At 44.1% G+C, this 130,346-nt stretch overlaps 2 protein-coding genes and 1 non-coding gene across 4 annotated transcripts; 2 read left to right on the forward strand and 1 right to left on the reverse strand.

The window, feature by feature from the left end:
• Positions 1-3,446: 3,446 nt before the first annotated feature.
• MYH7B (myosin heavy chain 7B) lies at positions 3,447-27,423 on the forward strand. Its single transcript, XM_089896783.1, has 39 exons — positions 3,447-3,539; positions 5,067-5,210; positions 5,715-5,871; positions 6,162-6,189; positions 7,270-7,366; positions 9,602-9,622; positions 9,772-9,864; positions 9,999-10,062; positions 11,116-11,214; positions 11,885-11,988; positions 12,102-12,240; positions 12,542-12,660; positions 12,752-12,901; positions 13,084-13,254; positions 14,344-14,523; positions 14,616-14,748; positions 14,829-14,905; positions 15,331-15,418; positions 15,620-15,737; positions 17,531-17,654; positions 17,756-17,892; positions 18,676-18,931; positions 19,886-20,128; positions 20,788-20,964; positions 21,051-21,196; positions 21,527-21,617; positions 21,695-22,084; positions 22,757-22,883; positions 22,971-23,376; positions 23,501-23,850; positions 23,974-24,098; positions 24,193-24,308; positions 24,755-25,151; positions 25,224-25,349; positions 25,438-25,608; positions 25,700-25,804; positions 25,886-25,981; positions 26,437-26,574; positions 26,650-27,423. Exons 1-39 carry the CDS (start codon positions 3,537-3,539, stop codon positions 26,659-26,661), a joined length of 5,718 nt encoding a protein of 1,905 aa, XP_089752909.1. The 5' UTR covers positions 3,447-3,536; the 3' UTR covers positions 26,662-27,423.
• On the reverse strand, positions 26,881-105,008 carry TRPC4AP (transient receptor potential cation channel subfamily C member 4 associated protein). 2 transcript variants are annotated; one of them, XM_030762928.2, is made up of 19 exons: positions 104,529-105,008; positions 81,481-81,609; positions 78,308-78,424; positions 75,391-75,448; positions 73,372-73,427; positions 69,233-69,361; positions 60,565-60,772; positions 51,893-52,078; positions 41,130-41,296; positions 38,095-38,226; positions 35,952-36,010; positions 34,296-34,397; positions 33,025-33,108; positions 31,859-31,949; positions 30,644-30,784; positions 29,975-30,083; positions 29,239-29,351; positions 28,021-28,227; positions 26,881-27,816 (listed from the first exon to the last, which is right to left on the reverse strand). In XM_030762928.2, exons 1-19 carry the CDS (start codon positions 104,991-104,993, stop codon positions 27,679-27,681), a joined length of 2,691 nt encoding a protein of 896 aa, XP_030618788.2. In that variant the 5' UTR covers positions 104,994-105,008; the 3' UTR covers positions 26,881-27,678. The 2 variants fall into 2 exon arrangements, with proteins under 2 accessions (XP_030618788.2, XP_022448303.1); XM_022592595.3 differs by having other exon boundaries at positions 41,130-41,272; positions 104,529-104,711.
• LOC115803416 (small nucleolar RNA SNORA11) lies at positions 92,973-93,101 on the forward strand. The gene has a single exon (XR_004024149.1). It is a non-coding gene; the product is annotated as a small nucleolar RNA SNORA11 (small nucleolar RNA).
• Positions 105,009-130,346: the final 25,338 nt, after the last annotated feature.

Genomic DNA, 130,346 nt, shown 5'->3' on the forward strand with positions numbered 1-130,346 from the left:
AAGTCTTTTGCGCCAGGATTCTAGCACTTCAGAGTTCTAATGACCCTGGGTTCTAATACCCCAGCATTCTAAAACTGAGGTGCATATATGTCTTGTCTCTGTACTTATAGCATTGGGAAGAGAAGGCAAGAAGAAAGACTTTGGGCTGTCTATACTGGTTACGCAGTGGGTGGGTTTGTTGGGTTGAGAGGGTGGTTGTTAAGAAACAAAGCTTCCAGAGGGTCTAAAATCCTGGAATCCTGGAGTCCTGAGGTTGGAGTAGACCTCAGAGGTCATCCAGTCCAAAGCCTCAAGCCCTGTGCAGCCTCTACTTGATTCTTCCTTGCTTTTGGCAGGCTCACTTTCTTCCAAGGCAGCCTCTTCCATTGCTGATTGGCTCCAAGTGTGAAAAAGTCCTTTTTTGTGTGTATCTTCAAACTCTGCTTCCTTGTAACTGCACTGTTGTTCTGCTCTTGGGGCCACACAAATCACACAGGCTCCCTCTGTTCCAGCATGGCTCTTCAGGTGTTTAAAGTTGGTACCTTAAGTCCTTGCAGATTGTAGCATTTGTTGCACCTCTCAGGTGCATCTTGGGTTTCCTCACTGCTTTGTCATGTTTGTCTGTGAGCTCATCTCAGCAGGAAGGAGTGTCCGGTGTAGTAGAAGCGAACTTACAGGGCAGTTCTAGACCCACTTCTTTGGGTTGGTTTTTCAGCCCCAGGTTTCTACAATGAGCAGGTAATTCTCGAATTCAGACTCCCATTATATTTGGTATAGGCTAGGCTTGTTAGAGATTCTGATTCTCCAGGCCAGTTCTATTGCTCGGGCCTTAGGCACAAAGCCCTGCTTTCTGAGCATCTTTGAACAGGAGCAGAGTTGTCCCTACCCTCTGGGCTTTCTAAATTGCTCAAGCCCAGCTCCTTAGCCTCTGACCCCATATGGATATTAAAACTCTGTAATCTAAACTATCAATCAAGTTTGCTTCATTCTCTTACTTCATAGATATTTATTGACTTTCTACTATGTGTAGCTACTCTGCAAGGTGCTGGGGGCCTAGACCAAGCTCTTGCCCTTTACTGGGTGTGGGTGTGGGTGGGAGGCGGAGGCAGGGAAGAAACAATCTAAGTTCTGTGAAGATAATTAAAACAGAATGATGGGGCTTCCCTGGTGGCGCAGTGGTTGAGAGTCCGCCTGCCAATGCAGGGGACGTGGGTTCATGCCCCGGTCCGGGAGGATCCCACATGCCGTGGAGCGGCTGGGCCCGTGAGCCATGGCCGCTGGGCCTGCGCTTCCGGAGCCTGTGCTCCACGACGGGGGAGGCCAGAACAGTGAGAGGCCCGCATACCACAAAACAAAACAAAACAAAAAAAATACCAGAATGATGTTGTCACAAATGTGATGTGGAGAGAAAAAAGAAAGGAATACATAATGTAGGACTCCATTCATATAAATTTCAAAACCATCTGTGATATTAGAAGTCAGGATAGTAGGTGAGGGAGTGATAACTGAAAGAGGGTTGATGGGGATGCTGGTAATTTTGGGCTCTTGAACAGAGTGTGTTTACTTTGTGAAAATTCATCAGACTGTACAAGGATATTCACCGCAGCCCTGATTGTAATGGCAAAAAGAGAACAATCTAACTGTCCACCCAAAGGACACCTGTATCATTTTGTAACATGGGGAAATATCTGTAGGATTAATTACTAAAAGGTTCTGGGCATTTGTAATTTTGATAGATATTGCCAAATTTGGCCATGCATTTTTAACAAAGTTTTCATGTAACATACATACCGTGAAGTGCATACATCTTAAGCATATAGCACGATTAGTTTTACAAAGTGAACACACCTGTGTAACCACAGCCCAGCTCAGTATATAGAGTGTTTCCTGCATTCCAGAAGCTTCCCTTGTGCCTCCTCTCGTTGTTACTTTCCCTCAAAGGACCACTCTTTCACTTTATCATCATTCGTTAGTTTTGCCTGTTTTGAACTATTTATGGTTGAAAATGTATCTTTGAAATTATTCCTATAGAATATAGATATGTCTGTATATTTGGAATTGGTAACCTGTTGGTGCAGAGGATTTCTCTTTGTGAGCTCAGCCTAATGTCTGGCTGGAATCCTGGCTCTGGACCTCTTTGTGTCCAGTGTTGAAGGTTCCAGGATCCTTTGATATTTTGACTCCAAGATTCTGTGGCGTCACCAGGGCCTGAATGGGGTGACAGAAAAGGAGAGCCTGGAAGTGCCCTGACACATTCTGAAGGCAGACTGAGTGTCAGTACCCCGAACCCCTGATGTGAGTAGGGTGCAGGAGGGGGCTAAGAGTGGGAACTTGGCTTCCTGTGAATCTTAAATGTCATTATGAAGGGGGCTCCTGATTGGTCTAAATTTCCTCAATTTGCTTCCTCTTCAGCTAAATTATTCCTTTATGCCTATGGTCCTAGGTCTGGTTTTCTTCTTGTGTAATTTCCCCAGGGGACCTCAGAGAACTAGGGATAGAGGTGAGGGGAAGTGGGGAAGAGACAGCATCCAGGTGCTTGGAGAGGGATGCCTTAGTGTCTCTGCTTCTCTTTTTGAGTCGGTCTCTGCCACTGTTTATCTGTGAGGTTTGGCTAGCGCTTTCCTTTCCCTGGGCCTCAGTTTCTCTGGATGTGTAAAGAGGGTTGGACCAAATAGTCCCAGAGTACATTTTGTGGTCGCCCCCCCTGAGTCTTCTTGCTCTCCACTTCTGGGGGTGTGGACCTTTTTCTGGGTGTATCAGACTCCCTGTGACTCAGTTTCTCTCTCCCAGCACCTCAGTCTTCCCAAATCTCTCCCTGCCTTGTCCCTGCCCCTGTCGGTCTGAATCTCAACCTCTGAGTGGAGTGAGTGTCTCTATCTGCCTTTGTGATCCCCTGACAATGGGAGGTAAAAATAGCCCAGGGGCCGTGCTGGTGGAGATAAAAGGGAATTTGCCTTTTGTGTCCTGTGGCCAGGCAGGGGGGGCTGTGACACGTGGAGATTGCTGACATAGCTCTCCTCCGCTGACCTTGACGGTGGCAATAAAAGGGGTAGCCCAGCTCCCAGCCCTCACCGTGGTGCTGAGGTGGGTGATCAGGGCTGGAGTTGGAGCCCAAGGGAGGGCAGACAGGCTGATGGGTGAGGGTGCCTATGGGCTGGCACAAGTCTCTCCATTTATGTGGGAGAGGATACTCTGGTGTTAGAGAGAGAGAGAGAGAGAGAGAGAGAGAGAGAGAGAGAGAGTGTGTGTGTGTGTGTGTGTGTGTGTGTGTATGTTGCCTTACCAGGGAGGCTGAAGTGGGGAGCCCCACGGAATCACCTACTATTAGGTCTTGTGGGTTTTTCGATCATGCCCCAGTTTGGGGCCCCTGGTCCCTCAGTTCCCCTGTCACTGCCATCTTCCAGTGCCTGCTGCCTTGGACTGCCTTGAACCTCTAAGATCTCATCCTCCACCTCTCAGTGCCACTACCATGATGGATGTGAGTGAACTTGGGGAGTCTGCCCGCTACCTCCGCCAGGGCTACCAGGAGCAGATGAAGGTGCACACTGTCCTGTGGGATGGTAAGTGAGGGCAGAGTGGGGCACAGCTACAGAGAAGCCCTTATGGACTCAGACCAGGAGTGGGGAGGGGGGCACTCAGCTCGGGTCTGAAGGAGCACTCTGGCCTGAAAGCTTTAGCCCTGAGGATAAAATCCCAGGGAGCCTGTGTACATCACTGTATGTCTGTGAGCAAGCCTTGGTTTGCTCCTCTGTAAAATGGGACAGTATCACCCACCTCCTGGAGCTGCCGTCTGTGGCTGGAGCCTGAAGCTTCTGAGATGAGAGTGATTGGTATGTGTGCAGGCTGCCTCCACATGTCCATAAAACCTGTGCTGGAGTTATTTTTAGTGCTTTCCATAGAGCCAAAGCCTCTGTTTATCAGGGACAGGAATAAAGGCTACTATTTATGACCCAGTTTGCTCATAGGACAATAATAACAATAGGCAATGTGTATCAAGTGCTTATTGTGTGCCAGGCCCAGAGCAGATGACTTTCCATGCATCATCTCAACAACCTGGGGAGATGGAGACCAGGGCCAGGGCCAGCTTCGTGGGTGTGCAACCTCTGCAGCCACAGAGGGGCCTCATGCTCGATTTAACACTCTGTTATCACCATCTTGAAACTGTAAATAATTTCTTAACAAGAGGATCTGCATTTTAACACTGGGGCCTGCAAGTTATGGAGCTGGTCCTGACTAAGGCACTTGACTAGTAAGTGGCAGGACACCTGAGTCTGTGCCTTTAACTGCCATGAAATATGGGCTCCCTGTAGCTCTGGGGCCAGCTGACCAGGCAGGAAGAGCATAAGACAGACTTACAAGACCTGGGTTTGAGTCTTCAGTGAAATGGGGGAGGCAGAACCCACTGAGAATTAAGTGCCTGATATTGAGGGCTGCTCCATATGGGAACTAAGGACATGCCCATAATGTTTTACCTTTGAGGGACAGGCCCATAGAGAATGAGGGATTTTCCTGAGGTCACAGGGCAAATACAACAGAAGCAGGAATCTGAACCCAAGTGTGTAATCCAGGGCTGTGAGGGACTGTAACCTCAGTCAGGGAATCCTTTGAGGAGATCTCTAGGGACCCACCCAGCTCTGCCCTTCTGGGAGTCTGTGTCTGGAAGGATCTTTTCTGGGTACTCCTGCATCCTGACAGAGGGGCTCCTAGGAGGGGCACAGCTGTGTAGACACGATCTGGGAACCCCAGCCGGGTCCCCAACCCCTGGATGTGTGTCAGCCTTTCTCAAAACCCCCATGCTCTCCCCAAAACTCAGGGAAGAAGCGGGTCTGGGTACCTGATGAACAGGATGCTTACGTGGAGGCTGAGGTCAAATCCGAGGCTACTGGGGGCAGAGTCAACGTGGAGACCAAAGACCAGAAGGTTTGGCTCCCCCTTTTCCCGGAATTAGCTCCTCTGCCTTCCCGGGTGTAGCTCCTGGCCAGTGTGCTCTGGATGATGAAAGGGTGTCTGGGAGCGTACAGGAGTGAGAGGCTGAGGTCAGTTTGTTCCTGTCCACCTGTCAACCCACTATACGACCTTCCTGGCAGGTGCTGACGGTTCGTGAAGCTGAACTGCAGCCCATGAACCCGCCCCGCTTCGACTTGCTGGAGGACATGACCATGATGACGCACCTCAACGAGGCAGCCGTACTGCACAACCTGCGCCAGCGTTATGCTCGCTGGATGATCTATGTGAGCCATGGGCCGGGGAGGGGCCACGGGTGGGATGGGGCTGTGTGTGGTGGGGGCGGGGCCATAGTAGCAGGGGCGGGGCTAGGGCAAGAGGCACAGCTTGGTGGGGACAGAACGGGGGGAAGGGGCGGGGCTGTGTGCAGTGGGAGGCGGGGCTGTGTGCAGTGGGGGAGCAGGGCTAGAGGCAGGGTAGGGTGATGTCATGGGCCTGTGGAGGCGGGGCCACTGGCTGGGGCGGGGCTAGAGGTAGGGCTGGAGGTTTGGCTACGACAGTGTAGGGGCGGAGCTGCAGCAGCACAGAGGCTGGGCAATGGGGCTGTGAAGGGGCCACGGGCTGTGGGCAGGAGTAAGGGCTAGGGCGGGGCTAGGGCGGCCACAAAGGGTGTGGCATCGCACCTTAAGCAGCTCCTTGGGGGATTTTGCAAGGGTCACAGTTTTGCGAGGGCTAGAGCCTGGGGATGGGAACTTGGCCTCCAACAACCTATCTATACACTCTCTCCTCAGACATACTCGGGCCTCTTCTGTGTCACCATCAACCCCTACAAATGGCTCCCGATCTATACAGCCTCCGTGGTAGCCGCTTACAAGGGAAAGCGCCGCTCGGAGGCCCCGCCCCACATATATGCGGTGGCAGATAACGCCTACAATGACATGCTGCGCAGTAAGGGCCGCCTTGACTCCTCTCCCCCACCCGAGGCCCCTCCCCCGGCTCCAGGACCCCCTTCCCTCCACTTGCACTGCCCTCCTTTTGATGCTGCTGGACACTCTAGCATATCCTTCTGTCTCTCTGAGTGGGAGCTGGCCTGATGTCTGAAGGTCCCACCTGGTCCTTGCTGTTTCTGGCCCTGGGTGGTGGAGGGGCTGCCCCAGCGCCAAGGATACCCAAGGTGTTCCACCTGTGGCTGGTCCCTCACTTTGGCTAACTTGTCTATCTCCTCCCCTTTCTTCCAGACCGAGAGAACCAGTCCATGCTGATCACGTGAGTGTGGGGCTCTGGGGATGGGGTGGGAAATGCTGGCCATCTGGCAGGAAGAGAGTGGAACTAAAATCATTTCCCAAGGTTGAATACAAAGTGCTTAGGGCAGGGGTTTTACCGCCTGGAGTCAGTGTCCCAGGTGAAACTAAATTAGAGCATTTTCTCTGCCCCCTATTCTGGGCAGATGTGCTATGGGTGGTGGGCAGGAAGGGGGTACCAGACTGATCACCAGCCCTGATACCCTCTGTCCCTAGGGCCTGGAATCTTTTCCCACCTTGATCTTTTGGGAGTTCTGATTTTTGCTCAAGGGGAGTGGGGAGACCCCTTTCCTCCTTCTTACCGTCTCCATATTTCTGAATCTTATTTCTAATCCTTTGTTTGCTTTCACTGGTAAGTGGTAGAATTCTTACATACCAAGTTTATATCCAGCCAAGCCAATATGGACATCGTTCGTGTGTGTGTGTGTGTGTGTGTGTGTGTGTGTATATGTGTGTGTGTGTGTGTGTGCACGCAGCCTGCTGGTGAAGATCAAGACCTTTGAAACCAGAAAGACCTGTATTCAAGTTCTCACGGGTCCACTTCCTGCTGGTGTGCTTGGGCCTCTGAGTCTCATCAGAAAAGACAGAACAATCCTACTTACCTACCACACAGAGCTATAAGAGTCAGTGAGTTAATGTCTGTACCTGGCACACAGCAGAAACAGCTACATAACTTCTCTGAGCCGCATTTCCTTATCTATCAAAAGCGGATGACAATGGTGCCTGCCTGACAGGTTTCTGAGGCTTAAATGAGCCAATATAGGTAAAGCACTTGGCCCAGTGTCTGGCAGTAAGTTAGTGTTCAGTAAACAGTGGCATCATAATGTGTTTTCTCATCTCACTGGGATGGTCTATGTTCGCTTGTTTTGTAAACAATTCTGAGGGCTAATTTATCTCAGGAGTTTTGAGTTGGGGTGTGGGTCCTGAGTTGGGAGCTGGGTGTGGGGAGGGCAGAGGGGCCCTGCTTGAGAGGTAGGGTGTTGGGGGATGGGAGGAATTAGAGTAGCCAGATGGACATTGGTGACTCATGTTTGTGTCGTCCAAGGGGAGAGTCGGGGGCCGGTAAGACGGTTAACACCAAGCGGGTCATTCAGTACTTTGCCATCGTCGCTGCCCTGGGAGACGGGCTGGGCAAGAAGGCCGTAAGACTCGCCCACGCGGGCGCTGCTCCCTGCTGCTTCTGTTTTTCTTTTCTTTCTTCTCCTTTTTTTTTCTTCTTTTTTTCTTTTTAAAAAGTTGATTCCCCAGAGCCTCCAGCCCTGCCTGAGCCTCCCACCCTGGTGGCAGACTCTGGCCTGAGCAAGGCTTGACCAGCGAGGCTGTGGCCATTGTCTGTCACATTGTATGACGTGGTCCCAGGCTTGCCTCACTGTTCCCATCTGGAACACAGTGGGTGGGACCACATTGCTATTCCTAAGCATTTTATGTATTTTTTCCCTTTCATCATGACCTTCATATTTTGAAAGAGTTTACCAGGTAGGCTGCTTTTACCAAGAAGTAATTGTTTTCTTAGTTTTCATGCACCAAAGATACAGTTACCTGCTGTTAATCAAACAAGCAGGTTCAGCCAGAGACAAGGGCACTTGGCATTCCCAACAGCCAAGGTTAAGGGGCAGTTTTGCACCCCATGATTTCTTTATGGTTTTTGAAATTTTCTGAAACAATGGGGGAACCAGTTTTTTGTTTTGTTTTTGTTTTCGAGGTACAACTTTCATTCCTAGCCCCAGGGCCAGCTGTTCAGAGCTCTGTGTGTGCTCCCCTACCCCAAAATGGGTTGCCTTTTCTTTCCAGAAACCCAAGGCCTCCTCCTGCACAGCCCCTACTCCTGGTCCTGTTGAGCCTTGCGTTTGTTCTGGGACATTTTTCTTTCTTCTTTCCATTTAAAGTTTTTTTCTTTTTCTTTTTGCCTCTTCCTATTTTCCCAGTTGATTTTCTTGTGTTTTCTTTTTATTTCAGTTTTGTTTTTTTGGTGTGGTGGTGGTTGTTTTTATTGTTTTGTTTTTGCTGTTGACTTTTTGGTACTCTTTCCTCCCTCCCCCCCCACCCCATTTTCCCAACTCCCAAAGTGTCTCTGAGGATGCTACAGAAAGTCGGGTATTGGTCCAGGAACAGGAATGGAGGGCAGGGAGCTGGCAGGGATGCAGCTGGGAGGGGCGGGGGTAGGGGGCACCTGGGCAGAAAGGAGCCCTGCATTGTGGAGTTGGGGTTGGGGGGAGCTGTCAGGCAGGGGAGGTAGAGAGAAAGGCTGCCCCGCAGGGGCCATGGGTGCTGGCGCTTAAGAGCCTTATCAACTTCCCTCCCCTTGGCCCCCAAATTGACCACATCTCCAAAGAGAGCCCTGTTCAAAAGCCCTGGATATGAATGTGTGGGGTGGAGCTCGGGGGAGGGGCTCCTGCCAGTTCTCTCCTGCCTCTGTCTCCCCAGCAATACCTCAGGGGGACTTTTAAGTCTTGGGCTCCCTGGAGGTGAGTGAATAGCCACAGTCCCCTGGCATGGGACAGGTGGCATGGCACCTGTCACTCCAAAATCTATTCCTTCCTTTTTCTCCCTTTTTTCCCAGGCTGCTGGGATCCAGGGTAGGGAAGAGAAAGAAAGGGAAAAGGAGGGAAGACAAGGATGAGGCTAGGAGAGCAACGGGGGGAGGATCCCCTCCATTCAGTAAGTCCCTCTAGATGAGACATATGGGTGGCTTCGGGCATCGTGGAGAGCAGGATGCCTGGGCTCAGTGTCTGCTCTGCCCCTGACTTACTGTGCCATCTGGAGAAGATCACTTTCTTGCTCTGAGTCTTAGTTTCCTCATTTGCAAATTAGGGCTAATAATGTGCACCCGACAGGGCTATTTTGAATAATAGTTGGTGTACAACTGTACAATGAAAATGCACCTCATCACAGTACAGAGGAGTAGTGTGAAGAAGGGAAGTCATAGAGGGAGGGGAGGGGTCAGAAGGTTTGGGCAGGAAGAGGTCTCTTCCAGCCTCAGAGCATCAGGGAAGCCTTCCTAGAGGAAGGGGCATTTGAGCTGGGCTCTAAAGGGGAGTAGACTGTAGTCAGGAACCTCTAGGGCTTGGGGCAGGGTCGCTTCCTGGGGCATGGGAAATGAAGGGATATGGAGGAGGCCAGAGACAGGGCTTGGGGGGGCTGTGAATAGGAGACCCCCAGACGCAGCCCCTGCCTCAAGCCCCTGACTAGGGCCATGTTTGCTCTACTTTCTAGCATTTCTCCTTCTAACAGTCCCTGGAGGGTCGGGCATGAGGGGTCGGGGTGGGGGGGTACACATTTGGGTGACTAACGTTCACTGTCCCGCTAGCCACCCACTGCCCGCTCCTGCCTGGTGACACCTCACAGCCTCTAACTTGTCTTCCTTCTCCTCCCGGCAGTTTCTGGCCACGAAGACCAGGGTAGGTATGGGGCTGGTGTGAGTGGGAAAGGCAACAATTATGAGGTCCTGGGGACGCCCCCTCCCTCCCCTTCCCAACCAGAGGTTGTCTGGGCTGGGCCGAGACCCCGGGACCACGGGCTGACAGAGCCCTTGGCCCGCCACCACCAGGGCACCCTCGAGGATCAAATCATTGAGGCTAACCCTGCCATGGAGGCTTTTGGCAATGCCAAGACCCTGCGGAACGACAACTCTTCCCGCTTCGTGAGTGCTGCAGTGGGAGAGCCGGGTGTGGGTGGAGCCCGGTCTGTCGCGGGGAGACACAAGGTGGTGGGAGCCTTGGACGAATAGGGCAGCGCTGGCTGGGCACCCAACTGAGGCTGCTTTTCTGCCCACAGGGCAAGTTCATCCGCATCCATTTTGGTCCCTCTGGGAAGCTGGCATCCGCGGATATCGACAGCTGTGAGTCTAGGAGAGGGTGGGGGAGGGGGAGGGTGGGGAAACAGGCCCAGGCCTGAGTCTTTCCGCTCAGACAGACTGAGTGTCTGTCATCAAGTCCTTGGGGCTCCCACCTGTCCCAGGCGCTTCTCTTCACCCCCTGGCTACAGCCCAGCTCAGGCCACCTCACCTCTCACCTGGAACATTCCCCCAGCCCCCATGTAGTCTTCCATTCTCCATTCTTCTGCTGGATCTCCTTTCAGCCAGAGCGATCTTTTCTTAGAGACTAATCTGACCACATCGCATTCCTGCTTAAAAACCTTTTCCAGATCCCATCACCTTAAGATGGAGACCCAAATCTTTATTTGGCCAGTCAGGCTCCTTGTGACTGGGCCCTTCCCCTCACCCACCATCCCAGTCTTTTCTCTGGTGCTCGATAGGGCAGGCCTGTGCCCCTCCTGCCGTGGCCTCATCTCTACACCTCGAGTCCCCATTCTTCCTGGAAGCCTCCCCCAATGCCTCTCTGGGGTCATTGCCCATCCCACCTGACCCAGACCTGCTGCATAGACACCAGGTACCCAGGCTGCATGCATAGAGGGGCCCCCACGCTGACTGCTCCCCATCTTGGGGTGCATGGCCAGATGCTGATGGATAAGCATGGGCAGGTGGTGATAGGCGGGAACGTCATAATTCATGCCCCGACCGACCCATGCACAAACACACAGAGGCTCTGCTCGGTGGACACACTGACACACCAGCAGTGCTCTGGAGGAAAGGAGTGTGGTCTGTGGATGGTGGAATGAAAGCACAGATGAAAGAATAGACAAATCAAGACCCATACACAGACAGCTACGTTAATACACCCACACACAGAGACACACAGACGTACAAACATATGCATTCCCACACCGTGACACGTGTGCTGATGGAGAGACACCCTTCAGCACATGCTGGCATGTGTGCAGACACGGCACCTCGACACACACCCCGGCCCCTTGCTGACACCTCCTCCCTGCCCCTCAGCCATAGTGGGGTGACCCACTCGGGAAACTAGGCCAGCACCTCCCTTTTCCCCAGATCTCCTGGAGAAGTCAAGGGTGATCTTCCAGCTGCCTGGTGAGCGAGGCTACCACGTCTACTACCAGATCCTCTCGGGGAAGAAGCCAGAGCTGCAGGGTGAGGGCCAGAAGCAGATGGGGTGGGAATCAGAGCCCACAGGTCTGGGTGGCAGTTGGGCTGCCCAGCCCTGTCCCGGCCCCCATCAGATCAGGCCCTGGGCTACCTGTTCCCCCACTGTTCTGGGGTCTGTGACATCCCTTCTTTCCTGGAGACCCAGAGCACCTTCTATCCACCCACCCCCTTCCTGGGACTTACAGTTCTTGCTGAGCCCTCTCCTCCTCATGCTAGGAAATGGGCCCCTTAGCACCATTGCCCTGGCAAGGTTGTCTCTCCTGCTGTCCTGACACTAGAGAGGCCCCACCTAGCACCAGTGGGGAGCAATGGCTCTGTCTAGGCCCAGCTCCCCTCTCTTGCAAGCCACTCAAGGGCAGAATCTGGTCCTCGCTGGGCCGCAGCACCCAGCACAGGGTCTGGGCCATAGGGGTGGCTTGCGGAATGGCCAAAAGATGAGTGAGACATAGGGACCGAGGCTCATTTCTCAGAACTGTAAAGAAAGAGAAGCCATGGGTGTGGGAGTCGAGGAGACAAACTCAAGCTACAAAGTCTCGGGAGGGCCCTACACTCTCCTGCCGGGCTGGCTCCCAGGATCCACCACGCTGGGATGGGGAGACGGAGGAGAGCTGGGTGAACACAGCCGACCTGCCCTTCTCCGCCCCATGTACCCCAGACATGCTGCTTCTGTCTATGAACCCCTATGACTACCACTTCTGCAGCCAGGGCGTCATCACTGTGGACCACATGAATGACGGGGAGGAGCTCATGGCCACTGACGTATGTCTGTGGTGGGAGGGGAGGAAACCTGGGGGAGCAGGTCCAGTGCCCTTCACTCGGCTGAACCCTGGAGGAGCCCAGACTTCTCTGAGCCTTCCACACCCCACCCCCAGCATGCCATGGACATCCTGGGCTTCAGCGTGGATGAGAAGTGTGCCTGCTACAAGGTCGTGGGGGCCCTCCTGCACTTCGGCAACATGAAGTTCAAGCAGAAGCAGCGGGACGAGCAGGCCGAGGCCGATGGCACCGAGAGTGAGGGGCCCTGACCCTGGCCTGACCTGGTCATCCTCTTGACCCTGATCCCAGCATCCAGTCCATGACCATTAACCCTAAGCCTTGTTCACAGCCTTTGACCTCAGTCTTAACCTGGCCCTGATTGTAAACCCTGACTTCTCAATTCCAGACCCTCACCCTCCTGAGCTGTACAGTTTGCTGACCCTGAACTTAACCTCTTCCAACCTCCCTCTCATAACCCTAAGTTGAGGCCGGTAGAGCTCCCACGTACCTGTGTCCTTGGCCTCCTCCCCCTCATCTCACCCATGTGCCCTGCCAGGTGCTGACAAGGCTGCCTACCTGATGGGGGTCAGCAGTGGAGACCTCCTCAAAGGCCTTCTGCACCCCCGAGTGCGTGTGGGGAACGAGTATGTGACCAAGGGTCAGAGCGTGGAGCAGGTGAGCGGCTGGCAGGCGGGGCCCACCTGGGGACAGCTGGGGCAGTGTCCCCTCCTTGCCAGGTCCCAGAGCAGCCTCCCCGCGCCTCCAGGTGGTGTTTGCCGTGGGGGCTCTGGCCAAGGCCACCTATGACCGGCTGTTCCGGTGGCTGGTGTCACGGATCAACCAGACGCTGGACACCAAGTTGCCCCGTCAGCTCTTCATCGGCGTCCTGGACATCGCCGGTTTTGAGGTCTTTGAGGTGAGGGCAGGCCCACACCCCCAGGCTCTGTTCTCTCTGGGGTGGAGGACCATGGGGGTGGGGACAGGAGCCCTGGGTGTCTGCCTGGAGGTGGGGTGAGCTCCCGCACACCCCTGTTCTCTGTGGGTCTCCTTGTCCCGATCTACAAGGAGGTCTGCTGAGCCGGGTGCCTCCCACTATAGTTTAACAGCTTTGAACAGCTGTGTATCAACTTCACCAACGAGAAGCTGCAGCAGTTCTTCAACCAGCACATGTTTGTGCTCGAGCAGGAGGAGTACAAGCGGGAGGGCATCGACTGGGTCTTCATCGACTTCGGCCTGGACCTGCAGCCCTGCATTGACCTCATCGAGAAGGTGAGGCCCGGGGCCAGGTCACTGCAAGGAAGGGAAGGCATGGGAGCAGTGGGTGAGCAGAAATGAATGTGCACTTGTGTGTGAGCAAGCGTGTGCAAGCCTGCATGTGTGTGTGCATGTATGAGTGTGGCTGTGCACGTGTGTGTGTAACGTGTGTATGAATGGAAATGTGTGCATGTGTGTGACTAGGTGTATTGGAGATTGAGTGTGATTGTGTGTTGGTGAGCAGTGTGTGTGTGTGAGTGTGCAACCCAGCACTGTTGCAGCCACAGTTTCTTTGGACCCTCAAAACTGTCCGGAACTACAGGGCAAGGTAGGGTGCGTTTGTTTATTTGTCTATAAAACATTATATACATTTCCCTATTGTACAAAGAGTAGAAAGAAAGAAAAATCAAAGAAAAATTGAAAAATCAGGAATAAAGGAGAAAAGATGTGTCCCCCAATCCTACCACAACCTGTTTCCTCCCAGTCCTTTATCCTGGGCATCTCTTTTCTCTTAGGAACACAGACGCATTTCTCGTCCTACCTCTTCTCTGGGAGTGTATCTTGAGCATGGTGCTTTGTTGAAGAAGGCGCAGTAGTTCACGCAGCAGATAATTTTCATGCATTTCTGTAATCTCCTACTAGTGGACATTTAGGTGGTTGACAGCTTTTGCTGTTATAACAGCAATGAAAGTATTCATTTCCCCATTTTGCAGGTTAGGAAATTGAGGCTTAGAGAGGTCTAAGGGCCCCATAGCTACTAAGTGAGGAAGCCAGAATTTGAACTCAACTGCCTGTTTTGACTGTACCACGTGTGAGAGTGTGAGGCCACGGATGCCGGTTTGAGTTTGCGCACTTTTTATAAGTAAAGAGAACAACTCAGAGCTGCAAGTTGGGCAGAAAGGGCTTGGAAGCCAAACCACAAACTTTCTTTCTTAGAAGACAGGGCTCCTGGGTGCAGGTCAGTTCTTCGTCCCTCAGGGCAGATGGCTGAGGTTGGAGGGTCTGGGAAAGCTCCCAGAGGGAGGGGCTCCAGGAAATGGGGATCCAGCCCAGCCTGGATGGGCTGGCTTGATGGAGGCCCTTCAAGCTGTGCCCTGTCCCTAGCCACTGGGCATCCTGTCCATTCTGGAGGAGGAGTGTATGTTCCCCAAGGCCTCAGATGCCAGCTTCCAGGCCAAGCTCTATGATAACCACGCGGGGAAGTCGCCCAATTTCCAGCAGCCACGGCCTGACAAGAAGCGCAAATACCAGGCCCACTTTGAGGTGGTCCACTACGCGGGCGTGGTAGGTGCCTGTTGAAACCCCAGCTCTTGACCTCTCTCCTCCCTCCTCCGGGTTCCCCCACCTCGGTTCAGCCCCCGTCTGGTCTCTGGCAGGTGCCTTACAGCATCGTGGGCTGGCTGGAAAAAAACAAGGATCCACTGAATGAGACGGTGGTCCCCATCTTCCAAAAGTCGCAGAACAAGCTCTTGGCTGCTCTCTACGAGAACTATGCTGGCTCCTCCTCTAGTGAGTACAGAGGGATGAGATTCTGTAGGGGACTCACAGGGGGATGTCCCTTGGAGTGACTGGTCCCATGTCTCTCCTAGCCGAGCCCCCCAAGTCTGGGGTGAGAGAGAAGCGTAGGAAGGCAGCATCATTCCAGACGGTGTCCCAGCTACACAAGGTGAGGCCCAGTCTAGGCCTCGTGCAGGCCCTCACCCTGCCACCTCCACCCCGTCCCGGCTCCCTGCTCTGTCCCCTGCACCCTGGGCGGGCGGCCGTTAAGACTTGCAGTGATGTTTAATTCCTCTCCACGTGAACATCACAGCAAGTCTGTGCTGCTTCCCGTCCCCATGCTGCCTGGGCAGGGTTTGCGGGGGATGGGGCCGGAGCCACGGGGATTGGGTGGGGGAGTGAAGACTTTGGTGATGGTAACGGGGACCCAGTCAAACAGAAGAGGGCAAAGGGTCACAAGGAGCAGAGTGAAAGGGCAGCACTGCAGAGACACGCTTAGGCACCTACTGCGCAGTCCTTATGGGGCTCATCCACTGCGGTTTCCAATTCTGCTTCTCTGCCCTCTTGTGCTTTCTCCCCTCTCCTCACCCCCAGGAGAACCTCAACAAGCTGATGACCAACCTGCGGGCCACACAGCCCCACTTTGTCCGTTGCATTGTCCCCAATGAGAACAAGACCCCAGGTAGTCACCCCAGGGTGGGTTGGTGGCATGGGGGCACAATGGAGGGAGGGGACAGGGCAGACTGGAAGCTGGGTCTTGCCCCCTCCGCAGGGCCTGCTCAGCCTCAAAGTGAGCCCTGTGCCTGAACTCCTTGTCTTTTCTGGGGCATGAAGTTGTGTCCATTGACCTCTAATCTTTTCCTTTAACCCCCACCATGTCCAGGGATCATGGATGCCTTCTTGGTGCTACACCAGCTGCGTTGCAATGGGGTTCTGGAGGGGATCCGGATCTGCCGACAAGGATTCCCCAATAGGCTGCTTTACGCTGACTTCCGGCAACGGTGGGTGTCTCCCTGCCCCAGCCCTGGCTCCTCCCCAGCTCCAGCCTGAGGGGATGGAAGGGCACCAAGGAGGATGCAGGGGGACTGGGGAGGGGGCCAGAAGGTATCCCAGTGGGAGATGCTGATGGCTGAGACCTGGGGGTGGGCGGTGGGCTGGGGGAGAAGTGAACAGGCTCAGGGTAAATACTGGAGGTGCAGCCAACAGGCCTTGCTACTGATGAATTGGATGTGGAATAAGAAAGAAAAAGAAAAGACAAGGGTGACTTCTGGTTGTTTGGCCTGAGCAACTGGGGAGTTGGTGGTAGATTTACTGAGAAACCAAGATAGGATTTTTAAAATTTTGTGGGGAAGTAGGAGGAGAGTGGATTGAGCTCTACTTTGAACATGTCAACTTTGAAATGTCTCCAGCAGGGAATTCCCTGGCAGTCCAGTGGTTCGGACTCCGCGCTCTCACTGCTGAGCGCCTGGGCGTTCGATCCTTAGTTGGGGAACTAAAATCCCACAAGCCGCACAGCATGGCTGGAGAAAAAAGAAGTGTCTCCAGCAGATAGGAAAGCTGAGGGGGAGATGGGATTTGTTAGTCTGGAGCTCAAGGGTTGGGGGGCAGGCAGAGCTGGAGGTAGATTTGGGAGTTGAATGAGGGTTCACATGGACTAGACTTTATGTAATGGCTGGCACCAAGTGAAGGCTCAGTCCGTGCTGTTAGCTCCTCTGCCTTCCCTTTATAGGTTTGATTTTTGTCAGGCTGCAATCGTGCACAGTTCCCTCCCCCTTCAGAAGTAACTGGGGCCATCCACGCTGACCGTTATACTTGTGTGTCCATACAAGTATTGTACACATGGGTGCACACGCACATGTTCTCTTTGTTTTTCCCTGTAACTATATGTCTTGGAGATTGTTCCTTATTAATAGACATAAGTCTGCATCATCATCCTTTTTTTTTTTAAATTAAGACTTTCTTTTTTTAGAGCAGTTTTAGGTTCATAGCAAAAGTGAGGGGAAGGCACAGAGATTTCCCACAAGCCCCTGCCCCCACACGTGCACAGCCTTCCCCGTCATCAGCGCCTCCCACCAGAGCGGGACACTCGTTACAGCTGATGAGCGCGCACCGACTCATCCTAATCACCCAGAGTCCATAGTTGCCATTACAGTTGGTGTAATGGAACTTGGTGTTGTACATCCTAGGGCTTTGGATAAATGTAATGACACATGCAGCAGCATCCATTTTGTTATGGCAGTAAAATATCCCATAATCCAGTGAACCGTGCTTTGTTCATCAGTCCCTTAGTAAGGGGCCTTTTTGTGTTTCTAGGGTTTTGCCTTCACAGTGTGGTCACGACAGCCTGACCCACACAGCCCTGTACACATGTGCAAGTGTGTCCCCTTTAGAAGTGGGTGTGCCAGAACCCTTGCTCTTGTTGATTAGAATTCTCTCCCAGATGTTTCTTCAGTTTGTGATATGCTGTAACACATCACCTTCTTTACTTTTTTTGGCCTTCTGAAAAAAATGATAAATTATTAAAAATCATAAACTAAAAAATTATAAAAGTGCTGTATGCCTTCTGTAAATGCTGCAGGCTCTTAAAGAACTTAACTACTGAATGCATTTAAATGCTACCCAAGCTTTTAAAGCCGAGTATGCCCAGTCCTCCAGGGTCACAAGGCCATCCCCCGCCAGCCTGTTCAGGGGGTGCCCCTCTGGAGCCTCTGCTCCGGCCTCTGAGGGGCCAGCCTCTTCAGTCGTCGGCTCCCTGCCCAGCACCCTCCTCTCCAACCCTTCCCCGCTCCCCCAGGTACCGCATCCTGAACCCCAGTGCCATCCCGGACGACACCTTCATGGACAGCAGGAAGGCCACAGAGAAGCTGCTGGCCTCGCTGAACATCGACCACACCCAGTACCAGTTTGGCCATACCAAGGTCAGGGCACAAGGGAATTAGGGCGCTGGACCGGATGTGGGCAGTCACACTGCAGGGGTCACGCAGGCGACTGAGGGTTACACCTACCGCCCACACCCCAGGTGTTCTTCAAGGCTGGGCTTCTAGGCGTCTTGGAGGAGCTTCGTGACCAGTGTCTGGCCAAGGTCCTGACACTGCTGCAGGCACGGAGCCGGGGCCGTCTCATGCGCCTCGAGTACCAGCGCCTGCTTGGAGGCAGGTAGGTGTGGGAAGGGGGTGGGGGTGATGCAGGGGTACAGCCACTGTCCCCCAGCTCGCAGAACCCTCTGAACCCAGACTCTCTGAACCCTGTCATACCGTCCTGTGGGTCAGATTTCACCGTGTGGCTGCCTGCGTGCCTCCCAAGGGGCAAGGCTGTGGTTTGTGCCACGCAGCCCCCAGCTACCACTTCCTCACCTCAGAAGTTGGGGTAAGAGAACCTGCCTGTACTCCAGGCCATCCCAGAGTGTGGCCCGGAGTAGTAATAAGGGCATCTAGTGTTTCCCAAGACTCTTAAGTGCCAAGCCCTGGGCAAGATACTTTATTTGAAGTTATCTCGGTTAAAGTACAGGACAGTCCTGAGAGGTAGGTGCCATGATCGTGTCTGTTCACTAGAGGGGGTGTCTGAGCAGAGGGAGCCTGTCTGCTGGCTTGTGGCGGGAGGTGGGAGGCTGGGATGTGAGCCCAGGCAGTCTGACCTTATATAAGAGCCCAGTGGCTTAACCGCCCCTGGTGTCTTCAGGACACTTGCAGGGGCCATTCAGGGCTCTTGAGCTCCCACCCCGGGGGCAGACCTGTGTGACCTTTGGCCTCACCCTCAAGTTCGCCTGTAAAGCAGAGGATTAGGACCTACTTGAGAGGCTGTTGGGAAGGTTAACGAGGTCCCACGCTGAAGTGCTCAGTGCAATGTCCGGCCCAGGGTAGGTGCTCAGGGAGCATCGGGGCTGTCATTATGAAGGGGCGGCACTGAACCTGCTGGCCACCTGTGGCTGCCCCTCCCCAGGGATGCCCTGTTCACCATCCAGTGGAACATCCGCGCCTTCAACGCCGTCAAGAACTGGTCATGGATGAAGCTATTTTTCAAGATGAAGCCACTACTACGCTCGGCGCAGGCTGAGGCGGAGCTGGCGGCCCTGCGGGCAGAGCTGCGGGGGCTGCGAGGGGCACTGGCCACCGCCGAGGCCAAGTGCCAGGAGCTGGAGGAGACGCACGTCAGCGTCACCCAGGAGAAGAATGACCTGGCCCTGCAGCTGCAGGCAGTGAGTAGGGGAGGAGCAGGGTTTCCTTCTGCGACTTGGTGCCCCCTGGCCCCCAGCCCCCTCAGAGAACCCCAGGCCGCTCCGAGGAAATACCATAACCAGATCCCCGGCCAGGGCGGACCTGGCGTGCTCTGGGTGCTCAGGCCTCACCCGGGTCTTTCTTCCTATTCCGGAGGCTCATGGGCTTGTGCCCGTGTGCAGCCTCCCACGTTCCCAACCTCCCCACCCAGTCTATGCATGTGTCCTAATGCTCCCACGCCTTGTGTCCCCGTGGCTTCCTGCAAAGCTACAGTGTAGCCCCATCTCCCCAACTCTCCCCTCCTCTCCATCCCCGAGACAGCCGCATGCTCCCTTCTCTGGTTAAGGGCCACGGGAACCCAGGCAGCAGGTAACAGTAACAACCAGAGGGTAGAGATCAAGGGTCCGGATCCTCACCAAGTCCACAGAGCCATTCCCTCCTTCAGCAAATACTTTGAGTGTCAGGCCCCATGGAAGCTCTGGATATACATCGGTGGGAGAACAGACAGGCCTGTGCTCACAAACTCACCTGCTAGAGCAGGAGACGTTATGCAGCCAGGTAGTGAGGAAACAGTGATGGCAGAGAACCTGAGCCCTCCATGGCCGTGCAGGGCTCTCCCCCCCACTCAGCCCCATGTGGGCAGAGCTGGCAGTCGGCTTCTCTGCTAGAGCCCTTGTTTGGGCCTTGCTCTGGGTTGCCCCCAGCCTGTCTAATGTTCCCCTCTTGCTGCCCCGTCCATCCCTCTACCTGAGCCCTTATCCCACCACACTTGAACGCCTTCAGGGCCAAGAGCAGGTCTTCGGTATTCCTTGGTCCCGGAGCCCAACTGAGCGTGTGTCCAGCCTCTGCACGGACAAATGAACTTGCTTTCCGGGGCCTGGCCTGGTGTCCCTGAGCTGCCTTGACCCTGCCCCATTCCCCGTGTCCCCCTCCAGGAGCAGGAAAACCTGGTGGATGCCGAGGAGCGCTGCCACTTGCTCATCAAGTCCAAGGTGCAGCTGGAGGCGAAGGTGAAGGAGCTGAGCGAGCGGCTGGAGGACGAGGAGGAGGTGAATGCTGACCTGGCTGCCCGCCGGCGCAAGCTGGAAGATGAGTGCACAGAGCTCAAGAAGGACACTGATGACCTGGAGCTGACGCTGGCCAAGGCCGAGAAGGAGAAGCAAGCCACGGAGAGTAAGGTGTGAGCCGGGCCGGCTGTGGCCCTGGGCAGGTGTCTTCCTCTCTGTGGGCCTCAGTTTCCTCATCTGTCAAATGCTGCTGTTAATAGCAGCACTTCCCTCATTAGGGCGGGTGAGGATTCAGCGCGTAACTAGCCTGTGCTGGCGCTCGCCACAGGGCCTCGCCCGCAGTAGGTACTCAGCAAATGCTAGTGATTGTCATCCACCAGCTCCATGTCCCCCGGGTGCCTTCCCTCACTGAACCCTCCCAAGAGCCCAGGTGGTTCAAAGACTCGGGGTATTGACTCCCTCATACAGGAGGGGAAAGTGGGGCTCAGCAGGGTAAGCCGCTTACTCGGGTTCTCACAGGTGCTCCCCGAGGAAGGCAGGACTAGGAAACAGCTGCTTAAACACCTGTGCATCCCCAAAATAGCTGGTGTCTGTTGATCTCTCACTCTGGGCCGGACACTGTGCACAGGGCTTTGTGAGCATTTGCTCATTAATCCCTCGAGGAGGATGCTATAATCACCCCTTAAGGGTGAAGAAGTTGAGGCTCAGAATGAAGTGACTCGCCCGAGGTTCCCTGGCTCGAAGGGGACGGTTGCTGTGACATGGTGTGGCGGCCGCTCAGACCAGAGTGCGGGGGAGGCATCCCCGTGGTGACCCTGGCCCTGACTCAGGTGAAGAACCTGACGGAGGAGATGGTGGCGCTGGACGAGTCAGTGGCCCGGCTGACGAAGGAGAAGAAGGCCTTGCAGGAGGCCCACCAGCAGGCCCTGGGCGACCTGCAGGCTGAGGAGGACCGTGTGAGCGCGCTGGCCAAGGCCAAGGCCCGCCTGGAGCAGCAGGTGGAAGACGTAAGTCGGGGCCACGGCAGAGGCTGTGTGGTGGGGCCAGGACAGCCGGGACGGTGCGGAGCCCACCCACCCTGTCCTGCCCACAGCTGGAGTGCTGCCTGGAGCAAGAGAAAAAGCTGCGCATGGACATGGAGCGGGCCAAACGCAAGCTCGAGGGTGACCTGAAACTGACGCAGGAGTCAGTGACGGATGCTGCCCAGGACAAGCAGCAGCTGGAGGAGAAGCTCCAGAAGTAGGCGTGGGGCGGGGGGGGGGGGGGCGGGCTCAGCCCCGACCTCCTGGCCACAGGGGGCTTCCTGAACCTGCACCCCGCTTCTCAACCCCCTGGACTCTAGTCGGTTCTGCATCACAGCAGAGGTTGAACCCTAGGGTGTAGGGGGTCACCAAGGGCCAGGATCTAGGGCTGGGGCTTGAGAGGGAACACAGGGATGAGGTCACTTAGGGCTGCTCCGGGTGAGGTGCCTCAGTCAGCGAGTGTGCTGGGGGCGGGTACGGAGGGGCCCCAGGCAGGTGGATGGGAGTTAGGCCCTGGGCCGGCTCATGCCCACCCTGTGACCTCCAGAAAGGACTCCGAGCTGAGTCAGCTGAACCTTCGAGTGGAGGACGAGCAGCTCCTTGGGGCCCAGCTGCAGAAGAAGATCAGGGAGCTGCAGGTGTGCGGGGGACGGGGGTGGGCGGAAACCCGGGTCGGAGGCCCTCGGAGGTGACACTGCCGCCTGTGCATCCCCAGTCTCGGGCGGAGGCGCTGGAAGAGGAGCTGGAGGCCGAGCGGTCGGCCCGGGCCCGCGTGGAGAAGCAGCGGGCAGAAGCAGCCCGGGAGCTGGCGGAGCTGAGCGAGCGGCTGGAGGAGGTGGGCGGCGTGTCCGCGGGGCAGCGCGAGGGCTGCCGGAAGCACGAGGCCGAGCTGGGGCGGCTGAGGCGGGAACTGGAGGAGGTGGCCCTGCGGCACGAGGCCACAGTGGCTGCGCTGCGGCGCAAGCAGGCGGAGAGCGCGGCCGAGCTGGGCGAGCAGGCGGACAGTCTGCAACGGGCGCGACAGAAGCTGGAAAAGGAGAAGAGCGAGCTCCGCATGGAGGTGGACGATCTGGGCGCCAGCGTGGAGACTCTGGCCCGCGGCAAGGTGTCTGCCTCCTTCCTGATCCCGACCTCTGACCCGACTCTAGCAGCCTATCCTGACTGAACCCCTTCTGACTCCAGCAGCTGACCCCTGACCACCCGCTGCCAATCTGACTCCATACTAGTCCTGGCCCTACACCCGATTGGGACCCCTGACCCATTCACCTGACACCCAGCCTGAACCCCACACCAGTCCTGACCTCAAACCCTACCTCCTAAACTCTGTGCCCTGACTCCAGGGGATTTTTGACCCAGTATCCAATTCCAACTTCTCAGTCCTTGACCTCTGAATTCTGACCTCATACCTGTCCTGACTCTGTTCCTGTCCTTAATCCCAGCACCCAACCCTGACCCCTGACCTTTGTACCACCTAAGCTTGACAGCTGACCTCTGACCAGTGTCCCCGGCCGACTTCAGACTCTCGTATCCTAACCTCACCTTGACCCACCGGCCTTGGGACTAGTACAGCCCTGTCTCACTTCTGACACTCATCTCTTAAGCCATAGTCCAGCAATAGAATCTCTGACCCTGAATGTGGGGTTCTGTTCTCCCTTTGATTCCTGGGCACGTGTCTAGCCTGCTAGGTCCCGACTCCGGGTCCCCATCTCTGACTGGCAGCCCTAGATCCTGCCCTGTGAGTCACAAGCCTTTTCTGATCCCTGACCCCGGATCCCAGGCCAGTGCAGAGAAGCTGTGCCGGGCCTATGAGGATCAGCTGAGCGAGGCCAAGATCAAGGTGCAGGAGCTGCAGCGGCAACTGGCAGATGCCAGCACCCAGCAGGGGCGGCTACAAGCCGAGAGTGGTGAGGCCGGGGGCTTGGCTGGGCCACAGCGGGGCTCGGTGCTGCCCCTCACCCACCTGACCTGCCGGCTCTCCCCTTGGCCTGCAGGGAAGCTGAGCCGACTGCTAGAGGAGAAGGAGTCTCTGATTAGCCAGCTGAGTCGTGGGAAGGCCTTGGCCACCCAGAGCCTGGAGGAACTGCGGCGGCAGCTGGAGGAGGAGAGCAAGGTGGGCCAGCCGTTAGCTGCCACAGAGCAGGCGGCGTGGGCACAGGGCCACTGGCCCGGCCCGATGCTGAGGTCACTGGGCTCTCTGCAGGCCAAGAGCACGCTGGCCCATGCCGTGCAGGCTTCGCGGCATGACTGTGACCTCCTGCGGGAGCAGCACGAGGAGGAGGCCGAAGCCCAGGCCGAGCTGCAGCGGCTGCTGTCCAAGGCCAACGCCGAGGTGGCCCAGTGGAGGAGCAAGTACGAGGCAGATGCCATCCAGAGGACCGAGGAACTGGAGGAGGCCAAGTGAGTGCCTTGCGGGCCAGGCCGTCACCACACAGGGACGGCGCCTGCGCCTCGAGCTGTCAGGGGTGAGGGGAGATGCAGGGCTCAGCTACGCATCCAGATCCTGTCTGCTCCCGTGGCCTAGAAAGAAGCTGGCACTGCGGCTGCAGGAGGCAGAGGCGGGGGTGGAGGCCGCTCATGCCAAATGCTCGTCGCTGGAGAAGGCCAAGCTGCGGCTGCAGACGGAGTCGGAGGACGTGACCCTGGAGCTGGAGCGGGCGACCTCAGCGGCCACGGCGCTGGACAAGAAGCAGCGGCACTTGGAGCGGGCGCTGGAGGAGCGGCGGCGGCAGGAGGAGGAGATGCAGCGGGAGCTGGAGGCGGCCCAGAGGGAGGCCCGCAGCCTGGGCACGGAGCTCTTCCGGCTGAGGCACAGCCACGAGGAGGCTCTCGAGGCCCTGGAGATGCTCAGGCGGGAGAACAAGAACCTGCAGGGTACGACCCACCCCAGGGTCAGAGCCGCTCTGGGGTCACTGGGAGTCCCTCAGGGTCACACAGGGTGACGCGGTTGGAGCATGAGCCGTGGGGTGGCCCCTCAGTGCCCTGTCCACTCTGCAGAGGAGGTCAGTGACCTCACAGACCAGGTCAGCCTCAGCGGGAAGAGCATCCAGGAGCTGGAGAAAGCCAAGAAGGCACTGGAAGGGGAGAAGAGCGAGCTCCAAGCTGCGCTGGAGGAGGCCGAGGTCAGGGGCGGGGTGGACACTGACCCGCTGCTCCCTGGCCTCCCCTCTCAACACACACGGCCCCACCACCATACTATCTGCTCTGTATCCCCAGGGGGCCCTGGAGCTGGAGGAGACCAAGACTCTGCGGACCCAGCTGGAGCTTTCCCAGGTCAAGGCTGAGGTGGACCGGAAACTGGTGGAGAAAGATGAGGAGGGCGCTGACCTGAGGTGCGGGGCCGGGCTGTCCCTCCTCCCCGGGCTGACAGCCTCTCCCATCCCAACCACCTGAGAGCAGAAGGGCAGGTGATGTTGGCTGAGCCCCACTGTGCGGGGGACTGGCACAGACACCTAATGCCCCCATACCCATGACCCTCTCAGGTGGGGACTATCGTCCACAGTTTGGAGGTGAACCTCGGAGAGGCCAGAGGACTTGCCCAAGGTTACACAGTGCGGGTAGAGCCAGAGTTCAGTCCCTGTCTGTCTGCTCTGGGGCCTCACTCTTGCCTGTGAAATTGCTCTGATGGGCAACAGGCAGGCAGACACAAGGGGCTTGAAACCGGGGAGAGATCAGTCACTTATTCCCCAACTGGCTTCACGTCTCCAGTGTTCCCTGCGTGTCTGTAAGCAAGTCCCTCGCAGGCCACGACTCCTCCTTTCATCCCTCCTAACTACAGGCGCAACCACCAGCGGGCAGTGGAGTCCCTGCAGGCCTCCTTGGATGCAGAGACTCGGGCCCGCAACGAGGCGCTACGGCTCAAGAAGAAGATGGAGGGCGATCTCAACGACCTGGAGCTGCAGCTGGGCCACGCCACCCGCCAGGCCACGGAGGCACAGGCCGCCACGCGGCTGCTGCAGGCCCAACTCAAGGAGGAGCAGGCGGGGCGGGATGAGGAGCAGCGGCTGGCGGCCGAGCTCCACGAGCAGGCACAGGCCCTGGAGCGGCGGGCCGCCCTGCTGGCCGCGGAGCTGGAAGAGCTGCGGGCCGCCCTGGAGCAGGCCGAGCGCAGCCGGCGGCTGGCGGAACAGGAGCTGCTGGAGGCCACCGAGCGCCTCAGCCTCCTGCATTCGCAGGTGAGGACGGGGGTCACAGGGATGCACGGGGCGGGGGCCTGAAGGCCGACTCTAAAGCCCTGCCCCCCTCAGAACACAGGCCTCCTGAGCCAGAAGAAGAAGTTAGAGGTGGATTTGGCCCAGCTGAGCGGGGAGGCGGAGGAGGCTGCCCAGGAAAGGCGGGAAGCCGAGGAAAAGGCCAAGAAGGCCATCACCGACGTGAGGCTGGGCCGGGACCGTGGGGGCCCCGAGCAGAGCCCGAAGGGACTTTGACCCCCGACCACCCACGCCACCTCCTCCCGCACAGGCAGCCATGATGGCAGAGGAGCTGCAAAAGGAGCAGGACACGAGCACACACCTGGAACAGATGAAGAAGAGTCTGGAGCAGACGGTGCGGGAGCTGCAGGCCCGGCTTGAGGAGGCAGAACAAGCCGCCCTCCGTGGCGGGAAGAAGCAGGTGCAGAAGCTGGAGGCCAAGGTGTGTGCGGCCCTCCCAGTCCCTTGCCCTGCAGGGTGGGCCACCCGAGGGCAGGCTGAGGGCACCAGGCCCACTGGCTGGCTGCTCGCAGGTGCGGGAGCTGGAGGCCGAGCTCGACGCAGAACAGAAGCAGCACGCCGAGGCCCTCAAGGGGGTGCGGAAACACGAGCGCCGGGTCAAGGAGCTCGCGTACCAGGTGGGTGACCAGCTCCACCTAGGGGGGCAGCCCTGGAGCTGGCCTGGTTTGGGAAAGACCTGAATCCCCTTTGCTGCCCAGGCCGAGGAGGACAGGAAGAACCTGGCTCGCATGCAGGACCTGGTGGACAAGCTGCAGAGCAAGGTCAAGAGCTACAAACGTCAGTGTGAAGAGGCGGTGAGTGCACGGGGGTCTGAGGATGCCTGTGGTCACCCAACTTCTACAGCTGGCCCCAGGCTCTGCAGCCAGGTGGGATGCCAGCAGCCGGTCAGGCCTGCTCCATCGCTGGGCCGTGGATTCCCCCGTGTTGGCTTAGTGTGTAGGTTGGGACAGTGACCCCACTGCCCAGCGAGAAGACACGTTTCTAACAGCTCCGGCAAGACGTGAGACCTAGCTCTGTCTCTGAAGGGACTGCATGCGCCATCCCCTTCCAGCCAGGTCTGGCACACGGGCACCTCTGGAAGGAGTGGCTCCCCCCGCCCCGCTTCCTGCTGTGGGTACTGGCAAGGGGGGGAGGAGGGCCGCAGGCAGTGGTGGTGGAGCAGAGGTGAGGACCCGGAGAAGCCAGCCCCTTCTGGGGGTGCTGACCCTTTCAGTGACCAAAGGGTGAGCGGGCCTGCCTGTGCCCCCAGGAGCAGCAGGCCAACACTAACTTGGCCAAGTATCGCAAGGCCCAGCACGAGCTGGATGACGCAGAGGAGCGGGCGGACATGGCAGAAACCCAGGCCAACAAGCTGCGGGCGCGGACCCGGGACGCCCTGGGCCCCAAGGTGAGGAGTGGTGTGGGGCACCCACCCTGCCCTCCGCGTGGGGGGCAGCTCACCCAGGCACCCCTCTCCCCTTAGCACAAGGAGTGACACCTGAGCCCTGGGCTCTGAAGAGGGACACCTGCTGTTTGCCCCACCCTGATCCTCTCCTCTCTTCATCCCTGCTGGAGCCTCGCCACCCCAGGCTCTGCTACACCCTGAATAAACGCCACGTCTGCAGCTCCTACCGGGTTCCTTCTCATTCTTTGGGGTTCAGGAGGGGAGGGGAGCACGTGGTCTCATGGACAAAAGTCAGGTCCACATCAGTCATTTAAAATAAATTCTTTAATAGTCTCCATTTAATTGGTTTATTTGTTGTTAATAAATTGGCAACACACGGAGGGGCCGAGGGTATGCTCCCAGGCAGGCTCCTGCGCGGGGTGGGCTCAGGCAGGAGATACTGCCCTGGAGCGGGGGGCCCGGGCACAGCCTCCCTGTGCTCCAAGGGATGGAAAGAGAAGGCCCCTCCCACTTCTGGGGGAACCCATGAACAGCGGCCAATGAGCAAACAGAACCAGAGGAGCTAAAGGAAAACAAGGGAGGGAGGAAGGGAGGGACAGATGGGCAGGCTTGGGGGAAGGTAGCGTTCTCTGGTGTCCCCCACCCCTGCCCAAGGGCTCAGAAGCCTTTGCCTGGGTCCAAAGGCCAGGGCAAGCTTGGCTCACAGATTGGGGGAGGGTGCCCTTATCTCCCTCCCCACCCCAGGACTGACAGCCAAGAGACCGGGCAGGAGCTCAGACAGAGCTATTTTTAAAAGTCCCCTTACCTCTGGGTGGGCCGGGACCCCAGGGTTCTGAAGGAAGGGTGGGCACAGTGTCCCTGTCCTCGTCATGGAGATCTTGAGGGAACTGAGGCTCCCCAATGACCCGGGGCCCTCAGACCCAGGGGCCAAGGGCTTCTAGACGCTCCCTCCCACCAAGCCTGTACCTGAAGACCTGGGGCAGGCGGAGAGCAGCAGGGAGGCGTGGGGTGGGGGACAGGACGGGACAGGGCAGGGCGTGAGGCACACGTACCCGCGCTCACCCGCGCTGGCCCAGGCCCAGCAGCCTCCCAAGGCCTGGCCCAAGATCACTCCTCGGTGAAGTCCCTGTCTATGTCCATGTAGGGCTCCTCGATGTAGCTGACAAGGGCAGAGGGTGACTGGCGGTCCGGGTTCAACAGGATGGACACTGTCTCTTTCCAGTATGAGAAGCTGATGCAGGAGCTCTGGGCAAAGAGAGAGGGGCTGGGCGGGCGCCTGGGGGACCCCGGTCGAGCCCAGCACCCCGTGGGGAGGGCCTTGGTAAGGGGACAAAGAGCTGCCTGCCACAGGGTCCAGGCGGGGACCAGGGACGCCAGATGCCCCTCCGAGGGGCCCTGGGTCTGCGTGCCCGCAGCCTGCCCGCCACCCCTCAGGGGCGGGGCACTCACGTTCTCCAGGCAGGTGCTGTCCTTGTCCTTGTGTAGGTAATGCTGCTGCCAGAAGCGCAGCAGGTTGTGGAAGTTGTTGAGCAGGAAGCCAGGGTACTTCTTGCTGTGCTCCATCCGCTGCAGCAGCCGCAGGTACAGGGGCAGCCGCTCTTTCCGTCGGGCCAGCATCAGGATCACCAGGCTGGTGTTCAGGCAGCTGACATTCTCCTGCAAGCACCAGGCCATCCAGGTCACACACGTGCCGGCAGCCCCAGGGGCCCCGGTGGAGTGGGGGTGCCACTGGGCAGGGAGGACGGTGTCCCTGGCGGAGTGCAGGGGCCATGCACTGCACTGCCCCTGCAGAAAGCTGACAAGAGGACTGGGGAGAGGAACGATGCTGGCATCCTGGCCCAAGTGCCTTCCTGGTCCCTCACCCCACGCCCCTATCCCCACCCTGGGATGTTTCCGGTGGGAACGGTATCATCAGTCTAGTTAGAGTCCACTCTTCCTCCAGAATTAGCTCAGGCATCGCTTCTTCCCAGGAGCTTCGATCCATGGGGTGGTGGGGTGCATGCATCAGATGCAGGTGTCTCACTCCGCTTCACTCAGCACTAGACAGGCAGCTTCCTGAAGTGTCTCAGACTGTTTCGTTCACTGTGCATCCCCAGCCCAGGGTCTCGCCTCAGTAAACGTTAGATGAAGGAATGAAAGAACAACCTCTGAGTATTACCCCCATTTTAGAAAAGAGGGGTGTGAAGCTCGGAAAAGGGTCAGCTGCACAGTTATCTGTGGAAGGAGGTGGGAGTCAACATCAGGTCCAACCCCAAAGTCTGCACAGGAGGCTGGGCTCGGAGAGCACTGAACTGGGAGTCAGAGCTCAGTGCCCATCCTGACTCTGCCCCAAATCATCTGTGGCCTTGGAGCCTTGCTCCCTCCCCAGGCCCCTTCTGTAAAATGGGGCACTGATCCTTACTGGAGAAAAGTCCTCAGAATAGCTGGGAGGGTTTCCCAGGAATCAAGGGATGGGTCTCAGGAGATGTATTGGGTTGGCCCAAAAGTTTGTTCAGTTTTAAGTAAAAAGACACATTTTTCATTTTCACCAAGAACTTTATTGAATGTATTCATTAACCAAACGAACTTTTTGGCCAACCCAACACTTCTAGGGTGAAGGTGGCTCTGGGATGAGGGTAACTGCTTCCAATCTCCCTTTCCCTGTGGCAGGTCTGCAGAGCCTCTCACCTGGGTCAGCGTCTGCACGTGGATGATATTGATGAGGCGGAAAAGGAAGGACATCTGTGTGGGCACCTGGGATATGTAGGCAAGCAGGCGGCACTCGGACAGGACCTCTGCGACTAGGGACAGAGAGGCAGAGGTGTGAGCAGCAGGTGTGGAAGCTGGTCTGTGGCTCAGGCCCAGGGGCCTGACACCCAGGCTTCTAGTCAAGCCCCCCTTGGGCTCTGACTCTGAAGCTGGGAGCCCCCACTGTCAAAACAACTACAGAAAGTGTTGGCTGCAGCAGGAACAAGTCTCCAGCTGCTCTGCCACCCCAGCTAAAGCCTGCGTTCTCACTAGAGCCCCTGCCAGGAGTCTGCTTCCACCTTTGCCTTCGGTCACGTTCGGGGACCGCCTCTCCCAGAGGCCCTCCCCAGGCTCCACCACCTGGGGGCCTCTCATCCCAGGCAAGTCCAGGCCAGGAGAGGAAGGGTGTGTGTTGTTTTTTGCATTTTGCTGGAAACAGTGTTTTTTTTTTTTTTCACCTTCCATTAAGATGTCACACATGCTCATCAGAGGAAGCATGGATGATAAAAGTAAAGCCAAGAAAATCACCCTGAGAGCCACCGCCTTGACCCCAACCACGTGGGTGTTTGGTGCAGCTACTTCCAGACATTTCTGTCTCCTTGCTAGAGGCTGGGCGTTTGACACCAATCGCAGCCACACTGGACCGATTCACCTTGGCATTACGGCTTTTTCTTACCTTTCATGTCCACCTGGTTTTCGAATCGGTCCAGTGACAGAGTGACGCAGCGCACCAGCATGTTGGAGTCCACCAGCGAGCTGTTGATCTGCTTCAGGAACACCTGGAACTGGAGCGGAGGCTGGGCTGACGGGGGTGGGGGGTTCTCGGCTGGAGACGGCTGCAGGGATACCCCCCGTACCCTGGCCCAGCTGTTTCCAACAGGAAGGCTGAAGCTCGGACAAACCTGTGCCCTGCCCTACCACCTAATAAGCAGCCCCAGCAAAAGAGCTCGACTCATCTTCTGACACTATGTCCAGTGTTTTCTGCACTGAAGGGTCTACTGTCATTTCTACTTCAACTTGTCTGAGCTGGGTTTCTGCCACACACATCCTGTGAGCCTAACACACCGGGCCCAGTCCTGCCCTTCTGGGGCTCATCATGGCACCCGGCACACTGCATCAGACCCATTTCCAAGCCCACCTGCCCACAAGCGGCTGAGACTTTCATCCCTGTGTACCCAGGGTCTAGCACAGTGCCCGGCACACAGCAAGGGCTAATGAATGTTTGTTGACAACTACCCGCTGACTCCCTAGGACTCTCCAATTTAAAACCAGCACCTGAAGACTGGGCTGCAACATAACTTCTGGATGATGTGGCAAACCGCACGGAACCATGGATTAGACTTACCTTTGCATCCGTGTTGATGTATTTATTAAATCTCTTGAATGCATCAACATTAAACTTCATCAGCTCCCCCAGGAGGTCAAAGTAACTCTGGAGCACATCCCGCGACTTGCACTCACTGTCCACAATGCAGTAGAGGATGTGCTGGGGGTGGGAGAGGACAGGGTGAAGGCAGGAAGGCGGCTGATCCCGGGGACCAACAGGCACATATGGCTGCTGCCCCCAGGCTGTGCTCATCTAAGCTGCCCACCGCCGGCCTCCCCCAGCCCTGGCACATAGCTCAGACCACGTGGCATTAGCTTTGAGCAAGCATCCAGGTTGATGGAACCTGCTCCCCTGTCTAGATTCTCATCTGAGGACGCTGGTGGCTCCCAGGGCAGGGCCGGGCCTGACACACCTCACCAGGAAGTCGGGTGTGGGGGGAGGTTGGGCTATGTAGCCATCACCTCTCTCGCTTGCCCAGGTCCGAGCTAAAGTGTCTGCAAGACGGCCAGGCTCTCCAGCTCGCAGGGAGGTGGCCGTCTCCAGAGGTAACACTGGCCACTGCCCGAGCACTGAAGCCATTCAAGTGAAGCACAGGGTTTAAGAACACGAGACACATTTTGACCCCATGGTTTGTCTTTATGTTAATAAAAGAAGAAGTTCACACTAAAGTCAGTGAACTTTTATCAAGAACATAAAGCAATTTATTAACTCCTTGAGAAGGTTTTCTGTGACAGTTAAACTGTTTCCTTTTTCATTTTTATTTTCTTGAAGTTGTATATACCAATTTGGATCAGTTCTTTTCCTTATGGATTTTTATAACAATGCATGGGTCAGTTTCTTATTTGTATCCTTTTTTTTACCCAATTGTAGCTTTGGACATTTTGCCCTACCTCCCTTCGTAAATTTTGCTTTTTCTGGAGGCCATTTTTCAAGAAAGGGAAATGAACTTTTAGTCAGCAGCAAAATATCCTCAGGGTCAAAAGGCCTTGCTGAGCAGCTTTACAGACTCCTGTAATCCTCCATGGCCACCCCCAGATCCCTCAGTCACCCGTTAGGCACCCATGGGGAACCCAGAGTTGACAGCTATGGGGAAGTACCAGGGCGATCTGCACTGGCATTTTACGATAAAGAGATCTGGTCTGCTCTGCCAGCTGTCTAGGTCTCAGGACAGGAAAGCAACACATGGGGCTGGGGAGAGGGACACCCGACACCCTGGCTCCTCCGGGCCATTACCTCCAGAAGGCCTCGCTTCAGCAGGAACATCTGGTCTGCATAGGAGGTGGTCCCTCGGAGGAAACTCTCCACAGCCCGGGCTTGCCAAAACCTGCGACCCAAATGTTGACCCCTGGCCCAGGTGGCTAAGGCTGCCCTCTTCTGGCCCATGTTCTATTCACCAAGGGGCTGGGAGATGTCTGCTGCCTTTTCATTTATCCAACAGACATTTACTGAACGTCTATCTACTAGGCATCGGGCCTCACACTAGGCATTGGGGACACATCAAGGGTCCCCATCCTCAGGGATCTGACGGCTCAGGGGGGAACAGTCCTCCATGTGGTTCATCTGGAAGGAGCTGTGTCTTGGAGAAGGCAGCATCTAGGATCGAAGGGCTGGCCCTGTGAATCACGTGTGAAAACACACTCTAGCCTCTGCCCCTTCAGAGGAACAGGAGGACATGGAAGCGAGGGGCCGGGAATGCATAAGGGAACCCGACAGACATGTGGACAGACCACCGAGCTCACTTCTGATGGGCTGTCCTAGAGAAGAGGTGGCTGATGTTGACTGAGTGGCCCCGGAGGGCAGAGCTGGGATCCATAAGGGGACGTCAGGACAAAGCAGGCTGAGCTGACAGGGGACCCTTGGGGATGGAGCCTACTGACAGCTCACACCCACCCTGATGGAATGCCTCCCTCACCTGCTACTGCTGTCTACAGCCTTTAAGACTCAACTTAGATGAGTCTAAGGAACTGCGGTGCCCTCCCTGTCCGCACCCACCCCACCAGCCTTTCCTTTGCTCCCACGGCTCCCAGGGCAGGTCCTGGCTCCGAGTCTTTCCACACTGCAACCCCCACACAGGTTTCTTTTCATGCTTGTTTCTCACAACCCAGGCAACTCCATGTGGGCAGGGGCTGTAGCTCCCATTTCTCCCCCACCTGTCCAGCACCAGCACAGAACAGGTGCTTGGTGAATGCTTGGTCAATTCTTGAAACACACTGGTGGCACACAGCAGAAGCTAGTGAGTACGTGCTGAGTCAACACAAGGGAGACGGCAAACTCCCTCTCCCTGACAGTAACCAGATGTCCGGGGTAGAAGCTGGTGACTAAAGAAGGTCATTCTAACAGCTTAAGAAACACTTGGCTCCTGGGCCCTCAGGAGTGGCAGGTGCGTGTCCCAGATCTACCTGAAAGATGACTCAGCTGGCTCCTTCTTCATGACCTGCAGCAGACGAGTTAATAAGCCCCTCTTCCCATCACACACCAAACTCCTGAAATAAAATAGACAGGGACATATTGGGGGCAGATCTGAGAGGCTGACAGGGGCCAAATTCCACTTGGCCGAAGGACTGTGTCTTGGGGCCCTGGGGTTGGGTGTCTCTGCTGGGGTAGGTGGGTAAAAAAACATGGTGACATTTCCAAACCTACAGGATGTCCTCCTGCTCTACCTGGGTCCAGAGCACCCTAAGGACTCCTGCAGTCTCACAACTGAATAGCCAAGTGCATTCTCACTACATCTCAGGGCAGCTTTCCCTGCCCAAACTCACTGACAAGTGATCAGAGGCCAAAAACACAACCAGAGTCACACAGGGCTCAGAACTGCTGGAGAGAGGGCTGCTTACAACAAAAGTGGGTTTGAAATACCATGACAAGAGTCTAGCAGATGGGGCAAAGTCTGTGCCAACAGGGTGAGGCAGGGAGTACCCTGGGCCCCAGGTTCAGCTCCAGCTGGCCTTGGACAAGTACCTGAGGCTCTGGGCCTCCGCTTCCTGGTCTAGGAAGCAAAGACAGTAAGTGAGGAAATGACTCAGGTTGCATTATCGGGGAGAGAGGGCCAAGCAGGCAGGGACTCTAGGTCCTTAAACTCCCCCTTCAAATAGAGCAGCTCTACTATTCACCCACTACAGGTGTTAGGGTGGGACTATATTCACTTTCATTTGAACAAAGATTTCTGCTACTTTAAAAGTAAAAACAAACAAACAAACAAACAAAAAAGGCTGGAGAATTACAACTCCTGTTGCTGGATACAGTCCTCCCTCCCTCCCCTGACCCCTGTGAGCCTGTGACTTCCCTGCTCCGCTCTAGAAAGTGAGGCAAGTATAACCCAGCTAATGGGACTCGGCAGAGGGCAGGAAAGGAGCATGTCAATAAAGCTGAGTGACAAGGGAGAGAGCAGAGTATATATGACCTGTGGGAGGTGACCTGAGCCCCTGCTCCCCACTCTGTAAAGTGGAGGTGACAATGGCACTTCCCTCCAAGGGCTGCTGTGGGGCTCCAATGAGATAATGCAGGTGATGGGAGGACAGTGCCTGGCACAGAGGAGCCCTCAAGACATTGTAGCTACATGTGAGTGAGAAAGGACAAGTACACACACCTGTGTGCACCCATCTGGGAGCCCTGGGACACGCAGGAAACCAGGGTGGGCTGTGGGCCACAGATGCACCCCAGCCATGCTCACCTGTCAGTGTTGAGGACGGCTTCCACCTCGGGGATGTTGGCCTTGAGAGAGATGGCGCTGAGTTCATTCAGCTCTTGGTTGTTGAGCAGTAGATACTTGTTCCTGAAATAAATGTGTTGGAGGTGGTAAAGGACAGGAACTGTGGCTGCCGCATCAACACTGGGCTAGTCCCCTGCCCATTTGCTGTGGAGGGAATCCGAGAAGCCCCAGGGTACCCGCCCCCAACGCCACTTACCCCGAGCCAGCATTCTGTGGCAGGGCACGCAGCCCACTGCTCTCAGGCTGTGGGAGTCTCCCTGGCCCCAACGCCCACCCTCTGCCTGCCACGTCCACTAATGAGGCCCCTTTCCTTAGCATCTCTAGGCCTTTCTTTTGCCACTGAACATTTCTATTTAATTTCTCAAAGGCACTTCAAACTCAGTGATGTCCAAATCAAACTCATCATTTTACTCAAGACTGGCCCTGTTCCAGCATTCCCACCAGGAGGCCTGAGTCGGCTGTGACACTCCCTCCCTCCTTTCCCTTTCACATCCAGGCCTCTCGTCACCCAAGTGATGTGGACAGAACCAGCTTCCTAAATGGTCTCCCCACAGGAGTCAATCCCACACACAGCACCCAGAATAATCTTCAGATAACTGGAATGTGATCATGTCACTCCCATGAAAAATGCTCCCACATTTTCGCACTGCTTTAGAATATATAAAATCCAAGCCTGAGAACATGACCCATCAGATTTAAGAATCTGATGAAAGCTAGGGGCTCAATTCTTCAGGAAAAAAAGGACACATTCAGAACATATTGGTGCCGTTTTTCAGGGCTGACATACTTGCTGGAGCTTGAGGCCTTCAGACAGAGAACCTCTCAGAGAGAATGATCAATATGATCCAGACAAAAGCTGCAAAGTGAAGGCCCCTGAGGTCACATGTGTCCCCAGGCACGTCCTGTCAGCTTATACAATATTTGAAACGAATATAAACCAGCACTTAAAAATCAGGACTTTTCACATAAATCTTAATTTCTGGCTTTCCTTGGGGGAAAAACTCAGAAGCTATGCAACACTGGGCCTTGTTTCCTGTACACCAACAGCTGCTAAGAGCTGAGCAGTGGCTGCCTGTGTGTTCCAGCTCACCAAGGTCTCACCAACGCCAAGGTCAGCTGCCATTTACCCCTCCCCTGCACTTTCCTTATAGCAGAGAATCATTCTCCAATACATCCTCCACCAAATGTTGGACAGTAAAAATAAGAGGGCAGAGTGTGTTTCAGGGAAAACAGGTGAAGAATATTCCATCTGCTCAACATGCCAATACTCAGCCCACTTTGGCCATCTGAGGTTCCTGCTGGCCCCTGCAAATAGCCAAGCTCCTGGCTCAGAGGGACAGACGGCTGAGAGCTGTATTGACCCCAAGGGTAATAAGGGGCCAGCAACTTCCGCACTCACTTCCAAGGTGGCTGTGGGGCAAGGGGAAACTCAGTGTAGGGCCTGGCATAAAGGATGGGCTGCACAAATGGCAGCCCTGATCATGGAAGTGCAGACCCATGCAGTTGCCCTGAGGTGAGAACGGCGCCCAGGTCCTCGTGAGCCGAGGTTAGCGATTAGACAAAGGGAGAAGAAAAGACAACAAAACAACTCTCCTCCCAGGGATGGCTCGTACTTACTCATGGTGGTCGCTGAAACTCTGGAGGAGCCTCAAAAACTGAATCTTCAAGGTGATGTCCTAAAATACATGTGCATCCTTGATGTTAAAACCACAGTCACAATGTTCCAAAAGAAAACAAAAGGCTCTGGTGACAGCCTGGATGTCACTCTGCTTCTCTGAGCCCCTGTCCTCGTGCACAGTGAGGACTTCTCTTTAGTCAGAAAACCCTTTGTCCACATCTGGCCAACAGGAGATTAAGCTAATGTAGACCCTTCCTGTTAAAAACACCCCAACATACTGGATAAAAAATAACTGAAATTGGGCTTCTCCGGTGGCACAGTGGTTGGGAATCCACCTGACAATGCAGGGGACATGGGTTCGAGCCCTGGTCCGGGATGATCTCACAAGCTGTGAGGCAACTGGGCCCACACACCACAGCTACTGAGCCTGTGCTCTAGAGCCTGTGAGCCGCAACTGCTGAAGCCCGTGCACCTAGAGCCTGTGCTCCACAACGAGGGAGGTCACCGCAGTGAGAGACCCGCGCACCGCAGGCCTCTGCTCGCCGCAACTAGAGAAAGGCCCACGGTCAGCAATGAAGACCCAATGCAGCCAAAAATAAAATAAATTTTTTTTAAAAAGTCTTAAAAAAAAAAACTGAAATTATTTTAAACGTGAGGCTAAGTTCATAGGAAATTCCACTAGAATCAGAAATGAAAGGACCGAGTTCAGAGCAGCGAGCGGAAGAGCTGATGGCTGGCAACTCCGGGTGGGTGGAGAAGTGGAAATGAGACTTATTCGGGCCAGGGCTTGGGTTTCAATGCTCTGCAGGGACCAGACAGAACCTTGGGCCCATGGAAAGCCTGCAGAATGTAAACATTTGGTGAAAAAAGGGTTAGAAAAACCCCACCTACCAGCCCAGGAAGCTGGCAAAGAAGCCTGTCTCTGCCAGGGTGCTGCTGGTGGTGGAGGGGAGCCCCCAGGTCCCCAGGAGGACCCTGGGCTCATACTACCAGAGTGGGAGGGCAGACACTCAAATGAAACCTTGCCCTGGGATGCTGTGCCCCCTGAAGTACCTGGCAGACAAAGCCAAATGTTCTATAGGACTACTTCCAGGGCCCAGGCTACACAGGTACTCACAGGGAAAACAAGCTCCCCCTCCCCCAAAGGTGACCTACAAACAGTACAGAACACAAGGCAACACTCCACCCCGAGGTGAGTCTGAAGACTCAGGCACAAGTAGCTCCCCATGAGCAATCCAAAAAATACCATAAAAAAGTATGTTATGAATAATTAAAGAGGTAAAATTAAAGACAGAAAATGCAACAGAAGAACAAAATATTAACATAATGAATAAAAGACCACATAGCTTTTGACAAAGATCCAGACAAAATGTCTAGAAATGCAGAATATATTCACTTGAAATTAACTTAAATGGATGTGCTGAAAGGTAAGTCTGACAAAGCCAAGGAGAAAAACAGTAAACTGGAAGATACGGCACTGAGGAAAGTCCCCAGAATGCAGCTTAGAGACCAGGGAGGACCCGTGTCACTGGGCCTGGTGGCCGTGTGGCACTTTCCCCCTCATGCTGAGAGCCGATGATCCTTCTTTTGCAAGAAACAGAGGCTCAGAGATTCAGTGACTTGTTCAAGCTCTCCCAAAAAGCTGAGTGCCACAACAGGGCTCCTGACTCCCAGTTCAGTGCTCTCTAGGGCACCGTGAGAAAGACCAAGCAAAGGTGAGCCCTTGACCCTTAAAAAAGAGAAAACCTCCTAAAGCCCTTTTTGGAGGCAGACCACTGGCGTGGTTCTGGAAGGCAAACCTACTATCAGTGGATGTAAATTACAATGGGATAGAGAACAGAATGAGGAAAAACTTGCTGTTCCGTAGCAGAGAGGGTAGCCCTGTCTGGAGGAAAGTGAGTGCCCTGCCCAGAGGTGAACAAGGGAAGGCTGGCTGGAGGGCCTCAAAAGGGATTTCTGGATAGGTGAAGGGTGGGGGTTAGATCCTTCCCCAAGGTGGCTTCCAATTATGGGGTTACACAGGCTATGACTTTCAGTTTCTGCTCTACTCTCAAAGAATGAAATTTCAAAGGGCCAACAGCAGTTCTTGAAAAAACTACTTCTGGCAAGCAAAGCCCATCTGTCACCAGGGTCCCTGCTCACCGGGCTACAGTCACAGTTCTGGTTGTGACCGTGGAGGACAAGGGCAGACGCTGAATGCTTCCTCCAAATCAGTTTGTCAAACAAATTGTTCAGCCCAGGGATCAGCTTGAACTCCGCAATCATTCTGTGAACCTGGATGGGGCAGGAAGGCAAAAGCATTAAGACAAATGTGCTGTGAAGGCCTATCAAAGCCTGGGCAGGTAGGTACCATGAGGCTTCAGGACGAAGAAAGCATTGCTGAGGTTCAAAGAAAACAGCCACACTTACTCTACCCTCACCACCACTCCCACTACGCACAAACACACTTTTAAACTCTCTAGAAGGAGACATTAATAACTGGTAAAATTATATGCTTCATGGGAGAACCCTGAATGTTCAGGATCAGAGGGGAGAAAGGCTTCACTTATACTCATTTACACCTTTTAATACAGAACTATGTGAATTACTGACCTATTAAAATAATTTTTTACATAACATAAAACAAAACTATTACTACTTTTCAGGGCTGTTGTAAGGATAAAGTCAGAAAACATATGTCTAGTCCAGAGCACAGCCCCAGTACTTACTAATTCCCATTTTACAGAGGAAAGGAAAGTTTAGCAGGACTGATGTGGCCAAGGCAGGGGTGGAAATGTCACCCTAACTCAGGTGTTCTGATCTGAAAGCCTGTCCCTTCCCCGTCCACCACAGGCTGGTGTTTATCTTGGGAGACCAGAACTTGACAGTGCTGTGACTCTGGGCAACATTCTTCTTTAAGCCTGAGTCCCTTGATGGAAAATGAGGGCTGGTGAAGCTGTTGAAAGGGCTGAATGAGGTAATATGAGGGAAGCTCAGGGCCTGACTTACAGGAAGCGCTGGAAAAAATGACTGTTGTATTGATTATTTTCATTAGCACCAGAGGGATGGAACTTATGACATTTGGTGAGCATTTCCAGTCTAGTGATTTCAACTTAGCCAAGACTGGTCAGAGAACCTGGCCCGAGTGCACAATAATAAGGTCACTCCAAGGAGGAGCCTTCTGGGGAACCTGGCCGGGGAAACTGTTCCCCCTGCTGTCCTGGTCTAGGCGGGGTCTGTGAATCCATGTTCCCACAGTGCCTAGCACACAGTAGGAACTCAGTTAATGCTGACTGTGCAAATGAGGACACACCAGCATAACACTGGTTCTCAGGAAGGCAGGGTTCTGAGGCCAGCTGATGGTCCCTCCCAAGGAAGCGGCGGCTGTTATCACAGTTTAACTAAAGACCACAATGATTCATAGAAACTTGGTAACAGGAAGGCTCAGAGAGCAGGGAACTGCCATGGTGAGGGGACAGAAAGAAGAGTCAGGGCAGCAGAGTTTAAATCCTGGCTCTCACGATGCTTGAGGTGACTGAGAGCAGGGCCCTTTTTTGTATCTTTGTTTTCACAAGCATCAAGTGGGGTAGAGGTCACCACCTGCTGTATAACTTACCAAATAACCTCAAATTCAAATATGAATGACTATGAAAATGCCTCAAAAAAGAAAAAGCACTCAACACAGGTTAAGATATCGTGACTAATATCTTTTACAAGAAATATATTCCATATTAAAGGAAGGAGCCCCAGTGCTGTGGACATCAGGGCAGGATCTCATCCAGCGTCCTGGTTTTAAATGCCAACCACAGGGTGACGACGCCCAAAGTTATACCTCCAGGCCTCTCCTCTCCCCTAACTCCAGGTGCAGGTAAGCCAAGTGCCAATTCTAACAGACACCTAAACCTAACTTGTTCAAACTGAACTCCTCCCCATCCTCCCTTCAGACGTCTGCCCCTCCAATCCTTACCCACCAGTCTTAACCATGTCAATAAATGGCAAACCATTCCTCTCACCTGCTTGGAAAGAGGTAAGGAAGTTACCTTTAACTCCTCTCTCCACTTATGTCCACATCTAACCTATCAGCAAATCTGACCTGTTCTACCTTCAAAATAGATCCAGAACGCAAGCACCTCTCACCACTCCTGCCACAAACATGCTGGTCCTAGCTACTGTGGGCTCTTTCACACAGCAGCCAGAGGATGGCTTCCCATTTCACTCAGAGTATAAACACAAGAGCCCTTAAATGGCCTATGAAAGCCCAATGCGACCTGGCCCCTGCGCGACCCCTCACCCAACCTCTCCTCGCTGCTGGTTCCTGTCCATCCCCCAGCTTCCCTACTGTTCCACCAACCCACCAGGCAGGCTCGCACCCACTTCCCATCTGGGCCTGCTCCCTCTACCTGGCAGGCTGTCTTGAGGGTTAGCAGTCCTGGCTTCCTCGCTTTCTTCAGGACGCTGCCGGGCCAGATGTCATCTTTCAGCCAGTCTTTTCCCTGCTGCCCTCTCTAAAATTGCTCCTCACTTGTAAACTTGTGATAACTGCACCCACCTCACAGAGAGCTGTGTGAGAGTACAGTCCCTAACTCAAAAAGGTGCTCAAGGACTGCTGAGCTCCCAGCTCCCACTTCCCTTAGCCCACCCCTCCCCCCAGGCCTCGTTTCACCCCTAGGAGAATGCGTAGGGAGCACGAGTGGGCCACTTATGCATCTTGAGGAGTGCTGCATACTTCTAGAGCCCTCCCCCTCCTCCCTGCTCCTCCCTCCTGGAACTGCTTCAAGGTTCAAGGAACCTCAGCATGGCTGGACCCCCCGCAGTTGCCTAGTTTTCATAACTTGACACAGTTCCAACCCACCACCCCAAGCCCCCATCAGCCTGGCAACTCCTCCAGTGCATCTACAGGGCAGACACCCACCCTTTACTCTGCACATTAACAAGGTCAGATAACATGGCTAAGCCGCCCACTCCTGCCCGGGGTACCAATGCTCTCTGTCTAGAAATGATGCCCGCAGCAAGGTACAGTGGAAAGACTATGAGCCCCGGAATCAGACTGGTTTCCTGACGTGTAAAACAGGGACAAGGGAGCCAACCCCTCGCTTTGCTGGCCAGAGACAGAGGCATTGTGAGGGGCGGCCTAACAGGTGCCTGGGAAGTGTCTGCCCGCGGCTCCTCCTGCTCTGAGACGTGGCGGAAGGGCCCACCTGGTTTCGCTGGCGCCCCATCAGCAACACGCAGAGGACATAGAGCACTTCCAGTTTGTACATGATCTCATGCATGATCTTCATTGACTGAGGCAGCTGGGTCCTAGGTGAAGTGTGAGGCAGGCCATTTTCCTCCGAAGCCCCTGGAGGAGGGAGCACAATGGAGGCTGAGACAGCCACCAGGAGAGAGGGTTCAATCACTGCTTGTGAGGAAACATGTTTCTGCCCCTCAAACCTGCTCTGAACAGACCTGAGGTAACAGAGCCATCAGACTGGGCCCTGAGTCCGTGACAGAGACTTTGAAAGCCACAAAACTCTCTCCAGGCCACCGGGTTCAGGGAAGCTTAGAAACTTAGGAACATGGACTCTGCAATTGTATCCCATCAGCTTTTAACACCCAGCAAAAATACTCTGACACAGCCAACCCAGTAATCTGATCCATGCCCTGCCCCCAAATCCCTTCTCCTGCCACCGCCGGACCCACCGCGCCCACCCCGAGAAAGTGCCCAGGCACATGTCCAGCAGCAAACTGTGTCAAATTCTCTTCAGGTCACAAAGGACTCTTGAGTACTTGGTCCCTCTGCTTAGATGCCACAAGGGGGCACTGCTGAAGGACTAAAATGGATGCTTTTTGAAGACTTTTTTCCCTCCTGTTTTTCAAACAGCCATGGAAAGTTTCCTAAGGCAGACGAGGCATCACAATCGATACTAGTGATACAGATGAACATATTATCTACTAGCAGGTTTTCATTTTACCCAATTTCATTATTAGCGACAACAGCAAAAGCTACATAACATTCATGGACACAATATGTGTCAGGCATTGGGTTTTGGGCTTTAGGTAAACCATCTCATTTCCTCTACTACCCAGTTAACAAAAAAGTCTCAGTGGGTCACGCAGGCCGCAGTGGAGGGTACTCTCGGGAACGGGGCAGAGCAAAGGGATGAAGACTGAGGGTGGGCTGTGGAACGACAACTTGCTGGCTGTGTGACTCTGAGCAAGTCACCTCCTCGTCAGGCTTTCAAGTGCTCTGTAAACGGGAAGAAAAGTAGTGCTGCAGCGATCGGCTAGAGTTCCTGTGAGGAGTGAAGGAGGACACAAGAAAGCCCAGCACCTGATTCTTGGGAAGCCTCACTCTTAGGTCCCTATTATTTTAAAAGGTCAGAGTCAGGAGACCTTAGGATTTACTTCCCTTTAGTTTTCCTCATCTTTAAGGTGAAAGGATGAATCAGTAACTACTAAGGTCCTTTTAAGTTCCTATTGGAACTGTTGCCCTAGAGGCCTTTTGAAAAGGCCAGAAAGTCTATGTGGTACAGAGCAGTGGTCATGAGATATATTCGGGTGAGGCACATGCAGTTATGATTTCTGTACGGTGATATCATGACCTAAAAACCTAACTTACTCCACCCTACAGACTTAGAACTATTTTTTCCAGCCATGTTACATCACTAATATAAAAGCTGAAAGACGACCAGCTGCTGAACGAAGCATGACAGAGAGGCAGTGCAGCACAGTGGTTAAGGACTCGGAGCCAGACTGCTGGGTGGCTTTGGGGAAGTCTGTTGATGTGTCTATGCTTCAGTATCCATCCTCATCTGTAAAACAGAAATAATGGCAACAGTACCCATCTCTTACCAACGCTGCAAAGATTAAATGATTTAATATGTTGAAAGTGCTTAAAAAATGCAGGGCACATGTACCCAACATACAAGTATGTGTTAAACAGAAGTAGAAAACAAACTCTGAGTTTTTGCTAATGCTTGCTTGCTATATGTTTTCTTCCTTTTAATCTGCAAGCTCTTAATGGCAATGAAAGTGACAGCCAGCAAAGACTAAGAAAAATTTACTGGAAAAAATCTAATTGAGACAATTCTATCTATTCACATATCTTTTCTTGCATGTTGGGAGGAAGACCATAATTACTCAATTTATGTCTTGGGGCTCCTTGGCCCCGCTCCCAGAACACTTTAAGAGTCAACTGATTTGTAAAGAGAATCTGAAAGGCTATCACGCAGAATCGCGCCTCTGCTGCACACCTGCCATGTAGCCTCCAGCGCCTCAGCGTCCTCATCACCTAGCTTGGGGGTCTGGGGGGGACTGCGGGAGAGGACGTCTGTGGAAGGAGCAGGGGCGGCGGATGGCGCATGAGCCCTCCTCAGTAATGAATGTCTGTGGAGAAAGAGAGATGCAGGCAGCCTGGACTCTGCCGAGTCACTGCCAACTTTTGGTGCCTGGTTTGCAAAGGCCTGACAAGAAACTCTCTGGGATAAATATTTTCATGAATCACAGTCCTGAAAGCAATGGCCAGAGCTTAGTAACAACGTGATTCCCAAGGACGAGGATGGAAAAACTAGTTTAAGAGGCCTGTGCTTCCCTCCAAATCTCTTCAGCTCCACAATACTGATTAAAGTGGGTACCACCCTCCATATATCTGTACTGTACCCTGGGGCACACTCACTTTAAAAAAAAAACAAAACAGCTCTGAGCTATGATTCACATGCCATACAATTCACCCCTTTCAAACGTACAATTTATTGGCCTTTAATGTATTCACAGAATTGTGCAGCCATCTCCACAATCAATATTAGAGCATTAGTATCACCCCTAAAAGAAATCCTGTTCACATTAGCAGTCAATCCCCATTTCCCGCCAAGCCCCTACAGCCCCAGGCATCCACTAGACTACTTTCTGTCTCTATGGAACTGCCTATTCAGGACATTTTATATAAATAGAATCATATAACTTGTGTTTTTTTGTTTCTAGCACAATGGTTTCAAGGTTCATTCAGGTTGCAGTACGTAACAGTATTTCATTTTTTTAAGCTACTGTATAATATTCTATTACATACAATATATCACATTGTTATCCATTCATCAGTTGATGAACATTTGAGTTGTTTCCATATTTTGGCTATAGTAAATCTTCTCTCATGAACATTCGTGTCTAAGTTTTTGCATAAACATATGTTTTCATTTCTCTTGGGTATATACCTACAAGTGGAATTTCTAGGTCATACAGAAACTATGTTTAACCTTTTGAGTACCTGACAGACTGTTTTCCACAGTGGCTGCACCATTTTGCATGCCCACCAACAGTGAATGAGGGTTCTGATTTCTCCATCTCCTTGCCGACACCTGTTATCTGTCTCTTTTTAAAAATTAATTAATTAATTTATCTTTCGCTGCATTGGGTCTTTGTTGCTGCACGTGGGTTTCCTCTAGTTGCGGCGAGCAGGGCTACTCTTGGTTGCGGTGCGCAGACTTCTCATTGCGGTGGCCTCTCGTTGCGGGGCACGGGCTCTAGGCACGTGGGCTACGGTAGTTGCGGTGCGTGGGCTCAGTAGTTGTGGCTCGCGGGCTCTAGAGCGCAGGCTCAGTAGTTGTGGCGGACGGGCTTAGTTGTTCTGTGGCATGTGGGATCTTCCCAGGCCAGGGCTCGAACCCTTTTCCCCTACATTGGCAGGCGGATTCTTAACCACTGTGCCACCAGGGAAGCCCCATGTTACGTGTCTTTTTGATGATAATCATCCTAGTGGGTGTGGAGTGGTATCTGATTGTGGGTTGGATTTGCATTTCCCTGATGGCTAATGATGCTGAGCATGTTTTCATGTGCTTGCTGGCTTTCTTATATCTTCTTTGGAGAAAGTCTATTCAGATCTTTTGCCCATAATTTGAAATGGGTTGTCTTTTCATTATGGAGCTGTAGGAGTTCTTTATATCTCCTATATACAAGTACCTTATTAGATATATGGTTGGCAAAAATGTTCTCCACCCTCCAAAAATGTTCTCCCATTCCGGCTTTTCACTTTCTTGATGGTGTTTTTTGAAGCACAAAAGGTTTTAATTTTAATGAAGTCCAATTTACCTATTTTTCATTTGGCTGCCTGTGCTTTAGTGTCATCTAAGAAACCACCACCAAATCCAAAGTCATAAATATTTATCCCTGTTTTCTTCTAAGCGTTTAATAGGATTAGCTCTTACATTTAGGTCTTTGATCCTTTTGAGTTCATTTTTATATATGTGAGGTAGGGGGGTCCACTTCATTCTTTTGCATGTGTACAGCTAATGGTCCCAGTACCATTTGTTGAAAAGACTATTGTTTCCCCAACTGAATGGTCTTGGCACTCTTGCTGAAAATCAACCGACCACATAAGTGAGCGTTTATTTCTGAACTCTCAATTCTATTTCATTGTATATGTCTCTCTTTATGCCAGTAGCACACTGTCTTGATTACTACAGCTTTGTACTAAGTTGAAAAATTAGGAAATGTAAGTCCTCCATGTTTGTTCTTCTTCTTCAAGATTGTCCTGGCTATTTTGGGCCCCTTCCATTTCCAAATGAATTTTAGGACCAGCTAGTCCATTTCTGCAAAAGAGCCAGAGGGGATTGTGATAGGGACCATGTTGAATCTGTAGATAGATCTGTAGATCAAGGTGTGAAATATTGCTACTTTAACAATACTGACTCTTCTGATTCATGAACATAAGCTGTCTTTACATTCATTTAGGTTTTCTTTCTTTCAGTAACAGTGATGTTTTGCACTTTGAATTCAGAGTATAAGTTTTATATTTCTTTGCTAAATTTATCACTATTTTATTTTTTGATGCTCCTTTAAATGAAATTGTTTTAATTTCATTTTTGGTCTGTTCATTACTACTGTATAGAAATACAAGTGATTTTTGTATACTGATCTTCCATCCTGAAACTGTGTTGAATGAACTTGTTTATTGGTTTAGCGGTGTTTCAGTGGATCCTAAGGTTTTTCTATATAAAAGATCACATCATCTGTGACTAGAGATAGTTTTACTTCTTCCTAATGTGGATGCCTTTTATTTCTTTTTCTTGCCTAACCACCTAGCCAGAACCTCCAGTACAATGTTGAATACAAGTGGTAAGAGCAGATATCTTTGTCTTGTTCTGATCTTAGTGAGGGAAAAGCTTTTCAGTCTTCAGCTGTTAAGTATAATGTTGGTTGTGGGTTTTCTGTAGATGCTTTTTAACAGGCTGAGGAATTCCCTTCTATTCCGAGTTTGAATGTTTTTATCATGAAGATGGAGTTTGTCAAATGCTTTTTTTGCATCTATTGAAATAATCATGTAGTTTTTGTCCTTTATTCTATTGATATGCTATATTAAATTGATTTTCATATACTGAGCCAACCTTGCATAAATCCCACTTAATTATGTATATACACTTGATCAGGTATATAATCCGTTTTTGCTGCTGTATTTTGTTTGCTAGTATTTTGTTGAGCGGTTTTGCCTCTATACTTGTAAAACACATTAGTCTGTAATTTCCTTGTGATGTCTTTTTTTCTTTTGGTCTCGTTTTGGTATCAGGGTAATATGGCTTCATAGAATGAGTTAAGCAAAGTTCTTTCCTCTTCTATTTTATGGAAGAGTCTGTGATGTACTGGTGTTACTTCTTTAAATGGTTGGTAGAGTTAACCAGTGAAGCCTTTTGGGCCAGGGCTTGTCTTTGGGGTAGTTTTTCATCACTAATGCAATCTCTGGTTATAGGTCTGTTCAGATTTTCTATTTCTTCTTGAGTCAGTTGCAGGAGTTTGCATCTTTCTTATAATTCTTCCATTTCATCTAGGTTATCTAGTTTATTGGCATACAGTTGTTTATAGTATTCTCTTAGAGTCCTTTTTAAAAATCTTTGTAAGGTTGGTTATAATATACCCTCTTTCATTCCTGATTTTAGTAATTTGAACTTGTCCCTTTTTTGCTTGGTCAGTGTAGCTAAAGGTTTGTCAATTTTGTTGACCTTTTCAAAGCACCAACTTTTGGTTTTGTGGATTTTCTCTATTGTTTTTTTATTCTCTATTTCATTAATTTCCAGTCCAATCCTATTATTTCTTCTGTTTGCTTTGGGAATATAGTTTGCTCTTCTTTTTTCAATGATTTAAGGTGGAAAGTTAGGTTATTTTTTGAGCTCTTTTTAAACGTAGGCATTTACAGCTATAAATTTATAAGCATCCTTTAGCTGCATTCCATAAGTTTGGTATGTTGTGCTTTCATTTTCATTCATCTCAAAATATCTTCTAGTTTCCTTTGTGATTTTATCTTTGAACCATCAGTTATTTACTGCTTAATTTCCATACATTTGTGAATTTCCCAAATTTCTTTCGCTATTAATTTCTAATATCTCTCCCTTGCGATTGGAGTACTTACTTTGTACAATTTTAATCCTTTTAACTTTCCTGAGTTGTTCTTTTTTTTTTAAGGCCTAGCATATGGTCCATCCTGGAGAACATTCCATGTGTACTTGAGAAGAATATGTTCTCTACAGTTGTTGGGTGCAGTGTTCTATATATATATCAGTTTAGTCTAGTTGGCTTACAGTGTGGCTCAAGTCTTCTATTTCCTTGCTGATCCTCTATATAGTTGTCCACTATTGAAAATGGGTTATTAAAGTCTCCAACTATTATGTTGAACTGCCTATTTCTCTCTTTGAATCTGTTGGGTTTGCTTCATTTACTTATTTTTGGCTCTGTTGTTAGATACACAGGCTGTTATATCTTGATAGATTCACCCTTTTATATTATTATAAAATCTATTTTTTAAATCTCTGATAACATTTTTGTTTTAAAGTCACTCTTAGTACAGCCACTACAGTTTTCTTATGGTTGTCCTTTGCATGATACATCTTCTTCTGTCATTTACTTTCAACCTATCTCTACCTTTGAATAGAAAATGTGTATCCCGTAGGCTGTATATAATTGGATCTTTTTAAAAAAATCCAACATGACAATCTGTTTTTTGAATGAATTATTTAATCCATTCACATTTAATGTTATTACTGACAAAGTTGGATTTACTTCTGCCTTTTACTTTTTGTCTTCTATATAGCTCACTTTTTAAAATTCCTCTAGGTTTTTTTTTTTTTTTTTTGCAGTACGCAGGCCTCTCCCTGTTGTGGCCTCTCTCATTGCGGAGCACAGGCTCCGGATGCACAGGCTCAGCAGCCATGGCTCACGGGCCCAGCCACTCTGTGGCATGTGGGATCCTCCCGGACCGGGGCACAAACCTGCGTCCCCTGCATCGGCAGGTGGACTCTCAACCACTGCGCCACCAGGGAAGCCCCCTTTAGTTTTCCTTTAACACTTTCTTTTGCATTAAGTAAATATTTTCTAGTATAACATTGTAATTCCTTTAATGACTTTCTCACTATATTTCTAAAGTTACTTTCTTAGCAGTTGCTACAAGGCTTGCCTGCCAGATGCATCTTAACTTGACAGACTCTTTTTCAGATATAAATTAACTTAATTCCAGGGCTCCCAGAGCTCCCTCTTCCCCCTTTTTGTGCTATTATTATGCATACTACATCTACATATGCTAAAAGCCAAACAACACAATATACTGTACAATACACTGTATACATTGTTACACAATACACTGTTATAATTATTACTTTATAAAATTTTATGTCCATTAAAGCAGCTGAGAAAAGAAAGGAGAGCAAGTAAATATTTACAGAGTCTGCTCTGCTATAGTGACCCTCTTATTTACCATTTTGATTTTCTTCACTGGTTCCTGTCAATCCGAGTTACCACCTTGTCCAATTTCCTTACTCCAATAGAACTTTGGGTCCACCCACCTTCTTTGACCTGTTATTGTCAAATATATTACATTTCTATATGTTATAGGTTCAACAATGTAACTATAAACACATAGTTTTATACAACTGCTTTTGAAATTAGTTAAGGAGAAGAAAGATGCACATATATTGTCTTTTATTATTATACAATTACCTTCACTGATCCTCCATTTTTTTGCTGTGTGAATTTGAATCACTGGCTGAGGTAACTTGCTTTCAGCCAGTATTTCTCCTAAGGCAGGTCTGCTAGTAGTGAATTCCCTAAGTTATTGCTTATCTAGAAAGCTGTTTATTTCACCTTCATTTTTGAAAGAAGGTTTTATTGGATGTAATTCTTGGCTGAGTTTTTTCCCAGCACTTTGAATATGTCATCCCACTCCCTTCTGGCCTCTATCATTTCTGATGAGAAGTAAGCTGATAATCTTACTGGGATACTCTTGAACATGATGAGTCATTTTTCCCTTGCTACTTTCCAGATTTTCTCTGTCAGCATTTTCATTATGATGTGAATGGGTGTAAATCTTTTGAGTTTATTCTACTTGCAGTTCTTTGAACTTCTCAGATGTGTACATTAATCATATTTGGGAAGTTTTCAGCTATTATTTCTATTTTTTTCTGTTCCTTTCTCTCTCTCAGTGAACTTTTCATTCCAGTTATTGTATTTTTCATCTCTGGAACTTCCATTTAGCTTTTTATATCTCTTATCTCATTATTAATATTCTCTATTTGATGACACATTGTCATCACTGCTTCTTTGAGGATAGTTTCTTTAGTTCTTTGACCATATTTATAATGGCTGCTTTGAAGTCTTTGTTAATTCTGGTATGTGGGCTCTCTCACAGGCAATTTCTGTTGCCTGCTTTCTCCTACGTTTGTGTCATACTTTCCTGTTTCTTTGCATGTCTCGATTTTTGTTAAAAACTGGACATTTTAAGTAAATACTGTAGCAACTCTTGATACTCTTCCCTCTTTCTTCTTTCAGGGCTTGTGGTTGTTTTCTTGTTTATTTGTTTTAATGCCCTGGCTAGCCTATTTCAGTAAAGTCTATTTCTCTGAGGACTGATGAGGCCATTTGGCAAAGAGTGCAGCCTTGGGCGTGTGTCCCTGGATGACAGTGTTTTAGCAGGGCTCTCTTTGTCTGGCTCTTTCCTTGATATCTCTGTTAAACTTTCTGCCTCATCTAGTATGAAACTCAGTTGTCAGGCTCCACTAACTGCTGGCTGAATGCTCTACTGTTTTTGACAATGCCTTGAGGCATAAATTGCTCCAAAGTCTGATTCAATTAAATTCAGGCAGGGGTAGTTTTTGAGACTGAGGTTTTGACCTCAGCTTTAAGTTCTTCTTAGCCACCTCTTTCCTTGGTTCTCTCTGGTGAATTAGCTGGCATACGGTTTGGCTTTTTGTTCTCAATTAAAAAGAGCTCCTTTTATTTTCTTACCACCAAAATCTACACTGTTTCTGAGAATGACCTTGACCTCAAACTTCCCAACATTCTGTTCTTACCTATTACCTCTCCCCCTGGCAAAATCTCAGTGCTATTACTCTGAGCAGGATAGGTAGCCTCTATAGCCTCCTCAGCTTGCCTCTCCCTACATAGTGGAACCTCTGTCCTACAAGAGAGCTGGGGCAAGGGCAATAAGGGCCATAGAATTCTTGGCCTACTGGGCCTGGGTAGAGCTTCTGTACTATGAGTACAGTATGGAGGTGGGTGGAGGGAAGGAGCCCCTGGCATTATGCTAAATCAAATAAGTCAGAGAAAGACAAATACTGTATGATATCATTTAATGTAGAATCTAAAAAAGCTCAGAGAAACAGCTAGTGGTGGTTACTAGTGGTGGTGGTGGTGGGGAAATGGGGAGTTACTGGTCAAAGAACACAAACTTCCAGTTAGAAGATTAACAAATTCTGGGTATCCAGTGTATAGGATGGTGATTATAGCCAATAATACTATATCATATAATTGAATGTTGCTAAGAGAACAGATCTTAAATATTCTCACCAGAAAAAAAGAAATAGTAATTATGTGATGGGAGAGAGGTGTTAGTTACTGCTACAGTGGTAATCATTCTACAATATATAAATGTATAAAATCAACACATTGTACAATTCAAACGTACGCAATATTATGTGTTGATTATATCTCAAGAAAGTTGAGAAAAGGGATGGAGGGAGGGAGGGAGGGGAGGGAGGGGAGGGAGGGGAGGGGAGGGGAGGGGAGGGGAGGGGAGGGGAGGGGAGGGGAGGGGAGGGAGAAAGAAAGGAGCCCCTGCCCTCTTGGCTATATTCATCAAGAATTTAGCCTCTTCCACTCGGAGCTGGAAGGGATGAGAAAAACTGGTAGCCTGCCTCTTCCAGTGAGATTCTGTATTCCTTGTTTGGAAGCTGAGGGAGCCCTGTCTTTTAGGCCACACCTGTCCAGAGTGGAACCTGCATCAAGCAGGAATTCTAGTGTCATAGGCTCTCAATGTTCTCACTAAATTTTAGTAGATTTTCTAGAAGAAATGCTTCCCCACTTGCTGTACACTCTGAGAACTTCCACAGACTTTATGTGGATGTTTGTTGTTGCTGCTGTTGTATACAGGGTTTGTTTAGTTTCACTGACCAAGCAGGTCCACGGAGCTCCACACACTGCCATCCCAGGAACGAAACTCCTCCCTTCACTTTTATCTGCATGATTCCAGTGGGAATTCCTGGGTTTGTACAATTTGACCCCAGAGTCAAATGCTTTGGGTTGAGCACCTCACCCAAAACAGGCCACAGTAGTTCATCAGGGAGCTGGAGCTGAGACTAGGAGTACACACATTTACTAGGCAGTCTACTTGTCAGAACGGAGGAAAGATAAGACTAAAGAAACATGTAGAAAGAAGTGGAAACAGAGAAAGAACCCTCTGGGTTCCTAGAAATGCTCCAGTAATGTTTCCAGTTGATTCCTTGGGTTTTGCAACAAAGCCCCTGTCCCTGAAATCAGGTCTGCTTTAAGGAAGCTCAAAGAGGTTCTGTCACTGGCTATCAAAAGTCTTAACCATCATGATCCAGGACTGCCCTGAGGGAAGTTCTACTTTGAGCAAATTTCAACTTATTCTGCTTGGAAAAGAGTGCAAGAATGGCTCTAGGAACCCAAAGGAATGCTCCCCACCTCTCAGGAGACCCATCCCAAGTACCTTGATTGTGCTCAGATTCCTCATTAGCCACTCGCATCAGGGCATCTAGCACCAAAGCATTGTCTAGCCAGGTGTACCACTCCTCCAACTCCTGAAGGAAGCTGGCTGTGCCCGTTGACTCTGACACCTTTCGAGTTGCCAGCTTGCAAAGCCGCTCGACAAAGCCAGGGATGCTGAGAAGGGCCGCTGTCGAGGAAAGAACAAAAGAGGAAATGTCAAAACAGAGACCAGCTCTAAAGCACTCAACAAACAACCAGCTTCTCACCTTAATCTGACAGCAGTTAGTCAGAGCTTCCCTTTAAAATGAAATGCCAACCCAAGGTAAAATAGTAATAAAGTTATAAAAACAAATTCAATTTTAGCAGGTGCAGGGAAACAGACTCATATCTACTGATGGGACTATAAACTAGAATAACCTTTACGCCGTAAATCTGTGTGTCTCTGAGCTAGGAGGTCCATTTCTGGGGAATTACCATAAAGAAATAACTAATTATATATACATAGATACCTGTATAGAGAGGTTCATTGGTGTGGTTTCTATAACAGCAAAAAGGTAGAGATAACTATATGTTCATTAATAGCATACTGATTAAATGATACATCCATGCAGTGGAATACAACACACAGACACTAAGAACAATGACACACACATCTTTATACAGCAACTCCAGAAAGATGTTTGAATTTACTTGTTAAGGGAGTAAATTATTATTATTATTTTAGTGATTTTTATAAAAATTTATTTATTATTTATTTTTTTTTTGGCTGCGTTGGGTCTTCGTTGCTGTGTGTGGGCTCTCTCTAGTTGTGGTGAGCAAGGGCTACTCTTCCTTGCAGTGCGCGGGCTTCTCATTGCGGTGGCTTCTCTTGTTGTAGTTGTGGAGCATGAGCTCTAGGCGCATGGGTTTCATTCAGTAGTTGTGGCACACGGGCTCAGCAGTTGTGGCTTGCAGGCTCTAGAGTGCAGGCTCAGTAGTTGTGGCGCACGGGCTTAGCTGCTCCGCGGCATGAGGGATCTTCCCAGACTAGGGATCGAATCTGTGCCCTCTGCACTGCCAGGCGGATTCTTAACCACTGTGCCACCAGGGAAGCCCCAAGGAAGTAAATTACTAAACAGTATTGGCTTAAGCCCATTTTCTTTAAAATTTTTAAAGTTTTCTTCTTTAAAATATGCACATAATATACATATACACAGATAAAGAACAGAAGGATATATACCAAGGTATTTATTGTGGCTGTTCCTGAGTAGGAGAGGATATAAATGCTTCTTTTAAAACTACTTAACTGGGGCTTCCCTGGTGGCGCAGTGGTTGAGAGTCCGCCTGCCGATGCAGGGGACATGGGTTCATGCCCTGGTCCGGGAAGATCCCACATGCCACGGAGCGGCTAGGCCCGTGAGCCATGGCCGCTGAGCCTGCGCGTCCGGAGCCTGTGCTCCGCAACGGGAGAGGCCACAACAGTGAGAGGCCTGCGTACCGCAAAAAACAAACAAAAACTACTTAACTATGGTTTGATTTTCCTATAACACACACATACTAGCAGGAAGAAGAAAGATAAGCCTTTTCTTTCTTTCTTTTTAAGGTAAAGAAAGAAACTGAATAATTACCCAGCTCCTATTTGCACCAGTCGCATTTTACTGACAATGATGAGTAAGACAGAAATTCTGGTCAGCATAAAGAACATAATAAACTTTGAAGGCAGGGAATCCAGGTTCAAATCTTGGCTCCAAAATTTAACCTTCTTTAAAATAAAGCTAACGCCTGTACGTATTTGCTTGTGTATGCATTAGATCTTCTTAAGGATAGAAAACAGTGGTTTGCCAAAGGCAAAGAGAATAACGCCACTGGGAATACAGTGGGAGGGGTACTTTTCAGTGAACAACTTTTTGAATCTGTAGATTTTCTGAATCATGTAAATGTATCATTGAATCAAAAATTAATAAACAACTAGATATTTCAAAATATCAAGATATTAATTTGGGAGTGTACAATATGGTTTAAAGAGTAATTATCTTATAGAAACACTGAAATGTATGCAAGTGAAATCTTACAATGTCTGGGATATGCTTCAAAATAATCCAAAGTGAGGATGGTAGGAGTAAATGAGGGTAGAGATAAAGACAGGCCAGCAGGGGCTTCCCTGGTGGTGCAGTGGTTGAGAATCCGCCTGCCGATGCAGAGGACACAGGTTTGAACCATGGTCCGGGAAGATCCCACATGCTGCGGAGCGGCTAGGCCCGTGAGCCATGGCCGCTGAGCCTGTGCGTCCGGAGCCTGTGCTCCGCAACGGGAGAGGCCACAACAGTGAGAGGCCCGCGTACCGCAAAAAAAAAAAGGCCATCAGTTGATAACTGTTGAAGGTAGGTAGTAGGTAAATGGGGATCATTACACTGTCATATATATGTCTCTGTTTTTATATGTGTGAAGTTTCCCATAATAAAAAATTTTAAAGTAAACCTTAAAAGAATACAACATTAAAGAAAATTCTTTAAAAATAAAATAAATAAAAACAAAGTAGTTAGGAGGATTATATGAAGTCATATGAATTTAGTGCCAGCACAGAGCTTGGCAAATCATCTTAGCCCCCTCTCCATTCTCTATAAATTAGCGAGTGACTATAAAATAATGTGTGACTGCGTTAATAAAAAAAAGGTGAATTAAACTACACTGAGGGACCTCCCTGGTGGCCCAGTGGTTGGGACTATATGCCTTCCAATGCAGGGGCTGTGGGTTCAATCCCTGGTCGGGGAGTTGGGATCCCACATGCCTCATGGCCAAAAAACCAAAACATAATACAGAAGCAATATTGTAACAAGTTCAATAAAGACTTTAAAAATGGTCCAAATCAAAACAATCTTAAAAAAAAAAACCAACTACACTGAAATTAACTTCTCCTCAAAAAGTTAAATATAGAATTACCATATGACCTAGCAATTCCATCCTAAGTTCACACCCAAAAGTGAAAACAGGTGCTCAAACAAATACCTGTGTATGCATGTGTTCAGAGCAGCACTATTCACAACAGTCAAAAGGTGGAAATAACCCAAATGTCCATCAGTGTTTCACAAATTGGTATGTACACGTTTCACAAATTCGTATGTACACACAAAGAATATTATTCAGCCATAAAAAAGAATGAAATACTGACATGCAACAGCACTGATGAACCTCAAAAACATCACGATAAGTGAAAGAGGTATGATATGTGATACAAAAGATCACATTTTAAAAATTTCATTTATATGAAATACCCAGAATAGATAAATCCAACAGAAAGCAGATGGTTGCCAGGGGTTGGGGGTAATGAAGAATAACTGCTGAATGTGTACAGGGTTTCCTTTTGGGGTGATGAAAATGTTTTGGAACTAGATGGTGGCTGCACAAATTGTACATGTACTATAAACCACTGAATGGTTAATTTTTTTAATGTGACTTTCACCTCAATTAAAAAAAAACATACTGAGATAGATTTTTTTTTTTTTGAGATACCATTTTTTTCCTTATCAAGTTTGACAAATATCAAGAAGTTGAAAAAGGCCCTGTACTGGGAAGGGTATACAGGGTGGAAAGATGAACTAGTAATTTCTATGGAAGGTAAATCTGTTAATATCTATCAAAGTTTAAAAGGCAAATATCCAGCACATTAAACCCCATACACAAGGCTGTTATTTGTAGGAAAAAAGACTTGAGGTAAAACAAATTTCCATCAACAGGGGACTGATTAAATAAATTATGCTACGCCCATATACTAGAATACTATCCAGTTGTAAAAAGGAATCAGATAATTCTGTATGTACTGGAACGGATGCTTTGCAAGATAAAGTTAAGTGAAAAGAGCCAGGGGCAGAATGGTGCTTATTTTACATCACCATCAGTACAAACAGAAAGGAGCCAGTCTTCTCTTCTTCCCTCCTCCACCCCGTAACTGGTCACGTACAGAGTATCCCTGGAGGGACAAATGAGAAGCTGGTAATAGGTCACCACTGGGATGGGAACAAACTTTCTACCGTACACCTGCTGTTCCTCTGTAGTTTGTGAATTTAAAACAAACAAACAAACAAAAACTATAATTTTTTCCCCAAAAAATAAACTAAATAAATGAAGAGTTTGGATTTCTAAAAATTTCTAATTTTGAAAAATTTCAAAAAGATGGATTTTTAGTCACACCTCGTTTCTCCAGGTAAATAGCTCCAGTTTCTCTAACTGTTCCTCACAGGGCAGTTCCTAAGACCTAGTCTTCACACCCTGCACACTAAACACAGACCTTCAGATGTAACCTACCCAGTATTCAGGGTTCTGAGACTGACTTCCACCCCAGATATTCCTGAGCTTTTGTTAGTCACTCATCTCTTGAAAAGCTGATGAAAGTTTTGGATTCTCTCCCCAGGAAAAACTCACTGGCCCATTATATTCACCAACTTATACACAATCTCAGGGGACTGGCACCCCAGCATCGTATGGTCTTTGTACTTCTCACAGCTTTATCAGTAGCTACCACATGCACTGCTGGTTAACGTTAAACAGGTTGACAGCTAAAACACCCACAACTTCCAATAATTTCTGCAAAAGCAGACCTCTTCTCTCCTCTTATTTGTTAAAACGTTAGTATTTCCCAAACACTCCTGTAAATTTTCCTGTTGCAGTTTAGGCTCTGCTTTCCAGCTCTCTGAGATGATTCTGAATTAGCTCATATGCTGTGTAAATCAGCATATATAGGTGTCACCTATAAATTGATAATTACCAGGCCTGTGGCTTCACCTACATCTGACTAACATTGTGAGTGATTTTTTTCCCTGCAGATGGATCCATTTGTTCTTACCTGAATCAACAGAAGAGATAACTGGTACTTTCTGAGAAGCCTAAGAAGTTCTCTAACATTTTTATTATCTAAGCTCCAGGAAGATAGCATAAGACATCATTTTGCTGGCCAAGAAAACTATTTCACAGCTGCAGTTTATTAAAAACAAAACAAAAACTTTTCGGCAACGTCCTACACACTTCAGCTTTCCATACTAAAATGGATTGAATTGTGTCCCCCCTGAAATTCGTATGTTGAAGCCTTAATCCACAATATGACTATATCTGGAGACAGAGCCTTTAGGGCGGTAATTAAATGAGGTCGTAAGACTGGGGCCCTAATCTGATAGGAATTGGTGTCCTTACATAAGAGGAAGAGACACCAGAGCTCTCTTTGTGCATGTACAGAGAAAAGGACACATGAGGACACGGTGAGAAGGTGGCCATCTGCAAGCCAGGAAGAGAGGCCTCACAAAAAACCACTGCTGATGGCACTTTAATCTTGGACCTCTAGCCTCCAAAACTGTGAGAAACTAATTTCTGCTGTTTAAGCCACCCAGTCTGTGCTATCCTGTTATGACAGCCAAAGCTGACTATTACACATACCTCTATTTCCTTAAAAAACTAAAAATAGAGCAATCCCACTCCTGGGCATATATCCAGAGAAAACCATAATCTGAAAAGACACATGCACCCCAATGTTCATTGCAGCACTATTTACAACAGCCAGGACATGGAAGCAACCTACATGTCCATCAATGGACGGATGGATAAAGAAGATGTGGTACATATATACAATGGAGTATTACTCAGCCACACAAAAGAATGAAATAATGCCATTGGCAGTGACATGGATGGACCTAGAGATTGTCATACTGAGTGAAGTAAGTCAGACAGAGAAAGACAAATATCATATGATATCGCTTACATGTGGAATCTAAAAAAATGGTACAAGTGAATTTATTTACAAAACAGAAATAGAGTCACAGATGTAGAAAATAAACTTACGGTTACCAAGGGGATGGGGGGAAGGATAAATTGGGAGCTTGGGATTGACATATACACACTAGTATATATAAAATAGATAACTAATAAGAACCTACTGTATAGTACAGGGAACTCTATTCAATACTCTGTAATGACCTTTATGGGAAAAGAATCTAAAAAAAAAAGTGGATATATGTATAACTGATTCACTTTGCTGTACAGCAGAAACTAACACAACGCTGTAAATCAACTATACTCCAATAAAAATTAATTAAAGGAATAAAAAAATAAAAGTATTCAGTACTGGAGTTCAATTAAAGATACACAACACTAAGGACTAAGATCTTTCTCATCCACTTGTAATTTAATTATGTTCACCTTGGCCTTCCTAGGGCATTTGACTGGAGAAAAATGTGTGTGAGGTGGGGGGACAAGGAGATAGGAATTATGGTCAGAGAGTCAGGAAGAACTAGACCCTGTACAACAACATGTGCTAAAATACAACATTTAATAAAGCTTTATCCCAAAAGCTATAAGCTGACATCACATGTAGATAACCTCATGGGTTAGCCACACAGGTATGAAAGTGAACCTTGACATTTTATAAAGGCTTCCTTTTTTCAATCCCCCAAATCAATGAAAACTGGGCTTGGGGTTAACCCTCAGTTAATTAAAAACCCAACTAACTAGAATACCTCATTCCCCAAGAATGATGGGTAATGGTGGTTTTACTTGTCAGCTTACAAACAGGTCCATGAAGGTAATCGATACCAACAGGATAAAACTAACCTGCCAGAATAGATTCTCTAAATGGGAAACTACAAGATGAAAGTTACTTAGTACCTCAGCACACACAGGTATCCATTACTGAAACTGTATGACCCTCAGTTTCCCAAGCTGTGCAGTGGGGATGCTAATCTCTATTTCACAGGGCTGCTTGGAGGATTAAACAAAATCACTCCTAGGTAAAGCAGTTAGCTCAATGTTTGCCACACACAGGAGCTTAACAAATGTTAGCTTTTGTCAGTGTAGGTGTATGCACGTGCTTAAACTAGGTTTGAGGTATAATTTAGTTATAATAAAATTCATGTTTTAAAAAATGTATATTTTATGATTTAGTAAAATGAGAACTCCCCCAAAGTCACAAGAAAGGAGGATGGGGGTAAAAACCCTACAAGGACCTTCTGGAAAGGATTCACCGTTCTAGATGCCATAAGGGACATTCATGCTTCATGGGAAGAGGGCAAAGTATCAACATTAACAGGAATTTGGACAAAGTTCATTCCAACCCCCATGGATGGCTTTGAGGGGTTCAAGACTTTAGTGGAGGAAGTAACTGCAGATGTGGTGGAAACAGGAAGAGAAATAGAATTAGAAGTGGAGCTTGAAGATGGGACTGAATTGATGCAATCTTATGATAAAACTTTAACAGATGAAGAGTATGGATGAACAAAGAAAGGGCTTCTTGAGATAGAATCTACTCCTGGCAAAGATGCTGGGAAGACTGTTGATGCAATCAACAGTCAAGGGGGAGGGCCAGTGGGAGAGGGATGGTTTGAGAGTTGGGGATTAGCAGTTGCAAACTATTATATATGGAATGGATAAACAACAAGGTCCTACTGTATAGCACAGGGAACTATATTCAATATCCTGTGATAAATCATAATGGAAAAGACTATAAAAAAGAATGTAAGGCTTCCCTGGTGGTGCAGTGGTTGAGAGTCCGCCTGCCGATGCAGGGGACGCGGGTTCGTGCCCCAGTCCGGGAAGATCCCACATGCCGTGGAGCGGCTGGGCCCGTGAGCCATGGCCGCTGAGCCTGCGCTTCCGGAGCCTGTGCTCCACAACGGGAGAGGCCACAACAGTGAGAGGCCCGCATACCGCAAAAAAAAAAAAAAAAAAAAAAAAAGAGTGTGTACATATAAATAACTGAATCACTTTGCTGGAAAGCAGAAACTAACACAACATTGTAAATCAACTATACTTCAATAAAAAAAGGTTGAAATGACAAAGGATTTAGAATATTATATAAACTTAGTTGATAAAACAGCAGCAGGGTTTGAGAAGACTGACTCTAATTTTGAAGGAAGTTCTACTGTGGGTAAAATGCTATCAAACAGCATTGCCTGCTACAGAGAAATCCTTCATGAAAGCAGGAGTCAATGAATGTGGCAGTCTTCACTGTTGTCTTATTTTAAGACATCGCCGCAGCCACCCAAACTTCAGCAATCACCACCCTTATGAGTCAGCAGCCATCAACATGGAGGCAAAGAGATTATTTAAGACTCTCTGAAGGCTCAGATGATGGGTAGCTCTTTAATCAATGAGGTAGTTTTTAATTAAAGTATGTACTTTTTTTAGATGTAATGCTATTGCACATAATAGACTATGATATAGTGTAACCATAACTTTTATATGCACTGGGAAACCAAAAAGTTTGTGTGACTCCATTGCAATATGCACTTTATCGCAGTGTCACAGATACTGGTACCCAACTCCCAGTATCTCTGATGTATGACTGTATCTCTCTCTCTCTCCCTCTCTCTCTCTATATATATATATTCCATATATCTATCTCATATATCTATATCTATATTTATCATATAGGATAAAGGAAGGCTCAGTGGAAGAAAACGTATGTAATTTGAATTCTGATAAATAATGGTTCTTAACTTTTTTGAGGTTCTGGATCTATTAAAAAGTCTGATGGCTATGGACTTGGTCCCCCAAAATAATGCAGAGATACATAGATATAAATTTTACATACTCTAAGTGGACCCAAGGAGCCCTCACATGGATCAAATCTCTAGAAATACTGAAAAAGCTAGATGATTTAGGAAGGGACCTCGGAACTACAATGTCAAAATTCTGACAACTTAGAGACTTTACCTTGGTTGATTTCAGCTGCAGAAGGCCCCAAGCTCAAGCTCTTCTTCTGCTGAGCATTTTTGGCCAGAAGCGTATGCTTGTCATCATTCCCTGTATCCATCTCTGAAATGGTGACAGCCAGAATCCGGCAGAAATTAGCAAGCTGCTGCTGATCGAAATTGGATACTAAGGAACTCAGATTGGGGACTTCATCTAGTCGGATCATTTCCTACAAAAGACACAAATAAAACAATCCCCATGCTCAGTTCATTTGAGATTGAATGTGCTGCTCTTTTGCATTCCCCTAAGAATGGGGCTTGGTAGCTAGACCGCTTAGGTTCAAACCCCAGCTCCACAATTCGCAGCTGCACAACCCTTAGGTAAGTCATGGAACCTAAGTCTTTGTCTGCTCTTCTGTCAAATGGGACTAATCTAATCTACCTCATAGGATTGGTTTGAGGATTAAACCCTTTGAGGACCACTATTCTTACTCTCCACCTTTGCTCATATGCCCCATTTTGCCTAAAAAAAACGCCTACCACTTAAGTTTTATCAATCAGAAATTGCCATAGATGTTTTCAAGACATAAAATATTTCAAATATAGCTGAAGGTCCTTGTGTATCCCTACCAGGTTGCATTCACTTCATTCCCCGCCAAGATGTAACCATTATTTTGAACTCTGTTTATTATTTCTACACGTTTTCACACTTACAAATATTTCCACAAAAAATATATGGTATTGTTCACAAACTACTATGTATAAAATACATAAGCTACAAGGATATATTGTAGAGCACAGGGAACACAGCCAATATTTTATAACTTTAAATGGAGTATAATCTATAAAAATTTTGAATCACTATGTTGTATACCTGAAACTAATATAATACTGTAAATCAATTATACCTCAATAAAAAATAAAACAAAAATACATGGTTTTGTTCTGCATGCACAGTGTGAATGATACTTCACGGTCAACAGTGAGATTCAACTACACTGATACAAGTAAGTCTACTTCAATCATTTCTCATTGTTTTAATTCACAATTTATTCAATCATTCTTTTTAAATATGTGTATGTTTAGGTGGACTATAATTTTTCACTATTAAACAGTGTTGCAATGAACATTCCTATAGGTGTCTCCTTGTGTACATGCCCATGTAACCAATTATCTAGAGTAAGTGATAGCAGACCTTCTCCTCTTTTTCCTTATTAGAAATATTTCCAAAGTTTCAGGTTTAGTTTGATGTTTGCTGTAAGTTTTAATAGATATCCAATACCAAGTTAAGGAATTTTCTTTCTATTCCTAGCTTTTATCATGAATGAGTACTTAATTTTATGAAATGCTTTTTGTTATTTGGTTATATTCTCATTTTCTTTCTTCCTTAATATCCACAAATGTTGTACATCACATGATCTTCTCTCCTTCTGAAACATCTTTACATTCTTCAGATAATACCTGCTACCCTTCATCCCACTAATGTACTTAACTTCCACTGGATTGGGTATTTCTCTGTCACTGCACATATAACATGATCTTGTAATTATCTGTTCCTGCATCTAATTTCCCAAATAAACTGACACTGCCTTGAGTCAGGAGTGTATCTTACCTCCTCTCCAGAGCCTCAGTGCATAGAACCTGGTAGCGTAGGTCTCAGTAAATGTATACTGAACCAATGAATGATTCCTAGAAGCCCTTGTGAATCTCACTCCTATTTCTGGTTGGCTGTGGAGGGGTTATTCGGGAGCAGCTTCTTCCACCTTTGCCTTCCCAGTACACAAATGTTAGTTATTGTTATTATTGGAAACTGGGACTTCCAGCTCATCTGTTCCTTTAGCCCTGTCCAACTTAGTGTATGGGTTGCAAACCAGGTCCCCCCCCCACACCCTCCAGGCCCACTTCTTTGTGTTATATTTTAATTTTTATTTAATACTTGATACAACGTATGTTATAAAGCATAACAAAGTGAATAGCTATGTGTGCCTTTCCTATCACATCTCCCTTTCTCTCGGCCAGAGGTAACCACTATCCTGAATTTTGTTTATTATTGCTTTTTCATTAAAAAAAAGTTTTTGTATGATTTGAGTTTGCCTATTTTTGAGCTTTGTAAAAATGATATACTATACACATGGAGGCTAAACAGTGCGCTACTAAATAACCAAGAGATCACTGAAGAAATCAAAGAAGAAATTTAAAAAATACATAGAAACAAATGACAATGATAACACGACGACCCAAAACCTATGGGACGCAGCAAAAGCAGTTCTAAAGAGGGAAGTTTACAGCAATTCAATCTCACCTCAAGAAACAAGAAAAACCTCAAATAAACAATCTAACCCTACACTTAAAACAACTAGAGAAAGAAGAACAAAGAAAACCCGAAGTGAGTAGAAGGAAAGAAATCATAAAGACCAGAGCAGAAATAAATGAAATAGAAAGGAATAAAACAATAGCAATGATCAATAAAACTAAAAGCTGGTTCTTTATTCCCCAGAAGAGTTGTTTTCAAAACAAACATTCCAAATGAATGTGGCTCTTCAATGGAATGTCCCCATTGTGCTTGAAGTGTTCCTTCTCTGGTTGTGATTTTAAATTACAGACTCATTTGAGCTACTCCCCTTCCCCTCAGTATCTTTAGAGGAGCAGTGACTTTGTCCTTAGGTAGAGGATGTGTAATTTTGGGTGAAAGTAAATTACAATTTATTTGAGTTTATTCCAAAATCTATGTATTTGGTATTTTGGAGTAGATCAAACCAAGAGAAAGTTTCTTGGTCTTAAAAAGGAATGATCTAATTGCTTTGGGTATTGTGCTGGCTGCACACTTTGGCCACTTGAAACGTGTTAATAAACGTCACTGATTAAAACAGCTGGAGCATTTCTTGCCCCATTCCAGTTAAGGAGCAGCATGCTGAAATCCTAACATCTCTCACTCACCTATAAGGACAACATACAGGCTGAAAGAGAACAGAAGCGGGTAGAAGAGTCAGTAAGTTCAGTCCCCCTTCATCTGTTCTGCTGTTCTCCTTGCTCTCTGAGTAGACAGAGTAATGTTTCCTTTTTCCTTTTCCCAAAGAAAGGAAGGTAAGGGGGAAAATAAGTTTATGTATTTAGACCAGTCAAAAAAAAAAAAGCTGTTTTTTTTTGAGAAGATAAACAAAATTGATAAACCCTTAGCCAGATTCATCAAGAAAAAAAGGGAGAGGACGCAAATCAATAAAATTAGAAATGAAAAAGGAGAATTCACAACTGAGACTGCAGACATACAAAGGATTATAAGAGACTACTACAAACTACTACAAACAACTATATGCCAATAAAATGGACAACCACATAGAAATGGACAAATTCTTGGAAAGGTAAAATTTTCCAAGACTGAACCAGGAAGAATTAGAAAATATAAACAGACCTATGACAAGTAATGAAATTGAAACCGTAATTAAAAATCTTCCAACAAACAGAAGTCCAGGACCAGATGGCTTCACAGGCGAATACTATCAAACATTTAGAGAAGAGCTAACACTGATCCTTCTCAAATACTTTCAAAAAATTTCAGAGGGAGAAACACTCCCAAATTCATTCTATGAAGCCACCATCATCCTGATACCAAAACCAGAAAAAGACATCACAAAAAAAGAAAATTATAGACCTGAACAAAATACTAGCAAACAGAATCCAACAGCACATTAAAAGGATCATACACCATGATCAAGTGGGATTTATCCCAGGGATGCAAGGATTCTTTAACACACGCAAATCAATCAATGTGATACACCATATTAACAAACTGAAGAATAAAAACCATATGATCATCTCAATAGATGCAGAAAAAGTTTTCAACAAAATTCAACACCCATTTATGATAAAAACTCTCCAGAAAATGGGCATAGAGGGAACCTACCTATATGACAAACCCACAGCAAGCATCATACTCAATGGTGAAAAACTGAAAGCATTTCCACTAAGATTAGGAACAAAAAAAGGATGTCCACTCTCACCACTATTATTCAACATAGTTTTGGAAGTCCTAGCCATGGCAATCAGAGAAGAAAAAGAAATAAAAGGAATACAAATTGGAAAAGAAGAAGTAAAGCTGTCACTGTTTGCAGATGACATGACACTATCCACAGAAAATCCTATAGATGCCACCAGAAAACTACTAGAACTAATCAACAAATCTGGTAAGGCTGAAGGATACAAAATTAATGCACAGAAATCTCCAGCATTCCTAGACACCAACAATGAAAAATCAGAAAGAGAAATTAAGGAAACACTCCCATTTACCATTGCAATAAAAAGAATAAAATACCTAGGAATAAACCTGCCTAAGGAGGAGAAAGACTTGTACTCAGAAAACTATAAAACATTGATGAAAGAAATCAAAGATGACATAAACAGATGGAGAAATACACTATTGTTCTTGGATAGGAAGAATCAATATTGTGAAAATGACTATACTACCCAAAGCAATCTACAGATTCAACACAATCCCTATCAAACTACCAATGGCATTCTTCACAGAATTAGAACAAAAAATTTTACAATTCATATGGAAACACAAGAGACCCCAAATAGCCAAAGCATTCTTGAGAAAGAAAAATGGAGTTGGAGGAATCAGGGGCCCTGACTTCAAACTATGCCACAAAGCTACAGTAATCAAGACAGTATGGTACTGGCACAAAAACAGAAATACAGATCAATGGTACAGGATAGAATGCCCGGAGATAAACCCACACACCTATGGTCACCTAATTTACGACCAAGGAGGCAAGAACAAACAATGGAGAAAAGACAGCCCCTTCAATAAATGGTGCTGGGAAAACTGGACCACTACATGTAAAAGAAAGAAATTCAAACACTCCCTAACACCATACACAAAAATAAACTCGAAATGGATTAAAGACTTAAATGTAAGACCAGACACTATAAAACTCTTTGAGGAAAACATAGGAAAAACACTCTTTGACATAAACCACAGCAAGATCTTTTTTGACCCACCTCCTAGAGTAATGGAAATAAAAACAAAAATAAACAAATGGGATTTAATTAAACTTAAAAGCTTTTGCACAGCAAAGGAAACCATAAACAAGACAAAAAGACAACCCTCAGAATGGGAGAAAATATTTGCAATTTTAAATTATTAAAAAATGGGTGGAAGACCTAAATAGACATTTCACCAAGGAAGACATACAGATGGCCAAAAGGCACATGAAAAGATGGTCAACATCACTAATTATTAGAGAAATGCAAATCAAAACTACAGTGAGGTATCATCTCATGCCAGACAGAGTGGTCATTATCAAAAAATCTAGAAACACATGCTGGAAAGGGTGTGGTGAAAAGGGAACCCTCCTGCACTATTGGTGGGAATGTAAATTGATACAACCACTATGGAAAACAGTATGGAGGTTCCTTAAAAAACTAAAAATAGAACTACCATATGACCCAGCAATCCCACTACTGGGCATATACCCTGAGAAAACCATAATTCAAAAAGAGACACATACCACAATGTTCACTGCAGCACTATTTACAACAGCCAAGACATGGAACCAAGCTAAATGTCCATCAAAAGATGAATGGATAAAGAAGATGTGGCACGTATATACAACTGAATATTACTCATCCATAAAAGGAAACAAAATTGAGTTATTTGTAGTGCGGTGGATGGACCTAGAGTCTGTCATACAGAGTGAAGTAAGTTAGAAAGAGAAAAACAAATATCATATGCTAACGAATCTAAAAAAAAAAATGGTACTGATGAACCTAGTTGCAGGGCAGGAATAAAGATGTAGGCATAGAGAATGGACTTGAGGACATGGGGTGGGAGGGGGAAGCTGGGGCAAAGTGAGAGTAGCATCGACATATATACACTACCGAATGTAAAGTAATTAGCTAGTGGGAAGCAGCAGCATAGCAGCTCGGTGCTTGGCGATGACCTAGAGGGTGGGATAGGGAGGATGGGAGGGAGACGCAAGAGGGAGGGGATATGGGGACATATGTATGCATATGGCTGATTCACTTTGGTGTACAGTAGAAACTAACACAGTATTATGAAGCAATTATACACCAATAAAGATCTATTTTAAAAAAAGATATACTATATACAATCTTCTGCAACTGACTTCTATCAATAATTTCTATGGGGCTTCCCTGGTGGCGCAGTGGTTGAGAGTCCGCCTGCCGATGCAGGGGATATGGGTTCGTGCCCCGGAAAGATCCCACATGCCGCGGAGCGGCTGTGCCCGTGAGCCATAGCCGCTGAGCCTGCGCGTCCGGAGCCTGTGCTCCGCAACGGGAGAGGCCACAACAGTGAGAGGCCTGCGTACCACAAAAAATTTAAAAAAAAAAATAATAATTTCTATGATTTAGCTATGTTGTTGCCTATAGCAATAGTCATTGTATAATATCCCATTGTGTGAACAGAGGACATTTATCCATTTTCCTGTTGACGGATCAGAGACCTGGTTTCAGTTTTTTGCCCTTAACCAATAATGCTATAACCTTTCTTATGTGTTTCTTGATGCACATGTGCAGAAGTTTTTCTGAGGCAGTGGCTTCCAAACCATTCTGACAATGTCCAAGAATAAAAAATAAATTTTCCATCACAACACAGTGAATATACACAGGTGAATGTATGTGTATAAATATGAAACAAAAACTTAAACAATACCCTTACACAATACATTTTGATCTTTTCTATTTAGCTGGTAGATCCACTGAATTCATTTCACACCCTCCTGGCTTCAATTTAGTGCTTTTATTTCTAAGAATCACTGTTCTGGAATTGAGCTTCCCCACGAGTGTGCCTGGGCATAGGTTACAGGTTACCCAGACCACAATACTGACGCCTCGGCCCTCAGGTCAGTGCTTCCTTAGGTGCTGGGTCACAGGGTATGCCCACGTTCAACTAGAAAACAAAATAGATATATTCTGCTGATATAAAAAGGTATCAGCAGTAATGTAAGTGTTTCCAGTGATACACATTCTCGAGCTCTCTCACTGTGGTCTTATTTGCATTTTCCTGATTATCAGTGAAGTTAAGCATCTTCTTTTTATGGATCATTTGTTTCTCCTCTGTAAAATGCTTGCTCCTATCATTGCCCATTTTTCTACTGGGCCATTTGTCTTTTCCTTGCTGATTCACAAGAATTCATGATAAATTCTGTTGTTGTTTTGGGGGTTATTTTAATGGTTGTTTTTGTTTGTTTGTTGGCCGTGCCACACTACATGCGGGATCTTAGTTCCCTGACCAAGCATTGAACCCATGCTCCCTGCAGTGGAAGCCCGGAGTCTCAACCACTGGACCACCAGAGAATTCCCCATGATAAATTCTGAATACCAATCTTTTGTTAGTTGCATGGGTTGCAAATATCTTTTCCCAGTTTGTGGCTTGTGTTCCCACTTTCTTATGGTGTCTATCCCCCTTTCAAACTGCACTAAGGTACCCATAATGTCTAGCAGAACTCATCACTATTTTTGGCAACACAGAAAGGTATGAGAGGGGGGAAGAGGGCATGAGGGACAAGCAGGAAAAGTTATGAAGGAGGAATCCTAGAGTCTTATGCTAAGACTGCCAGGGAGTCTGGAGTTTCCACCCTGGAAGCCCCTTCTCACACACTGGTGCATACAATTATTGGAAAAATAACAAAGCCTTTTCATCAAAGGGCACAAAGGGTCTGTCTGGGACCTGCACACATCTCCAATGTTTTCCTACAGACAATGGGTCACTTGTGCATCTTCTGCCTGGGCAATAACAAGCAGAGCCTGGGGAAAGTGGCAGCAGAAACACAGAAATGAAAGCTGGGGTCACCACGATGCACATGGGTACTCTTTTCACTGCAACAGAAAATCTAAGAGGCTGCTCCTACCTCCTCAGTAGTAAAAGGAAGAAATCTGCAAACCTGCAACCGACGTGGAGGCATGGGACAAGGACTTGGGGAAGTAAGCCAGGTCCTAACAAGCATTACACCAAAAATCTAATATAGTGATTCTCTAACATGCCTATAGATCTGTTTGGGGGGGGGCGCGGTCTGTGAATTCTCGATGACAAATATTTAATTTAGTGCTTTCACTTCGATCATAGTCCTTTTGTTTTTTTTTTTTTAAAGCATATCCTGGATCATTTGAATGTCCATCTTATGACCAACTGGCAGGATTTCAGTGCTCGTATTTGTTATTTCCTATGTTGGTGTCAATTAAACTTTGTTGAAAACTAATGAGAAAAAATAGAGGTGAACGTAATAAGTGAAAGTCAAACATCCTCACAAGAAAGCTTCACAACAGTTCAAATATAGAAAAGTGGTAGGAGAATGGAGTTATTATACAGCATACAGCATTAGAGCTATGCTAAAAAGATCTTGCACCATAATAATTGAGGGACAATTTGATTTCAGCAAAGTAACATTAGCTAACACATTAAATTCACAAAGTCAATCTGAGCGTTTGAGTTTTATAATTAGTTTGATTTCAATCTATTTGTTTAGGTTTTATAATCATTTAAGATCTATTAGTATAAGTAGTATAACCTAGTGAATATACTTAAGTAACACAAAAAAATAATTTTAACACTAGGAGTATGGCAGAGTTTTTCTTTAAAAGAGTTCTGTACATTATTCAGGTTTGAGAATCCAACTGTCTGAGGCACTCTCCTCCACCTGGTCATTCACCTGCTAGAGGATACAGCTCACCTTTTTAACACCCAAAATATCTTCAATGAGGGTTGCTGTCTGTAAGAATGTCTTCTTACTCGTCATCAGTGTAAACAGGAAGATCACAAAGTCATTCTTTTCTGCCAAACGCTTTGTAACCCCTTCCGTCTATCGCAAGGGAGAAGAAGAGAAAAAGCAGAATAGGTTATAACCCCAAAATAAAATATGAAGGACAAAATATCCACTCCAGACACTGGAAAAGCAATTCCACGCTACATCAGGAACTGTTAGCTGAGCCCTTAATTCCCTAAAACTATACATAAAACACTGTGTACAAATGTATTTTTCTGGGGAGGAGTTTTTAAATAATATCCATCATAGGTTTTTAACCTAGTACCTAAATCAAGAGCTATAAGCCAGCACCCAGTAGGCCAAGTTTTATTTGGCCAGCAATACCTTTTAAATTTTGACTTTAAGTCTTCAGATAGGATATGCTTACTCCAGTTAGTCACAATTTGCACAAGTCCCCACTCCAAAACAGGCAACTTCAAACGTTTCTTGTTTTCTGCCTGATCCTTGGAGGCACTGGTGTTTGCAACTCTAAAAGCCCTAGGTTTCCATCTAACCTGGATTTAAGCCAGATCAGCACAAAGTTGGACCATATCATCCTATGTTCTTTACGTTTCTGTTTCTTATTTCTTTGCTTTCCTTTTCTTTCTCTCCTTTTCTTTCTTTCTTTCCCTTTCCTTCCTTCCTTCCCTTTCTTTCCTTTCCCTTCCTTCCTTTTTTTAACTGAACTGTGTTTTGCTGGAATATTATTAACATTAGGTGTCATTATTAACGAACAGCCTCATTAAGACTGCCTCATAAGACTATTAACTACATGGAAGCTGACAATGATGGAGTCATTACATCACACATATATCATCTTTTTTTATAAGAACAATTTCTTACTGGCCTTAGTTACAAGAATAATTGTGCACTACCCGAACAATTAGTTTATTTTTATCTCACGGGTCTGTCTGTGCTTACCTGTGCCACTAGCTACATGTGGCTACTGAGCCCGTGAAACGTGGCTAGTCTGAACTGAGATGTGCTCTGAGAGTAAAAAACACACTGGATTTTGAAACCTTAATACAAAAAAAAAAGGAATTATATCCCATTAATAATTACTTATATTGATGACATGTTGGAATAACATTCTTGATACACTGTGCTAAATAAAATACATCATTAAAATTAATTTCACCTATTTCTTCCTACTTCTTTTCTTACTTTCTAAAAAACGTGGCTACAAGGAAATTGAAAATAACCTAAGTATGGTGGGGTGATGGGTTATTTCACTTGTTTTTGGAGTATTTTTATATTATACTCTAATATTCTTGAGAGACTGGTATAATACATTCTTATACTTTTTAAAATGTGATACACAGAAGCAAACACAAAATACCATATATAGCCTAATCAGTGACTAAAAGTGCAGGTTTATTACACTAAGATTGCATTAGCCTTTTTGGTGACAATAGTTTTTGCTGAATCCTTTTGAACTTACTGACAGTTTAGGCCCCTAAACTATTTTTCATTTGTATGCCCCTAAGACATATCTCCCTTGCTCAGGGCCTCAGCATTAATTTTTTTTTTTTTTTTTGGCGGTACGCGGGCCTCTCAGTGCCGTGGCCTCTCCCATTGCGGAGCACAGGCTCCGGATGCGCAGGCTCAGCGGCCATGGCTCACGGGCGCAGCCGCTCCGCGGCATGTGGGATCTTCCCAGACCGGGGCACGAACCCGCGTCTCCTGCATCAGCAGGCGGACTCTCAACCACTGCGCCACCAGGGAAGCCCTCAGCATTAATTTCTTATTTGTTTATTTAGAGTTATGTCCAAAGCTTTACATTATCCCTTTTCAATTCTTTTTATTCAAACAGCCTATCATTTATGTTGTCAAGGTTTTTGTGGATGCTGATTTTTATCTTAAGATATCAATCCTGGAGCTTCCCTGGTGGCGCAGTGGTTGAGAGTCCGCCTGCCAATGCTGGGGACACGGGTTCGAGCCCTGGTCCAGGAAGATCCCACATGCTGCAGAGCAACTAAGCCCACGCGCCAGAACTGCTGAGCCTGTGTTCTGGAGCCCGTGAGCCACAACTACTGAGCTCACGTGCCACAACTACTGAAGCCCATGCGCCTAGAGCCTGTGCTCTGCAACGAGAAGGCACCGCAGTGAGAAGCACACGCACCACAACCAAGAGTAGCCCCTGCTCAACGCAACTAGAGAAAGCCCGCGCACAGCAACGAAGACCCAACGCAGCCAAAAAAAAAAAGATATCAATCCTGAACTAATAAATATGCTATTCCTAAAGGTAAAATAAAATAACCTAAGTGTTATATTTCTGTTGCATAGCAATGTTATGGATGCTGAACTTTGTGTTAAGTGTTGAAACATATTTCCCTATTTGTGTTGGTTGCTAAGAAGCTTAAACCCAAACTTTTTTTTTAAATGGAGGCTGAGAAGTCCCTTGATATGCCATCTGCAAGTTGGAGAACCAGGAAAACTGGTGATGAAATTCAGTCAGAAACGGAAGGCCTGAGAATCAGAACCAACAGTGTAAGTCCCTGTTGGAGCCAAAGGCCCAAGAACCAGGAACTCCAAGTCCGAGGGCAGGGGAAGACGGATGTCTCAGCTCAGGCAGAGAGTGAATTCGCCCAACCTCCCCACCTTTTTGCTCTATTCAGGGCCTCAATGGATTGGATGGTGGTCACCCACATTGGTGAGGGCATCTACTGATTCAAATGCTAATCTCTTCCAGAGACACCCTCACAGACACGCCCAGAAAAAAAATGTTTAACCAGATATCTGGGCGTCCCTTAGCTCAGTCAAGTTTACACATATGAATAAATGTTCATAGTAGCATTATTCTTTTTTTTTTTTTTGATGTGGACCATTTTTAAAGTGTTTATTGAATTTGTTACAATATTGCTTCTGTTTTCTTTATTTTTTGAATTTTTTTTTATACAGCAGGTTCTTATTAGTTATCCATTTTACACATATTAGTGTATACATGTCAATCCCAATCTCCCAATTCATCCCACCACCACCACCCCGCCCGCCACTTTCCCCCCGTGGTGTCCATACATTAGTTCTCTACATCTGTGTCTCTATTTCTGCCCTGCAAACCAGTTCATCTGTACAATTTTTCTAGGTTCCAAATATATGCGTTAATATACGATATCAACTTAAACCCAAATTTGTACCCCATCCGCGATACAGATGATTTTATGTTCAGCCCAATTCCTGGATACCTACTTCTAAATTTATAATATTGGTAGACCTTACATACTCCTAACGATGCCCGAAATCTTTGTTTGAATGAGGCAAGAAATGAAATGGAATTAAATGTTCCTTTGTGTTTTCATTGCATAGAGGTTTCACTTCTACAACAGCATTTGTTTCATTCTGCTGTATTTGATTCACTCTTTACAGTTTACCACATATGTTCCCAAAAGACAGGTACTGGGTCTTACAAAAATTAACATTTGTATATTGCTTTACAAAGTGCTTTCACATCTATCATCTCATTTAAATCCCACAACAACCCTATGATGTATGATTACCAACTACACTCTACTAAGATAAGAAACTAAAGCACAGGGAGGAGAATTAATAAGCATGAAGCCAAGAGCTAGAACCCCAAACCAAGTTCTAGCACTAAGTGCTATGCTCTTTCCACCAAATTGCTTCTTTTATTCACCATTCTTTCCCACTCAGTGATCAACCTAGTTGGGTGTCCTGATCAACACATGGTGGGTCTTCTGGTTCTTGTTTTGTTTTCTAACAATAAAAATGAAGGAGTAGGTACAATAGAGTTTAAAGGAATCCTAAAAGGTCACAGGCACTCTTTCAATGCTTGCATCCATTTAACAAGTTTTTTGTTCAGTCTGTGCTTGGACACCTCCAGGGCTAGAGGAGTTCAGTACCTGCTGAAGCAGCCATGGCTCAATTAATATGAAATTTTGCCATCCATAATTTCTACCTGTTGGTTATGGTTCTCAGGCACATATCAGTCCAATTCTCCAATGTCTGAAGATAGCTGTCATGTCTACCACCCCATTCAAATCTTCCCTCCTCGAGCACTGCAGATGTGGCAGGGAGAAAAATGAGGCCCTGATGGCAGGGATACTTACACAGACACAGGTATTATACAAGATGCTCAAACAGTCCTTGGACATTTCATCACTTACTGAAAGTGAAAGAGGAATAACTGGTTATTTTTCTCATTGGAAAGATAGTGTAACAGAATTAAATTTTTGAACACAGAATTGTTCCTCATAATCCCCTCCAAGATGATTATTTTCCTTTTAGCATACCTCCTTCCAGTCCTTATTCACCAAAGAGTTTCATGGTGCCTGCATCAGAGCCTACAAACCAATTTGTACACTGCTTTTTGGTTTGATATAGTATTATGCTTATTATGTTCCACAGTCTTTATAATTTCAACCTGTTGTGGTGTTATCACTTAGTAAGCCATGTTCCTTTATAGCTTGATTAGAATTATATCCAGGGTTTTAAAAATTTTGCTATTTAAATAGGCTAGAAATAAACAACATAACATATAGTCCTTTTATGCTTGTGTTGAACTGGTTCCCTAAGATACATTTCCAAAAGCAGAATTACGAGAATCCAAAGTAATTGGGTTGATGTTGTAAATTTCCACTGAAAATTCTACTAGCAGCAAACAAGGATGTCATTTTTACTACAGACTCAATGTGTTTTGTTCTGTTGTTATTTACGTTGGGTACCAATAAAGAACTAGTTACTTCTCTGTGAGCAGGAACAGGAGAGTACGACAAAAAGGAAACTAAATTTTCAAGTCCTCAAAACTGGGAGATGATAAAATTGAGTATGAACCATGGGTAAAGTGTTTTGTTTGGCATTACTTTTATTTTTAAAAACTGTTTGCATTAATTCCTATGCTGCCACAAACTCTAAAATGTTAGGCTTCCCTCCAAGATCCCAGTGGGCAGCCCTGCCAAGCTAGCTTGACCAGAAGGGTTATCTGACATAATCTTGAGACAATGCAGATGTCCTGTAACCCTCATCACCACTTTTCAACCTATGGGGACTTTTTGGTTTATTTATTTCATGACTTCAGAGCAGGCTGGAACACCAGATCAGTATATCTCAGTACTTCTAGACCTTTCATTTTCAAAGGGAACTGGAATTCACTCATTCATCTAATATTTATTCAGCATCCACTCTAGAGCAGATACAGAATATACAGTGGTTAGCGAAAAAAAAAAAAAAAGACAAAGCCTCACGGAACTTATAAATCTAGTGGGGGAAGAGAGAATAAATAAGTACACCAACAAGTAATTACAAGATGCTACCTGCTATGAGGGTAGAGGACATGAAGACCAATTTAGATAGGATACAAAGCTGCGACATAAAAGATGAATATGAATCCTCTTAACCACTACTACACATACAAACAAGGCCTTACATAATATGTCATGTTGATGTTGGGAGGAAAAGTTTTTAATTAAAAAAAAAAGTGATATTTGTAGTAGAGCATTCATCAGATGTTAACTGATCTCTGGCTTTTAATGCCAAAGTAAGTGTACTTACTCATTTTTTTAAATTATCAACTGACTACCTAAGAATAATATTTGCAACATGTGTAAGTTATAGAGAATAATAATAGAATAATACCCATATACCTACCACCCAGTCCAAGAAATAATGTGCTACCCTAAGCACAAATAAATTACACATTCTGGTAATGACTGAACTTTTCACAAAGAGCTTATATCACTTTTATAACAACAAAAACAAGACAATAATTAAAAAAATAAAACAAATGATCTTACCAGGCTTTTCCTTACTCTCTCAATTAACTATATGAGAAATAAGAATTTGCAAAGAAAACATAAAAGCTGAAACCAAGGACTATTAGAAACTACAAAGATGCAATTCTTTTAGCCCAGTAATTTTCACACTTTTTCTTTTAAAGCACTAGACTTATATTTCTACCAAGTATAAAATAAAGAGAGCTGCTTAGTTAGGGGCGGAGAGTGTCCTACAGCCGAACATAAGGCATGTCCTCACTGTTAAGAGTTAGGAAGGGAAAGAAGAGAAACTCCTGGGAATTACCATCATAACAGGAGGTTAGGAAATGAGTACCAGTGGCTGGTAAGTATACTTACTTTTCAGTTTCTGTCCCCGAATAGAGATTGTAGGCCTCATAAGAATTTCTACAAGGAGCTATAAAAAAAAATTGGATAAAAGCTTCAAAATTCAAAGCACAACTTACAAAACAGTCTTTGCCATGACAACTCATGGCCCAAATATCTGTCAGGGTACTGCAAGACCCTCTTGGTTCCAACACAGGCAGAAGGCAGTGAAGTTCAGGGAAATAAGCACTGTACCAAGAGTCAGGAAACCTGGGTTCTAGTTGCAGCTCAGCCACCTATTCCCCATGTAAACTCGGGCAAGTCAGTGTCCCTCCATGGCCTTGGCTCTCATTTTTAAAAATAAGAATGTTAGATTAGTTAATCTCTGGGGTCCAACGTGGCTTTAATTTTTTAAAAGCTGCAGAACATTTTCACTATGATTCCTCTTTTGCTTTTAGAATATTTGTGTTCTTTTTATAAACATAAGTTTATAAAAAGAATCACAAAAGGTATACCATAAACTGTTAATACTGATTTCTACAGGGGGCTGGGGAGTATATGCATTCATTTTTCATACTTTTAATACAACACATAATTCTGTTTAAACTGTTTACAATAAATATGCATTTAAAAACCCATTCTGTTGAAACAAAGGACAGTTTATAATGATAAAAGGGTCAATCCATCGGGACGATATAACAATTATAAACATATATGCATCTAACAACAGAACCTCAAAATACATGAAGCAAAAGCTAACAGAACTGAAGGAGACAATTCAAAAATAATAGCTGGATAATACCCTACTTTCAATAATGGATAGACAATGAAGTAATACCAAAAATACAGAAGACTTGAACACTGTAAACCAACAAGCTCTGACAGCTATAAAGCATTCTGACCAGCAACAGCAGAATACACATTCTACTCAAGCACACATGGAATACACACACACACACACACACACACACACACACACACAGGAATACTACTCAGCCATAAAAAAGAATGAAATTTTGCCATCTGCAGCAACATGGATGGACTTGGAGGACATTATGCTAAATGAAATAAGTCAGACAGAGAAAGACAAACACTGTATATCACTTGTATGTGGAATCTAAAAAAGTAAAACACAATAGTGACTATAATAAAAAAGAAGCAGACTCACAGATACAGAGAACAAACTAGTGGTTACCAGTCGGGGGGGGGGGGCAATATAAAGGTGGGAGAGTGGGAGGTACAAACTAGTAAGTCTAAGATAGCCTACAAGGATGTATTGTACAACATGGGGGATACAGCCAATATTTTACAATAACTATAAACAAAGCAGAACCTTTAAAAATTGTGAATCACTATATTGTACAACAACTATACTTCAATAAAAATGCAAAAAATAAATTTCGCTTAAAAGAAGAAAAAGGGAATTATCTCAAACCAATAACCTAACCTTTCACTTCAATTCACTGGAAAAAGAGGTGCAACACAAAGCCAAAGCAAGCAGAAGAAAAGTAATAAGGATTAGAATGGAAACTAATTTAGCAGAGAACAGAAAATAACAGAGAATATCAACGAGATCACCATTGACCTTATAGAAAACAAGAACTACCTTCCTCCTGATGAATACTTTTAACTATTATATATAAAGCCACACTAAGCATCTTTGTATACAAAGCCTCATCTCATTTTGACTTACGTCTTCATGAGAGATTCACATAAATGGGAACAACAGGGCAAAATGAGTAATGATCTTTAAGGTTTTGAGGCATACTACACAAATGCTTTTGAAAAGAGATGCCCCACTTTTCACAGTCATCCAAGAAAAGTATAAGATATTCATCTGCATAGGTTATTATATTTAAAATAAATTCTCTTCAAATAGAGGATGGACTATGTCAATGAATAAATTAGAAGTCCCTGAATGCCAAGTGATGGATCTTACCTGGGCCACAGACATAATTCACGTGGTCTACATCTACTGAAAGGCTGGAAGATTCTACATAAGAATCTAGATTTCCTACATCCCTGAGGGCAAAGGTCAATAGGAATGGAAGCCATTTCCCCATAAAAGCAGGCATGCACTCTCCAGTTCATCCTAGTCCCTGAAGTCATTTAATTTATGCAGATCTCCATTTTTTTTCTTTTTTTTTTTATAAATTTATTTATTTGGCTGCACTGGGTCTTAGCTGCCACATGCGGGATCTTCATTGCAGCATGCGGGATCTAGTTCCCCGACCAGGGATTGAACCTGGGCACCCTGCACTGGGAATGTGGACTCTTAACCACTGGACCACCAGGGAAGTCCCAGAAAGACATACCTGTTACTTTGTACCTTAAAAAAAAGGGGATATATATATATATATTTTACAATTTTATTAATTTAATTAATTTATTTATTTTTGGTTGTGCCGGGTCTTAGTTGCGGCATGCATGTGGAATCTAGTTTCCTGACCAGGGAACAAGCCCTGCACTGGGAGGCGAATTCCTAACCACTGCGCCACCAGATCAATTTACATAAATCAATTATTCTAGTGTAAAAGCTTTGGTGCTTCAATATATGTGAATACCACTGAGCTTCTAAAGATGAAAATTCTGGGGACTTCCCTGGGGGTCCAGCGGTTAAGACTCCACCTTCCAATGCAGGAGGTGTGGGTTCAATCCCTGGCTGGGGAAGATCCCACATGCCACGTGGCCAAAAAAAAAAAACTATGTCTGTAGTGATAGTTACTCTGTAACTCTGTAAATACACCAAAAATCATTGAATTGTACAAGTAAAGCAAGTGAACTGTATGGTATGTAAATTATAACTCAGTAAAAATTTTTTAAAAATCATAAAAAAAGATGAAAATTCTGAAATGTTTGCTATAAATTGTAAAATGTTTCCTACCTCCCATTTCAAGAGTTAAATTCCCAAGCCATTAAGTAGCAGTAGTAATAATAAACAACAACTTACATCAACACCTCCAAACAAATCAAAAATATAAGTATTTGGATAAGTGGTTTCTTGGGTAAGTTTCCTCTCTTCAGTAACAAATGCCATAGCCTCCATGGAGAGAAGAGGAGAAATTTCCTAGTGAAAAAGGATACAGAAAGACATTCAGTTTAGCATCCAACACAAACCAGACACCAAAACACCAGTTTGCATTTTAGTCACAACTTGAACTCCCATGAGGTCAAAGACAATGAACCATAAAAAAAAATCTTACAGAAAAGCTGATACAATAAAAGTTGTTGTAATAGTAGTAATAGCTAACTTATTAAATGCTTATTATGTACCAGGCATGGTTCTAAATACTTCATCTATTACCTATTTTAATCCTCACAACCCAATGATATAATAGTAATTTATCAGCCCAATTTTACAGATAAGGAGACTGAGATACAAAGAAGTTGTCAATGTCATACAGGGTATGTGACAGAGTCAGGACTTAAACCTAGGAAGTCTGGCTCCTGAGTCTGTGCTTACAAAAGAAAGCAGAACTATTTGGGGTGAAGCAGGAGATAGGATAGGAAGAATATAATAGGGCTCTACTCATTATGCTCCCTTCTCAGGAACCTCGAGGGAAGATGGAACACAGTGGGCTAGATCAGTAGTTCTCACACAGTGATGAGCATCAGAATCATCTGAAGGGCTTGTTAAAACCCAGACTGCTGGGTCCCACCTGCAGTTTCTGATTTAATAGGTCTGGGGTGGGGCCTGACAATGTGCATTTATAATAAGTCTCCAAGTGATGCTGATGTTGGTCCAGGTACCACACATCAAGAAAAAGCAAAAAAAAAAAAAAAAAAAAAAAGAAAAAGAAAAAGCAGAACCCTCTCTTATGGATAACCTATTATATGCCAAGCACTGGGTTTCTATACTTTAGCCCATTTAATCTTTAAAACAATTCAGTGAAGTGAGTGTAGTTTTACAGGTGAAAAACAAAATCACAAAGTTGTACAAGATCACATAATTAGTAAGTGACTGAACTACTTTCTCTGGGTTTCATTTCTCTCATTTATAAAACTAGAATGTAATTCTGCTGGCAACATGGTACAATGGAAACTGGTTTCAGGAATAAGACAAATCTGGGCTCAAAGCAATAATAGCCACGTGACTTTGGGCAGGTTATGCTGAGTCTGTTTTCTCAACTGAAAAAGGGAACGGAGAAGACATCTGGATTTGCCTGCTCAGTATCTCCTTTTCTCTTCCTCAGGCAATAGCCCTACTTCTGTGGAGGAACATGAGGCCACACACAGATGTCAAGATAAGAAATGGACAGCCTAACTCTATTTGGCCCCTCAGTTCACATCTGTGCTTTCCGATTATGTGAGACAATAAAAGATCTTTTTCGCTAATCTGAGTGGGTTACTGTTACCTGCCATCAAAGTATTTTGGACTAATAAACTAATACCACCCATCTCACAGAGTTATCATAAAAATTAAATATGCCTGGTACACAGTACATTTCAAATAAGTATTTGCTGAGTGCATAAAGAAATGATGATCACATAGCAAGCACTCAAAATATTAATTTCCCTCTTTCATCTACCTCATATCTCAGAGATTTTGCAGGAATCAAATGAAATAATGCCTTATTCCTTGCAAAATGTTTTCAACCAAGTGTAAGACACTATTTCTATCCTAATCAGACTGTGAGAAGATCAAGAACACAAAATGCCTTCTTTTTAATTAAACTTTTATTTGGGAATGATTTTCAACTTACAAAAAAGTTGTATAGACAAAACATCTCTTCTATTTTTTTAAAGATTTATTATTAATTAATTAATTTATTTATTTCTGGCTGTGCTAGGTCTTAGTTGCAGCATGCAGGATCTTTGTTGAGGCACGCGGGATCTTTCGTTGCAGTGTGCAGGTTTCTCTCTAGTTGTGGCGTGCGGGTTTTCTCTTCTCTAGTTGTGGCGCGTAGGCTCCAGGGCACCTGGGCTCTGTAGTTGTGGCACGCGGGTTCCAGAGCACGTGGGCTCTGTAGTTTGAGGCACGCAGGCTCTCTAGTTGAGGCATACGGGCTCAGTAGTTGTGGCAAGTGAGCTTAGTTGCCCTGCAGCATGTGGGATCTTAGTTCCCTGACCAGGGATTGAACCCGTGTCCCCGCCAGTGGTAAAGGCGGATCCTTTACCACTGGACCACCAGGGAAGTCCCAAACGTCTCTTCTCAAAGGTACAGACTAAACTTCTTGGCCCTATTATATATACATATTTTTTTTTTTTGCGGTACACGGGCCTCTCACTGCTGTGGCCTCTCCCGTTGCGGAGCACAGGCTCCGGACGTGCAGGCTCAGCGGCCATGGCTCACGGACCCAGCCACTCCGCAGCATGTGGGATCTTCCCAGATCGGGGCACGAACCCATGTCCCCTGCATCGGCAGGCAGACTCTCAACCACTGCACCACCAGGGAAGCCCCTGGCCCTATTATATTTTTAAATGACTTCTTATGCGATATAACAAACAGAACTTCACCTCTGAAAAACATTATATCGTTTCATTATGATCAAATATAACTTGCATGGGTTTTAGCTACATTAGAGCCAGTAATCTAAATTCAAAGTTGGACCCACCTCCCCAAGCTGAAGTCTGACCTACTAAATAAGAAACTCTGCCGGTTGGGCCCAGGACTCTGTTTTAACAAGCCTTCCAGGTGACTCTGATACACACTCAAGATTGAGAACAACTGCCCTAGATGTCTATGCATTCTTTCCATCCCTCTCCCAACCACCAGGCCCAGTCCCTTCATCTTTATATGCTAGTCATAATTATCAACAGCCACAAGGCTACTTCTTGAACCTTCAGCAAAATGGGATCTTTTAAATCCTGTTGAAAAAGAAGGTAACCTAATCCCAGGGCACAGGCCTCCTTAATTAAGCAAGCGCTGATACAAAACAAATGTGAATAAAACCCAAAAGTATATACACAGGAAACTTAATGGTGATTATCTCTGGGTGGTGGGGGATTATTGGTGATTTTTATTTTCTTGTTTGCACTTTTTCTGAACTTCCCAAATTTTCTATAGCTTATGCAATAAAAACAGACTATTTTAAAAAGTAGGCGGAAGAAGAGAAAAAAAACAGACATCTTGTATCATCTGGAGACCCTGAATGCAGTCCCTCCAAGTCCCCTAACAGTTACCTTGAGGATGTTCTGGCACTCAATGAAGTCACTGTGGAGGTGGCTGGTTGCATACAGCTTAAGGAGCAGCTGAGGAATTCCACTCCATTTGGACTGTTTGTCCCTCTCCGTCAAAAATGTTTCAGTGAACTGTGACGCAAAAGAAAAAAAAAAAAGAGGAAAAGTTTACTGGTGAGGAAAGAACTACTAGCATATACAGCAAAAGGGAGCAGCTGGCTCCCAAACCCACCCAGGACAAATAATTCAAAGGTCTTTCTAGAAACGTTCAGAAGTTCCCCAACAGCCTGCAAGATAAAAGTCCAGCCCCTTGCTCATGATACACACCCTTCCTATTCTATCACCTACCTACTTTCCTCTCTAGCTTCATCTCTTTCCCAGTGCCCGCTCTAGGCTCCAGATGTACATGTTCTCTCTCTGTGCCTCTCTGCACATGCTTTTCCCCTGCCTACAGAGCTGTGTACCTGTATATATGGTATGCCACCTGTGCGGGGAGAAAATAAACCTAAGGTCGGGGCAAGGTGGGTAATTATTTACACACACCCATATACAGTTGACCCTTAAACACACGTTTGAACTGTGTGGGTCCTCTTATATATGGGATTTTTTTTCAATAGTAAATACTACAGTACTACACAATTGGTTGAATCCACAGGTGCAGGGAAACTGCAGGTATGGAGGGCCGACTCAAAGCTATACAAGAATTTTCAACTGTGGAGGGTCAGTGCCCCGACCCCCCTGTATTGTTCAAGGGTGAACTCTACCGCCACAGAACATCTTTGGATGTCTTTTCTACCCAGAAAGCTCTTTCTCCTAAATGCAAGCCAAAAAACCAGAAATTTTCCTTGATAGGCCTTCCCCTCTCTCCTTTCTAAGAGTCTGGGGCCTTATCTAACATTTATCATATTGTATCATAATTACTGGCTCATTTGTCCCCCCCTCCTGTAGACCACAAGCTCCTTCAGAGTAGGTACCAAGCTGTGTTTATTGTGCACACCTTCTTTCTCTCAAAGAATGCCAGACACAGATCAGACACTCAGTAAATGTGTGAAGGCATGAGCAATAGCCTAGTCTAATGACAGGTTCATTAATCAATATGGCAGTGTCTACTTTGGGGACACAGCATTATCAGGTGCCAGAAGTCAATTATTTTCATGTACACTTGTCCCTCAATTAGATCAAAAGTTCACTGTAATTTATTACAGGACATGCACGTCTTCAATAACATCTTAGCCTATCTGGACGCGTATCAGTCCTATGACCTTGAGCAAGTCCCATTATTCTTCCTGAGCTTGTTTTCTTAGATTGTAAAAATAAGATAATACAGGGGTAATGGGAGGTAATGAGATGTTTGTGAAAGTAATTTGTATTAGGGTGAACCATAGGAAATTACCACTTCCGTAGGTCTAAATGATTATCAGAAATTTTATATACTTCAAGCAAGCTCAAATCAAGGCAAGCCCCAGAACTATGAAAAAACACCTTTCCCTTCCTTGAAAGGAAAGAAAGATGATAATGGTTTCATGGGACTCAGCAAAAGCAGTGCTTACAGACAAATTTATAGTTATAAACATTTATATTAAAAAGGAGAGAGGATCTCAGATGATCTTATCTTCCACAATAAGAAACTAGGAGAAAAAAGGAATAAACCAAACCCAAAGCAAGCACAAGGAAATTAAAAAGATCATTGCAAAAATAAGTGATATAGAGAAAAGAAAAATAACAGAGAATAATCAACAAAATCAAATTTGGTTCTTTGAAAAACCAATAATATTGAAAATAGTTACAGTGACCAACTCACACTGACTCAACTATATTCAGGAATGAAAGAGGGGACAATACTACCAATTTTAAGGAAATAAAAAGGTTTACAAGGAAGTACTAGGAGCAACTGTATGCCAACAAACTACATAACTTAGATGAAATATACAAACTCCCAGAAAGACACAAACAACAGAAACTGACTCAAGAAGAAACAGAAAATCTGACATACCTACAACAATTAAAGAGATCAAATTAGTAATTTAATAGGAAAGGAAGAAAGGGAGGGAGGGAGCAAGTAAGGAAGGAAAGAAACTACCCACAAAGAAAAGCCTAAGTCCAGATGCTTCACTGGTAAATTCTACTGAACATTTAAAGAGAAATTAGCAAATACTTCACAGGCTCTTCCATAAAACAGAAGAGGAGGGAACAGGTCCCAACTCATTCTATGAGGCTACTATTATCCTGATACCAAAACCAAACAAAGACATTAAAAGAAAACTTATAGAACAATATCTCTGATGAATATAAACACAAAAACGCCCAGCAAAATAGCTGATCCTTGAACAACATGGGGGTTAGGGGTGACAACTGCCCATACAGTTGAATTTTACAATCAGCCCTGTATCAACGGTTCCACATCCACAGACTGAACCGCAGATCATGTAGTACTGCAGTAAGTATTTATTGAAAACAATCCACGTATAAGTGGACTCATGGAATTCAAACCTATTGTTCAAGGATCAGCTGTGCCAGCAAACCAAGTCCAACAATATGTAAAAAGGATTATACAACAGACAAAGCAAGATGCATGTCAGGAATGCAAGGTTGGGTCAAACATGAAAACTAATCAATGTAATCAATCTGATAAAGGGTGTTAATCAAAATTCCACAGCTATCATCATAATTAATGGTGAAAGCCTGAAAGGCAAATATATTGTAAAGGCTGAGGATCAACCACTTAAATAAGCTACATGAAGATTAAAAGACAAAAAATTGTAAAGTCAACTGTAACTATAATAAACAATAAAGGGATAAACATAAAGATATAAAACTATGACATCAAAAACAAAATGTGAGGGAGAGGAGTAAAAAAAATGTAGATCTTTTAGAATGCATTTAACTTACATGACTATTAGTTTAAAACAAGTCAATACAGTTAAAAGTCAACATATATGAATGTCATAGTAACCACAAATCAAAACCTAAAATAGATACACAAACACTAGAGAAAAAGGAACATAAGCATGCCACTAAAGAAAATCGTCAAACCACAAAGGAAGAAACTAAAAGAAGAAAAAGAGAACAGAGGAGAACTACAAAAACAACCAGAAAACAAGTAACAATAGGGACTTCCCTGGTGGTGCAGTGGTTAAGAATCTGCCTGCCATTGCAGGGGACACAGGTTCAATCCCTGGTCCGGGAAGATCCCACATGCTGTGGAGCAACTAAGCCCATGTGCCACAACTACTGAGCCTGAGATCTAGAGCACACACGCCACAACTACTGAAGCCCACGTGCCAAGAGCCTGTGCTCTGAAACAAGAGAAGCCACTGCAATGAGAGGCCCGCGCACTGCAACAAAGAGTAGCCTCTGCTCACCGCAACTTGAGAAAAGCTCACATGCAGCAACGAAGACCCAACGTGGCCAAAAATAAATAAATTTTTTTAAAAAAGGAAAGAAGGCCCTGATTGTTTAAAAAAAAAAAAGTAACAATAAGTACATACAAGGCAGTAAGTACATACCTATCAATAATCATTTTAAATGTCAATGGACTAAATGCTCCAATCAAAAGACATAGGGTGGCTGACTGGATAAAAAACCAAGACCCATCTATATGTTGCTTATAAAAGACTCATTTCAGAGCTAAAAACACACCTGAAAGTGAGGGGATGGAAAAAGACATTTCATGCAAACGGAAATAACAAGAAAGAATACTCATATCAGACAAAATAGACTTTAAAGCAAAGTATATAACAAAAAAAGAAGGGCATTATATAATAGTAAAGGAATCAACAGAAGAGAGAATATAACACTCATTTACATATATTCACTTAATACAGAAGAACCTAAATACATAAAGCAAACATTAACAAACATAAAAGGAGAAGTTGACAATAACACAATAACAGTAGGGGATTTAACACCCCACTTACATCAATAGACAGATCACTGACACAGAAAATCAATAATGAAACAGTGGTCTTAAATAACACATTAGACCAGTTGTACTTAATAGGTATCTACAGGACAGTCCATCCAAAAAAAGAACACACATTCTTTTCAAGTGCACATGGAACATTCTCCAGGAAAGACCACATGCTAGGCCACAAAACTAGTCTCAACAAATTTAAGTGCATAGATAATTATGTCAAGCATTTTTTCTGACCACAACAGTATGAAACTAGAAACCAATTACAAGAAAAATGGGGAAAAAACACAAACAGGTGGAGACTAAAATAAACTACCAAAAAACCAATGGGTCACTGAAGAAATCAAAGAGGAAATCAGAAAATACCCAAAGAATGAAAATGGAAACACAACATTCTAAAATCTGAGATGCAGCAAAAGCAGTTCTAAGAGGGGAGTTTATAGTGATACAGGCCTATATCAAGAAACAAAACAAAACTCTCAAATAAAGAACCTAACCTACTATCTAAAGGAATTAGAAAGAACAAAGCCCAAAGTTGCAGAAGGAAGGAAATAATAAAAATCAGAGAGGAACTATATAAGAGAAACCAAAAAAAAAAAAAATACAAAAGATCAATGAAACCAAGATCTAGTTTTTTTTTTAAGATAAAACAAAACTGTTAAGCCTTTAGCCAGAAAGAGAGAGGACCCAAATAAACAAAATAAGAAATGAAAGAGGAGAAATAACAACTGATATCACAGAGATACAAAAAAATCACAAGCGAATATTATGATCAGTTATGTGCCAACAAGTTGGACAACCTAGAAGAAATGGACAAATTTCTAGAAACATACAACCTTCCAATACTGAATCAGGAAGAAACAGACAATCTGAACAGCCTGATCACTAATAGTGTAGAATTTGAAATTTTAAAAACTTCCAGCAAACAGAAGTCCAGGACCAGACAGCTTCACAGGAGAATTCTACCAAACATATAAAGAAGAAATAATACCTATACTCAAACTATTCCAAAAAATTGAAGAGGATGGAACACTCCCAAATTCCTTCTACCAGGCCACCATTACCCTGATATCAAAACCAAAGACACTACAAAACAAAATTACAGGCCAATATTTCTGATGAATATAGATGCAAAAATCCTCAACAAAATACTAGCAAACCGAATTCAACAATATATAAAAGTGATCATACATCATGATAAAGTGAGATTTATTCCAGAGATGCAAGGATGGTTCAATATCCGCAAATCAATCAGTGATACACCACATTAACAAAAGAAAAGGATAAAAAATCACATGATCGTCTCAACAGATACAGAAAAAGCATTTCACAAAATTCAACATACATTCATGATAAAAACTCTTGTCAAAGTTGGTAATACAGAGAACATATCTCAACATAATAAAGGTCATTTATGACAAACCCACAGCTAACATCATACTCAACAGTGAAAAGCTGAAAGATTTTCTTCTAAAATCAGGAAAAAGACAAGGATGCCACTCTTGCTACTTCTATTTAATATAGTATTGGAAGCCATACCCACAGCAATCAGACAAGAAATAAAAGGCATCCAGAGTGGAAGGAAAGAAGTAAAACTGTCACTATTTGCAGATGACATGACACCATATATAGAAAACCCTAAAATTTCCACCAAAAAACTATTAGAATAAATGAATTCAATAAAGTTGCAGAACACAAGATTAACATACAGAAATCTGTTGCTTTTATATACACTAATAATAAACTATCAGAAAGAGAAAACAAGAAAACAATCGCACTTAAAATCATACCAAAAAGAATACCTAGAAATAAACTTAACCAAAGAGGTAAAAGACATATACTCGGAAAACTATACAACACTTATGAAGGAAATTAAGGTTGATACATAGAAATGGGAAGATATCCTGTGTTCTTAGATTAGAATGATATTGTTAAAATGCCCATACATCCAAAGCAATCTACAGATTTAATGCAATCCCTATCAAAATACCCATGGCATTTTTCACAGAACTAGAAGAAATTCCTAAAATTTATATGGAGCCACAAAAGACCTTGTATTCCCACAGCAATCCTGAGGAAAAAAGAACAAAGCTGGAGATAACACAATCCCTGATTTGTGACTATACTACAAAACCACAGTAACCAAAACTGCACAGTACTGGCACATACATGCAGACACACAGATCAGTGGAACAGAATAGAGAGCCCAGAAATAAACCCCCACACTTATGGTCAATTAATTTACAACAAAGGAGAAAAGAATATACAATAAGAAAAGACAGTCTCTTCCATAAGTGGTGTTGGGAAAACTGTACAGCTACATGATAAACAATGAAATCTGTAACAAACACTGTAAAACAACTATGCTTCAATAAAATAAATTTTTAAAAAATTTGAACATTTTCTCACACCATATAAAAAATACTCAAAATGGATTAAAGACCTAAATGTAAGACTGGAAACCATAAAACCCCTAGAAGAGAACACAGACAGAACACACGTTGACATAAATCATAGCAGTATGTTTTTGTACCAGTCTCCTAAGGCAAAAGAAACAAAAGCAAAAATAAATAAATGGGACATGATCAAACTTAAAAGCCTTTGCACAGCAAAGGAAACCATCAACAACATGAAAAGGCATAACCTACTGAATGGGAGAAAATATCTGCAAATATATGACTGATAAGGTATTAATATCTAAAATATATAAACAGTTCATACTACTCAAATCAAAAATACAAACAACCCTATTAGCAGAAACTAGCTTAACATTGTAAGTCAACTATACTTTAAGAGAATACAGGAAAAAAATATAAACAACCCAATTTAAAAATGGGTGGAAGACCTAAATAGACATTTTTTTCAAAGAAGACATAAACACGGCCAAGAGGCACATGAAAAGATGCTCAACATTGCTAATCATCAGAGAAATGCAATACAAAACCACAGTAAGATATCAGTTCACAAGAGGATGTGGAGAAAAGGGAACCCTAGAACACTGTTGGTGGGAATGTAAATTGTTTCAGCCAGTACAGAGAACAGTACAGAGATTCCTCAAAAAACTGAAAACAGAATTACTGCATGATACAACAATTCCACTATTGGCTGTATATCTGAGGAAAACGAAAACAGTAATTCAAAAAGAAACATGCACCCCAATGTTCATAGCAGCACTATTTACAATAGCCAAGAAATGGAAGCAACCTAAGCGTCCATCAACAGACGAATGGATAAAGAAGATGTGGTGTATATATATATATATATACACAACAGAATACAAGGTTGCAGGATACAGAATCAATATACAACATACTCAGCAATAAAAAAGGATGAAAGGACCTAGAACGTATTATGCTTAGTGAACTAAGTCAGACAGAGAAAGACAAATACTGTATATTATCACTCATATGTGGAATCTAAAAAATAAAACGAATGAATATAACAAAACAGAAACAGACTGAGATACTGTGAACTAGTGGTTACCAGTGGAAAGAGGGGAGGGGCAATAGGAGATACAAACTACTATGTATAAAATAAATAAGCAACAAGGATATTTTGTATAGAACAGGGAAATATAGCCATTATTTTACAGTAACTTTAAACAGAGTATAATCCATAAAAATACTGAATCACTATGTTGTACACCTGAAACAATATGATACTGTAAATCAACTACACTTCAATTAAAAAAGAAAAAGAAAAACTGGGGAAATCTGAATAAAGTATGGACAAAAAAGAAAAAGAAAAACTGGGGAAATCTGAATAAAGTATGGACAAAAGTTGTCCAGATGGCTTCAGAGGTGAATTCTATCAAACATTTAGAGAAGAGTTAACACCTATCCTTCTCAAACTCTTCCAAAAAACTGCAGATGGAGGAATACTCCCAAACTCGTTCTATGAGGCCACCATCACCCTGATACCAAAACCAGACAAAGATATCACAAAAAAAGAAAATTACAGACCAATATCACTGATGAACATAGATGCAAGAATCCTCAACAAAATACCAGCAAACCGAAACCAACAACACATTAAAAAGATCATACACTGGACTTCCCTGGTGGCGCAGTGGTTAAGAATCCGCCTGCCAATGCAGGGGACATGGGATCGAGCCCTGGTCTGGGAACATCCCACATGTCGCGGAGCAACTAAGCCCACGCGCCACAACTACTGAGCCTGCACTCTAGAGCCTGCAAGCCACAACTACTAAGCCTGAGTGCCACAACTACTGAAGCCCGCACACCCAGAGCCCATGCTCTGTAACAAGAGAAGCCATCAGAATCAGAAGCCCACGCACTGCATGAAGAGTAGCCTCCACTCACTACAACTAGAGCAAGCCCACACACAGCAATGAAGACCCAACACAGCCAATAAATAAATAAATAAATTTATATACATATATATAAAAAGATCATACACCATGAACAAGTGGGATTTATCCCAAGGATGCAAGGATTCTTCAACATATGCAAAACAATGTGATACACCATATTAAAAATTAAAGGAAAAAAGCATATGATCACCTCAACAGATGCAGAAAAAGGTTCTGACAAAATTCAACACCCATTTATGATAAAAACTCTCCAGAAAGTGGTCATAGAGGGAACCTACCTCAACATAATAAAGGCAATATATGACAAACCCACAGCAAACATCATTCTGGTGATGGTGTGGGTGAAAAACTGAAAGCATTTCCTCTAAGATCAGGAACAAGACACGGATGTCCACTCTGGCCACTATTTTTCAACACAGTTGGAAGTCCTAGCCACAAGAAACAGAAAGGAAAAAGAAATAAAAGGAATACAAATTGGAAAAGAAAAAGTAAAACTGTCACTGTTTGCAGATGACATGATACCATCCATAGAAAATCATAAAGATGTCACCAGAAAACTATTAGAACTAATCAATGAATTTGGTAAGGTTGCAGGATACAAAATTAATGCACAGAAATATCTTGCATTCCTATACACTAACAACAAAAGATCAGAAAGAGAAATTAAGGAAACACTCCCATTTACCACTGCAACAAAAAGAATAAAATACCTAGAAATAAACCTACCTAAGGAGGCAAAAGACCTGTACTCAGAAAACTATAAAACACTGATGAAAGAAATCAAAGATGACACAAACAAATGGAGAGATATACCATGTTCCTGGATTGGAAGAATCAATATTGTGAAAATGACTATACTAACCAAAGGAATCTACAGATTCAATGCAATCCCTATCAAATTACCAATGGCATTTTTCACAGAATTAGGACAAAAAAATCATACAATTTGTATGGAAACACAAAAAAGACCCCAAATAGCCGAAGCAATCTTCAGAAAGAAAAACGGAGCTGAAGGAATCAGGCTCCCCAACTTCAGACTATACTACAAAGCTACAGTAATCAAGACAGTATGGTACTGGCACAAAAACAAGTATAGATCAATGGTACAGGATAGAAAGCCCAGAGATAAACCCACACATGTATGGTCACCTAATCTATGACAAAGGAGGCAAGAATATACAATGGAAACAAGACAGCCTCTTCAATAAATGGTGCTGGGAAAAATGGACAACTACATGTAAAAGAATGAAATTAGAATACTCCCTAACACCATACACAAAAATAAACACAAAATGGATTAAAGACCTAAATGTAGGACCGGACACTATAAAACTCTTAGAGGAAAACATAGGAAAAACACTCACTGATGTAAAACACAGCAAGATCTTTTATGACCCACCTCCTAGAGTAATGAAAATAAAAACAAAGATAAGCAAATGGGACCTAATTAAACTTAAAAGCTTTTGCACAGCAAAGGAAACCATAAACAAGACGGAAAGACAACTCACAGGATGGGAGAAAATATTTGCAAACGAAGCAACAGACAAAGGATTAACCTCCAAAATATATAAACAGCTCATGCAGCTCAATATCAAAAAAAAAAAAAAAAAAAAACAACCCAATCAAAAAATGGGCAGAAGACCTAAATAGACATTTCAGCAAAGAAGGCATACAGATGGCCAAGAGGCACATTAAAAGATGCTCAACATCACTATTAGAGAAATGCAAATCAAGACTACAATGAGGTATCACCTCACACTGGTCAGAATGGCCCATCAAAAAATCTACAAACAATAAATGCTGGAGCGGGTGCAGAGAAAGGGAACCCTCTTGCACTGTTGGTGGGAATGTAAATTGATATAGCCACTGTGGAGAACAGTATGGAAGTTCCTTAAAAAACTAAAAATAGAACTACCATATGACCCAGCAATCCCACTACTGGGCACATACCCTGAGAAAACCATAATTCAGAAAGACACACATACCCCAATGTTTACTGCAGCACTATTTACAATAGCCAGGACATGAAACAACCTAAATGTCCATCGAAAGATGAATGGGTGAAGAAGATGTGGTACACATATATAACAGAATATTACTCAGCCATAAAAAGAAATGAAATTGGGTCATTTGTAGAGATGTGGATGGACCTAGAGTCTGTCATACAGAGTGAAGTAAATCAGAAAGAGTAAAACACATATATACGGAATCTAGGAAAATGGTACAGATGAACCTATTTGCAGGGCAGGAATAGAAAGGTCGACCTAGAGAACGGACATGTGGACATGGGGGGGAAGGGGAGGCAGGATGAATTGGGAGATTAGGTTTGACATAAATACACTATCATGTGTAAAACAGATAGCTAGTGGGAACCTGCTGTAGCACAGGGAGCTCAGCTCAGTGCTCTCTGATGACCTAGATGGATGGGTTGGGGGTGGGAGGTCCAAGAGGGAGGGGATATATGTATACATATAGCTGATTCACTTCACTGTACAGCGGAAACTAACACAACATTGCAAAGCAATTGTACTCCAATAAAAAATTATGTTAGATAAAAAATAAAACGAATGAATATAACAAAACAGAAACAGACTCACAGATACTGAGAATAAACTAGTGGTTACCAGTGGAAAGAGGGGAGAGACAATAAGAGATACAAACTACTATGTATAAAATAAATAAGCAACAAGGATATTTTGTACAGCACAGGGAAATATAGCTATTATTTTATAGTAACTTTAAATGGAGTATAATCCATAAAAATACTGAATCACTATGTTGTACACCTGAAACAATATGATACTGTAAATCAACTATACTTCAAGTAAAAAAAGAAAAGAAAAATTGGGGATATCTGAATAAAGTATGGACTTTACTTTTAAAAAAAGTGAAAGCCTGAATGAGTTCCCAAAATGATCAAGAAAATGACACATACGTTAACCCTCACCACTTCTATTTAACATTGTACTAGCGATTCTAGCCAGAGCAACAAGGCAAGAAAAAGAAATAAGGGCATGCAGGTTGAAAAGGAATTTGTAAAACGATATTTACAGATGCTATCATCTTGCATACAGAATATACTAAGGAACCCCTACACACACACACGCACACACACACACACACACACAATTAGAGCTAATAAATAAGTTCAGCAAGATTGCAGGATACGAAATCAATATAGAAAAATCACCTGAATTTCTATACACCTGCAATGAAGAATCCAAAAGTGAAAATAAGAAAGCAATCCCATGGGTGTGCTCAGAGCAGGGGTCTGAAGAAATGGCTCGTCTGTTTACAACACACCCAACAGGAACCTGGGTTCACTGTGACAAGGGGCACAAAACTTGTGGCCTTCCTATGAACAAATACCCAATATGTATCCCCCTGCACTTTTACGTGGCTACCAGGCAGGACCAGTGGGACAGGGCTCAGTACTGGAAGGAAATCTACAGTATTTAGTGGGGGAGTTTGCCACCTAGAGCCTGTCTGGTCCATGCATGGGTGGGCCATGAGTGGTCTTATAGGCATTAGGGCTTTGAACCCCTATTTTCAAGGAAAAAAGAAAAATAGATTCCAACTATATGCCATCCTGGAAAAGGCAAAACAATGGAGACAATAAAAAGATCAATGGTTGCCAGGAGTTTGGGGGGAGAGGGGAGATGAATACACAGAGTACAGATGTTTTTATGAGTGGTGAAAATACTTTGTATGATATTATAATGATTTTATGTCACCATACTTTTGTCCAAACCCATAGAACGTGCAACACTATTCACTTCATTATAGTGAACACTAAGATGAACTAGGAACTTTGGTGATTATGATGTGTCAGGGCAGTTCAGCCTTGGTTAAAAAAAAAAGTCTTAAAAAGAATTAACACGCAGGGTAGACATTTTTGGCAAAATTTTGTTTCACTTTTATATATGTATACATATTATATATGTGTGTGTGTTGGACTGTGATATAAAATGTACTTTTTAGATTAAAAAAATTGCCAGCTACTGTATTTATACTGGCAAATAAAAGCACAAATTAATCTCAAAAAAAGAGAAAGCAATCCCATTTATAACATCATCAAAAAGAATAAAGTACTTACGAATAAATTTAACAAAAGGGATACAAGACTTGTACAATGAAACTACAAAACATCATTGAAAGAAATTAAAGAAGTAAAGAAAGCCTAAATAAATGGAAAGTCATCCATGTTCAAAGATTGGAAGACTTAATATTTCTAATATGGCAATACCCTCAATATTGATTCATTGCAGTTCCTATCAAAATCCCAGATGGCTTCACTGCAGAAATTGACACTACATCTAATAACTACTCACTACACATTCTTTGCAAGTACACAGAATGTTTACAAAATGACCAGTTGCTAGGCCATGGAGCAAAATTCAACATATTTAAATGAACTGAAATACAAACTATGTTCCCTGACTGCAGTGCAGTCAGCCTAAAATCTGTAACAGAAAGATAATTATAAAACTCCAATGTTTGGAAATTAAGAAATACCTCTTCTAAAAAATGCATAGGTCAAAGAAGAAATCAAAGTAGAAATTTGAAAATATTCTGAAATAAATGACACTGAAAACACTACAGATCAAAATTCGTGAGGTCCAACTAAAGCTATGACTAGTGGCCAGGATAAACTTGATACCAAAACCCAGTGAAAGGAAAATTATAGGCTACTTTCACTCATGAACACAGAAGGATAAAAATCCTAATAAAAAAATTAGTGAATCAAATTTAGCAATCTAAGAAGGATGAAATTTTGAATCAGAAATTCAGATTTGGTTTAATATTTGAAAATTGTACTCAATGTAATTCACATTAATAACACAAGGAAAACAATTATATGAACATCTCAATGCAGAAAAAGCATTCTGATAGAATTCAACATCATAAACTCAAACTCAGAAAAGAAGTGAACTAATAACAGTATCTACAGAACATCTTCAGCAAACATCATACTTAATGGTTAAATGTTTAAGGCTCTCCCTCTTAGATCAGGAACATGTCAATTCAATTCACTGTACTGGAGCATCCCAAACAGCACATTTAGGCAAGGGAAAAAAAAAAAAAGATGTAAGATTGGAAAGGATAAAAGCTTCATTTGCAGATATGATATTCGCAGATGACTGTATACATATACAATCCAAAATAACCTAAAGGTAAAGTATTAAAATACAGAGCAATATAAATGCTGAAGCAATAGAAAAATCAATCTTGTTTTTATCTTACAGCTATCGTGAGAAGACGCAATTTAAAAAACACTATTTACGATACCATCAAATCATGTCAAATGCCAAGGAATAAATCTAACAAAAGTTATGCAAGATCACTATATAGAAAACTACATACATAAGACATTATCAAGAGAGATTAAGGGAGACCAGATCAGAGAAAAAGAGGAGTAAGGGCAGGAGAGAGAGAATGAATGTGTTGTACTGAATAGATTGAAGGCAATCCCAATCAAAATTTTTTTGTAAAAATGTACAAGCTCATTCTAAAATGTATATGGAAATGGCAAAGGGGCTAGAAGAGCCAAAGAAATCTTGAAGATAAGTAGGAGAAGCTACTCTTCTGATTCAATATTCTATAACCAAAATCAACACACATAAAGTTACAGAAAATAGGACAATGTGATTTCAGTGTAAGGGTAAATGGACAGACCAGAGAAACAGAACAGACATGAAACAGATGTGAAAACAAACACTACAGAGCACTGGAAGAACAAAAAAGACTTTTCAATAAATAACAGGTCAACTTGGTATCTCTATTGAAAAGCTCACATCACATCCAAAAATAAATTCCAAGTGGAGTGTATGTTTAAATGGAAAAGGCAAAACAATAAAGTTTCTAGAAGATAAATAGAAGGGTAGGCAAAGATTTATTAAACAGACTACAAAAAGCACTAACCATAAAGGAAAACAGTTATACAATGAGTCGTATTAAAATAAAGCACTTCTGTTCATCAAAAGATCTTTTTAGAGACTAAAAAGGCAAGCCACCAAATAAGAGAAGATATCTGCAAAACATCACCACAAAGGGCTCTTATCTAGCGAATAAAAAGAACTTCAAATCAATTAAAAAAGAGAAAAGGATGAAAAACCCCACCAGAAAAATGTGCAAAAGATTTGAACAGGTAATCCACAAGAGAGAATGTCCAAATGGCCAGTAAACTTCTGAAAAGGTGCTTAACTTCATGAGTCATGAGGGAAACACAAACTAAAACCATAATGAGATTCTACTGCTCACACACTAGAATGACTAAAATTAAAAAGACTGGCAGCACCATAGGTTAGCAAGAACATGGAACAACAGCAACTCATATACACTGCTGGTGGGATTGTAAATTAATACAACCACTTGGGAAACTGTTCGGCAACAGCTGCTGATGCTGAACATACGTATATCCTATAACCCAGCAATTCTACTTCTAAGTATATACCCAAAAGAAATTGTGCATATACACATCAAGAGACATGTACAAGAATGTTCACATAAGCATTATTCACGATAGCCAAAAACTGGAAAGATCCCAAATACTCATCAAAAGTACAATGAATTAACTGTGGTTTAATACCACAGAATACTATACAGAAATGAAAATGAATGAACTACAGCTTCACCCATCATCACGGATGAATTTCACAATGTTGACTGAAAGAAGGCAGACTCAGTACAGTTTGATTCTATTTACATAAAGCATGAAAACTAGTACAACTAAATGCAATGTTGGAAGTTGCATTGGGCTGTTCTTTATTTTTTGTGCATTTTTTTGTATATTTCAACACAAAAAGTTTTGTAAACACCTAAAACAAAATAATCTGTATGTACTGATTATGGAAGGATCTCTAAAATATATTTTAAGGGAAAAAAGCTGGATGCACAACAGTGTGTATAGTATCACTTGTGTAAGAACAAACATATAGAGACATATTTGCTTTCCTAAGCTTAGATAGAGAGATACACAAGAAATCAAAACCATAGCTGCCTCTGGGAGTAGAACTGGAGCGTGCTAGTAGAGGTGGTAATAGGCTGTTTGCAAGGGAGACTTATTTTTCTCTGTAACCCTTTTGTACATGTGCATATGTTATCTACTCAAAAGAAGCACCTCTGGCAGGGAGGACTGACATGAAAGGGGCATTAAATGTATTGGTAACTCCTCAAATTTGGTCGTGGGTACATGTTTATTGTTGTAACACACTGGCATTACTTATTACAGCTTTTCGTAGGTCAAATATTTAACAATAAACTTAAAAAAAAAAACCCCAAGTATCTGCACAATGACAAACTGTGTATGCTCAATAAATGTTAGTTACCCTCCCCACTCTATTCCCAAATATCTAAACTTATCTCCCACCTATGTCCCACAGGAGCACTTCACTTTCTCTTCCATCTTCTAATGGCTGGTTATGAGGACTTTCTCAGTGGTGTTCTTAGTGTCAGAAATACCTCTGCTACTGTTAAAATTCTACTCATTCTTCAGAACCAACTCAAGTCTCACCTATTCCATGAAGCTCTCCAAAGCAATCACAGCCCGAACTTCACAGGAGAGAAAATGTCTTTCAAAAATAGGAAGATCCTGGGCTTCCCTGGTGGCGCAGTGGTTGAGAGTCCACCTGCTGATGCAGGGGACACGGGTTCATGCCCCGGTCCGGGAAGATCCCACATGCCGCGGAGCGGCTGGGCCCGTGAGCCATGGCCGCTGAGCCTGCGCGTCCGGAGCCTGTGCTCCGTAACGGGAGAGGCCACAACAGTGAGAGGCCCGCGTACCACAAAAAAAAAAAAAAAAATAGGAAGATCCTAAGAGAACACTTAGTGCAATCATTTTGCAGAGGGGGTTAGTTAATGTCAGGTGATAGACATGACTTTATTATAGCTGTTATATATTTTAATGTATATCCACACAAAGTGTACCCACAATGAATAAAAAGAAAGACTTTCATCAATGCATATCATAGTTAAATTTCAGAATACCAGAAAGAGAGATGATCCTAAAAATGCTTAGGGAGTGAGGAGTGGGAAAATAGGTCATGCACAAAGGACAGGGAATCAGAACAGAACCTCTCAACAGCTACACCAAATACTTAAAGACAATGGAATAATATAATGCCATTAAAAATTTAAGGGAAAATAACTTCCAACTTAGAATTCTATACCCAGCTAAACTAAATACTCAAGTATAAGAATAAAAGACATTTTCAGACACGCAAGCTTTAAAAAAAAGTTCCCTCCCATGTAGGCTTTCTTAGGATGTTACTAGAGAATGTACTCCAAGAAAAAGGAAAACAGGATTCAGAAAACAGAGATCCAAAACATGAGAAAAATAAATAAAATGCCCTGAATTTGGTGAAGGGAAATCCCAAGAATTCAGCTATACAGCTGTTCTAGCAAATAACTAGTGCAAATTGCAGGACAGAGGGTTCCAGGAAAGATTTCTTAAAAAAAAAAAAAAGTAGGAGTTTTAGAATTTGGGAGTAAATTGTAAGTAAACAAAAAGAAAAGCAAATTTTATAAGGATGATTATACTAGTGAAAGAAGCCAGACTCAAAATGCTGCATATGGAATGATTCCATTTCTATGATAGTAAAACGGCATTAACAGAATAGAAAACAGATGAGAAGTTGCCAAAGGAGGGCGGTGAGGAAGGGGTGACTACAAGGGAATTTCTAAATCCTAACTGTAGTGGTGGCCACACAACTGTGTGTGCTTGTCAAGACTTGTAGAACTATACACTGAAAGGGTGAATTCTACAATATTTGTGTCTCAATTTAAAAAGTAGGGGGAGAAAGGGCAGCTTTTAACTCTAAGAAAAACAAATTATACAGAACAAATACAATTGTTGTATACTATATGGCTCTGCTATAAACAATTATATCTCATCACTATCATCATAATGTAAATACTTACACCAACAGTCAAAACTGATATAACTACATAAGGAGAATGATGGAGACCAAATGTGTGGCACAGGGTGCTGTGAATTAAATCCTAATCTCTACAAGAGGAAGAAAATAGATACTCTCTAAAACTGTAAAGTCAAGAAATAAATAGCCTTATAAGCATGTTATTTAGAATGCTGGCTTTCCTGTTTCCTGGACTCTTCCTCTACAAAAGAAAACAGCTACAGTGTGGGCAGTGGTTGCCTGGGGAGGGTGGAACTTGGGGGTGAAAAGTGGGGGCACTGCTGTTATTTGTTACAAGGTTCATGATACCCAGAGATCCTCCAAATTGTATTCAAAATATTCAACTTCACATGGAATTTCTTTTACTACTACTAGTTTGTCTCACAAGGCATTTACTCTCATTTAAAAATAAACATCTGGGGCTTCCCTGGTGGTGCAGTGGTTAAGAATCTGCCTGCTGGGGCTTCCTTGGTGGCGCAGTGGTTAAGAATCCGCCTGCCAATGCAGGAGACGTGGGTTCGAGCCCTGGTCCAGGAAGATCCCACATGCCGTGGAGCAACTAAGCCCGTGAGCCACAACTACTGAAGCCTGCACTCTAGAGCCTGCGAGCCACAACTACTGAGCCTGTGTGCCACAACTACTGAAGCCCGTGTGCCTAGAGCCCGTGCTCCTCAACAAGTCACCGCAATGAGAAGTCTGTGCACCTCAACGAAAGAATAGCTCCTGCTCGCCGCAACTAGAGAAAGCCCATGCGCAGCAACGAAGACCCAACACAGCCAAAAATAAAACTTAATTAATTAATTAAATATTTTTAAAAAAGTATCCGCCTGCCAATGCAGGGGACATGGGTGCGAGCCCTGGTCCAGGAAGATCCCACATGCTACGGAGCAACTAAGCCCGTGCACCACAACTACTGAACCTGCGCTCTAGAGCCCGCGTGCCACAACTACTGAAGCCCGCGTGCCTAGAGCCTGCGCTCTGCAACAAGAGAAACCACCGCAGTGAGAAGCCCGCGCACCGCAAGGTAGAGTAGCCCCCATTCGCCACAACTAGAGAAAGCCCGCATGCAGCAAAGAAGACCCAATGCAGCCCAAAATAAATAAATTTATAAATAAATAAGATAAAAATAATCATCTGGATTTTGTTTTCCTTGTGAACAGCTGAGTAGTGTGATGAAAAGAGCCACCATCCAGGCATCTTCAAAGTTGAATTTTTGGCAGATGTTGTATGGGTTTCTTCTCTTGGAATACTTGTGGTTTAACAGTTTACAGGAGTGATAATCTCTTACATCATGCTGCCTAAGCTGTCAACCTGTTTAGTGAATGTGACACTTTCAGTTTTCATTGACTTACTTTTGTCTTTACTGCTTTTCTTTTTAAATAATTAAAGGCTGAATTCCATAAACATAAAATGTATATCTTACTTGTTTAGTCCTAAGATATCTAATGCCTCAAAATGCATTAAGTGCAAGTAAATACCCTTCTTAAAGAATAATGAAGATTAAATACCTTTAATTAATGAAGATTAAATACACTGTTACATTATTCTGATAAAAAACATTAACCAATGAATGCCTGTGTCTACTTTAATGGGATTTGTTTTAATATAAGAATGAATTTTATGGTTTGTGAATACAAAAACTGTTTAAATATTATTCATATTTTTAATTAATGAGAATTTATCCTATCTACAGGGTTTTCGATATCAAATTATCCTTGACAGGCAAAGAGACTGTATTTGACTTGAACCGCTAGGTTTCAAATGCTAATGCTCAGAACAAGGTTAAAACAATTGTGCCAACTGAAATTTAAAAAAAAAAAAAAAAAAGAGGAGTCAATCTAAAAAAATATATATGAAGTAACGCTCAAGTAGAATTTAGATATGCCAAAAATCACGAAGGACGCAATGACCGGAAATTTGGGAAACAAAACAGGATGCCAGGGGCTTCCCTGGTGGCACAGTGGTTAGAGTCCGCCTGTCGATGCAGGGGACGCAGGTTCGTGCCCTGGTCCGGGAAGATCCCACATGCCACAAACAAAACAAAACAAAACAAAACAAAAACAGGATGCCAAAACCTAGCCTGTCACCAGATTGCCAAACTGAAGTAGTATCTGTAGGTGCGGTAGGTCATGACCTGTGTGAGCTGCTTTGCCTAGTCTATCCCTTTCCCTCAATTCCTACTGATTGTGCAGAGTCTTGTGCACCCCTGGAAAGGAATCTGGATTTGATTCCAACTGCAATGGGATGCCATTGGAGGGTTTTAAGCAAGGGATTATAAGATCTGATTTGCTTTAGGGATCAAATGTGCTGATAAATGTGAACGGGCTCTGTAAATGCTAAAGCATCATACCAGCATATTTTATTACCTTGATAGAGGTCAAACTGAAAGGGAGAGATGAAAATAAGGAACATTAAAATCCAAGTAGGACAAGGCCCATTCTAAATCATGTGGCCTGGGGTCTTCTCCCAGGTTCCTCTCAAGTTCTGTTTGGGACTTGAGGAAGATCAGGTTTGGTGGAAGAGGAATTAGGAATTCTATTTGCCATATTAAGTTTGAGGTGACCATTAGACGCCTAGGTGGAGATCCTGAGAAAGTATCTGGATATATCCAACTGGAGCTAAAGAGAGAAACCAGGATGGAAATACAGATTTAGGATCTATCAGAATATAGTTTTGCTAAAAACAATAGTTGCTAATCTTTATAGCATGCTTACTATATTTTAGACACCATTTTAAGTGCTTTATGTGTATAAACGCTCTTGGTCCTTACCACAGCTTTAGCAGGTTAGGTCCCATGATTATCTCTATTTTAAAAATGAAGAGGGCTTCCCTGGTGGTGCAGTGGTTGGGAGTCCGCCTGCCGATGCAGGGGACACGGGTTCATGCCCTGGTCCGGGAGGATCCCACATGCCACGGAGTGGCTGGGCCCGTGAGCCATGGCCGCTAAGCCTGCGCGTCCAGAGCCTGTGCTCCGCAACAGGAGAGGCCACAACAGTGAGAGGCCCGCGTACCACAAAAAGAAAAAAAAAAAAAAAAGAAGAAGAAACTGAGGCATAAAGAGATTAAGCTACTTGTCCAAAGACACATAGCAAGTATGTACCAGAGCTGGAACTCAAACCTAGGTAATCTGACTCCAGAACTCCTTAAAGCCATGGGACTGTTTGGGATATACAAAGAGACAGGACTGAGGAAGAGGAGGACAGGGCCCTCACATACAGTATTTCAAGTCAAACAATTTCCTGAGTCCTGAAGATCAAGTGACTGGCACTGTTTCAGGCTCTGCAGACACAAAGAAAAATAAGACACAGTCTCTCAGGAAGCCCACTCTGATGGCTATGATACTGAACATTTACTATGTGCCACACACTGGCCAAACTTTTTAGATATGTTATTTCACTCCTCCTAACAGCCCTATGAGGTAGATGTTACTACAGCCATTTTAGAAATAATGAAACTGAGGTTCAGAGAGGTTAAATAATATAACCTAGTTATAAGTGACAGAACTAGGATTCAATCCAGGTCCATCTTACTTCAAAATCTGGTCTTTTCCAAGGAAATCCTGTTACATGCTACAACATGGATGAACCTTGAGGATATTATGCTAAGTGAAATAAGCCAGGCACAAAAAGACAATGTATGATTCCACTTATATGACATATCTAAAGTAATCAAATTCATGGAAACAGAAAGTAGTAGAATGGTGGTTACCAGGGGCTGGGGGAGGGGAAAAAAGTAGTTGTTTAATGGGTTGAGTTTCAGATTTGCGAGATGAAAAAATTCTGTAGATCTGTTTCACAACAATGTGAATACTTGACACTACTGACTGCACACTTAAAAATGATTAAGAAGGTAAATTTTATGTGTTTACAACATAAAGAAAAAAAATTTTAATCTGGTCTTTCCAAGTATACCACATGCCATAATGGATATGCTTACTGTGCTATGGAAATACTTGTGAGGATATAATTTATTCTGCAACGTGGGGGTGTAGCAAGGAAGAGATCAAAGAAAGTGACTAAGAAAGGACACATCTGAAAGATGAAGTTCCCCACTTTATCTTCACTATACTTTTGGGAAGGTACATCCATCTCAACCTCTGAAATAGCTCCCATTCCTGTCTGTATACAACTACTGATTACCACAATAACCAGACTAGATCAGGCTCAAGAACATTCCAGCACCTTCTATCTGGTGAGCTTCTTCAGTCTCCTCCCATTTCAAGTCATCCAGCACTGGAAACAAATTAAGTGTACTAAATTTCCCCATTCATTAACTTAAAGAACTTCCGTGGCTCCCTATTGCCCTCAGAACATAGAGGATTATCAAGACGAGTGCTTAGGAGCGAATTACCTAATTTTTCTGAGCCTCAGTTTCTTCATCTGTGTTGAGATGAGTCCCGACACTTGGTTCAAAAGATTGAGAATTAAATAAAGACACTGTATACCTTGCACAATGCTTGATCCAAAATATGTGCTCAGTAAAGGTGAGTTAGTTCCCTTTCTGCCCATTCCTACATACCCAGCTCAGTAAGGGTCTTTGGGTTAAAGGATAGAGCAAGTATTTCCAGAATCTTAAGGCAGACAGAGAAGAATGCAAAGGGAAAAAAGCTGCTCATCTATGGTTAACTGATGTTCAGGAAAATACTGTTCACCCAGAGCTGCTTCTTCATCTGTAACCCTCTACAAACACAGACCACCTGGTCTTTATCTTATATTCTGTCCTTTTAACCATATGAGTAATATTGAAGTGGTTCAAAATTAAGTTCATATATAAAGTTATACTGTGAAAAGTCTCACTCTCATGCTCTCCCTCATCTACCCAATTCCCACTCCACTCCCACCAATCACTTTATTACTATTCCTGTATTTACTTAAAAAGTTTCTTTACGCAAAAGCTATCCTTAAATTAAGCCAATGCTTTACAGGTGTGTTTGCAACGTAAGTTCTGGGAACATGGGGGCGGAGGGAGTAGAGGAGCGAGCAGCCTAGGTTTATTCATCCCGCTTTACCCTAAAGCAGTGTCCTTCATTCATTCAAAAAAAAAATGCTAATCATATATTTGGCACTATTTAAGCCAAATACCAAGTATAGCATTAATATTAACTGATTACTCTCCAGCTTTTTACTGTGCACCAGAAATGCATTTAACGCTTTTACACAAATCAGGAAACTGAGGCACAGAAACGTAACTTGCCCAAGGAAGAGAGAGCAGGGTTCTGAATCCAGGCCTGACTCCAGAGCCCTAGCTCTTTACCATGACGCTCTACTCTGGCAAACCAGATACAGTCCCTGCACCCGCTGGAGCTCAGCCTAACGTGGGATACACGCGAGAAAAAGGATAGACAACAAAGAAATATGTAATTACAGACTAAGAAAGTAATGTGGACGGAATGAATTCAGGGCTGTAACTGAATAACAATGGGGACCCACTTTTGAAGAGGGAGGGTTGTGTCGAGGAAAGGCCTCTCTGAGAGAATGACATTTATGATGGCTTGGGAACCGTTTGGGGTTTGCAGTGATGACCCACCGCCCAAGTCACGGGGAAGAAACTCGCGGCCCGTAGAGGCTACAGCAAACTCGCCCAGGGTCCCCCAGACGTGCAGACGTGGCGCAAGGAAGGGAGGATCTAGGAGCTGGGCCTAAGACTCGTACACGCCATCAATGCCCGATGCAGCCCAGCCCTGCTCGGCCCCTAACCCGGAGCCTCTAGCCTGCCGCTGCCCACTGCCCCGCCGCGGCTGACAGCGTCGCGACAGCCCACAGGGAGGCCCCGCGGCCAGCCAAGAGGGGTCGGGCCCGTACAGTGGCGGCCTGGAAAGGCCTCTTGCCCGGCCCCCCCGCCAGCTCCCGCCCGGTCCACCCCGCCCCGCCCCTCCGGGCCGGCTTCGTACCTGCACGGCCCGGACCAGGCCCCGGCCGGTCAGCTGGCCCTGCCGCAGCTGCAGCAGAATGTTACCAGGCCGCGGCCGGCCGCCCCATCCGCCCCAAGCCGCCACAGCTGCCGCCGCCCGTCGCCCTCGGCCGACCCCAGACCCAGCAGCCGCCGGCGCCGCCGCCATGTCTCCTCGTCCGACAAACAGGAAGCAAGCGGCCCCGGGGCCGCGGAGATTCCTACGGGGCGGCGGAGGGGTCGCCGCAGCGCCCCCAGTAGGCCGACGGCGGAGGCGCAAGCCGCGTGGCAAGCGGCCGTGCGCGCCGCGGGGACTGCTGGGAAATGTAGTCTTGCTCTCAGGCGGGCAGGTGCGAGAGAGCGATGTGGCGTTTCTTGCGCCACTCGTCCTTCTGGCCCCTCCGTCCAGCATTTCAGTGAGGTCCCCCGAGGTCGAAGACAGGTCCCCGCGTGTGCATTCTCCCATTTCTTGCCTATTTGGGGAGGTTACAGCCAACTGGCTAGGAAAAGATCTTGGATTCCAGACCAGGAATCAGGCCGTCTGGTCTGATTTCCCGCCCGCTTCTTTCTGCCTCTGACTCGCCACGGACCTCTCTGAGCCTCAATTTCCTCATTAGTTCATTCAGTCAGTAGTTCCTGGGAGCCTAAACAGCCAGGAAATAGTTCCTTGGGGCCAGCTCTGCGCCCAGCACTGAACGGTCCCTGAGAAAACAGTGGTGAGCAGAGCGGAGTAACTAGGTCCCTGTTTTGAAATGCTGGTTACAGGGAAGACAGCACATCCATACACAGACGCACAGTAACAAACTGGGTAACTTGTGTAACTGGGTAGGTTTTTGTGATGTTAAATGGAATAATGGAAGGGAAAAGGATTGGTAAATTGTGACATCATATTCTCTGTCAGAGGACTCTTGTCCTGATTTCTCCCCACCAGATAGTATGTTCTGTTCTACTCTGAGCCCAGGTAATCATTTTTTTGGCAAACTTCTGTGCCCGGATCGTGGCATCTCCTCTCCTTTTTTCTTCCTGGGAGGGGGTCTTGTAACATAAATGAAAGAGGAATGCTGGGTGTGATGCAATAAGGAATGGTGGAGATTGTGACCCATAACTTACTGCCCAAACCAGAACTTTTAAGAATGAAAGGATGCTATTAATTACAACGGGACAGCAGGCGTGTAAAGGGACTGTTCCTGGCAAACTGTGATTGTGGTCACCATCCCCATGCCCATCTACAAGGAGTGGTCTCTACTCGCCTCGTGCAGATTGTTGCTGAATTGTCTAGTTTTTCCAGAAAGGCCAAAAGTCTGGGTTTTTATGTGAAATCACTCAATTTAAAAAACTCCATGGGCCAAATAAAACCCTATTTATGATCCCCGGAACAGGGAGACCAGGATCAGGTCCAGGTGTACATGGAAGTTTAGCATGTGGTAAGGGAGACATTTCAAATCAATGGGCAAAGGAAAAAAAAAGTTAGGTCTTAAACTTTACACCAAGCTAAAATGAATCTCAGACATACTAAAAGCTATGTATAACAAAATCAAAGTATAGTTCTAAAGCTGGATTGTGGTAATAGTTATACAACCTTAAGTTGACTAAAAATCATTAGATTGTATACTCAAAATGGGTGAGTTTTATGATATGTAAATTATACCTCATACATTTATGATATGTAAATTATCTGATATATTAAAAACCAAAGTATAAAAATAGTACAAGTGGGGACTTCCCTGGTGGCACAGTGGTTAAGAATCTGCCTGCCAATGCAGGGGACACGGGTTCGAGCCCTGGTCTGGGAAGATTCCACATGCCGCAGAGCAGCTGAGCCTGTGCGCCACAACTACTGAGCCTGCGCTCTGGAGCCCATGAGCCACAACTGCCGAGCCTATGTGCCACAAGTGCTGAGGCCCACGAACCTAGAGCACGTGCTCCACAACAAGAGGAGCTACCGCAGTGAAAAGCCCATGCACTGCATAGAAGAGCAGCCCCTGCTCACTGCAACTAGAGAAAGCCCGCACGCACAGCAACAAATACCCAACGCAGCCAAAAATAAATAAATAAATTTACCAAAAAAAAAAAGTAGTAGAAGTTAATCTATGGGAATACTTTTACGATTTGGGGATAGAAAAGTTCTTCTCAATCATAAAACCCAGAAGTCATGAAGAGGAAAAGATTGACAAGTTTGACCTTAACAATGTTAAAATTTTCTGTACAAGACACTATGCACAACCATAAAAGGCAAGTGATATTCTGGGAAACAGTCAATATCCAGAATGTATGAAGGACTTACTGCACCCTCTGCCTGAAGTTCTCATCCCCAGGAAGCTCTCTGAATGGCTTGCTTCCTCATGAACTCTAGGTTTCTATTCATGGAGAGATCTTCCCTACTCTCCATATAAAAACAGCACTCCTTAAACTCACCATCTTATTACCTGCTTTGTTTGTTTCTATAGCACTATCTCCACATGACATAGTTGTTTACTTTTTGCACCCCTCCCCCTGACTGGAGTATAATCTTGGTCTTTGTTCATTGCTGCGTTTATCTCCAGCACATAGAATATTCAGCTGACACACGGTAGGTGGTCAAATATTTTATTGGTTCAAAAAATTAATGAACAGATGCATGAACACCTACAAAAATCAAGGTAAAGGGTTCCTGGTGGTCCAACGGGTAAGACTCCGGGCTCCCAATGCAGGGTCCCGGGTTCGATTCCTGATCAGGGAACTAGACCCCGCATGCATGCGGCAACTAAGAGTCCGCATGCCACAACTAAGAAGTCCACATGCCGCAACTAAAAAGATCCCGCATGCTGCAACGAAGACCCGGTGCAGCCAAAATAAATAAATAAGTCAATGCTTTTTAAAAAAATCAAGGAAAAAACCAAACAACCCAATAGAAATATAGGTAGAAAGGAAGAGGCAATTCACAAAAGATAAATAAATGGCCAGTAAATGTGTAAAAAATGCCCACCCTCAATTTTATTAATAGTAGAATGTTGATGGTGAGAACATAAACGGATATATCTTTCTGCAAAGAAATTTTTTAGCAATATGAATTAATCATAAAGAAATCCAAACTTTTTGACTTGATAATTACTCCCTAATGATATTATTTGATATGATGATGATTTAATGCAAAACTGCTTATTACTGTATTATTTGTGAAAGCAAAAATTGAAAAAAATGTAACAATAAAGTAGGATAATGGTTAAATCTAGTGTTTCAATATAATGGAATATTTGAGCCATTGAACATCATCATTTACAGAATAAAATACTAAGATTTCAAATAAAATTAAATATTCATATACTTTGATCTGCTTCTAGGAATTTATGTCTTAGCAACAGCTAAACAAGTATATCAAGATGTATTACTAAAATATTCAGTGAGATATTTATATATCAAAATATTGGAAAAATCTGAATATCCATCAATAGGTGACTAGTTAAACGAACCACGTTTCATCTACTCAGCAGAATACTGCACAGTCACTGAAATGAACAGGACACACACATACACACACACACACTGACATGGGAAGATGTTCATGACACAGTTAAGTTAAAAAAGCTCATAGAGGGCCTTCCCTGGTGGTGCGGTGGTTGGGAGTCCGCCTGCCGATGCGGGGGACGCGGGTTCGTGCCCTGGTCCGGGAGGATCCCATGTGCCGCGGAGCGGCTGGGCCCGTGAGCCATGGCCGCTGAGCCTGTGCGTCCGGAGCCTGTGCTCCGCAACGGGGGAGGCCACAACAGTGAGAGGCCCGCGCACCGCAAAAAAAAAAAAAAAAAAAAAAAAAAAAAAGCTCATAGAGGGCCTTCCCTGGTGGTGCAGTGGTTGAGAGTCCGCCTGCCGATGCAGGGGACACGGGTTCGTGCCCCAGTCCGGGAAGATCCCACATGCCACGGAGCAGCTGGGCCCGTGAGCCATGGCCGTTGAGCCTGCGTGTCCGGAGCCTGTGCTCCACAACGGGAGCGGCCACAACATTCCTTTCATTTTATTATAAGCGTAGATAACTTTAATAATTTAAAATATAAATTAAAAAAAGTACATATCTATAACTGGATAGGAAGGTGCTCACCACACACTCTTGAAAGAAAAATAAAGCAAGTTATAAAGGAAGAGGTATATTATGACCCCATTCATGTATAGTTAGACATTCATACTCTATATGGTTATATGCACAGAATTACCTGAAAGAAATGTTACCAAAAATGTCAACTGTGGTTATCACAATGTAGACAGACTTCAGGTAATTTTTACTTTATTAATATTTTTCATAATTTTTTACATAGTCTATGTATCATTTTTACACTCAGGGAGGAAAAAAAGTTCTTTTAATGTTAGAAATTAAGAAAAAAGAAAGGGGGCTTCTCTGGTGGCGCAGTGGTTGAGAATCTGCCTGCCAATGCAGGGGACACGGGTTCGAGCTCTGGTCTGGGAAGATCCCACATGCCACGGAGCAACTGGGCCCATGAGCCACAACTACTGAGCCTGCGTGTCTGGAGCCTGTGCTCCGCAACAAAAGAGGCTGCGACAGTGAGAGGCCCGCACACCGCGATGAAGAGTGGCCCCCATTCGCCGCAAATAGAGAAAGCCCTTGCACAGAAACGAAGACCCAACACAGACAAAACTAAAATAAATAAATTAATTAATTTTTAAAAAAAAGAAAGGAAAAAAAATCCATTCCAGGGCCACAAAGCTGGACATTGGTCAGCTGTCTGTGAAGCAGCCAGCCTTCCCTGGGCAATCACAGCCCCAGGATTTCACCCAGAGCTCTTCCTGAGGCATATGGTGGAATATACTCTCATCCTTGTCACAGCAAGGAAACAGGATCCTGACAAACCTTACAGTTCAAATGGCCCTTCAGGTTTCCCTTGGCACTCATGATGCTAGGAACAAGTCTTCCCACCTCAGTTTTGACCCAACTACAAATGTCACTTTACATTCCTAAATTTGAACATTCCTCAGCCCAGCCTGGCCCAGGCATTCCCCAAAGCTGGCTATTCATTGAGTCAAAAATGATCACATCAAGTTCAGTCGTAAGGTCACTACTGACTAGGAAATAAGGAGACAGGGTTCCAGAAACCTCTGGGCAAAGGCACTCTCCACTTCATCTCTGTTCTGCTGGCCCGTTCTGTAGAAACCAGATGAGTGTCTTTCACCACCAGAGGGCAGAGCACCCCTCCCGTAAGAGGCCAGTTGATGTCAATTTAGGTCAGGGTTAGAAAAACTGAAGCTCCTTAATAGGCTAATTTTTTCCCCCACAATAATCCCAAATGGCTTAACGAAACATGCTGATACTACTCAGAGAGTATCACTTCTTGTAAATGAGTTACCAAACTCAACTGGGCAGATGGATTTTCTGGGGCAATTTTTTAGATCATATTTTTGAATCATAGAAAAGTCATTTTAATCAAAGCAACTGGCACAGTTATATTCAGACCACAGAAACAGCTGTTCATGCATCGTCCTTTGGTGTTATTTCCGACTGTTATATTCTTTCACATTACATTTCTAATGTACAATCTCTCAAGGATTTGTTTCAAAAATGTTTGTTGAGTACCATTTCACCTGCCAGGCACTACTGTAGGTGCTAAATAAAAGAAACAAAGTCCCTGCTCTCATGGAGCTTATACACTTGTGTAAGACCCACCCTTCTTTCAGCATTTACCGTTGGTCAAGCACCTTATTTGCAATATTTTATTTTCCCTCAGCTTTTTGGGGGGAAATTTTCAAATCTACAGAAAAGTTGAAAGAATAATACGATGAATACTCATATATCCTTGCTTAAACTCACCAATTGTTAACATTGTTTTATCTATTTCTTCTCTATCTACATGTGTATATATACATATATATCACATTTTTGCCAAACCATTTGAAAGTAAATTACAGATATCATGATACTACACCCCAATATTTCAGCATCTATCTCCCAAGGACATACACCATACTCCTAACAAGGACATACTCCTAATAACCATGACACCATCACACCCAAGAAATTTAATGTTGATATAATATTACCTTACATTCAATTTTCTGCAATTGCCCCCCAAAATGTCCCACAGAGTCTTCCCCGCACATCCAGGATTCAATCAAGGATCACTCATTGCTTTTGAATGCCATGTCTCTTTAGTGTCTTTTAATCTCTAAGACTCCCCTCATCTTTTCAGTCTTTCATCAGAGTCCCTTTCATTTTTCTGTCTTTTCAGTGTATGACAGTTCCCTTTTCTCTACATCCTCAATAACATTTGTTTCTGTTTTTTGTTTTTTTTATTTATTTGGTTGCACAGGGCCTTAGTTGCGGCAGGTGGGCTCCTTAGTTGCGGCTCACCGGCTCCTTAGTTGTAGCATGTGAACTCTTAGTTGCAGCATGATGTGGGATCTGGTTCCCTGACCAGGGATCGAACCTGGGCCCCCTTCATTGGGAGCATGGAGTATTAACCACTGTGCCACCAGGGAAGTCCCATGCCAACGTTATTTGGGTTCCTTTTGATGACAGCCATTCTGATTGGTGTGAGGTGATATATCATTGTAGTTTTGATTTGCATTTCCCTTATGATGAGGGATATTGAGCATCTTTTCATGTGTCTTTTAGCCATTTGCATTTCCTCTTTGGAAAAAGTGTCTACTCAGTTCCTCTGGCCATTTTTTAATTGAGTTGTTTTTTTTCTTGATGTTGAGTTGTATGAGCTGTTTATATATGTTGGATATTAACCCCTTATCAGTCATGTCATTTGCAAATATCTTCTCCCATTCAGTAGGTTGTCTTTTCATTTTTTCAGAAAGAGAAATTAAGGAAACAATCCCATTAACCATCACATCAAAAAGAATAAAATACCTAGGAATAAACCTACCAGAGGAAGTAAAAGACCTGTATGCGGAAAACTATATATAAGACACTGATGAAAGAAACTGAAGACAACACACACAGATGGAAAGATATACTGTGTTCTTGGACTGGAAGAATTAATATTGTTAAAATGACCATACTACCCAAGGCAATCTACAGATTCAATGCAATCCCTATCAAAATAAAATGGCACTTTTCACAGAACTAGAAAAAATAATTTTAAAATTTGTATAGAAACACAAAAGACCCCAAATAGCCAAAACAATCTTGAGAAAGAAGAACAGCGCTGGAGGAATCATGCTCTCTGACTTCAGACTATACTACAAAACTACAGTAATCAAAACAGTATGGTACTGGCACAAAAACAGAGACATAGATTAATGGGACAGAATAGAGAGTCCAGAAATAAATAAACCCACACTTATACGGTCAAGTAACCTATGACAAAGAAGGCAAGAATATACAATGGAGAAAAGACAATATCTTCAATAAGTGGTACTGGGAAAACTGAACAGCTACATGTAAAAGAATGAAATTAGAACATTCTCTAACACCATATATAAAAATAAACTCAAAATGGATTAAAGACTTAAATGTAAGACCAGATACTATAAAACTACTAGAGGAAAACATAGGCAGAATACTCTGACATAAATCACAGCAATAATTTTTTGGATCCGTCTACTAAAGCAAAGGAAACCAAATAAAAATAAACAAATGGAACCTAATTAAACTTAAAAGCTTTCGCACAGCAAAGGAAAACATGGACAAAATGAAAAGACAACCTACTGAATGGCAGAAGATATTCGCAAATATGTCCAATAACAGGTTAATATCCAACATCATTATTGTTTTTAATGCTCAAATTGTCCCAAATTTGACCAGTGGTAGTCCTTTCAAGCCAGTTCCTGTGTCCTTTTGATATTTTCTGGGACAATCCTAATTTTAAATGGTCCCTGTGAGACTTGAACTTGTTCAACTCTGTCACCTGATCTGAGTTCAGAAAATACAATCACTCTAGATCTCTGCTCCAATCCCCACCAATGTAGATTCTTTCCTCACTTCCAGAGCCAATCACTCCTTAATCTACAACAGCACTTCCTAACTTTTTGAGGGGCTGAGGACCCTTCTATGATGAAAGCTTAAACCCCTTCTCCCCAAAAAGATGCATACACGCACACACACACACACACACACACACACTAATTTTGCCACAAGGTTCTTGGCTTGGGCTTCAAACTAGTTATCTCAAGGCTGTTCATGGAACACCTGCTATGTATCAGAAATTATGGTAGAAATGCAAAGGGAAGAAAGGAAGAAAATTAACATTAAAAAAGACCTACTATGTATGTTCCAGACACTGTGTCAAAAGTTAGATACATGTTATCTCGACAAAGAGACATAAAATAGGGAGTTAATAAACTAACCAACAAATTGTCATAGCAAGATGGAATACGTGCAGTTATAAATAAAGGCATATGGTCATTAAATTTCATTCATTCCCCAAATATTTATTGCAAACTTACTATGTGCAGGCACTCTCCTAGGAACTGGAGATATACCTGTGAATAAGATAAACATGGTCTGTGCCTTCCAGGGTCCAGAGTCTAGTGGAGGAAGACAGATAGATAAGCAATTCCAATCCACACAAGCATTATAACCTTGAACATGTTACTTAACTTTCTAAAGCCTCAATTTGCTTATGTGTAAATGGAGAAAATAGCAGCACCAACCCCAATGGATTGTTCTGAGTTTTATATGAGATAATAGATATAACACAGGACCTGGCACAAAGTAGACACTAACAAAATATTAGCTATTATTATTACATTATATTTATCACATAAATTTTCTTGTTCAAAAATATGTAAAATTCAGTGGCTTTGAACTGGCATTTTTAAGGCTCTACACAATCCATGTTCACCCCTAAGTATTCAATCCTGATTCCCACTGTTCTTCCACATCCCCCTCCACATTCCAGGCAGACTGGGATCCTTAGAGACCTCCTGTCATGCTAAGGATGAGAGCCTCCAACTCCTGCAGATCCCACATTTTCTTTAAGACTAAGCTCCTACCCTTTTCAGAACTCTGGAAGCATTTCTGGTCAGACTCTCACAACTTAACCCTTGCTCACAAACCGTTTTAGTATTGTTCAATACTTAGTTCTTACGGTTTCTTTCAATTTCGTAGGTAGACTGCATCTAAGAGAAGGATAAAGTAACAAGATTACTTTTCCCTCCTTTTAACACACATATAGTTCAAAAGATATTCAAAGCCTTATTTCCTTGACTTGTATAATTATCCCCTTTAAAAAATCCTTTTTGGAAAGAATCCAAAAAAATCTCTTTTAAAAAGAAAGAAAATTCTGAGTAAAAGCCACTGCCTCTGAGTCTTTATTACAATTCTTGGGAACCTCTTGACAGGCAACAAATTCGAATTCTCTGGTGGATTCGAGTCTTACAAACAGCCCAAAGTCCTTCTGAGTGGAGCTTGATGAATAAGTGGATTATTAATACCATTTTTTCCTGTTCTTTATTAAAAAAACTTCTAATTTGGAATAACTTTAGATTTACATAAGAGTTGCAAGGATAGTACAAACAGTTCCCTTACTGTTTGTAAGGGAACAAACACACCTGTAACCCAGCTTCCCCAAATATTTACGTCTTACATAACCACCATTTTTCTGTTTGTTTGTTTTTTAAGCTGCAGTACAAGAAATCCCACATTGACTGTTGTGCTGCAATCCCAGAAAGCAATCAATCAAATTAGAACAGACGCTGTGAAAAAAAAAGAATAGATTCCAACCAGGAATTAGTGTCAAAAATTGAAAGGGGGAACATCATTTCAGATTCTTCAGCAGGATATAATGAACAAGAAGAAGATTGTAAGAGGATATAATGAACAATTTTATGCCTAGACATTTGAAAATTTAGATGAAATAAATAAATTTCTAGGAAAAAAAGCCATACCTAAATGGACACCACAAAATTGGAATAATCCCATATCTATTAAGAAATTGAATCTATAAATTAAAAACCTTCCCACAAAGAAAACTCCAGCCCTAAATGGCTGTGATATCTACTAAACTTTCAAGGAAGAAATAATACCAGCAATACACAATTTCTTCCAAAGACCAGAAAAAGAGTTAACATTCCCCGACTGATATTACGAGGCAAGCATAACACTAATACCAACATAGGAGATAAGGTGCAATAAAAATCTCTAATTTTATTTCATTTAATTCAAACTGCTTTCATTAATAAGGTCTCATCAATTTGTTGCAACAATGATGGGGACATCCAATACCCTGGTTCTCAAACTTAAGCTTGTATCAGAATCACCTGGAAGGCTTGTTGAAACACATATTGCTGGCCCTACCCCAGAGTTTCTGAATCAGAAGGTCCAGGGTGGAGCCCAAGAGTTTGCATTTGTAAGAAGTTCTCTGGTGATGCTGATGCTGCTGGACCAGGGACCACATTTGAAAACCATGGATCCAGTGGCATATATATTGAAATCTTGTTGCCATAGCAGTAATATTATTTGAAATGCTTGGATAGGCTTGAAATGTTGGAATGGGTTTCCCAAGAACTTTCTAATTTAATTCACTAAGAATGTTAAAAAATATATCAAATAGGCCAACATTGTTACTCAAAAAAAACTTTGAAAAGATTTTCCAAATGAGATTGCTTTTTGGCTAGAAAAATATGAATTTCACTCTTGTATTCCTATAATGTACTTTGGACTTTCCTTTAAGACAACCAACTAACTTTGATATGATAAACTAAGTGGTAGGTCAGCTCTAAGCCCCGAAAAAGTGTTTTGTTTTTTTTTTAATTAGCTATTTTGTCAGCTTCCTTTAACAAAATTAACAAGAACATACACATGAATTTCAGCAGAATCTCTGTTTTCCAAAGATTTACAACATATAAAAGAGTATGCCAAATAACATTGTTTTTAGATGCTTCTAAAATTTTTAAATGCCTTTGTTATATTTTCATTTTTCCAGACTAATTTACATCGATCAAAATTGCACTTGTCAATTCTGTAAACATTTTAAATCAAGTTTTGTGTGAAGAGGTTAACTAAACACCTAACAAGACCCTCCTTAAAATGGCCTCACCACTCATATCAGACATAATCTAAGTGTTGTGCAATTTGCAACTTGTCTTTCTCAAGTTGGATCACAAAATCTATACCAGGCTGTAATAGCATAACAAACATTGCTTCTAAAATCTGCAACAGCAAAGATTCAAGGAGAAATCATCTTATTGCTAAGACATATTTTTATCAGTTGATGTACCATAAAAACAGTACACACCAAAATACATACCAGAAGATTAAAACGCTTTTGCACAGGGAAGGAAACCATCAACAAAACCAAAACGTCACCTATTGAATGGGAGAAGATATTTGCAAATGATATATCCAGTAAGATATTTGCAAATGATGTATCCAAAAGATACAAAGAACTCATACAACTCAACATCAAAAAACAAAATCACTTGATTAAAAAATGGGCAGAGGATCTGAATAGACATTTTTCCAAAAAAGACATACAGATAGCCAACGTGCACATGAAAAGATGCTCAACATCACTCATCATCAGGGAAATGCAAATCAAAGCCACAATGAGATATCACCTCTCACCTGTCAGATGGCTATTATCAAAAAGACAACAAATAACAAGTGTGGGTGAGGATGTGGAGAAAAGAGAACCCTCGTGCATTATTGGTGGGAATGTAAATTGCTGCAGCCACTATGGAAAAGAGTATGGAGATTCCTCAAAAAATTAAAAATAGAACTACCATACAATCCAGCAATTTCACTCCTGGGTATCCAAAGAAAATGAAAACACTAATTCAAAAAGATATATGCACTTCTATGTTCACTGCAGCATTATTTACAATAGCCAAGATACGGAAGCAACATAAGTGCTCATCAACAGATGAATGAATAAAGAACACGTGACATATATATATATTATATATATACACACACACACACATACATACACACACACCATGGATATTACTCAGCCACAAAAAAAAGAATGAAATCCTGCCATTTGTGACAACATGGATGGACCTAGAAGGTATTATGCTAAGTGAAATAAGTCAGAGAACGACAAATGCTGTATGATTTTACTTATACGTGGAACCTAAAAACGAAAACAAAGGAACAAACATAACAAAACAGAAACAGAGTTATAGATACAGAGAAGAAACAGGTGGCTGCAGAGGGGAATTGGGAAGGGGAGGAAAGAAACAGATGAGGGAGATTAAGAGGTACAAAATTCCAGTTACAAAACAAATGAGTCAGGGGTATGAAATGTCCAGTGTGGGGAATATAGTCAATAATTATGTAACATCTTTGTATGGTGGCAGATCGTAACTGGACTTAGTGTGGTGAGCATCTTGCAGTGCACAGAAATATCAAATCACTATGTTGTGTAACAGGAACTAACATAGTTTTATAGGTCAAGTATACTTCAGAAACAAACAAACTCAGGAAAAGAGATCAGTTTTGTGGTTACCAGAGGCAGGGGGTGAGGGGTGGAGAACTGGATGAAGGCAGTCAAAAGGTACAAACCTTCAGTTATAAGATAAATTAACACTGGGGTGTAATGTACACCATGATAAATATAATTAACACAGCTGCATGTTATAGAGGAAAGTTGTTAAGAGAGTAAATCCTAAGAGTTCTCATCACAAGGAAACATTTTTTTCTATTTCTTTAATGTTGTATCTATATGAGATGACGGATGTTCATTAAACTTATTGTGGCAAACATTTCATGATGTTTCTAAGTCAAATCATCATGCTGTACACCTTAAATTTATCCAGTGCTGTGTGTCGATTATATCTCAATAAAATTGGAAGAAAAACAAAAACAAAAAAATATATATGCCAAAAGAATAATTTTTTTTCAGGAGCCATGTGAGCAATTTTCCCTTTAGACACATAATATACAACCCAATACAATGATAATAAGGTTTTCTCACTGACAGGTACATCATGACTCAGAAAAATTTGCCCATCACATTATATATATTTTTTCTTTTTTTGAAAATATTTAAGGGACTAAGTCAGCATGTCATGTTTCCAAGTATCTTTTTAATATTGGTGGCTTTAAGTTGTCATTGGCAAGTGTATCATTACAAATAACACGCTAGTATATGTCACTTTTGGTTTTGCACATTTGATAAAGCCATATATATATATGTATACATATATATACACATATATATATATATATATATATATATATATATTTGGCTGCATTGGGTCTCCGTTGCTGCGTGGGGGCTTTTTCTAGTTGTGGTGAGCGGGGGCTGCTCTTCGTTGAAGTGCACGGGCTTCTCATTGCAGTGGCTTCTCTTGTTGCAGAGCATGGGCTCCAGGCACACAGGCTTCAGTGGCACGTGGGCTCAGTAGTTGTGGCTCGCGGGCTCTAGAGCGCAGGCTCAGTAGTTGTGGCACACTGGCTTAGTTGCTCTGTGGCATGTGGGATCTTCCTGGACCAGGGCTCGAACCCGTGTCCCCTGCATTGGCAGGCGGATTCTTAACCACTGTGCCACCAGGGAAGTCCCAAAAGCCATATTTTTTAAGAGCTGTCTTACTAAACTTACCCTTTCTTTTTAATGAGGCACAAATAAACACCGTCTGCTGACTAACATCAGTACTTTCCCCAATATCACTATTCACTGTTCCCATATTTTTCACCTTCTCATTCTCATCTTTTGTAGCATTAAAATAATTATTTAAGGGCAATTTGAACTAGTGCAATAAAAAAATGCTACATTTTTCCACACATTCAAGATTTTCCTGATTATGAACTTTCTGAGAAACCACACTGCAAATTCCTAACCAAAACTCACTTGAAAGTCATGGCAATGTTGCCAAAAATAAAATTCTCCCACACTTTCATTCACAACTAACTTCAAATTATGTTGCTATAAAGTTAAACAATACTCAATTCTCCCATTGTAGGGTGATGATCATATTATTGACAGTCATAGACCAGAAAATCAAAGTAGATGCCAGTCCGCTGAATAAAACAATCTGCTCCTAACCAATGTATATATTTTTCACATTCCATCTGTGTCTCTCTCCCACAGCATGATGCAGTTAGCCTTAGTATTGCCAATGCCCTTGATTCTTGTCAAGGATCAACATGATACACTCTAACAATTTCTAATCCATTCTATTTCATTACTGTAAAAGTTAGTTGTGACTCATTATATTTATTTCTTGACCCGCTGAAGGGTCATAAGGTGAGTCTCAAAAACACTGCTCTAAGGCACTAAACAAGCAAGAAAGTTTGTTTGAAAGTATATATAAACAGAATAGCTTACGTCTCCGCATGCAGAATGCTTCCTTTGGTAAATCTATTTTCCAGTTATGGATTTAGACCACTCTGTGCCTGCAAATTGCTGCTGCTTCTTGAGAGACTGTATGTTCTTTTTCGTTTCCTTCTTTTTTTTTTTTTTGCTTTTTAAAACAAATTGAGATATAAAATTCATATGCCGTAAATTCACCCTATTAAAGTGCATGGTTCAGGGACTTCCCTGGTGGCGCAGTGGATAAGAATCCACCTGCCAATGCAGGGATTGGCAGGTTTGAGCCCTGGTCCGGGAAGATCCCACATGCCGCGGAGCAACTAAGCCCGTGCGCCACAACTACTGAGCCTGCGCTCTAGAGCCCACGAGCCACAAGTACTGAAGCCCTTGCTCCTAGAGCCCGTGCTCCGCAACAAGAGGAGTCCCCGCTCACCACAACTAGAGAAAGCCAGCGCACAGCAACGAAGACCCAACGCAGCCAAAAAAAATTTTTTAAATAAAGTGTACGGTTTAGTATTTTTAGTATATTCACAAAGTTGTGTAACCATGAACACTATCTAATTTTACATTTTCATCACCCACCAAAAAAACCACAAAAAACCCTATGCACATTAGGAGTAACTCCCCATTCCTCCCCCCTCTCACCCTGGCAACTAACGATTTACTTTCTGTCTCTATGGATTTGTCTAAGCTAGGTGCTTCATATAAAAAGAACAATATGATAAGTGGTCTTTTGTGTCTGGCTTCTTCCACTTAGCATATATTTTCAAGGTTTAGCCACGTTGTAGTATTTATCAGTACTTCAATCCTTTTTGTGGTTGAAAAATATTCCATTGTATGGATATGCCACGTTTTGTTTATCCATTTTTCAGTTTACGTATATTAGGGTTTTTTACACCTTGGGCTATTATGAATAATGCTGCTATAAACATTGGTGTTTAAGTTTTCATGTGGGTATATGTTTTCATTTATCTCAGGTATATATAAACCTGGGAGTGAAATTAGTGGGTCATAGGTTATTCTATGTTTAACTTTTTGAGGAACCTCCAAACTGTTTTCCAGACCAGCTTCCCCATTTTGTATTCCCACCTCCAACATATGAGGGTTCCAAATTCTTCTTAACATTTGTCTTTTTTTTTTATTATAGCCATCTGCAATGGACTGAATGTTTATGTCTTCCCCAAATTCACATGTTGAAATCCTAACCCCCAAGGCGATGGTATTAGGAGGTGGGGCCTTTGGGAGGTGATTAGTTTCACCCTCATGAATGGCGTTAGTGCCCTTATGAAAGAGGCTCCAGAGAGATCCCTCATCCCTTCTGATGTGGTTACGGTGGAAAGACAGCCATCTAGGAAGCAGGCTCTCAGCAGACACGGAATTTGCCAGCACCTTGATCTTGGACTTCCCAGCCTTTGGAACTGTGAGAAATAAATTTTTATTGTTTATAAGCCACTTAGTTTATCATATTTTGCTATAGCAGCCCAAACAGACTAAGACACTGTCCTAGTGGATGTGAAGTGGTATCTCATTGTGGTTTTGATTTGCATTTCCTTAATGACTAATGATGTTAAACATCTTTTCATGTGCTTATTGGCCATCTGTGTACTTCTTTGGAGAAATGTCTATTTATCTCCTTTGCCCATTTTTTGATTGGGTTGTCTTTTATTGTTGAGTTGTAAGAGTTCTTTATATATTCTGGATACTAGACCCTCACCAGATATTTGATTTGCAAATATTTTCTCCCATTCTGTAGGGATAGTGTCCTTTGAAACACAAAGTTTTTAATTTTGAGAAAGTCCAATTTATCTGTTTTTCTTTGTCTACATGTGCTTTAAGGTGTCTTCTAAGAAGCCATGGCCTAATCCAAGGTCACAAAGATTTATGCCTACGTTTTCTCCTAAGAATTTTATAGTTTTAGCTCCTATTTAGGTCTTTGATTCACTGAGTTAATTTTTTTTAATATGGTGTTAAATAGTGGTCCAAAATCTTTCTTGTGCAAGTAGATATCCAGTTGTCCCAGCAAAATTTGTTAAAAATATTCCTCATTGGATTGCCTTGGCACCTTTTTCAAAAATCAACTGACCACAAATATAAAGGTTTATTTCTGCACTCTCAGTTCTATTCCATTAATTCATACATCTGTCCTTATGCCAGCACCACACTGTCTTGATTATTGTATCTTTGTAGTAAGTTTTGAAATCAGGACGTGTGAATCCTCCAGCTTTGTTCTTCTTTTTCAAGATTGTTTTGGCTATTCTGGGCCCCCTGACTTTCCAAATGACTTTTAGGATCAGCTTGTCAAATTCTCTTTAAAAAGCAGCTGAATTTTGATAGAGATTGCATTCAATCTGTAGACTAATTTGGGTAGTAATGCCATCTTAACAATATTGTGTCTTCTAACCCATGAACATGGAAATATTTTTCCATTTATTTAGGTCTTTAAAGTTTTCTTTTAACAATGTTTTATAGTTTTCAGCGTACAAATCTTCTTGTACTTCTTTTGTTAAATTTACTCCCAAGTAATTTATTCTATTTTATGCTATTATAAATGGAAATGTTTTCTTAATTTCATTTCTATATTGTTAATTGCAAATGTATGGAAGTAAACTGACTTTTGAATATTGATCTTGTATCCCACAACCTTGCTAATCTAATGTTTTTCTTTTATTTGGGAGTGGTGTAAAGATAATGATTAACTTTAGACTTTAAATTAAAAACATGTACCAGTCAGAATGGTCTCTAGGTGTAACAGTCAGGCACCTGACAGGAAACATATGGCTCATTCAAATTAGGAACATTAGAGGAGGGTTTAATAAAAAGACTATTTACAAAGGTATGGGCAGAGTGTAAGAGAACCACAAAGGATAACTCAGGAATCTGGAGCTACTAACAGCACAGCAATTACCATACCCAGCCTGAAAGAACAAGGGAATGGAAAGGTTACCATTTCCTGAAAAGAAGGAGTTGAGAGAAACAGTGACCTTCAATTGAGAGACTAGCCAGCCTGAAGCACTCCGGAAGGAAGGAAGCCAGGGGGACAAATATCATGACATCATTCTACTCCCTTTTGCCAATTTCCTGCCTGGACGCCCCATTGACTGGACCCAAGTAGAAGCCAGAAGGAAAGTGAACCCACTGGGGTGGTTCATACAGGCTACAGGAGTAGAGAACAATTCACCCTCATGGGGCAGAAAGGGTGGAGAGTACTTCCGGAGGAGCAAATGGAAGATACCCTACAGACTAGGTCATGCCACAGTAACCAGCAACCTCATCAGAATCACTCAAAGAAAGTATAAGAAAGAAAACAATAAAAAATACTGAATCACTATGTTGTACACCTGAAACTAATATAATATTGTAAATTATACTATACTTCAATAAAACATAAAGTACACCTGATTAGTAATAAAATATGAAAGTATTAAAAAAAAGAAAGAAAATAATAAAATAAAAGCAAAAATTAGGACAATAGAAAATAAACATAACAATTGACAGTAACAACCAAGTCAAAAGTTTGTTGCTGGGCTTCCCTGGTGGCGCAGTGTTTGCGAATCTGCCTGCTGATGCAGGGGACACGGGTTCAAGCCCTCGTCTGGGAAGATCCCACATGCCATGGAGCAACTAGGCCCGTGAGCCACAACTGCTGAGCCTGCGCATCTGGAGCCTGTGCTTCGCAACAAGAGAGGCCATGATAGTGGGAGGCCTGCGCACCGCGATGAAGAGTGGCCCCCGCTTGCCGCAACTGGAGAGAGCCCTTGCGCAGAAACGAAGACCCAACAGAGCCAAAAATAATTAATTAATTAATTAAAAATGAATATCTGCTTATAAAAAAAAAGTTTGTTGCTGAAAAAAGAATAACAAAATTAAAAATCTCTGGCAAGACTAATCAAGGCATAAATAACTAATATTAGGAATAAAAGAGAACAACTTTAGGGCTTCCCTGGTGGCACAGTGGTTGAGAGTTCACCTGCCGATGCAGGGGACGCGCGTTTGTGCCCCGGTCCGGGAGGATCCCACATGCCGTGGAGCAGCTAGGCCTGTGAGCCGTGGCCGCTGAGCCTGCGCTGCGCTCCGCAACGGGAGAGGCCACAACAGTGAGAGGCCCGCGTACCACACACACACACAAAAAAACAACTTTATGCTAATAAATTCCTAGAAAAATACAAATTTCTGTGGTGATCATTTTGTTATATATAAAAATATTGAATCACTATGTTGTACACCTGAAACTAGTATAATATTGTAAGGCAATTATACTTTAATTTAAAAAATGCAACTTTGTAAGTTGGGGAAGTCGATGGGATTTGGGGAAGGACTTTCCTTCCTCTCTCTGGCCTAGAATCTAGTGTGTTGACTGATGATCAAGGGTGTCCCTGAGTGTGGGGTGAGCTGGTCTCGGCCACAAAGAAGCCCTGAATAACGAGTGGGGTGGATTGTGGTTCTATGAGCAGCCATAGCTAATGGTAGTTGTTAGTTTCTAGATGCTGTCATGTCCTCAACTTGCAGTCAAGTCTTGTTAAAGGTTATAGCAGTTCTTATATGTGCTGTGGGGAATTAAGAGTAGGTCTAGGTCCCTATTCTGAGGCAAAGTAATAAAAGGAGGGCAACAGGTATCCTTGTCTATCAAAGTGGCCACAGAGGCTTGTCCTGGAACTACAGAAGATAATCAGCAGCTGAATTAATGAAGGTTCACGGGCAAAGATGAGGCTGGCAGATAAAACCAGACAAGCTGCTGGTAAAAAGTCACCTCCTCAGCTATTAGAGAAATGGTCAATTCAGGGATGGGGCAGGAAATATATAAGATGAGCCTGAAACATCTTCTGTTACCAGAAAGCAAGGAAGCTATCAAGGATGACTGGGGTTGCATTAACAGGACTCAGGAGCTAACTTGAAGAGAGGCTTCCATTGGCCAGAAATGGGAAAATTTGAGCTTTGATTCAGTGGACTGAAAACCATCAAATGAGTTTAAATCCAAGTTCGAAGTACTTTTTATAAAAACTTCATTGTCACCTTTGGAGGATGCTAGGGAATCTGCTCATTATTTTGAAAACTGGTAAATAAAGGAAAAGAACCAAGACTTTTCTGTATGAACTATACCTCAAGGTAGCCAACTAGTGAATAAGGAAAAGTCTTTCTTTAGAGAAGTATTCTAGCCAAATCAGAATATCATGATATTGTAACCCCTACTGAAATAATGAATCTAGGCAATGGTCAACAAAAGGCTGTTAGTAATTGAGACAACCAGATACATGTGCCTCCTGACTGAAGCACACAACACCATTTATGAAACATTCTTGAAAAATAAAAACAAAATGTAAAAATCTGAATCTGGGGACTTCCCTGGTGGTGCAGTGGTTAAGAATCTGCCTGCCAATGCAGGGGACATGGGTTCGAGCCCTGGTCCGGGTAGATCCCTCATACCGTGGAGCAACTAAGCCCATGTGCCACAACTACTGAGCCTGCGTGCCACAACTACCGAAGCCTGCATGCCTAGAGCCCGTGCTCTGCAACGAGAAGCCTGCACACAGCAACGAAGAGTAGCCCCCGCTCGCTGCAACTAGAGAAAGCCCATGTACAGCAACAAAGACCCAATGCAGCCAAAAATAAATAAATAAACAAATAAATATTTTTTTAAATGGCTCTTAGGATAACATATTCTAAATGGAAAACATAAAAAAAAAATCTGACTCTGATTAAGTCTCTAGATCTTAATATCAATTTACCAAAACAAAAACACCAGAGAGACATTAAACAATCAATTCCACAGGGATGCAATTAGCTAAACCCATAATATGGGAAACTATAGGACAAACAACCCAGTTTCTTCAACAAATAAATTGCTGTGAAAGTAAGAGAGAGTTCAAGAAAATGAAAACACAAGCCACAGACTGGGAGAAATATTTGCAAGACATATACAATAAAGGACTGTTTTCCAAAATATACAAAGGATACTTAACTCAACAATTTAAAAAACCCAACAACTTGATTAAAATGTGGGCCAAGAACTTAACAGACACCTCACCAAAGAGGACACACAGATGGCAGACAACCATATGAAAACATGCTTCACATCAAATGTCATCAGGGAAATGCAAATTAAAACAAGGAGATACCATAACTGAGTCACTTCGCTGTACAGCAGAGATTGGCATAACATTGTAAATCAACTATACCTCAAAACAAAACAAAACAAAACAAAACAACTCCCTCCCCCCTCCCCCCCCAAAATAATGAGATACCACTACACACATTTTAGAATGGCCAAAATTCAAAACACTGACAATATCAAAAGCTGACAAGGATGTGGAACAACAGGAACTTTCAGTGCTGGTAGAAATGCAAAATGGTACAGCCACTTTGGAAGACACTTTGGTGGATTCTTAAAAAAAACTAAATGTACTCTTACTATAATATCCAGCAATCATGCTCCCTGGTATTTACCCACAGGAGCTGAAAACTTATGTCCACACAAAAACCTGCACACAGATGTTTATAGCAGTTTTATTCATAATTGCCCAAACTTGGAAGCAACCAAGATATCCTCAGTAGGTGAATGATTAAATAAACTGATATATCCAGACAATGTATTTTTTTTAAAAAATGAGCTATTGAGCCATGAAAAGGCATGGAGGAAACTAAAATGCATGTTACGAAGTGAAAGAAGCCAATCTGAAAAGGCTATATATTGTATGACATTTTGGAAGGTAAAATCATGGAGACAGTAAAAAGATCAGTGGTTACCAGGGGTTAGAGAGAGGAAGGGATGAAAAGGTGGAGCACAGAGGGTTTTTAGGGCAGTGAAACTACTCTGTATGACACTATAATGGTGGACACACATCATTATACATTTGTCAAAACCCATACATACAATGTACAACACCAAGAATGAATCATAATGTAAACTATCAACGTACAACCTCCCAAGACTGAATCAAGATGAAACAGAAAATATTAAAAGATCGATTACCAGTAATGAAATTGAATTAGTAATTAAAAAAAAAAACCTCACAACAAACAGAAGTCCAGGACCAGATGACTTCACAGGTGAATTCTACCAAACGTTTAAAGAAGAGGTAATACCTATCCTTCGCAAACTATTCCAGAAAACTGAAGAGGAAGGAATGCTTCCAAACTCATTCTACTAGGCCAGTATCACCCTGATACCAAAACCAGACAAAGGCACACACAAAAAAGAAAGGTACAAGCCAATATCACTGTAAACATGCAAAAATCCTCAACAAAATATTAGCAAACTGAATTCAACAATATATTAAGAAGATCATACACCATGATCAAGTGGGATTTATCCCAGGGATGAAAGGATGGTTCAATATCCATAAATCAATGTGATACATAAACAAATTGAAGGATAAAAATGATATGATGATCTCAATAGATGCAGAAAAAGCTTTTGACAAAATTCAACATCCATTTGGCTGTTCTCACCTTCTGAGACAGCCCACATTCTGTGGAGACTGTTTCTCCCAGGGCTGCTCTCACTTCTTTTAAAAAAATAAATCTATTTATTTATTTATTTTTGGCTGCATTGGGTCTTCGTTGCAGTGTGCGGACTTCTCATTGCGGTGGCTTCTCTTGTTGCAGAGCATGGGCTCTAGGCACACAGGCTTCAGTAGTTGTGGTGCACAGGCTCAGTAGTTGTGGCTCGTGGGCTCTAGAGCGCAAGCTCAGTAGTTGTGGTGCACAGGCTTAGTTGCTCCACGGCATGTGGGATCTTCCCGGACCAGGGCTCAAACCCACATCCCCTGCATTGGCAGGCGGATTCTTAACCACTGCACCACCAGGGAAATCCTGCTCTCACCTGCTCTCACCTTTTGAGATGGACTGCATTCTGTCTATGGAATGTGTATCTCTGCTTTCACTTTACTATGGCTTGCTCTTGAATTCTTTCCTGTGTGGAGCCAAGGACTCTCACTTGGTGGCCCGTCCCAGGAACTCCCCTGAGACCTGAGACATGACCATCCTCTTGTGCCCCATTTTCCTGCAACATCTTTACAAAAGAAGAGGAAGAAGTTGGTCTTCTCCCCCTCCCAACTTTTCCTTTGATTATAAAGATGTAGCCCACTTAGTTCTCAGGGCAGAGCCCTCTTGCCTGCCCACTTGTATCCTTTATGAGCATCCTAAATTATAAATCTACTTCTTGCCTATCAAAAAATATTCAACATCCATTTACGATAAAAACTCTCAACAAAGTGGGTATAGAAGGAACATATCTCAACATAATAAAGGCCATATATGACAAATCTACCATCAATATCATACTCAATGATGAAAAGCTGAAAGCACTTGCTGTAAGATAAGGAACAAGGCAAGGATGCCCACTCTTGCCACGTTTATTCAACACAGTATTGGAAATTCTAGCCACAGCAATCAGACAAGAAAACAAAATAAAAGGAATCCAAATTGGAAAGGAAGAAGCAAAACTGTCACTGTTCATAGATGACAAGATATATCTATAGAATCTATATATAGAAAATCCTAAAGATACCACCAAAAAAGCTATTAGAACTAATAAATGAACTTTCTCATACCATGTTCAAAAAGAAACTCAAAATGGTTTAAAGACTTAAACATAAGACCTGAAACTGTAAAACTCCTACAAGAAAATATAGGCAGTATGATCTTTGATACTGGTTTTAACAATATATTTTTGTTTTGGATATGTCTCCTTGGGCAAGGGAAACAAAAGCAAAAATAAATAAATGGGACTACATCAAACTAAAAAGCTTTTGTACAGAGAAGGAAACTATAACAAAACAAGAAGGCTGCCTACTGAATGGGAGAAGATGTTTGCAAACTATGTATCTGATAAGGGGTTAACATCCAAGAGATACAAAGAACTCACACAACTGAACATCAAAAAAACATACAGAGATTGGTTCAAAATGGTGGAGTAGAAGGACATGCGCTCACTCCCTCTTGCGAGAGCACCAGAATCACAACTAACTGCTGAACAATCATCGACAAGAAGACAATGGAACTCACCAGAAAAGATACCCCACATCCAAAAACAAAGGAAAAGCTGCACTCAGACAGTAGGAGGGGTGCAATCACAATAAAATCAAATCCAATAACCGCTGGGTGGGTGACTCACAAACTGGAGAACAATTATACCACAGAAGTCCACCCACTGGAGTGAAGGTTCTGAGCCCGATGTCATCCTTCCCAACCTGGGAGTCTGGCAATGGGAGGAGGAATTCCCAGAGAATCAGACTTCGAAGGCTAGGGGATTTGATTGCAGGACTTCGAAAGGACTGGGGGAAACAGAGACTCCACTCCTGGAGGGCACACACAAAGTAGTGTGTGCATCAGGACCCAGGGGGAATGAGCAGTGATCCCATAGGAGACTGAACCAGACATACCTGCTAGTGTTGGAGGGTCTCCTGCAGAGGCAGGGGGTGGCTGAGGCTCACCGCAGGGACAAGGACACTGGCAGCAGAAGTTCTGGGAAGTACTTCTTGGCATGAGACCTCTCGGAGTCCACCATTAACCCCACCAAAGAGCCTGTAGCCTCCAGTGCTGGGTCGCCTCAGGCCAAACAACCAACAGGGAGGGAACTCAGCCCCACCCATAAGCAGACAAGCAGATTAAAGTTTTACTGAGCTCTGCCCACCAGAGCAACACACAGCTCTACCCACTACCAGTCCCTCGCATCAGGAAACTTGCACAAGCCTCTTAGGTAGCCTCATCCACCAGAGGGCAGATAGCAGAAGCAAGAAGAACTACAATCCTGCAGCCTGTGGAACAAAAACCACATTCACAGAAACATAGACAAGATGAAAAGGCAGAGGGCTATGTACCAGAAGAAGGAAAAAGATAAAACCCCAGAAAAACAACTAAATAAAGTGGAGATAGGCAATCTTCCAGAAAAAGAATTTTGAAAAATGACAGTGAAGATGATCCAGGACGCTTAAAAGAATGGAGGCAAAGATCGAGAAGATGCAAAAAATGTTTAACAAAGACCTAGAAGAATTAAAGGACTAAATAACAAACAAACAGACATGAACAATACAACAACTGAAATAAAAAATACACTAGAAGGAATCAATAGCAGAATAACTGAGGCAGAAGAACGGATAAGTGACCTGGAAGACAAAATGGTGAAATTCACTGCCGCAGAACAGAATAAAGAAAAAAGAATGAAAAGAAATGAAGACAGCCTAAGAGACCCCTGGGACAACATTAAACACACCAACATTCGCATTATAGGGGTCCCAGAAGGAGAAGAGAGAGAAAGGACCTGAGAAAATATAGTGGAAAACTATAATCTCTTAAATTATTTTCTCAGGTCCTTTCTCTCTCTCTTCTCCTTCTGGGACCCCTATAATGCAAATGGGAACATGGAAAAGAAAATAGCCACCCAGGAATAGTCCAGGAAGCTCATAGAGTCCCAGGCAGGATAAACCCAAGGAGAAACATGCCGAGACACACAGGTTATCAAACTGACAAAAATTAAAGACAAAGAAAAATGATTAAAAGCAGCAAGGGAAAAATGACAAATAACATACAAGGGAACTCCCATAAGGTTAACAGCTGATTTCTCACCAGAAACTCTGCAAGCCAGAAGGGAGTGGCATGATATATTTAAAGTGATGAAACGGAAGAACCTACAACCAAGAGTACTCTACCCAGCAAGGATCTCATTCAGATTCGACAGAGAAATCAAAAGCTTTACAGACAAGCAAAAGCTAAGAGAATTCAGCACCACCAAACCAGCTCTACAACAAATGCTAAAGGAACTTCTCTAAGTGGGAAACACAAGAGAAGAAAAGGACCTACAAAAACAAACCCAAAATGATTAAGAAAATGGTCATAGGAGCATACATATTGATAATTACCTTAAATGTGAATGGATTAAATGCTCCAACCAAAAGACACAGGCTCGCTGAATGGATACAAAAACAAGACCTGTATATATGCTGTCTACAAGAGTCCCACTTTTACCTAGGGACACATACAGACTGAAAGTGAGGGGATGGAAAAAGATATTCCATGCAAATGGAAATCAAAAGAAAGCTGGAGTAGCAATACTCATATCAGATAAAATAGACTTTAAAATAAAGAATGTTACAAGAGACAAGGAAGGACGCTACATAATGATCAAGGTATCCATCCAAGAAGAAGATATAACAATTATAAATATATAAGCAACCAACATAGGAGCACCTCAATACATAAGGCAAATGCTAACAGCTATAAAAGTGGAAAATGACAGTAACACAATAATAGTGGGGGACTTTAACAGCCCACTTACACCAATGGACAGATCATCCAGACAGAAAATTAATAAGGAAACACAAGCTTTAAATGACACAATAGACCAGATAGATTCAACTGATATTTACAGGACATTCCATCTGAAAACAGCATATTACACTTTCTTCTCAAGTACACACGTAACATTCTCCCGGATAGATCACATCTTGGGTCACAAATCAAGCCATGGTAAATTTAAGAATACTGAAATCATATCAAGCATCTTTTCTGACCGCAATGCTACGAAATCAGAAATAAATTACAGGGAAAAAAACATAAAAATCACAAACACATGGAGGCTTAACAATACGTTACTAAATAACCAAGAAAGCACTGAAGAAATCAAAGAGGAAATC

Source organism: Delphinapterus leucas, chromosome 15, assembly GCF_059928025.1.
Source record: "Delphinapterus leucas isolate spDelLeu-1000000601 "Yukka" chromosome 15, BTC_Dleu_Yukka2, whole genome shotgun sequence".
NCBI classification, from domain to species: domain Eukaryota; kingdom Metazoa; phylum Chordata; class Mammalia; order Artiodactyla; family Monodontidae; genus Delphinapterus; species Delphinapterus leucas.

Bases quoted from the DNA above. Each gene is read 5' to 3' on its own strand.
- TRPC4AP (XM_030762928.2), bottom strand. From the start codon at position 104,993: ATGGGAGAATGCACACGCGGGGACCTGTCTTCGACCTCGGGGGACCTC. The intron at 60,773-69,232 runs GTGAGCTGTATC...TGTCTTTTGTAG, and splicing joins ATATTTTGGGTGTTAAAAAG to GAAATGATCCGACTAGATGA. The intron at 41,297-51,892 runs GTACTTGGGATG...TGGCTGTCTCAG, and splicing joins GGAATCTGAGCACAATCAAG to CCTCCATTGTGCTCCCTCCT.
- MYH7B (XM_089896783.1), top strand. The intron at 24,099-24,192 runs GTCAGGGGCGGG...CTGTATCCCCAG, and splicing joins CTGCGCTGGAGGAGGCCGAG to GGGGCCCTGGAGCTGGAGGA. The intron at 25,152-25,223 runs GTGAGGACGGGG...TGCCCCCCTCAG, and splicing joins TCAGCCTCCTGCATTCGCAG to AACACAGGCCTCCTGAGCCA.